Raw genomic sequence first — 144179 nt, forward strand, 5'->3', positions numbered from 1 at the left:
TAAGATGAAAATGGCAAAGAATAAGATGAAGAAAATGAATAAGGAAGAGGATAAGGAAAAGCAGATTCTTCAAAGGACACATTCAAGAAAATTAAGATACAATCCACATCTTCAAAGAAAATGTTTGTAAATCATATATCTGATAAGGGACTTGTATCTAGAACATACAAAATACATAAAGACCTCAGGACTCAATAATCAAGAGACAACTCAATTTAAAAATAGGCAAAGGAGGGCTTCCCTGGTGGCGCAAGTGGTTGGGAGTCCGCCTGCCGATGCAGGGGACATGGGTTCGTGCCCCGGTCCTGGAGGATCCCACATGCCACGGAGCAGCTGGGCCTGTGAGCCATGGCCGCTGAGCCTGCACGTCCGGAGCCTGTGCTCCGCAACGGGAGAGGCCACAGCAGTGAGAGGCCCGCGTACCGCAAAAAAAAAAAAAAAAAAAAAAAATAGGCAAAGGAAAAAGAAAAAAAATTTAAATAAGTATATAAAAAATAAAAATAGGCAAAGGATCTGAATTGACATTCCTCCAAAGAAGATATAAAAATGGCCAATAAACACAATGAAAAGAAGCTAAAAATCATTAGTCATTACAGAAATACAAATCAATACCACAATGAGATATCACTTCACATCCACTAAGATAAACTAAGGTAAACAAAGACAGACAATAGCAAATGTTGGCAAAGTTGTGGAAAAATTGAAACTCTTGTACGTTGCTGGTGGGAATATAAAATAACACAACACTTTGGAATACAGTTTGACAGTTCCTCAAGAAGTTAAACATAGAATTGCCATATGAGCCAGCAATTTCAGTCCTAGGTATCTATACCAGAGGTTTGAAAACATATGTCCACACAAAATCTCATACACTAATATCATAGCAGCCTATTCATAGTAGCAAAAGGTGAACACAACCCAAACGTCCATCACTTGATGAACTGATGCACATAATGTGGTATATCCATAAAATGAAATATTATTCAGCAAACAAAAAAATAAATGAAGTATGCTACAACATGGATGAAACTTGAAACCATTATGCTAAATGAAAGTACTCAGACACAATGTATGTTTCCATTCATATGAAATGTCTAGAATAGGCAAATCCATAGTGACAGAAAGTAGATAACTGGTTCCTGATGGCTGGGGCAGGGAGCTGGAATTGGGGGTAGCTGCTAATATGTATAGAGTTCCTTTATGGCATGACAGAATGTTCTAAAATTAGATTGTGGCCACGGACGTACAACTCTTTGAGTATACGTAAGCAATCAAATTCTCCAGTTTCAATGAATGAATTGTGTGTTTTGTGAGTTATATTGCAATAAAGCTGTTATTTTAATAATAAACTAACACAAACATCTTTAGATAAATAGCCTACTGAGAACCAACTTTCTGACCAGCTCTATTTCATGTAAGGCAACCCAGCATAAACACTGGTGTTTGGATTTCCAAAATGTCATCAAATTGTAGCCACACATTTCAACAAACAGAAATTCTTGAGAGGAGGAATGTAAACATTGAAGCATGCTAGATACATGATGCTAGCATGACCAATGAAGACAAATGGGAATAAATTAATCTGTAGAATACTGAGAGTTTACAGTCAGTCCCCCTTCATCTAATAATCAGAGAAACAGAGACCTAATAAATTGAAAATGATCAAATCAGGGACTTCCCTTGTGGCTCAGTGGTTAAGACTCCACGCTCCCAATGCAGGGGGCCAGGGTTTGATCGCTGGTCAGGGAACTAGATCCCACATGCATGCCGCAACTAAGAGTTCACATGCCGCAACTAAGGAGCCCACCTGCCGCAACTAAGGAGCCTTCGAGCCGCAACTAACAGCTGGCACAACCAAATAAATAAATATTTTTAAAAAAGAAAATGATCAAATCCATATTCTAAAATCCAACTCTCTTACAGATATATAATATTGAGACTCAGAAGAAAAGTTAACACACTGAGATATTCATGGAAAATAGTAGGATTTGAATGAACAAAAGAGAAGGGAGGACAGCAGCAATCATTTATCGTGCATCTAATATGTGCTCAGGATAAGCAAAGGAATGCAGACAAATAGGAACATTTGTTTGAGATACTGAGGGGCAAAAGGAGTCTGGAACCATTGTTATGGTGAGCCTGTGTTAGAGACTTCTGTTTAAGTACATTCAACAAGTAAATCAAAACAGATTTGCCATCTGATAGAAAGGTAACATAGGAACATCCTTGATTCCAATGAGGTAGGGAGTATTATAAGCTGTGCAGATACATCCTTGTATATAGAGGCAATTTAGTTAATAAAATCATCAAAAGCAGCATTAAAAGGGAAAGATGTTGGAAAAGGGCAGCATTATGCTGAAGGCTGTAGTGCTCTGGTTGCCAGGCAGCCACTCTGAGGCCCTCTTTTTTTTACCGTGGTGATGTTTGGAGAGCTTACCTAAATACTCTTTGAGATAGCATCTGAACTCTCCACATCCTTTTAGCACCAACTAGTCATGACACTTGTTTTTCCTCCTCCCCCACATCTCTACTCATACTGTTATAATCTTATGAATTTGATGAACCTACAAGTGTACCTCCAATGCCCAATGCACTTGGCCAGAGAATGATGCTGATTTGTCTACCCAAGGCAAATAAATGAAAGAACAGTTAAATGAATGAGAAGATCAGCCAAGATTATTCAAATAAAAATAACCAAAACAAGATTATTCAATAAAAAACTGATATATCAGGGGGATAATCCAGGATCTGTGCAACCTTATGTCATGGAAAGGACATTGGCTTAATAAGCAGGAGTCTTGGCTAATAGTTCTGATGCTCTGTCACTTACCACTGTGTGATCTTGGTCACAAGAGTCCCGTTTTCTGGGCCTCAGTTCCTTCACTGTAGTAAAAGAGGGTTGAATTATAGCAGTCGTGTTTTAAAATTTCCTGGTCACAATCTATAGTAAGAAAAACATTTTACATCATGATGCAGTATCACATATACATACCAACAAATCTAAAATAAAAATTTTATGAAGCAATCTTTACGATTACTATGTATGTGTGAGGTACTCTGACATTTTGTGTTCTAAACTTTTTCATATTGTTAGTTGCTGGTTGTAACCCAATAAATTGACTTCATGACATCATTAATGCCTCACCACCCACAGTATGAAGAACACTGAACTAGTTAGTGGGTGTATAATGGCTCCTGTAGTTCTAGAATTCTATGATCTTATGTTATGCCTGTATCTTCTTTTTAGAATAATAATAACAATTGCTAGCATTTACTGAACTCTTAGTATGTGCCAAACACAGTTTTAAGCACTTTATCTATATGAACTAACTTAATTTTTCAACTACTGTGAATACTTTCATTAGTCCAATTTTAAAGATGAGGAAAATCGATGTGGCAGATAATCTGCACCAAATTTAATGGACTACCAAAATAAATTTCATGTCATATTGAAGTGTTTTGAATATCTCAGAACATCACCGTTTCATGAAATAAAAGTAGTGTAGCACCTGCTTTTACTATTTTAAGCTTTGGAGGGCACTAAAACAAATTGTCCAGATCTCAGGGGAGAGAAAAAATCAATAACCTAAATGATACCTATTATTGGCTCTAAAAGTCATTTCTTATTCTATTATTGTGTAATTAATCCCAAAACAGGTGCTTATAATGCCTTCAGAGAACATTCATACATAGGTGTGATAACTATTCAAGTAGACACCTTAATTCTCAGGGAGATGCACTATCAGCAGATTGTCAGTAGAACAATACAAAAGACTTCAACTGTGTTCTCATAGTTAGTGTATATCTTTATTGTGTGTGGTATTGCAAAAACAAACATGGGTGCTATTTCTTCCCAATTTCAGTAATTATTCAACTACTGAGCACCATTGCCAATATTCATCTTTTATGAATTAGATAGACTCAGAATATGATGATACAATACTATTATGTAGAAATTCCACTGAGTATATAGTTTAGGGGGTGCTGATGGAATGGATTTGAAAGATTTAAAACCAGTTCTTCTTGGATAAACAATAGAGATGGCTGATATTTAATGGCTCCTGCAGTAAATCCAATAAAACCCCATAATTTCATTTATTCATTCAACAATTACTATTGAGCACATGTTATCTGCTGGAATACTGATTTTTGCACTGGAGATGCAGCAGCGAACATAACAAAGTACCTACACTCGGGGAGCTTACTTATTTTGTGTTTTGTAAGTTTGGATTTTTGTTTATTATATTTGTTTACAGAGAGGCACACATATATATTCCCTTTGGTGGAGAGGTAGTGGGAATTACATGTTTCATTTATTTAAAATATTTGAATGCCTTTTACTTATAGCAATAGTGAAAGAACTATAGGAAACAATAAAGAAAAAATCAATTTCTACTCTCAAAAGGCTTATAGTCTAGCTAAACTAGTGGCTCCTAACAAGGGGTGATTTTGCCCCCCAGGGGACATTTGTCATGTCTAGAGATATTTTTGGTTGTTACAACTGGGAGGGAAGAGTAGTGCTACAGGTATCTAGGGGGTAGCGGCCAGGAATGTTTCTAAACATCCTCCAGTGCACAAGACATTCTCACAACAAATAATTTTCTGACCCTAAATGTCAACAGTGTCCAGGTTGAGAAACCCTAAGTTAGGGAGATGAGCTACATACATTAGAAGTTTTGTTTTTAATTGCAAGGTATTAGATGATAAATGTTAAATGAGTGATACAAGGTGATACAGATAAGAGAAAGATCATTCTAGAATAAATTGATTATGGGAGGCTTCATGAAGGAAGTGGGGCTCAAGCTGAAGCGTTAGGTCACTCTTCTGCTCAAAACAGAGGAAAGCCTAAAAGGCCCTTCTACCTCTCTGACTTTATCTCCTACCACTCTTCCTCTCACCTCTCCGTTCCAGTCAACTGGCTTTTTGCATTTCCTTTAAAATATCAAGCATGCTTCTGTCTCACGGAACATATTCTTGCCGTTCCCTCTGATTTAAGTGTCCTTTCCCAAGAAGTCCACACACTCCCTCACTTCCGGCAGAACTCTGCTCTATTCAATCTCTTAATAGAGAACCCTTCCCTAATCATATTGTATATAAAATATTAACTCCTGCCCCCTCCCCTCCCTTTCCCCTTAACATGTTTTTTGGTTTCCAGAGCAAGAGCGTACCAGGCCTAGAGCAGACACTCAAGAAATATATGTAGAATTAGTGAATTAGTTAAATATTAATAATGGCAGTGAGAAGAAGCTTGAGTAAAGGAGCCTGACTACTGTTATCCATAATGGCCTAGAACAGTGCCTGCCTCATGGTAGGGACTTCATAAATAGTGAATAATGAATGATGAAATAGACAGCCAAGGGAGATTAATATAATCAAAACACGACTGTTTCTTTCTTTGAAAAGTATTCTTAGGACAATTACTATGTTCTGTGTATACTGGCACATCTGGGTACATGGAATAAATGTTTTATTTTTAATTCTGACTATTCTTATCAGCTTTTTCACATTACATTCATTCCGTATACAATCCTTGTAGTTTAGAAATGCAGCTTCTGAAATTCTATATCCTACCTGTATGTTAAGCCAGGTATTGTATAAAACATAAGTATATATATATATTTTTTGTGTGTGTGTGTGGTATTTGGGCCTCTCCCTGTTGTGGCCTCTCTCATTGCGGAGCACAGGCTCCAGACGAGCAGGCTCAGCGGCCATGGCTCACGGGCCCAGCCGCTCCGCGGCATGTGGGATCTTCCCGTACCGGGGCACGAACCCGTGTCACCCTGCATCGGCAGGTGGACTCTCAACCACTGCACCACCAGGGAAGCCCCATAAGTATATTTTAAGAAGTGTAATCTAAAGGCAGCTCTCCACCAAGCCAGTTCTATAATTTTATGGCTTCATTGGCACTTAATCACGAATTCACCCACCCTGCACTCAGTGAGCCACTACAATTACGCGAATGCTAATAACAATAACAACTAATGTTGATGGAGGACTTTTTGTGCTAGGAACTGTCCAGAAGGCTGTGCATACATTATCTAGCTTTGTTCATACTACAGGAGACCCATATTATCACATTCACGTATATCAAACTCTAATTTACTTTCTGTGGCTGGCCCAAGGCCAAAAGCCCGGAACTCCTAAACTATGGCTACTTGCCTCCCGCTTCCAGCCACATTCTCTTTTCTTGCCTCTCTGCACCCTCCTTTCCAGAAGAGCCACGAGGGCTCCTCCCCCTCCCTCTTGCTACTTTGTTTTGGAAACCATGGCGACCAACGCTTTTCCCGCTTCTATCCTGGCAAATGGGCGGGCACTAGGTTAGACGACCCAGTACGTATCCCCGGAAGTGACTGACTAGTAACAGTGCGGGGAGACAGAAACGTGCTGAGCGAGGGGCGGAGCCGGAGAGCTGATGCACGCCCTCCTATAGGCTTCGTAGCTCCTCGACTGGGCGGAGCTTTACCAGTCAGCCCGGGCAGAGTAGCGACCATTGCGCAAGCGCGCGCTCTCATTCTCTCAGCCTCTGACGGGGAAAGTTAGGTTTTGGGAGCGGAGAGGGTACGCGGTCACCCCGCCATGTCTGGTGAGCTAGGTCAGCTGCAGGAAGGCCCGTCACATTCTGGGCTCTATCTGCCGAACCCTGAGGGAAATGAGGCTGAGGTCCAGAGAAGTGTGAACCAAAGGGTCGGTACCCCAAGGCGCAGGTCCTGGATCCAAAACGTTCTTGAGCAAATAACGGACTCACCTCGCCGGTGTAGCACCCCGTTGGAGGTGGTGCCTGTCGCTGTTTTGGCCGTCCAGAGGTACCTGTTAGAGGGTGAGCCACGCGACATGGAACCTAAACCTCCGCTTTATTGCTATGATGTGACGATCTCGGACGGGGTGTTCCGTGAGAAGTGCTACCTGGACCCCAGCCTGAATTTTCTCGTATATAAAAATATTCTCAAAGTTGGCATAGAAGTGAAAATTTCCAGAGTCTCGTGTATTTACAATGAGAAAAGATTAGGCCAGGGGATCCTGTGCATAGATAACGTCCACTGTGGGGAGCCCCTGGACTCTATTTCTTTAGAAATTCCCTTCAGAAATAGAGCGCACCGGGAAATCCCGGAGAGGCCGTTAAGAGGCGGAAAGAGCCATTACCTGGCCCTGTGGAATAACGAAGATCCATATGGAGATATCTGGTTAAGCAACAAGCAACCTGAAGAGCACAATTTTAACAGTAAGTAATTGGAGGGAACGACGGAGGGGTTAAGGTTTTCGGGAGCTTGCTTTAATGGGAAAGGAAACGAAGGTGCTTTGGTATTGTTAATTATAAGCCGGGAGTGGTAAGAGACAAGCTTTGATGGGTGACGGGGTTCCATCTCGCGTCTTGCTTTGATTGTAAAAGTGGTCATTCAGGAAATGTCCGAATACATCTTAAATTTAATCTGACGAACGTAGTGATGTTGCAGTCAGTATTCCTCATGTGTTCGTTAGACGTTTGACTACAGTGGAATTCATCCTAGTTTTAGTCCCATTCCAGTCGTGGAAGTAGTACCTTCTGTGTTGGTTGGAAAGTGTATAGATTTGAATTCGGCATAAGCATTGTAAATATTTGTGGTTTTGCCTGTTTTAACTTTCGTTCAAAAAAGGATGTTCCGTGATTTATTCCTTAATAATTCACATTTAATGAAACTCCATTTTCTATACCTTTGAGTGTGGCAGTTATGTAAATGTTGTTTTTTGAATGTGTGATTTTGTGGGAAAGCTTGGAATTCTCATTTTTATGTTTCTTATTACTCACCACGAACAATACTAACCTGAGAAGTTCAGTTCTTCTGTTTCAGAAGTAGGAAGTTAACCTGATAATGCTAGCTCGTCCGTCATCAGCAAATGCTCTAAAATATATTTTTATCTGTAAGAGATGGAATAAGGGGAATGATAGTACTACAGTGAGAGGCCCGCGTACCGCAAAAAAAAAAAAAAAAAAAAAAGAGTGTAAGACCCAAGTACAGTAAAGTGTTGATGACAAAATATAGAAGTGGGTATATTGGTGTTCTTCTCAGGTTTGCTGTATGTTTGAAATTTTTAATAATAAAATGGGTGGAGTAAGAGACCCTTTTTGCCTTCTCGTATACCTTCAACTTTCCTCTTAAAATGGGGAAAAATGAATTATATTACATTGCATGATTTGTTATTTCCACTTCTCTCAAACATCTTTAACGTACATCTTTTTATACACTTTTCCATAGTATGGATGTACCATGATTTATATAACCATGCCCACATTAATGGGTAATTTATAATTTTAGGCAGTTATTGGTTTTTCAGTTTTAAATCCAGTGCTGAGCATCATTAGGATATACCTGTATTTGTTCACTATGTGCAACTATTTCTGTTGAATGGTTGGCTTCCTAGAACTGAAATTGCTGGGTTAAAGACTATTTGACTTTTTTAATTAAGTGGATATTGACAAAGCAGCTTCTTAAAAGGTTGTGCTAATTTACATTACCACTAACATATATACAACAGTGCCCAATTCCCTGTACTATTATTTTTAATTATATGTTTTGACTTTTTCTGATTAATTTGTAGGATTTCTTTGCTAATGGGTATTAAGTTTTGACTGCCGTACTTTGCAAATTATTTTCTCCCACTCCGTTCCTCTTAGTTTTGTGGTTTGTGGTGAGATTTTGTGCTTTTAAAACTTTTCTATTAGGTGTAGTGTGTACACAGTAAAATAGAAGAGTCTTAAAAACACAGCTATCGGGCTTCCCTGGTGGCGCAGTGGTTGAGAGTCTGCCTGCCGATGCAGGGGACACGGGTTCGTGCCCCGGTTCGGGAAGATCCTACATGCCGCGGAGCGGCTGGGCCCGTGAGTCATGGCCGCTGAGCCTGCGTGTCCGGAGCCTGTGCTCCGCAATGGGAGAGGCCACAACAGTGAGAGGCCCGCATACCGCAAAAAAAAAAAAAATATATACAGCTATCTATATATATATATATATATCTGTGTAACCACCCTCCTAGATCAAGATATAGAGCATTTCAAGAACCCCAAAAGGCTCCCTCTCCTCGTTCAATACCCTATTCTAAAGATACCAATACGATCTCAGAGGCAGCGGTTTAAAAGGGAAGTTAGGGGAATTCCCTGGCGGTCCGAGTTAGGACTCCGCGCTTCCAGTGCTGGCGGCCAGGGTTCGATCCTTAGTGGGGGAACTAAGATCCCGCAAGCCGAGGGCGCGGCCAAAAAAGTAAAATAAAGTAAAAAGGAAGTTAGACTGTGCCACTCTCCTGCCTAAATCATTACAGTAGCTCCGCACTGCAAGAAAATCTAGACCTCTTACCCAGGTCCACGTGGTGCTACGGCGGTTGGCAAACTGTCTGTAAAAAGCCGGATAGTAAATCTTTTTGTCTTTGCGAGACCTATGGTCTCTGCTGTAGCTATTAAACTTTGCCATTGTTTATGGAAAGCAGCCACAGAAAATATGTAATTACATGGGTTTGGTTGTGTTAAAACTAGAACTTTATTAACAAAACCGGGCAGCAGCCTGGATTTGGCCTGAGGGCCACAGTTTGCGGAGACCTGACCTGCAAGGTGCCCTTACGCGCCTCTCTAACCACTCTCCTCCGCCATTTTGTTTCAGGCACGCCAGCCGCCTTTTAAATCTTTAAACCTCCAAGCTCTGTCCTGCCCTCAGGTACTTTGCTCCTGCTTTTTCCTCTTTCTGGAAAGTTCCTTCCCATCCTCAGGTTTCAACTCAGATATATAAAATATATTAGAAAAGGGCTCTCTAAAATATGCATTCCTTCCGCATTTATTGTTACTACATCACCGTGCAAATGCCTTTCATAGAAGTGGTAACACACTGAAATTATTTTCTTTTCTTTCTTCTCCCACTAGTTTGTAAGATCCAGGAGGGCAAGCACTCTTTTTTTTTTTTTTTCTCACTGCTGTGGGCTGTTTCTCCTATACCCAGAACAATGTCTGGAACATAGTAGGCATCCAATACAGGTTCATTGAATAAAGGAATGAATGAAATAAATTACATTCCTGGATTTTCTAATGTTGAACCACTTTTGTTTCTATTTGGTCGTGCTTGTTATTGTTATATCTGTATATTCAAGTGAATTTGGTCCATAAGTTTTGTTATTTTTTAGGAGAGTACTATTTCAGTTCGATTTTGATATCAGGTTAATTAATATTAGCCTAGTAGGATGAGTTACCTGTTTTTCTGTACTTAGCAGAAATCATGTGTTCATTGAAAGTTTGGTAGATTTTACCCCTAAAACGATTTGAACCTGGCACCTTGGGCCAGGATTGGGAATTGGGAGAATGATTCCTTTTCAGTTTTTTGAAAAAGTGGTAAAACCAATAATGCTTTTAGTGCGTTAAAAGCATTAAAAAAGCATTCCCTGGTGGGCTTCCCCACCAGGGAAGCCCAGTAGTCTACATTTTTAAATCTCTGTCTTGTCAGTTGCATCCCCTGATGCATTCCTAATGTTTGTGTCTTCACCCTTTTTTATGGTCAGCCTTGCCAGAGGTTTGTCTACTTTCTTGGTATTCAAAACTAACAAAAGACTTTTAGGGCTTCCCTGGTGGCACAGTGGTTGGGAGTCCGCCTGCCGATGCAGGGGACACAGGTTCGTGCCCCGGTCCGCGAAGATCCCACATGCCGCGGAGCGGCTGGGCCCGTGAGCCATGGCCGCTAAAGCCTGCGCGTCCGGAGCCTGTGCTCTGTAACAGGAGAGGCCACAACAGTGAGAGGCCCGCGTACCGCAAGTCTATATTGGGGAGATGTTTCTACTTTATTTTTGCTGTCCTCTTTAATTCTTTTTACTTCCTTTGTTCTTTTTTTGGCGGGGGAGGGAGGGGTTCTACCTTCTTGAGTCCAATGCTTGGTTCATTTATTTCCTTGTTTATTTCTTCCAAAAGGTTTAACAGTTCTGAAATTTCCCATGAGTACTGCTTTGGCTGTATCCCCCAGGCTTTGAAGTATAGAAATTTCATTATTACTCCTTACTCATATTTTCTGATTTAAAATTTGAGTTCCTCTTTACCCCCAAAAGGTTAGAAAAAGCTTACTTATTAGACATGAAGTTACTTATTATATGAAGTTTTTAAATTAAAGTATTCCATATCCTTATTTTAAAATCTATTTTATTTGCCCATTCTTTTGAGAGGAATATTGGCTTCTCTTTATGTTGGTGGTTTTGTTCATTTCTCAACATCTAAGTTTTCGATTTAGATGTTGCTGTAATGTGTAAAGTTTCATAGCTTGTTAATATCTTGGTCGATTTTACTCTATCAATATAGAATGTATCTCTTAGTCCCCCCTTTTTTTGGCCGCACAGCACCGCATGGGGCATCTTAGTTCCCCCACCAGGAATGGAACTCGTGCCCCTTGCTGTGGAAGCACAGAGTTTTAACCACTGGACCACCAGGGAAGTCCCTCTTAGTCCCTTTTTGCCTCAAATTATATTTTGTATATTTTGATAGTACTGTTTACCACTTCCACTGTCTTTTAGTTAGCATTTAGGGCAGTGATTTTCAAACATGAGTGGGCATCCATATCACCTCAAAAGTGTTTTAAAATTCAGATTGCTGCACCCCATCACCAGTTTCTGATTCAGTACATCTGCCCTAGAGTTTACATTTCTTTTTTTTTTTTTTTGCGGTACGCGGGCGGGCCTCTGCCCCACCAGGGAAGCCCTAGAGTTTACATTTCTAACACATTGATGCTGCTGGTGCAAAGGCCACACTTTGATAACCACTAGCCTAGTGTATGTATCTTTGTTCATCACTTTATTTCCATTTTGTTTTAGGTTTCTTTCTACAGCCAAGATTTTGGTTTTTGACCCAAACCAATTCTTTTTCTTTCAAGAGATGAATTTAATCCAATTAAATTTAATGTAATTAATGATTATACCTGTTCTTGCAGTCCTACTTTGGTTAGTATATGCCATGCTTTATTTTTTTTTACTATTTTTTTTGCTTTCACAGGATTAAAATTTTTTTTCTTCTAGTGCTTTAGATGTAATATATTTTTATTCTCTTTAATGTTTTAACAAAATCATTTGAACTTACATTTTATGTCAATCTCCAGAATTATTTAGAATTTATAATATTCTCCTCCTGAACAAGACAAGAGGTTTAGGTCTCTACTTGATCATGATGTAATTTGGCATACTGCTACATTGGATTTGCAGGTATTTGATTTAGGATTTTTGCCATCATAAATGTTTTGGGTTTATAGTTTTCTCTTTTGTACTATTTCTGTCATAATTTTTCAGGATTTATCTAAGTTTATAAAATGAATTGGTATAATTTCTATATTTTATTGTGCTTTAGAACAACTTATAGTTAAGAGAAAGAGCTATTCTTTGAAAATTATTAAAATGATAATTGTTAAAAATCATATAAACCTGGTGCAATTTTGGGAGGTCATTATTTGTGAACTTTTTCATTTTCTTGCATGGTTATTGACCTGTTCCAGTGTTCTTCTGTTCCTTAGGGCAACAATATTGGTAATTCATATTTTTCTAGAAGGTTATCTATTTCACTGATATTTTCACATTTAGTGATATATAATTATATATAGTAATCTTTAAGATGATTTTCTCTATGTTTATAGTTGATCACATTCCAAACATTTTTTTTGTTTGCTTTCTTCACGGTTGCACTTATTAAAGTTTTACCTTTTTATTAATTTTTCCAGGGAATTGGATTTGCCAGTTATACTGTTTTCTAATTCATTAGTTTCAGTTTTTAATCTTTATATTCCTTTCTATATTCCTTAGATTTATTCTTTTGCAGTGGTTTTCACTGTACGGTCCAAGGACCCCTAGGTGTTTCCCCAAGATCTTTTCAGGGGATTTGCAATGTTAAAAGTATTTTCATAATAATATTAAGGCTTTATTTATCTTTTTTTACTCTAATTCTCTCAGAAGTATAGAGTGGAGTTTTCCAGAGGGTACATGTCATGTGACATTGAAACAGACTGAATAAATGCCAAAGAAAATATGATTTATCCAGTTGTCTTCTACTAAGATAGACACTGAAGAGATTTGCAAAAATGTAAAACAATGCCACTCTTTCCACTACATTTTTGGTTTTGGAAAATATAGTCATTTTTCAAAAATATACCTTTTTATTATACATTAACAGGTTTATTATTGTTGTGTTAAAGGAATTAATGAATATTTTAATTTCTTAGTTTTACTTTATAGTATGGTAAATATGATAAATATTACCCACATAAACAAAAGCTTTTTGAGGTCTTCAGTAATTTTTAAGACTGTAAAGGGGTCCTGGGACCACAAAGTTTGAGAAACACTATTGTATTGCTTACTAACTTTTTATATTGAATATGTAGTTTATTATTATTTTCATTCTTTCTTTTGATAATGAACCCACTTATTTCTATGAATTTACACAGATTCCTCATTGTCTATGTATAACCTGTAATTTTTTTTAGATTTCAGAGATATGTATATTCTATGAAGTTAATGAGTTTTTTTGTTTGTTTGTTTGTTTGTTTTTGTTTTTACCCAATCTGGGAAAATGTTAACCAAGCACGTGTCTGATCATGGCTAACTGTCTGGACTCAATTGTAGCAGAAACAGTGGCTCTTACAACTGTGGTTTTATAAAACCATGTAGCTCTTGAATTTATTCCGGCTGGTAAAGGTGGTGTATGTGCCTGCATTGATGAAGAGTGTTCCACATACCTTCTAGATAATTCAGAGGTGATCTACAATTTGTTTGACCATATTTAAAAGGAAATCACTTAATTACGTCACATCAAATATTAGGATCTGTGATCCTGGGCTAGTAATGTATTGGGAGAATCTGGAGGGAAATTTACACAAGATACCCTAATACTGAAAATAGTGTAGGGGGGGCAGTGTTAATGGTACAATTGTAGTTATAAAAGGCCATTTAAACTTTTATTGAAAAGAAATTACAAGAATGGTTTTCATGCCAAAGTTGAGTAGATGATACATTATATAAATAAAAATGGAAATGGAGGATGCCTTAAATAAATAAATATTGGAAAAAATACAAATACACATTTTAAAAGTTGGGACTGTGGGCTATGAGAGAGCAAAATGTGGAGAAAATTGCAGATGGAACCCCTCTTAACCAAGGAAGAATAAAATTAGAAATACAAGTTAATCTTTTAAACATGGTAGATAGCTTTTAAGCAGTTTTGGCACTTGCTATCAGGCTTGGAGATTAAAACATTTCAAAGTAAATTATATGGTGTATGAGAAGGTAATATGTGCTATGTAGAAAAATAAAATGGGATGGAAGATAAGTAAGGGGATCAGTTTTCTATAGGGTGGTTATGGCTAACATCACTGAGAAAGTGACCTTTGAGCAAAACTTGAAGGAGAAGAGAAAGTCACTCGGGTATCTAAGAGGAAATCACTTGGGTATCTAAGAGGAAGACATTCCAGACCCAGGGAACAGCAAGTGCAAAGGCCCTGTTACAGGACCATGTCTGGAATGTTTGGGAAAGTTCGAACTTATACATATGAGACTAAGGTGAGGGCAGTAAAGAAATATATCATGAAACAATTCTATAAGTTAAATATATAAGTGCCATGAAAAATATTCCATGGCATTGAGTTTTTTCTTAAGGGAGGTAAGTTTCGATCCAAGTCTTCCAGGAAGTAATTACACAGTTTGATGAGGTAGAGGGCATTGCAGATGGAACATTCCGTCTAGATGTGTTAGTTAACATAGGTGTTTACCTATATTCTAGTCACATAGTAAGTCATATATATTTTTTAGCTATTATTATTAGGGGTAATATTTATTACTAAGTTTTATATGTGAGAAGTATACAGACTGGTTTAGCTGGTGAGAAGGAGTTGCTTTGGGTATGATCTGGCTACCATTTTTAACCAATAAAATAGAATTTTGAAATTACCATGACATATTTAGTAGGATTTTTTTTCTTTTTTGTATTCTAGATATCAGAATAATTTCCCTTTCTCACCTTGAAATGACCTGGTCTAACATAAGGAATTTTCCTGCATTGCTTGTGAGAATCTTGCATAAATCAAAACTGCGATACTATGGAAAACCCAATAAAAAGATGATTGAGCCATACCAGGTATAAGTAGTGATAAGATATTATATGTTAATTTAGCACTCATAAATTATAACTTACAGGCCTGACTCTTTATTAGGATAATTTATGTTTAAATAACATATTTTAAAGTTCAACTTAATAATTTAAAAATGAACAAATATATATTTCAAGGTATTTTTCTATGTAGTTTCTTATAGAAAAAGAAGTTCTTTCTGTATTAGTGCCCTTTAATTCCCTTGATCCAGCTGGTCTCCTTCACACCTTTTTCTGTATCTTCAACTTCTTCTTTACTGTGCTTTCTACACCAGGATATAAATATAGTCTAGTCTTCCATTTTAAAAAAGGGAAAAAATCTCCTTTGTCATCAGGACTCCTGTATTCCCTCTGTCCTTCTCTTCAGGCAAGCTCCTTGAAGAAGTAGTCTACACTATATGTTTTCACTTTCTTGCCTCCCTTTTACTTCTCAACACAATTAGTTTGACTTTTTGCTTCAGCTAGTAACTCACCAGAGACCTTCTAATTGTCCAATCTATCTGACACTTTTCTGTTATCTTGACACTCTATGCCATATGGTGCTGATTTCTGTCCTGTGTTTTTTTTTAAACTTAACATTTTACTGTATTTCTGCATGTTATCAAGAATTATTTTAGGTGCTTTATTAAGCTTTTATAGTAAAAGTTATACATATTTACAGGGAATTTGGAAAATGTATAAAGATATATAAAGCTGATAAATAATATCAAGCCAAATCTTACCACTCAGAGAGAACCACTGTTAATATTAAAGTGTATTTTATTCCCCTTTTTTATATGTGTATATCATATATATACACATATCTGTGGTATCATATGTATGTCATAGATAGCACATCTATGCATATATGTATGCCTATCATATATTACATATAACTATGGCATATATCATAGTAAGTTATCTTACAAAATGGGAATCATATTGTATATAAAAGTTTGTATCATTTAACATTTTCTCAAGTATTTTCTCATATTACTAAAAATTCTTCATTTATAACTTTTCATCATTACAGAGTCTCTCATATCATAAATTATTCAGTGATTCTTCTATAGTTTTGCTTCCTCATTCTTAAAATAAAATTTGAACACCCTGTAGATTAAAGTAACAAATATGCATGTGCTTTTACTCTTTTTTAACTAGACCTTTTTGGAAGTTGCTGACAGTTCAGGCACCGTGTCAGTGATTATGTGGAATGCCCTGTGTCCTGAGTGGTATAAAAGTTTGCATGTTGGTTTAGTTCTTCTGCTTCAAGATTATTCTATTAAAAAGAGTCACCCCTTCAGGATGCAGCCTCTCCCTGTGGATCCACAGATCAAACTAATTTCTACAATGGGTTAAGTATTCAATGAATTTGTTATTTTATCGCTATTTTGTTTGTATAAATTTGCAAAGTACCATATCAGTCAAAAGCCCTTAAAAATTACTGAAGCTGTTAGAACCTGACAGACTTTAAATTCTTTTGTCCATAAAAATTTTTGAGCAATCACTTAATAAATACGTTTATTTATTATTGCATTTTTAAGAAAAATCATCTGAGATATATATTGTTGATTAATGAATGAGTGCCGCTTGGGATGTACTTATTTTCTTTCATTTTTTGTATTAAAATATTAAATTAATGACTTGAATATAATTTTTTGTACTACGAGGTGCTATTTGAAAAGGCTTTTGTCAAAATTTTATTTTGGAATAATTTCAAACTTACATAAAAGTTGAAAGGATAGTATGAAGAACTCCCATATACCTTTCACACAGATTCAACAATTGGTAACATTTACCTTTGCTTTGTCATTCCTCCACTACATATATATACACACATACACACACACATATGTATTTATCACCTCTGAACCGTTTGACAGTAAGCGGCAGCCATCATACATACCCCTTTACCTCTAAACACTTCAGTAATATTTCACTCTATATTTCCTAAGAACGAGAACATTCTATTACATAATCACAGTATAGTTATCAAAATCAGGAAATTTAAAATTGATATAATACTATTATCTAACCTATGGTCAATATTCAAATGTTGCCAGTTGCTACAATCTTGAAAGGGCTCTTCCTGATTAGTATTGAAATCACAGTATTGACATCTTGGCATCATCCTAAATATTTTGGGAGCATTAGAATTAATATAGTAAGTGATTGCTTTAAGATGTGGATGTGGGTTTTTTTGCATTTCCCTTTTTCAAAATTGTAGGACACATCATTCAACAATTTTAAGCATTGTTTTTGGCTTGTCATAGTTTTATACTGGACCTTTATTTCTGTGTATTCTGAACTCCCTAGCTGACCCATTAAGCTTAATTATGTAAAGAATGTTCAAATAATGAAGCCTTTGTTCACTGTTTACTGAAATATATGTTTAGGAAAATCTCATATGATTCTCTATTAAAATCTTAAGCATTTGGTAGACATCAATCTTGCTGGATGAACAGGTCATTACTTAGATAGTTTGGTACAACCAGTCCATAATCTCATTACTCTTTATTACAGGAGAAATTAAACTCATATTGCTATTGAGACTTAATTAAGAAAATGTAGTAAAATTTGGCGAGAGGAAGCTAATTTAAAATGTGTATTATTGTGTCTGCCAATTTATAAATTCTTTCCCACAACCAAGCATCTCCAGGTGACAAAATTGCTTTAGTAAAAATTGAGACATTCTTTGTCAATAACAGATAAAGTAAGTAACTTTGTCAATGTCACATAATAAATCACTGGCATAGTGAAAATTGAAACCTAGTTTTCCTGATACCTAATCTAGTGTTCTTTTTACTAAATACAGTGTTTTCTGGTATAAAGAAAATTAATTTCTATCACAGTTTTTATGTGTCTGTGGACAAATCTAGAAATGTGTCTGTACTAATAGCTGCTTCTAAACCTTAAAAACATATGGAAAGTGGGACAATAGACAGCATGTGACAAGTAGATACAGCCATTAGAATGTAGCAGTGAAACTGATTGAGCTGTATGCTACCTCTGCTACATAGAATTATAGGGCCAGATTTTTATAATGGAAACTCTCTTTTTAGGATATGAGAAGCTATTTACATTTTCAGGTGAATAATTGCAAATATAGAAAACGTTTTTAAAGTGAGAGCCTTGATGAGAATATATTGAAAACGTTCCTTTTAGCCTTTACAACAGTCTTACTTATTAGTGTTAGCATCAGTCTCTGTTATCCCATACCTTTTTGATAAGTAATAGGACTTTGTTCCTCTTTATCAGGGGTCAGCAAACTATTTCTATAAAGAACCAGACAGTGGGCTTCCCTGGTGGCGCAGTGGTTGAGAATCTGCCTGCTAATGCAGGGGACACGGGTTCGAGCCCTGGTCTGGGAAGATCCCACATGCCAAGGAGCAACTAGGCCCGTGAGCCACAAGTACTGAGCCTGCACGTCTGGAGCCTGTGCTCCGCAACAAGAGAGGCCACGATAGTGAGAGGCCCGCGCACCCTGATGAAGAGTGGCCCCTGCTTGCTGCAACTAGAGAAAGCCCTCGCACAGAAACGAAGACCCAACACAGCAAAAATTAATTAATAAACTCCTACCCCCAACATCTTCTTAAAAAAAAAAAAAAGAACCAGACAGTGAGTACTATAAGCTGTGTAGGCAGTATAGTCTTCTTCACAACAACTCAGCTCTGCCTTTATAGAGTGAAAGCAGCCAGAGATAATATGTAAACGAATGGGCTTGGCTGTGTTACCGTAAAACTCTATTTGCAAAACACAGGCGTCCATCTACAGGCCATAGTTTGCCAAGTCTATGTGTATAAGTAGATGTCAATACTGGCTGTACATTAGTATCACTTGGGGAGCTTTAAAGAATCATGAGCACCCCACCCTCAGAGATTCTGAATTAATTACTCTGAAGAGGGGACCAAGACATTGGTGTGTCTCTAAAACTCCTCAGGTGATTCTAATGTACAGCCAGGGTTGAAAACTATTGATATATGATCTTTTAAAACCTCAGTATGATTAATGATCTTTTTAAGGGAAAAGAAGTTTTGTAAACCATGCTAGGCACAAGGGACACAAAGATAAGTAATACAGAATTCTACCCTTAAAATTAGTCTAACAGGCTAACATATGTAAAATGAACAAATTACAGTAAAATGAAAGACTGCTGACAGTAAACAGTAAGAAAAAAGAATGAATGGAAGGGGAGAGGAAATGAACAGAAATTGAGGAAAGAATGAATGGTCTGGAGAGTGGGAGAATGGGTTGAATTGGAGAAAGTATAAGTGAGGGTTAGGAATAATAGCAGGGTAGTTTAAATGTTATGAGAAGAAAAATGAGAAAGCATATGTAGTTGGGGCCGGTTTGGTCAGTTTAGGAATAAAGATCTGTGATAGCATCACTGCCTTCTAGGTGTTGATGTTGGAAGACAAATTATTGGGGTAATTTAGCTTGGTTTATTTTTTCATACTTACACATATAGTTCCAAGTTATACAAACTAAGATGCAATTTTTTAAAAAACTAAATAAATGGAAGCATATAAAGATGAAAATTCTATTGCAAAAAAAAAAAAGGACATATTATTTGCTGGTAATGTATGCTTTGTATATTGCCATTTTGTATATCATTCTGTCCCCGTATACAAAATAGTATTCAGTTGGCATACACAAATAATAAACCTTTTAAAGTCTTGAGATTTTCAGACTGTATGGCATAATACATATTGAGATAATAGCATCAAGTGTTTTTGGTTTGGGACAAAGGAGGTTTTTAATTGATTCAAAATCCTAGCATTTTAGAGCTGGGGGCGGCCTCGAATATAACTGAGTAACTATGGCTATGAAAGTGCTTTGTAAAATGCAAACCATTTTCTAGGTACAAGGTGTAATACAAAACTTCCTCACTCATATATGAAAAGGTAAAAGTGAATTTTCTAGTCACATGGATGGTAATAGGCAAAAAAAGAAAGCAATTATTTTCATCCTGGTTTAATCTTTGTTTGCTACATAGCAAATTCTTAGAAAAATATTACTGGCATTAAAGAAATAGAAAGCCCAGATAGTTCTATAACTGTTAAAGAAAATGAACCAGAGGTTTAAAATCATCTCACAAAGAAAATACCAGGCAGGTACCATTTTACAGGCAAATTCTAGCAAACATTGAAGGAATGTACCATTCCAAAACTATTCCAGATAATAGAATAAGAGGGCATACTCTGTAACTCATTCTTTGCCACCAGTATAACTGTGATAATCAAAACCAAACAATATTATTAATGAGGAAAATTAAAGACTAGCTTCCACTATGAACATATGTACAGATATTCAAAATTGAAGATTAGCAAACTGAATTAAGTTATATGTGGAAAATGATCACACACTGTGACTAAGTTGCATTGTTCTCCAGCAATGTGAAGTTGGTTTTACATATGAAAATCTATAAGTGTCACTCACCACACAGATTAAAGGTCATCCTAATAGAGGCACAAAACACATTTGCTAAAATTTTACACACATTCATAAATTTTAAAAAGAAAATAGTGAGAAAAGGAACCTTCCATAACTGATAAAGGATGTTTGCAAAGTCAAAACAAACACAACTTTTTAAAATAAATTTTTAAATTTTATTATTTTATTTTATTAATTTATTTATTTTGGCCGTGTTAGGTCTTCATTGCTGCGCGCGTGCTTTTTCTCTGATTGCAGCAAGTGGGGGGCTACTCTTCGTTGGGAGCGCAGGCTTCTCACCACAGTGACTTCTCTTGTTGCAGAGCACGGGCTCTAGGCGCGTGGGCTTCAGTAGTTGTGGCACGTGGGCTCAGTAGTTGTGGCTTATGGGCTCTAGAGCGCAGGCTCAGTAGTTGCGGCGCACGGGCTTAGTTGCTCCGCGGCATGTGGGATCTTCCCGGACCAGGGCTTGAACCTGTGTCCCCTGCATTGGCAGGAGGATTCTTAACCACTGTACCACCAGGGAAGCCCAACAAACACAACTTTTAATGGGGAAAATTTAGAAACACTCCTTTTTTAAATGGGGAACATTGATGGTCTCCTACTACTATTTCTGTTTAATGTTGTACGGGCTCTCCTAGCCAATGTGAGAAGATAAAATCCATTAAAAGCATAAGAATTTTTTATTGAAATATAGTTGACATAGTGCTGTACAATACTATGTTAGTTTCAGGTGTCCTACATAGTGATTTGACATTTGCATACATTATGAAATGATCACCATGATAAGTCTAGTAACCATCTGTCCCCAAAGAAATTATAATGTTATTGACCATATTTCTTTTATTGTATATTACATTCCCTTGGCTTACTTGTTTTATAACTGGAGGTTTGTACCTCTTAATTTCCATCACCTATATCATCCCCCCTCCCCTGGCAACAGCCGGTTTATTGTGTATCTGTGAGTCTGTTTTTCATTTTGTTTGTTTGATTGTTTTGTTTTTAAGATTCCACATATAAGTAAGACCATATGGTATTTATCTTTCTCTGTCTGACTTATTTCACTTAGCATAATACCCTCTAGATCTATCCATGTTGTTGCAAAGGCAAGATTTCATTATTTTTAATGGCTAGGTAATATTCCATTGTATGTATATATAGACTACATTGTCTTTATCCATTCATCTATCGATGGACACTTAGGTTGCTTCCATATCTCGGCTATTGTAAATGACACTTCAGTAAACATTGGTGTGCATATACCTTTTCAAATTAGTGTTTTTGTTTTCCTCAGGTAAATACCCAGAAGTGAAATTTCTGGATCATATGGTAGTTCTATTTTTAATTTTTTGAGGAACCTCCATATTGTTTTCCATAGTGGCTGCATCAATTTATAATCCCACCAACAGTGCACAGGGTTCCCTTTCCTCTACATCCTCTCCAACATTTGTTATTTGTTGTCTTCTTTGATGATAGCCATTCTGACAGGTGTGAGGTGGTAGCTCATTGTAGTTTTGATTTGCATTTCCCTAATGATTAGTGATGTTGTGCATCTTTTCATGTGTCTGTTGGCTATCTGTGTGTCTTCTGTGGAAAAAATGTCTATTCAAGTCCTCTGCCCATTTTTTAATTTGGTTGTTCTTTTTCTTTGATGTTTGTTGGAGTTCTTTATCTATTTTGGATATTAACCCCTTGTTGGATTATCATTTACAAATGTCTTCTCCCATTCAGTGAACTGTCTTTTCATTTTGTTGATAGCTTCCTTTGGCGTGCTAAAGTTTGATGTGGTCCCATTTATTTTTGCTTTTGTTTCCCTTGCCTGAGGAGACAGATCCAAAAATATATGCTAAGACCAACGTCAAGGAGCATACTGCCTCTGTTTTCTTTTAGAAGTTTTATGGTTTCAGGTCTTACATTTAAGTCTTTAATCCATTTTGAGTTTATTTTTGTATATGATGTGAGAAAGTAGTCCAGTTTGATTCTTTTGCATATAGCTGTCCAGTTTTCCCAACATCATTTATTGAAGAGGCTATTTTTCCCCATTGTATATTCTTGCCTCCTTTGTCATAGATTAATTGACCTTATAAGCATGGGTCACCAGGGCTATATGCTCTAGGAGTGCCCCCTCTGTGGGTTGTGTGAGCCCTCCTGTTGTAGTTGACTACTCTGGGCATGCTGGTAGGCGGGGCAGCCCCAGGGGGGTGTTGAGTGGGGCCATGGCTTGTGCCATCCTGCTGGTGGTTGGGGCTGGGTCACTACAGGACTGGCTGCTTGGTGTTGGGGGTGTCCCAGGACCCGTGCTGCTCAGCTGGTGGGTGGGTAAGCCCCTGGAGCTAATAGGCTAGAGGAAGGACCCCAAATTAGCATTTGTCAACACCAGTGTCCTCCTGGTAGGAGTTCCCCAAAATGGCTGCCACCAGCATCTGTGTCCCTAAGAGAGTCCCAGTTGCCTCCTGCCTTTCTAGGAGGTTCTTCAAAATTAGCAAGTGGGTCTGACCCAGTCTCCTTTACTACTACCTACCTCTGTGCTGGAACTCAGAGTATGTGACATTTTGCATGTGCCCTTAAGAGTGGAATCTCTTGTTTCCTGTAGTCCTCTGGCTCTCCTGCACATAAGCCCTGCTGCTTTTCAAAGCCAGATGTTCTGGGGGCTCATCTTCCCAGCGCAGGACCCCAAGGCTGGGAAGCCCAGTATGGGGGGCTCAGATGCCTTGTTCTTGGGGAGGACCTCTGTGGTTATGATTATCCTTCCTATTAGTGGGTCACCGACCTGAGGGGGGTGCTTCCTGACTATATCACATCTCCACCCCTCCTACCTGACTCGTTGTGGCTTCTTCTTTATGTCTTTAGCTGTGGAAAATCTTTTCTGCTAGTCTTCAGGTCATTCTGTTAGGTAGTTTCTCTGTAAGTTGTACTTTCGGTGTGTCCACGAGAGGAGGTAAGTTCAGGGTCTTCCTACTCCACCATCTTGGCCACCCACCAAAGGCATAAGAATTTTAAAGAAAAACACAAAACTGTCATTATTCACAAATTAGATCTTCTACAAAGAAAATCCAAAATAACACAAAGTATTAAAAATAATAAGAAACCACAACGTGGTATCGCCTCACACTGGTCAGAATGGCTATCATCAAAAAGACTACAGATAATAAATGCTGGAGAGGGTGTGGAGAAAAGGGAACCTTCCTGCACTGTTGGTGGGAATGTAAATTGGTGCAGCCATTATAGAGAACAGTATGGAGGTTCCTTAAAATTCTAAAAATAGTTAACCATATGATCATGTAATCCCACTCCTGGGCATATATCCAGAAAAGACAAAAACCCTAATTCAAAAAGATACATGCACCCCAGTGTTCATATCACCACTATTTACAATAAGCAAGACATGGAAACAAGTACCCATCAACAGATGATTGGCTTAGATGTGGTGTATGTATATATATATATATATATATATATATGTATATGTATATGTATATATATATATGTATATGTATATGTGTATATATATCAATACAATGGAATATTACTCAGCCATAAAAAAGAATGAAATATTGCCTTTTGCAGCATGGATGGACCTAGAGAATATTATACTTAGTGAAGACAGAGAAAGACAAATATTATATGATACCACTTATATGTAGAATCTAAAAAATAATACAAATGAATCTATTTACAAAACAGAGACAGATTTACAGACATAGAAAGCAAACTATGGTTACCAAAGTGGAAGGGAGGGGGGGAAGGATAAATTAGGAAAAAGGGATTAATAGATACAAACTACTATACATAAAGTAGATAAGCAACAAAGATTTACTGTATAGCACAAGGAACTGTATTCAGTATCTTATAATAACCTATAATGGAAAATCTGAAATATATATAAATATATATTTAGAAATATATTTATAAATTAATATATGTATATATACTTTATATATATATAAATAAAGCTGAACCACTTTGCTGTATACCTGAAACTAACACAATATGGTAAATCAACTATACTTCAATAAAATTGAAAAAAATAGGGAATTCCCTGGCAGTCCAGTGGCTAGGACTATGCACTCTCACTGCCGAGGGCCCAGATTCAATCCCTGGTTGGGGAACTAAGTAAGATCCCACAAGCTGCATGGTGCAGCCAAAAAAAAAAAAAAACAGAGAGAGAGAAAAAAATAAGATACTGGCAAAGCTAGCTGTAACAGCAATATACCAAAGTCAGTTGATTTTGTACACTCCAGTAACAGAGTTAGAAATTATAATTTTTAAAACATAATTTACCTTGTCAAAAATAACTATAAAGTATCTAGAAATAAATCTAGCAGAAGATATGTAAGACCTATTTGGAGAATATTTTAATACTTTTCAAAAGACACTAAAGAGTCCCTAAATAAATGGAGAAATATCCCATGTTCCCAGGCAGGAGGTTAGTCTCAGTTTCATAAGTATGTCAAGTCCCTCCCAAATTGATCTATAAATTTAGTGCTATTCTATCGGATTATTTTTTCTGGAACTGACAAACTGATTCTAAAATTTATATGGAAGCACATAATTATCAAGAATAGTTAAGACACCTCTGAAGAAAAAGAATAAGGGGCTGAAGAGGGAATGAGGACGTGTCCTACAAATATCAAGAATTATTATAAAGTATAACCATGTAGTATTGGTATAGATATAGACAAACTGACCAGCAAGTCATAATACAAAGTCAAGAAACAGCCCTAGACATATAAAATTTTGATATACAACAGATGTGCTGTGCAGATCATCAAGGAAGGAAGAGCCATTCAGTAAATAGTATTGAGACAATTGATTATATATGAGAAAAAAATGACATTATATCCCTAACTCATACCGTATAAAAATAAATTTCAGGTATATCAAACACTTAAATGTGAAAGGCGAAACTTTTAGAAGAACTTATAGAAAGTATCTGTTTGACTTTGGGATAAGGAAGGATTTTTTAGATAGGGCACAGAAATGGTAGCCATAAAAGAAAGATTAATAAACCTAACTACATTAAAATTAAGAACTTTTGTTCATCAAGAGACAGCCCCCAAAATGAAAAAACAATTCAAAAACTGGGTGAAGGTATTTGCAATGGTATAATCAACAAGGGATTAGTATTCAACATATATAGAAAGAAGTAATACAAATAAATAAGAGAAAGACAATCCAGTAGAAAAATGGGCAAAAATATGAACAGGTATTTCACAGAAGAGGATGCATGAATGAACCATAGGTTTTGAAATGTTGTTGAACATAATTAGTAATAAGGGAAGTGCAAAATAAAACCACAGCGAATTGTCATTTTCTGTCATTAGACTGACAAAAACTAAGAAATTTAGGGATTTCCCTGGCGGTCCAGTGGTTAAGACTATGCACTTCCACTGTAGGGGACACAGGTTCGATCCCTGGTCAGGAAACTAAGATTCCGCATGCCGCGTGGTGAGGCCAAAAAAAAAAAATTTTTAACAGTACCAAAATTTGGAGAGGATGTGGCTCAGTGGGAATTCTTGCACATCACTGCTGGAACTGTTAATAGTTTAAATAAATATTTAATATTCAGTAAATATTAGTAAATATTTATTAATAAATAATAAATACTACTTTAGGATAGTTTGAAATTATCCTATAGGGTGGAACATTTGCATATTTTACAATCCAGGGTTTCCCTCCTGGATATAATACCTTAGAAAGCTTTTGCCTGTGTGTACAAGGAGGTATGTAGAAAAAGCTCATAGTGACCATGTTTGTAACAACAAAAGCTGGAAATAATCCAGATGTCCAGCAATACAATAAAGAGTAAATAAAATTGTAGTATATCAACACTCTGGAACGTTATTCAGCAGTAGAAATGAGAAAAAAATTGCTACATGCAGCTGCATGGATGAATTTTAGGACCATAAAGTTAAGTGAAAAAAATAGCCCTAGAATACTGCATTATGGTAAAATTCCATTCATTTAAAATTCAAAAACAAAGAAATTCAAACAGTATACTATTTGGGCAAGAACACATAAGTGATAAAAAAAAAACCTCTTTTTAAAATTAAGTATATGATGAAGCACAAAATTTAAGGTATGGTTAACCTTTAGTTGGCGAGATAAGTGGATGTGATAATGTCGGAATAGGTAGAAGAAAGCTATTGATAATGATCTAGTTGTTAGGTTTAGTGGTGGGCTCAAAAGTGTTCAGTCTTTTTTGCTGTGTGATTTATATGCATATATTATTTTATATGTATTAAATATCATACTAAAGTAATATATTTGCTTTTCAGAAATCTGCCTGAACCTTCGAAATCCTCCAACTAATATAATTATCATTCCAGAAAAGCAGGTGAAACCAGAATGGAGATTGCCAAAATTAAACCACCGTTTTGTCACAAGGTAAAATAGCTTCTTGTAAAATATCTCAAATATTAATTTTTAATGTTAGTTACTGAAACAATGTATTGTAATTTGCTTGGAATCTACCCAGAATTATGCTGTAGCAGTTAGATAGATGTGCATTTTCACAGTCATATTTGCAGAACGCTTTTTCACTGTTTAAAAATGCAATATCTATTTAATAATTTTGCTTTTTTGAGATCCGAACTGGATGATATGCCAGAAAATAGTATCTGTGATGTTATTGGCGTTTTAGTTTTTGTAGGAAGAGTCCAGCGGTCAAAAAAGAAGGGTAAGCTTTTGATATTGAAAGTCATAAAAAGTATTTCAGTGAATAATTCTTTGTTCATATGTGCATAATCAGTTACCTTCATTTATTCTAACATTCTATCCATATAGAAAGCCGTGAAGATTTTTGGTCATATCGCTGGATTCACATTGCTGATGGGACTTCCAAAAAACCATTTATAGTGGAACTGTTTTCTACATCTCAGCCAGAAGTCTTTGAAAATATTTACCCAAGTACTCAGTTTCAATATTTTTATCATTTTATTTTTGGAAGTGGGGGCATTGACTTAAAAAAATGATAGAGGTATACTGACTTACTTACAGAATGCCATGATATTGAGTTAGCAAATTCAAGCAGTCTGATAGCATGTTTAAGTTTTTTCTATATTAATATTATAATTGGTATTAACAGATATTAACTACCTTCTGGTTTTCTATTCAGAATTAATTTGGGATTTAAACTAGTTTTTCAGAAAACAGGTGCTCTTATCAATTCCCCTTTTTAGCATTTTAGACATAAAACCTTAAAATTCGGTGAAACTAAAACATAGATAGTCCGTTTCCTTTGTATCCATTTGGAAATTGACTTAGTAGACCCCATTAAACACAATGAAGGCTTTACTAATGTAGAATTAAGTAGTAGAGGATTGGGATACTGTGTAATTAAATAATGGCAGTGGTAAGTATGATGTCATTTGAGTATGGAATTAATATTAGGTTGGTGGTGTTAAACTAGCTGGTCAATATTTTACTTAATTTGGTGTTGATTTTTTCCACTACTTTTATTTATTTGAAGACATTTTAAGTATGTCCTATTATGTGTTTTATATAACAAGTTAGTCTTTAGATCTACTATGATAAGGATAAAAGTATATCTAATACTTTTTAACAACTTCAGTGAATTTTTCCTTATTTGAATTTGTAACATAAAGCTATTTTAGGTATTGGTGTGCTATTTTCCTATTTTCCAAATGATTATATGACTAAAATACTGATTGTTAAGTGCTTGCCAACATTGGAGAAATTCCCAATCTTGACTACATGTATTTTTTTTAATGAGCAACAAGATAGAAATTGTAGAATATCAGGAGACCTAGAGACCATATACAGGGCTGTTCTGCTACCCCTTTATTTTCTGTTGTAAAACAGTATTACACACCATTCGGATATTACCTCATTAGAATCCACCCTCTGCTTGTGAGATTAAATTTTTTAAATATATATGAGTAGATCTGAACATCACCCCAAATGTCATTGGAGGAGAGGGCAGAAAGAGAGTTTTGGCCAAAACCAAGGCATGGGCTTCCAAGGTAAGGGGGGCCATGACCTTTCATATAACTTCTCTCAGGTCACAGATGATTGGTAGTGATGATCCCTGATAACAATTTAGATGGGCTTTAGGGCCAGGTCCCTCTCTCTGTAGCCACTTTAAACAACAAACTGACACAGGTTTTGGATAACGATTTTTCACAGAAATGTTGCCATCCATGCACATTCTATTTCTTGTGAAAATGTGAAATATATCTTTTAAGAAAGGTTTGTATGGACCTTGGTGAGATTTACTCTAGTACAATAGTTGACAACAATCACAATTCATTTTCATCTTTTGACCAAGAGTGAAGGAAAAAAAATCATAAAATAAATGGTGAGTATTAAGGGGGCTTCAGGCCTATGAAGGGGAACATGACCAAGGGTCTTCTGGAATAATACCAAAATCCTTTGGTAGTAGGGCATCTTGTTTACTTTTGACTAAGAAAAGTGAAGAACTAAGGGGAAGTAATTTTGAACGTTTACTATATACCAGTTGCTCATAGATATTATCTCATTTTGTACTCCCAGTTACCTTTTAAACAGGTGATGTTTTTACAAATTTACGGGTGAGGAAACAAAGGTCCAGAGGGTTGTCAAACAGCCAGAAGGTGTTAGGTCCAAATATCTGATTTTTAACAACCATGAAAGTAGAATTAGAAGTATTCTTATATCAACATCTTTAATCATGAATACTCATATCTTTGTACAGTTTTTGAATTAAAGGAAAAGTGATATAAATCAAGAGAATTATTCTTGGTCATTTGAACAGATTTTCTTTATTTTCATTGCTACAAAATAAAGAACTAGTAAATGTGAGATACAGGAAACGAATTTATAGATATTATCATGCTCTAGGGAAATATTTATTCTCAAATGAGAGCTTACTGTTGACATGAAATTACGAGTATTTATATTTATTTCTTTATTTCCTAATTTGAAGACCGTAAATGTTTTGGCATGCAGTGAGTTAAAATTTTAAAAATATTGTTGGATAAGTAAACTTTACCTAAATAACCTGATAGTTGAAAGCAGTTGATAGCTTTTGAAAGTAGCTGGTCTGAAGACATTATAACCTCATTTTCAGGAATTCTTTTTAGTCTATCCAGTTGGTTAGCAAGGCAAACAGAAAATAATAGGTGGTATAAGCCCTGTCCTTGAGACTTGAAGTCTAATTAAGATATACACAAGTAAAACACTCGCATAAGCAAATTCAAATTAATATTGTGTAGCCCTATCTGATGGAAGGAGTCAGAGTAATTCAGGGATCAATGTTAGATTGGGTTAATCAGTGGAAGCATCATGGAGGAACTCAACTTTTTTCTCTGTAGGAAATAACTATTCACATTCAGTTGTGTGGCCAATTAGAAAGACTCTTGCAGTCTTCAACTGTCCAGCAAGCAGTGACTTCAGTTAGGTGCGGCCGTTGTACTTTCTAAAGGAAAAGTTAAGTGTTAGATCCTTTATTTAAAGGAAATGATTAAGTGTTAGATCTTTGTTGCTCCAAGTGTGGTCAAAGGACTGGCAGCACTAGTATCACCCAGGAGCTCATTAGCGGTGGAAAATCTCAGGCCCTACACTAAAACTACTTTAATCTGAATTTGCATTTTAACAATTGTCCTAGGTGATTCCTCAGTTCATTAAACTTTGAGAAGCACTCTGTTAGATCCTGATCTTGGTATTCCCATTTGAAATGCAGAAATAATTTCATAAGTGTTTTCATTTCCTACAGTGGCACATTTCACGTGTACACAGTTGAAAGTTGTCAGAAATGACACTCAAGTACCTGAACTGCTTTACCTTACTACTACAAATGAGAGTCGCATGTTTATTACTGGTGAGCAAGTTCTTTGTATATACTTTATTGGAAATCTAATGTATTTTCTCTTCATTAAATTAACTTTTCTATTATAACATTCAACCACAAGATAGCTTTATTTTGAACTCCTTTCTCACTATAAGAATGGTTTAAGAAAGAATATTTAGCCTATGAAATCTATTGCTTCCAGATTATTTACAGTTAGAGCAATGATTTTGTGACTTACTGAAGAATTTTGTTTATGTCCTTTGGTTAACTTTAATTCCTGCTTGACATAAGAAGTTAGATAACCATAAATTGCTTCATAGATTGAAGACTGTTGGGCCCTGTATCACAATATGGATTCAATTAACAACAGTTTTTAAATATTAAATAAAACAAAAATGTGCATTCAATTTTGGTCCCCAGATCTCGCATTTTACTTATATAGCAAGAAAAGTCTCACTACTTATCTACAAATATACTGTTTTTCTCTATTCCCTTGGATAAGGGGGGCAAAATAATAAAGATAAAAGTTTTCAGATGAGTGAGGGAGTACTATGGAATGATGTATTTACTAGAATGCTACCATGTTGGTAATTAGGAAATTCGTCAAAAGAAGAGTCCTAGGGCTTCCCTGGTGGTGCAGTGGTTGAGAGTCCGCCTGCCGATGCAGGGGACATGGGTTTGTGCCCCAGTCTGGGGGGATCCCACGTGCCGCGGAGCGGCTGGGCCCGTGGGCCATGGCCGCTGAGCCTGTGTGTCCGGAGCCTGTTGCTCTGCAACGGGAGAGGCCACAGCAGTGAGAGGCCCGCGTATCGCAAAAAAAAAAGAGTCCTAGGAAGGATGTAACACACATCTTTGTCCATACCTCATTTTATAAATATGAATACTATCAGATCTAATATATACTAATAATAACAGATGTGAATGACACTTTTAAGTATGTTTCAAAAACATGAACTTAAATGCTGAGCTATATTCATAGGCAATTTAGTTAATACATGATGTCATACCTTCAGGTTAAAACATAATCAATTTTCTAAGAAGATGCTAACCAGTTGGATAGTTAGCAAAAGCCAGACTATTAGTTTTCTTTTTCTTCTGGCTTTTCAGTGTCCTGTAGACAGTTACAGTTTAGTCCATGTAAACTAATATGTCTGATTTCCTTATTGACTTAGGATTCGTTAACTGATAATTTTCATATGCATATTCAGTATAATTATTTGCTACATAGTGAATAAGTTAACTTCTTGGTGCTATAAGAATGATTTTATATTAAACTGTTTTTATACCCAAAGAAGTCCAGATGGTTTATTACAGTGAGTTGTCTTTTTTTTTTTTATTCCTCATATTTTTGCACTTTACCCTTCCTGCAAGAAGGTCATAGAGGCCAGCCGTATACCAACGATACCAAGGTAAAAAACTTTATTCAGTGGATTAAAACAAAGACCAATTCTGGGGAATTGAAGAACACTGTTATTGGTGGATATTACCCCTATCCACCAGTGCCAGAAACATTTTCGAAGTATAATATTTCTGTTAAAGGTACTGATGTAATTGCTAGTCCCTTATATGTTTATATGTGATATGTATGGTATATGCCATATCAGTTAGTCATCTTTAATGGGAGTGAGCCAAAGTGTAGCAACACTCACTGGTAATAATTTGATCTTTATCAAGATCTAAAAACATATGTTATGACCATAAAGGTTAATATTTTGATTTTATTAGACTGCAAGAAAAGAAGGAGTTTAAATAGACTGTGACTAAATGGAGGTAATATCTTGATTTAAGGTCATTGAGATCAAACCTGAGTTGGTAGATCCCAACTCCTATAACACTACTTAGACTAAAGATATCAGAGGAGACACTGGACAATTTGATACCAAGGTACTGACAACTGTATTAGGCCACTCTTGTGGAATGATATATAGACATCCCTTGGTGTCCGCAGGGCATTGGTTCAAGGAGCCCCCATGGATACCAAAATCTGCAGATGCTCGAGTCCCTTATATAAAATGGCTCAGTACAATGAATACAGTAGGCCCTTTATATCTGCAGGTTTGCAAAACCTGTGGATATGGAGAGCCAACTGTGTATTGGATATAACACAATTGAGCTCTACCTTTAAATAAAAATGATACCAAAATCAGTGAGATTCAGAATAAGTATTAATGAGAGGCCTAACATTATTTTAGTAGAATTAAGATATGACAGTTGAAAACTTTAACATAAGTATATTATTTTTGAAAAGCTATGGAATAATGCATGGTTTTGGAAAAAAGAGAAACTTTGAAACACTGATCTATCATCATCTAAATATTGACACCCTCCTGTACTTCATAATGCCAGCAATATGTAGTATATGCTGTAAATAGCATATAGAATACAGAAAATATTAAACAAAATATGTGTTTCTATGCAGTGGCTAGGCAACACTTTATAGTTTGAAGTATGATATATAAATTACGTTCAATATGTAAAATTTCTGTTTCAAATTAAGATGTCAGACTAGAAGGCTGTATCACAATTTAACTGACAAATGTGTTTTGCCAATTTTACCGAAATTACATAAGGGGTTGCCAAATATAAACACAAAATCTCACATATTTAAGTTATGTAGCAAGTTTATAATTTTCATGTTGTGAAATTACATTGCAAATCTAATTGTTATTTTTGTCATTTCAGTTCTTTAAAACTTACAGTTTCCTTGAAATTACTCTTTTGCAGTTGAGTTGTTCTTCACAGCTATAAGTGAAGTGAGGAAGGAGATTGAAGACTTGCAGTATAGGGAACAAAAGCGCATTGCAATTCAGGGGATAATTACTGTTATAAAGTATGTCCCCTATAGCGGTGCAACTGAAAGTGCCTCAGCATCTGAAACACTACGGGTATGGTGCCAGAGAATTAATAGTATATCTCTGAAAGCACTGTGTTTATAATCACAACTGGTATCTTGTAAATATCATTCAGAACTCACATGTATTAACTCTTAATGATGTAAACCTAAAAGGAAAAAAATGATTTTTAGTTTGTTTCCTTTTTATGTCATTTATTTTGGAGCAGTCTGGGCTGCCCTCAAAACTTGGTATCTTGTTTTTGTTTTCTGTGTAATATGAGCCTATCATGATTGTCTTTATTTAAATTTCCAGGTGGTATATATGATTATGATTTTTTCCTTCCTTTTGTCTAGGCCAAAGTTATAGGCACACTCCCACCAGAAGTTTTTAGCTCTATTGTCAGTTTGACAGTTCTACCCAGGTTCTATAAGGGGTAGCAATGACTCTTGTAGGATAAATGCTACAGAAGAGGCCACTTCTAGAATCTAGGCAAAATCAAGACAAATAAGTTAATTTTTTCCATGAGCTTATCTTTTTAAAAGTTATTTCTAAGATTACTGTTCTTACGGAAATAAGTATCTAATCCAACTTTACAGTTATATTAATATAAGAAGGACTTTTATCTTATTAAAATATTTTAATAGCAGATGGATTAAGATAAATCAACTTTATAAAAGCATTGTTACGATTGCAAAGTTTTGTCACAACTCTTAAGTTATGAAAAATGGGTAAACTAAAATTATAGAGTCTTTTAAGAGAGAAATAATTTTTGTGAATCAGTTTTAAACGTTTTCTTCAAATTTTTGGTTTTAGAATGCTAACCGACGCTCAACATCCCAAGCAGCTAGAAGAGAAAGTCAAAGTCAAGAAAGAGTTGGAGAACCTAGAGATAATGGTCCTGTGAGTTCTCAGTTTTGTCATACTACATCTGCCAGTTTGAGCCCTCCCAAGAAAAAAAGAGCTCTACAAGGGTCATGTGCCAAACCGTAAGTCATTTGTATTAAGTATATACATGGCATATACTTTTTCATTTGTTTCTATCCTGTAAAATGAGCAATTCTACTAGAAGTTGTATTAGTTTTCTAGGGCTGCCAAAGTCCAAGACCAAGATATAGGCAGGGTGGGTTCCCTCTGAGTGCTATGAGGAAGAATCTGTTCCATGCATTTCCCCTAGCTTCTAGTGGTTTAGTGGCAATCTTTAGCATTCCTTGGCTAATGGAAGTATCACCCCAATCTCTGCCTTCATCTTCACATGGCATTCTCCCTGTGTGTGTACGTGTCCAAATTTTTCTTTAAGGACACCAGCCATACTGGATTAGGGACCCACTCTGGAGTACTGGTCTACTTTAGTATGAACTCATCCAAACCAAATAAAGTCATATTCTTAGGGTCACTGAAGATGTAATTGGTTACATATTGGTAGTCACAGTGATATTTGGTGGGAACATAATTCAATCCATAACAATCTACCCTCTAAAAATTCATGTCCTTCTCACATACAAAATACATTCATCCCATCACAACATCCCCAGAAGCCTTAATCTATACCAACATCAACTCTTAAGTCCTAAATATCATATAAATCATGTATGGATGGGATGCAGGGTAATTGATCCTGGGGCAAAATCTTTTCCATCTGTGAACCTATGAAACTAGACATGTTTCATTCTGTCCAAAATACAATGGTGGGACAGACATAGGACAGGTATTCCCATTTCAAAAGGGAGAAACTGGAAATAAGGGGGTTATGGGTCACACAAACCTTGTTGAAACCTAATGAGGCAAATTCCATTTGGCATTAAGGCCCCAGAATTATCCTCCCTGGCAGAATACTGTGTCCTCTGGGCCCACTGGGATGGCAGCCCCACCCCCATGGCACTGAGTGGTGGTCTTGCACTCTGGAACTGGGAAGGTGGCCCTGGCTTCTAGAATTGAGGAGGTGTCCCTGCCCTCTAGAACTGAGGAAATGGCCTCACCCTCAGAGTCATTTTTCCCTTTTCTTGAAGGATAATACTTGATCACAGCTGGATATCTCTAGCAGCTCATTTCCTGACTGTAGAATCCCAGAAATTCGATGGAATTGCATTCCTTCGTTTCTTCCCACCCGTGTTTCTTTCAGTCAGAGCTAACAGCATGCCTACTGAGATGGTTGACTGGATCCACAAATCACAGTCTCTTGGGCAAATGGTTATCTAGCAATGCCCTTAGTGTTCTTTCCAAAGCAAGCTTTCTTATGTTTTGCAACATGGATAGGCTTAGAATTTTCCAAGTATTGAAATTGTGGTTCTTTTTTTCTTAGCAATTCCCTTTTCAACTTTACTCTCCCCTCTCATATGTTACTATAAGCAGCAAGGAGAAACCAGGCTGTGCCTTCAATACTTTGCTTAGAAATCCAGTTTCCAATAACACATTCCTTATTTCTGTCTGAGACCTCACCAGAAGCACCTTTTACATTCATATATCTAGTTCTGTTCATGACGATGAGTGTATTTTCTAAGACTGCAGAAACTTTCTCTACAGCTCTTTTCTTTCTGAGCCCTCAACAGATTCTCCTTCAAAATCCATATTTCTACCAACATTCTCTTCAAGGCTATCTAGGTTTTTTCTGTTATGCACCTCAAAACTCTTCCAGCCTGCACTTAATACCCAATTCCAAGCCACTTCCACATTTTTATGTATTTGTTACAGCAGCACACCACTTCCTGGTACCAAAATCTATTAATTTTCTAGGGCTGATATAACAAAGTACCAGAAACTGTTTGGCTTATACTATAGAAATTTGTCTCACAGCTTTGTAAGCCCAAAATCAAGATGTCAGCAGGGTGGATTCCTTTTGAGGGCTGTGAGGAAGAATCTGCCCCATGCCTCACCCTTAGCATCTGGTGGTTTGCTAGCCATCTTTGGCTTTCCTTGGCTTGTAGAAACATCACTCCAATCTGTATCTGTCCAAATTTCCCCTTTTGATAAGGACATCAGTCATGTTGGACTAGGGGCCCACCCTAATCCAACATGACCTCATCTTAACTAATTACATCTTCAGTGACCCTATATCTAAATAAGGTCACATTCCGAGTTACTGGTGGTTAGGACTTCAACATGAATTTTGAGGAGACACAGTTCAACCCATAACAGAAGCTCTCTTATCTGCCATGCTCAGCATGGACTAATTGAACGTGAGTTTAAAATGGGGAATTACAAAAAAATAAACATTCTTTGCCTCTCTTTTTTTTTATTCTACAGATAAGAGAGATCATACAGTATTTATCTTTATTTATTCCACTTAGCATAATAACCTCAGGGTCCATCCATGTTGTCACAAATGACAAGATTTCATCTTTTATATGGTTGAGGAGTATTCCACTGTATATATCACATCTTTATCCATCCATCTGTTGATGGGCACTTAGGTTGTTTCCATATCTTGGCTACTGCAAATAATGCTGCTGAGAATATAGGGGTGCATATATCTTTCCAAATTAGTGTTTTTGTATTCTTTGGATAAATACCCAGAAATGAGATAGCTGGATCATATGGTAGTACTGTTAATTTTTTGAGGAATCTCCATACTGTTTTCCATAGTGCCTGCACCGATTTACATTCTGACCAATAATGTAGGAGTGTTCCCTTTTCTCCACATCCTCACCAACACTTGTTATTTGTTGTCTTTTTGATAATAGCCATTCTGACAGGTGTGAAGGTGTGAGGTGATATCTCACTGTGGTTTTCATTTGCATTTCCCTGATAATTAGTGATGTTGAACATCTTTTCATGTACCTGTTGGCCATCTGTATGTTTTCTTTGGAAAAATGTCTATTCAGGTCCTCTGCCCATTTTGTAATCGGATTGTTTGGTTTTTTGAGGCTGAGTTGTATTAGTTTTTAAAATATATTTTTGATATTAACCCTTTATGGGATATGTAATTTGCAAATATCTTCTCTCATTTGGTAGGTTGTCTTTTCATTTTATTAATGGTTTCCTTTGCTGTGCAGAAGCTTTTTAGTTTGATGTAGTCCCATTTGTGTTTATTTTTGGTTTTGTTTCCCTTCCCTGAGGAGACCTACCTAGAAAGATAATGCTAAGACCGATGTCAAAGAACATACTGCCAATGTCGTCTTCTAGGAGTTTTATGGTCTCAGGGCCTACATTCAATTAATTTACCCATTTTGAGTTGATTTTTGTGTATAGTGTGAGATTATGGTCCATTTTCATTTTTATGCATGTGGCTGTCCAGTTTTCCCAACACCATTTATTGAAGAGATTCCTTCCCCCACTGTATGTACTTTTGCTCCTTTGTTATAAATTAATTGTTCGTTTACGTATGAGTTTATTTCTGATATCTCAATTCTATTTCATTGATTTATGTATCAGTTTTTCTGCAAATACCATGCTGTTTTGATTATTATAGCTGTGTAATATAGATTGAAATCAGGAAGTATGATACCTCCAGCTTTGTTCTTTTTTCTCATGATTGCTTTGGTTATTTGCGGTCTGTTTTGGTTCCAAATAAATTTTAGAATTCTTTGTTCTATTTCTGTGAAAAATGCCTTTGGGATTTTGATAGGGATGGCAGTGAATCTGTAAATTGCTTTAGGTGATATGGACCTTTAAAATTAGGAAGTGTTCCCTCCTCTTCAATTTTTTGGAAGAGTTTGAGAAGGATAGGTATTAAATCCTCTTTGAATGTTTGGTAGAATTCACCTGTGAAGCTCTCTGGTCCTGGACTTTTGTTTTGGGGGGAGGTTTTTGATTACTGTTTCAATCACTTTACTAGTGATCAGTCTATTCATATTTTCTATTTCTTCTTTTTTTTTTTTTCCATTTCTCAGGGCAGTCATTTTATTTCTATAAACAGATATTTACTGACACCATTTGTTGTTTATCTTTTTTTTTTTAAACATCTTTATTGGGGTATAATTGCTTTACAATGGTGTGTTAGTTTCTGCTTTATAACAAAGTGAATCAGTTCTACATATACATATGTTCCCATATGTCTTCCCTCTTGCGTCTCCCTCCCTCCCACTCTCCCTATCCCACCCCTCCAGGCTGTCACAAAGCACCGAGCTAATATCCCTGTGCCTTGCGGCTGCTTCCCCCTAGCTATCTACCTTACTATGTTTGTTAGTGTGTATATGTCCATGACTCTCTCTCGCCCTGTCAAAGCTCACCCTTCCCCCTCCCCATATCCTCAAGTCCGTTCTCCAGTAGGTCTGTGTCTTTATTCCTGTCTTACCCCTCTATTTCTTCTTGATTCAGTCTTGGAAGGTTGTATGATTCTAAGAACTTGTCCATTTCTTCTGGGTTGTTCAATTTGTTGGCATATAACTGTTTTGTAATATTCTCTTATAAGCCTTAGTATTTCTGTGGTATCTGTTGTTATTTCTCCTCTGCCATTTTTTTTAAAAAAAAATTATTTTTATTTATTTTGGCTGCCTTGGGTCTTCATTGCTGTGCGCAGGCTTTCTCTAGTTGCAGCAAGCGGGGGCTACTCTTCATTGCAGTGCGCGGGCTTCTCGTTGCGGTGGCTTCTCTTGTTGCAGAGCACAGGCTCTAGAGCGCAGGCTCAGTAGTTGTGGCGTGCAGGCTTAGTTGCTCCACGGCATGTGGGATCTTCCCTGACCAGGGATCAAACCCATGTCCCCTGCACTGGCAGGTGGATTCTTAACCACTGCGTCACCAGGGAAGCCCCTCCTCTTCCATTTTTGATTTTATTTATCAGAGTCTTCTCTTTTTTTCTTAGTCTTGCCAAAGGTTTCTCAATTTTGTTTATCTTTTCAGAGAACTGGCTCTGTTGGATTGATCTTTTCTATTGTTTTTTGTTTTTAGTCTCTATTTCATTTATTTCTGTTCTGATCTTTATTACTTCCTTCCATTTACTGACTTTGGGCTTCATTTGTTCTTCTTTTTATACTTCCTCTAGATGTAAGATTAAATTATTTATTTGGTATTTTTCTTATTTCTTGAGGTAAGCCTGTATTGCTGTAAACTTCCATCTTAGTACCACTTTTTTTTTTTTTTTTTTTTTTGCAGTACATGGGCCTCTCACTGTTATGGCCTCTCCCATTGCGGAGCACAAGCTCCGGACACGCAGGCTCAGCAGCCATGGCTCACAGGCCCAGCCGCTCCGCGGCATGTGGGACCCTCCTGGACCAGGGCATGAACCCATGTCCCCTGCATCGGTAGGCAGACTGCCAACCACTGCTCCACCAGGGAAGCCCTTAGTACCACTTTTGCTGCATCCCTTAGATTTTGCTTTGTTGAATTTTCATTTGGATTTGTTGTCAGGTATTTTTTGATTTCTCCTTTGATTTCATCACTGACCCAATAGTTGTTCATTAGCATGTTGTTCAGTGTCCACACATTTGCGATTTTTTTTTAGCTTTCTTCTTGTAGTTGGTTTCTAGTTTCATACTATTTTGATCAGAAAAGGTACTTTCAAAAAGATATAATTTCAAATCTTTTAAAATTTATTGAGAGTTGTTTTGGGTTCCAATATATGGTCTGTCCTTGAGAAAGTTTCCCATGCACTTGAGAAAAATGTGTTTTCTGCCGCATTTGGATGGAATGTTCTATACAAATCTATCAAATCCATCTGGTCTGATATTTCAGTTAAGGCTACTGTTTCCTTGTTGACTTTCTGTCTGAATGATCTACCCATTGATGTTAAATGGGATGTTAAAGTTCCCTACTATTATTGTGTTGTCAATTTCTCCTTTTAAATCTGTTGATAATTGCTTTCTGTATTCTGGTGGTCCTAAAGTTAGGTGCATATATATTAATCACTGTTATGTGTTCTTGATGAATTGTCCACTTTATCATTATATACTGTCCATTGTCTATTGTTACCTTTTTTGCCTTGAAGTCTATTTTGTCTGATGTGAGTGTGGCTATACCTGCTTTCTTTTGGCTGCAATTTGCTTGAAGCATCATCTTCCATTCCTTCACTTTGAGTTTATGTTTGTCCTTAGAGCGAAGATGAGTCTCCTGGAGGCGGCATATAATTATGTCTTGTTTTTTAATCCATCCAACCACTCTATCTTTTGCCTCATGAATTCAATCCATTTACATTTAGGGTGATTATTGATAGATGAGGACTTAGTACTGCCATTTATTCTTTTGTTTTCTGGTTGCTCTATATCTCCATTGTTTCTTTTTCCTTGTATTTCAATCTACCATTTTGGTTTGGTGGTTTTCTCTGATGTTTTTCTCAGTTTCCTCTTTTTTTATGTTTTGTGTCTCTGCTTTAGATTTATGTTTTATGTATTAGGTTTGTGTACAACATCTCATAGATAAAATAGTTCCTTTTCTGCTGATAGCATCTTATCTTCATTTATCTATATAAGTTACGTCCTTTTCCTCATCCCTGTTCATGTTTTTGTTTCTTAAATTACCCCTCTTTGTGTTGTGAGTTTGTTACCAAATTGAAGTAGCTATAGTTATGTTTTCTTCTTTTTTCCTCTTTAACATTTATGCTATAATAAAATGTTAAAAAAAAAACCTACTCTGGGGACTTCCCTGGTAGTCCAGTGGTTAAGACTCTGCGCTCCCAACACAGGGGACACAGGTTCAATCCCTGGTCGGGGAGCTAAGATCCCACATGCCGTGAGACATGGCCTAAAAAATTTTAAAAAACAAAAACAAAAAGCCTATTCTGATATAGAGTTACAGTTTTCTGATTCTGTCTATTTATTACCTTATTCAAAGTTTTGTGTCCTTTTTTGCCTTTTTGTTTCTGGTAGAAGAGTTCCTTTCAACATTTCTCATAAGGCAGATCTAGTGTTAATGAGCTCCCTCGGCTTTGTTTGGGAAACTCTTTATTTCTCCTTCATATCTGAATGATAACTTTGCTGGATAGAGTATTCTTGGGTGACAGTTTTTATCTTTCAGTATTTTGAGAATGTCATTCGACTCCCTCCACTGACCTGTGGAGTTTCTGCTAAGAAATCTGCTGATAGCCTAATGTGGGTTCCATTGTGGGTTACCATCCTTTTCCCCCTGCCTTTAAATTCTTTCTGTGTCATTGACTTTTGGCAGTTTTAGTATAAGGGGTCTTGGAGAAGGTCTTTTTTGCATTGAGGCAATTAGGTTTTCTCTTAGCTTCATGGACTTGTATATCCACTTCCTTCCCCAGACTTGGGAAATTCTCAGCTATTATTTCTTTAAATAAACTCTCTGCTCCCTTCTCCCTCTCTTCTTCTGGGATGTCCATTAACCTACTATTGCCCTTCCTAAAAGGGTCAGCTAGCTCTCGTAGAATTTACTCATTTAAAAAAATATATTTTAATTCTCTTTCCTCTTCTCCTTGTATCATTTCTATATTTCTGTCTTCAAGCTCACTAATTCTCTCTTGCATGTGGTCTGCTCTATTTCCACTGCTTTGTAATGCATTCTTCAACTCATTTACTGAGTTCTTCAGCTCCAGAATTTCTGATTGGCTTGTTTTAGTTTCAGTCTCTTTGGTAAAGTATTCCTTTTGTTCATTAATTTTATTCCTGAACTCATTGAATTTTCTGAGTTTTCTTATAACTCATTGAGTTTTATAATAGCCATTTTGAATTTTCTATCAGTTATATCACAATATTCTGTGATTTTCAGTTTGGTTTCTGGAGAATTGTCATTTTCTTTTTGTGGTACAGTGTTACTGTGGTTCTTCATGATGCTTGATGAGTTGTTCCTCTGCTAGCTCATTTCAACTGGCAAACACCTTTCTTCTTAGGTAAAGCTTTTTTTTTCTTGTTTCTAACAATTCAACAGGTTAGGCCCTTCTTTTATCTTCCAGTAGGTGGTGCTATACCACAAGTTTCTCTTACCTGAGCTGCCTCTGGTTATGTTTGACAGTCAGCACTTTCCACTTTCTACCGCCTCCATCAGAGGTATCAGCCAGTGCCCTAGTTGTCACTGCTTATGCCTCCAGTGTCATTGGTGCCATGCTGCTGCTGGTGTGGCTGGTGTGACTGCCTGGTGCACCAGGATGGTGGACAATTCTGCCATGTTTAGGACCTCCTGAGTTGCAGGCACTCCCACTGCAGAATGGGGGATAGCTCAGGTGGCACAGGAACCTCTGCTGTGTTCAGTATTGTCAGGTTTGAGGACTCTGCCGCTGTAAGCAGGGGGCGAGGAGAGAGAGTCATGGGTACCTCCACAGCTGGAGAGACAGGGTCCCAGACCCTACTGCCACTGCTGCCCAGTTATCTGTGGCTGTGGGCACCACTGCAGCCAGGAGGCCAGAGTTGTATTCACCACCTCGCCTGTCGCTACTGAGTTTTCTGGGACTGCAGGGTCAATTGCCATGGCTGGGGGACCAGAACTGCAGGTACCACCTCCACTGTTCCCCAAGTTCCACCTCCTCTGTGTGTTCTAGTCCACCCACCTTTAGGTGTATGGATATGTGGAATTCTCCAGTGTCCTGGTGTGTTGGGCAGAGGCACTTTTGTTGAGTCGTGGATGTTTTACTGATAGTAGATAGAAGGAGAGAGACAAAGAGAGCATCTATCTCCCTTTGCCATGATGCTGATATCACTCTCCATTCACTTTTAATGGAGTTAATGATACAGATGGTCCCCAACTTATGATGGTTCAACTTATGATTTTTCAACTTTACAATGATGCGAAAGCGATACACATTCAGTAGAAACCATACTTTAAATTCCGAATTTTGATCTTTTCCCGGGCTAGTGATATGCAGTACTATACTCTCTTGTGATGTGGGGCAGTGACAGTGAGCCACAGCTCCCAGTCAGTCATGCGATCACAAGGGTAAACAACTGATACACTTACAATCATTCTGTACCCAGACAACCATTCTGTTTTTTACTTTCGATACAGTATTCAATAAATTACATGAGATATGCAACACTTTATTATAACATTGGCTTTGTGTTCGGTGATTTTGCCAAACTGTCGGCTATTTTTGTAAGTGTTCTGAGCACGTTTAAGGTAGGCGAGGCTAAGCTATGATGTTTGATAGGTTAAGTGAATTAAATTCATTCTCAAGTTATGGTATTTTCAACTTACAGTAGGTTTATTGGGATTTAACCCCATCATAAGTTGAGGAAGATATGTATTTGGGGCTTATATCAATTTTTATACTATTTGCTTAATCAAATAGTTTTAATTATTCAATTTTCCCTCTTTTAATTTGATAGGTATATATTCTTCAGTGGTCACGCTATAAATTACAACCTGAACACTTGACTTATTGCAGTTAAATACAAATTATTTTACCATTTCCTGATAATGATAGATCCTTAGAACACTTCAATTCCATTTGTCTCCATTTTCATTATTTTTGCCTTGTATTTTAATTCTACATATATTTTAAATTCTGTAGGACATTATTAGTATTGTTTTTCTTATACGGTTAACTTTCAGTTATATTTAACCACATTGTTTTTGGTTCTCTTCATTCCTACTTGTATTTTCATACTTCTCTCTGGGATCGTTTTCCTTCTGACTGAAGAATTCCTCTCAGCATTTATTTCAGTACAGCTTGCTGATGATATATTCTCTCTTTCTGTTTGTTTAAAAGCATCTTTATTTCACCTTTAGTTCTAAAAGGATATTTTCACTAGGTTGCACATTTTTTAAAATGTCTTATTGTACTGTTTTATTGCTTTCATTGTTTCTATTAAGAATCAGGTTAATGTCTTCTATTTGCTCCTTCAAGGATATTGCGTCCTTTTTCTCTGAGTGCTTTTAAGATTTTCTCTTTGATTTTCAGCTGTTTAAATATGATGTGCCAAGGAGTGGTTTTCTTTGTTTTATACTACTGAACTTCTTGAATCTGTGTATTGATATCTTTCATCAGTTTTGGAAAACCATCTGCCATTATCTCTTCAAATATATTTTCTTCCTCATTATTTCCTCTTTCCATGATTCCTATTTCACATATGTTAGCACTTCTAACTGTGACCAACAAGTTTCTTACACTGCATTCTTTTTTATTCATATACATATTTCATTTTTGTCTTTGATTCCATGTTTCAGTTTGGACCTGTCACTCCGTTTACTTTTTCACTATGTCCAATCTGCTATTAAACCTATCAGTTAGGTTCATTGAGCTCTTGTTGGGTTTCCAACCCAATTAGCTATACTGTGATTCATTTCTAATGCTAACTACCGAGACTTAGCATCAGACTCTTAAGGGCTTAGTCCTCCATGAGACTGACCTTACTTCAGATGCTAGCCACAGTTCAGCTGGTCTCCAGGCCACCCTCACTTCCAACCAAGTGGCTACAAATTCAGGAGTTCCCATGTCCCCCTCAGAGTCAATAGCTTACTAGAATGATGCAAAGAACTCAGAAAAACACTATACTTACAATCACAATTTTATTGTAAAGAATACAGATCAGGAATAGCCAAATGGAAACACATAGAGAAAGGTCTGAGAGGGAACATGGAGCTTCTATGCCCTCTCCTTGTGGAATCTGGGCATGTTACTCTGTTGGCACATCATTGTATTTTAAATCCTGGCTTGCTGACTCCAATATCTGTATTACCTGTTGGTCGCCTTCCATTTGTACAATTTATGATAGTAATAAATATGACCATTTAAGAGGTTGTATCAAAGAACATTTTAATCCAAATGGTAGATAGTGAACCGTGGTGCTCTATGTTAGATAGTAAAATGTAGTCAAAATACATCAACTCATTCAAAAGTTAGCACTGAGAAATAAAATATAACAATGGGACATTAAAACTTACTCTTTGCATTCTGTTGGTAATATTTACTCTTTAAAGATAGAAAATGAACCATACCAGGTTTATCTGAATCCTTAAAAATCGTTATCGGTGTCTCCTTCTAAGAAAAGCAGAAGGTATTATAGGAAAGACTACAGTAATATTAACTATAATACTCTTATATAGATGAGGGCATGGCATACTATACAATCTATATGACTTTTATCTAAGTTCAATAAGTTGGTGAAAAGGGAAAAGTTAGAGTACAGCTTATTGCCTCTGACAGTTTTTATAATATTCGGCCACTATCCATCATATGTAATGTCATTGTCTCTTCTTTTAGCCGTCTTTTCCCTTTCTTTCCTCAGGTAGTCTTTTATTTCTTATATTTTCATTTTTCATCTCTTTTTTTTTTCAGTTTCCTCATTTGATACCTGTAGACATTGTATACATCCACTTCTGTTATGAAGCCCCTAACCTTTAAGACACTTAAGGCATACAAATGAATGACTGTATATTCCAGTAAAAATTCCCTAAGCCACTTAAAAAAAATTCTATACAATATAATGATGCTGTTAGAGTTTGGAAAACTATTTATTCTAATTTATTTCAGATAAAAAATCACTTTATAACACCATATATTTAAAAGTATATACATACTGTTTAATGATCTCAAAATACATGTAATTTAACTGTTTATTTATTTATTTAAATATCTCTCAGAGTTGATGTTTTCAGTTTACTAATTTCTAGAAATACCATTTTTCATTACTCAGAAAAAAAGTTAAAATTACAACTATAAAATATGTTTTTATTTGCTGGAGTTTTATATTGAAATGGATGCAGTCTTCATTCATGAAAGCTAGTTCTTTGTATTCATTAATAACTCATTAATAAAATAAAGAATACTATTATAAGAGACAAATCTATTGATAAAATAAGTTGAGCAATATTATGTGGCATTCTACAACATGACACTTCTGTTTTGCTTTATGCTTTTAGTTTTGGGAATACAACAAAAGAAAATGCTCATCATAGAAATATACTGAAAATTTATAAGAAGGAAGTCTTTATTATAAGTGCAAGCTTCTCTCCTCAGCTTCCCTTTTCACTTTTTTTTTCAGTTCAATAAACAGTTATTGAGTGGATATTCTGTGGAGATACAAAAAAATAAAGTCTATATTTTTGTAGAGTTTATGGTAGAACCTGGTAGAAGAGACAGATTGAAAAACCAGTAATTTTAATACAGTGTGATGAATGCTATGATAAAGTTTATTCATGGTGCTATGACAGCATATACAAGGATCAGTGAGCCTTGACTAGAGATCAAGGTTGGCTTCTTATAGGAAATAATGCCTGAGCTAAATGTTGAAAGAGGAAGAAGAGTTAACTAGGAAAAGGAAAAGGAGCATAGGGTTTTTCCTGGCTGAAAGAAGAACACGAAGGTTTGAACCAGTATGAGGCTTATAGAAAACTCTGAAATGAAGTTGGAGAGTTAGGCCAAATAGTTTTCCAGAATATTTGAACAAAGCAAGGATGAAAATAGGCCATTGGACAAATTTTTAAATTTCTATCATAGGGAATGAAATATATATCCATCTTTAGTTGACATTTAATAAAGTTGAATACTTCCTTTTGTGTAACACTCCTAAAGAGAACATTTAAATCTGTTGCAATATTTGAATTATGTTAGTATGGATATTTGTTTATAATTTGAATGTGTTTTCCTTAAATTCTTAATGCATTACGTTAAGAAACTAAACCTATAAATTTTCTAAATGTATTGAATTAGAATAAACTCTGAATGGAACCAATTAGTTTTTCCCATTCAAGTCTCTTTTTATAACTATTTGTTAACTATTTGTTATCTTTTTAAAAATCTTTTGTAGAATTCCTGTGCCTCAGCCAGAAACTTCTGCACAAAGAAAAGGAAGTAAACCAGACATGCCAATCACCTTCCAACGTATGTTGCTTTGACGATGATGATGATGATGATTTATAAAGTCTTTATGGAACACTGTTATATACAGATTGCTGTTTGATTTGATTCTGAATTTTTGGGTCATACCTGCCACTAGCATAATATAAGTACTTGTATTAAACTATATGTAGCTAGTTATTTTTGTTTCTATTTTTATTTAGCTTAAGTCCTTGTCAAAAGTACTGGTCCCAAATTTAGAACAATTTGGTATCATCACCAAAGTGCAAGTAAATATAAATAAACTTGTTTATATTAAGCACTTATTAAGTTGTTTCTTTGGTAGTACATCTCTTCAAACGTACTATTTTGAATTAACAGAAGAATACTAAAGTAGGAAGTTTAATTTTTATTTGACAATAAATATAGGTAAAGCTTAAAAGATAGTTGTAGTTCCTTTCTTTGCTGTTAGGTTGACTGGTTTGAATATTTGGGTTCATTTCTGAAGTGATTTCATGACACAATTTCGTTCTGGTAGGGTATCTTTAGAGTGGTTTTGTTTAAATCAGATGTTATAAGGGGTCATCTCTCTAGACTTTTTAGCACTTTAGATCCTTCTTGCTTTTTGAGTTACTCTTATTTGGGGATTGACTTCTAGTCAGTCTGACAGATTAAGAACCCACAAAGGTCCCGGGTTTTGGCACCAAAAAAAAAAAGAACCCACAAAAGGATCTGGACTATACCCCCAAAAAAATAAAAGATAGAAAATAAGGGGAAGATCATTATAATATAAATATATAACCAAGCTGAAAGTAAGAGTGAAAAATCCCTAAGTGGCAGAAACAAAAGAATTTAAATTTAGTGGTGAGTAGGAACTAAAACTAAAACTGCTCTTGGACATTTCAGAACTAGATAGAGGCCTAAATGATCATAGGCTGAGGTGTAATAACGACATGGAAAAGAGAGTCCAGACCACAGGCCTCTTACATGTGAAGTAGAACTAATATAAAGTTGGAAGGTTATTAAGGTCCAGATAAATTATTCCCATCAGCATGGGGAAGTATCAAGGAGCTTCCTGTATTCCCTGGGCAATGGGTAGGAAAAGTTGAATTGACTTAGTACCCACTGAATTGAATTAGAACCCTTATTAAACATCACATTCTATTCCATTGGTCTATATGTATGTCCCTATGTCAGTATCACAATGTTTTGATTACTGTAGCTTTGTATCAAGTTTTGAAATTGGGGTGTATGAGTCCTCCAACGTTGTTGTTCTTGTTCAAGATTGCTTTAGCATTCGGGACTCCTTGTAATTCCATATGAATTTAAGGATCCATTTTACCATTTTTGCAAAATAGGCTTTTGAGATTTTGATAGGGATTGCATTGAGTCTGCAGATTGTTTTGGATAGTATTGACATCTTAATAATATTAACTCTTCTAGTCCATGAACATGGGATTTCTTTCTGTTCATTTTTAGACATTCTTTAATTTATTTCAACAATGTTTTATAGTGTTCAGTACACAAGTCATTCACCTCTTGCTTAAAGTTATTCCTAGGTATTTTATTCTTTTAGATGCTATTATATTTAGAATAGGTTTCTTAATTTCCTTTTGAATATCTTATTATTGGTCTGTGGAGATTTTTTTTTCTTTTTTAGTGAGTTTAGGTAATTTCTTTGCTTTTAGGAATTTGTTTCATCTAGGTTCTCTAATTTGTTGGTATATGATTGTTCATAGTGTTCTATTATAATCATTTTTATTTCTGTAATAAATCACATTTCATTTCTGTATTTAGTTTTTGTGTCTTCTCTCCTTGGGGAGAAGGTCAGTCGAGGTAAAGATTATCAATTTTGTTGGTCTTTACATAGGACAAGCTTTTGGTTTCTTAGATTCTATTATTTTTTCTATTCTCTATTTCATTTATATTTACTCTAAGCATAATTACTTCTTTTTCTTAACTTTGGGTTTAGTTTTCTCTTTTTCTAGTTCCTCAAAGTTTAATGTTACGTTATTGAATGAGATCTTTCTTTTTTTTTAACATCTTTATTGGAGTATAATTGCTTTACAATGGTGTGTTAGCTTCTGCTTTATAACAAAGTGAATCAGTTATACATATACATATGTCCCCATATCTCTTCCCTCTTGCGTCTCCCTCCCTCCCACCCTCCCTATCCCACCCCTCTAGGTGGTCACAAAGCACCGAGCTGATCTCCCTGTGCTATGTGGCTGCTTCCCACTAGCTATCTATTTTACATTTGGTAGTGTATATATGTCCATGCTACTCTCTCACTTTGTCACAGCTTACCCTTCCCCCTCCCCATATCCTCAAGTCCATTTTCTAGTAGGTCTGTGTCTTTATTCCCGTCTTGCCCCTAGGTTCTTCATGACCATTTTTTTTAGATTCCATATATATGTGTTAGCATACGGTATTTATTTTTCTCTTTCAGACTTACTTCACTCTGTATGACAGTCTCTAGGTCCAGCCACCTCACTACAAATAGCTCAATTTCATTTCTTTTTATGGCTGACTAATATTACATTGTATATATGGGCCACATCTTCTTTATCCATTCATCTGTCGATGGACACTTAGGTTGCTTCCATGTCCTGGCTATTGTAAATAGAGCTGCAATTAACATTTTGGTACCTGACTCTTTTTGAATTTTGGTTTTCTCAGGATATTTGCCCAGTAGTGGGATTGCTGGGTCGTATGGTAGTTCTACTTTTAGTTTTTTAAGGAACCTCCATACTGTTCTCCATAGTTCTTTTTTTAAATATCAGTATTTCTGCTGTAAATTTCCCTCAGATCACCACTTTCACTGCATCTTATAAGTTTTTATGTTGTATTTTCATTTTTGCTCATCTCAAGGTATTTTATAATTTCCCTTGTGACTTCTTATTTGACCTATTAGTTGCTTAAGAGTGTGTTGTTTAATTTCCACATATATGTGAATTCTCTAGTTTTCCTTCTATTGTTAATTTCTAGCTTCATTCTATTGTGGTCAGAAAAGATACTTGTATTATGTGATTCTTTTTAAATTTATTGAGGCTTATTTTGTGGCCTAACATATGGTCCATCCTGGAGGTATTTCGTGTATTTTTGAAAAGAACGTATTCAACTGTTGTTGTATAAATATATATTTAAAGAAGTTTAGCTTCTACCCCTGTTCCCTGCATCCTCTTCCTTCTCCACCATTATAGGTAACTTTTTAATTCATTCTATGGTATGTCTTTTCATTGTTTGTTTTATAATATAAGAAGGTATGTGTGTATATCAGAGAGAGAGAAAGAGTCAGGCCCCCCCCCCCTTTCTTAGATAAACGTACAACTACCTTTGAGAGCAATTTGACAAGACCTAATTTATTGAAAATGTTACACTTTGTGACCTATATGTTGGGCACACTGAGAGACATGTTCTAAGATGAGTATTGGAGCATTGTTTAAAATAGGAAAACTCGGGGCTTCCCTGGTGGCACAGTGGTTGAGAGTCTGCCTGCCGATGCAGGGGACAGGGGTTCGTGCCCCGGTCCAGGAGGATCCCACATGCCGCGGAGCGGCTGGGCCCATGAGCCATGGCCGCTGAGCCTGCGCGTCCAGAGCCTGTGCTCTGCAATGGGAGAGGACTGTGTACCGCAAAAAAATAAAAAATAAAAAATAAAAAAAATAAAAAAAAGGAAAACTCTTTTACGTTCATTATTTTTTTTAATTGAGGTATAATTAGTGTGTAACATTATATTAATTTCACGTGTGCAACATAATGATTTGATATTTGTATATATAGCAAAACGATTCCCACAGTAAGTCTAGTTAACATTTGTCACCATACATAGTTACAAATAATTTTTTCTTGTGATGAAAACTTTTAAGATATACTCTCTTAGTAAGTTTCAAATATGCAATATGATATTAACTATAGTCACCATGCTGTACATTACATCTCCATGACTTACTTATTTTATAACTGGAAATTTGTACCTTTTGACCCACTTCACCCACCCGCTCCCAAACCCCTACCTCTGGCAACCATCAATCTGTTCTCTGTATCTATGAGCTTGTTTTTTTCTTGGGGGGAGGTCTGTCTTTTTTTTTATTCCACATGTGAGATCATACAATATTTGTCTTTCTCTGTCTGACTTATTTAACTTAGCATAATGTCCTCAAGTTTCATCCATGTCAAGATTTCATTGTTTTCATGGCTGAATAATATTCCATTGTATATACACCACCTGTTCTTTATCCATTCTTTCATTGATGGGCCTTTAGGTTGTTTTCAGGTCTTGGCTATTGTAAATAATACTACAGTGGACAGGGGGGTGTATATATCTTTTTTTTAATGTTATTTTTTAACCATTATGCTTATTGTATTTTTTTTTACAGCAGGTTCTTATTAGTTATCCATTTTATACATATTAGTGTGTATATGTCAATCCCACTCTCCCAATTCATCACACCACCACCCCGCCCCAAAGCGGGGTGTATATATCTTTTTGAGTTAGTGTTTTTTATTTCTTTGGATAAATACCCAGTAGTGGAATTGCTGGATCATATGGTTGTTCTATTTTTACTTTTTTGAGGAATATCCATACTGTTCTCCGTAGTGGCTGCACCAATTTATGTTCCCACCAACAGCATATGAGGGTTCGCTTTTTGCCACATCCTCACCAACACTTGTTATTTCTTGTCTTTTTGATAATAGCCATTTTAACAGGTGTCAGATGATATCTCGTGGTTTTGGTTTGCGTTTCCCTAATAGTGATGTTGAACATCTCTTTTATGTACTTGTTGGCCATCTGTATGTCTTCTTTGGAAATATGTCTATTCAGATCCTCTGCCCCCTTTTTAATCACATTGTTTATTTGTTTGTTTGTTTGTTATCGAGTTGAACAAGTTCTTTATATATTTGGATATTAACCCCTTATCAGATATGTGATTTGCAATCATTTTCTCGCATTCTGTAGGTTGCCTTTTCATTTTGTTGATGGTTTCCTTTGCCATGCAGAAGTTTTTTAGTTTGATGTAGTCCCATTTGTTTATTATACTGCAGTTTTAATGAATGAATTAGATCTATATGTGTTAACATGGTTACTGATATATTTCCAGATATGTTTCATGATAGCTTTGGAAATTACTGTGTCTGTAAATTCAAAAGCCACTCATTTTGTGAATATATAGCTAATTTGTTTATGTGGTTTGATTGTGCTAGTTATTTTGAAGACTACAAAGTTTAACATCTTATTGTTTGTATCTGGTAACTTAGATAAGTAAGACATACATTGAAAAGTTCACAATAACAGTACTACTGAGATCATAAGGCATTATAGGTAGCCTCTGACTTACACAATTCTTTAAAAAGTCTATTATACTTGCTACCAAGCATAGATCTGATCACTGATTGAAGTACTCTGTTTTTTTCTAGACTTGTAGATCTTGCACCAGCATGGGGTCAGTGAAGGCAAGGGGGAAAGAGGCAAAGGAAATAGCTCCTCTCCGACCCCCATGCCTCCATACACCCCTACCTATCACTCTTATCCACATAATGAAATGCTTAGAGTAAATTTTGTGAAGAAAAATCACTATGCCTATACACATACATTTATACCATGTCCTTTTTCACCTCACAACCTAAATGTGGTCTTCTCCTGAAATTTTTCCTCATTAAAACATAAATCCGTTCTCACCAGAAATAAGGGTAAAATGAATCATTAAAATAACGGTGATCACTATAATTCTGGTATATAATTAGATATATACAAAAATATAATTTTGCTAGGTAATTAACCTGTATCTTAGTTATGCATTAGGCTTAAACAATAATGTTTTTCATTTGGTAATTTTAGTAATATTCAAGCTAAAAATAAAAGAATTCTAGTGTATAATTTTCCATCTTATTTTTAGAAAAACCTGAGCTCTAGATGTATTTTGTCTCCTAATTATTGCCTTTGAAATCTTGCTATTCACAACCAGTGACTGCCAATATCTCTTGTACTGATTTCATACCCATTTGTATTAATTATGAACATATAATTGGGATAGTTAATTACAGTCCCAAGTTACTAAACTAAAAAACAATGCATGGGGCTTCCCTGGTGGCGCAGTGGTTGAGAGTCCGCCTGCTGATGCAGGGGACACGGGTTCGTGCCGCAGTCCGGCAAGATCCCACATGCTGTGGAGCGGCTGGGCCCGTGAGCCATGGCCGCTGAGCCTGCGCGTCCGAAGCCTGTGCTGTGCAACGGGAGAGGCCACAACAGTGAGAGGCCCATGTACCGGAAAAAAAAAAAAAAGCATTATTTTTTCAGAAGAGCTTTTCATGTAAACATTAAACCTTGCCAGTTCTTAACACTCAAATAAGAAAACAGCCATAGAAAATATTCTGACTTATTCCTGACAGTGTCAATCATAGGATTTTTTTCCTATGCAATGGATGTAAGTACTTAATTTTTAAAGATTGGAATGGCCCACAACTTGTTCTTTGTGTGTATTATTTTAGAACAAATCAGTCAGGAATTCTCACTATAACTTGGGTTGTAATAGCTACTTATTGCTAATCTAATTATGTACTTTTATTAGTTTGGGTAAGGGAAATTCATTTCTGGAAGATAAAAAGGATAAATCATTGCCCAATCCTTACTTTACTCCTATTAACTTTGAGTTTTTCTCTTGGCTTTTATTGTTTCCTTTCCTTTTCATGTGTGATTAAATTTTTTATCCTTTTCGTTTGTTATCAAGCGTTATTATAGGAAGTTAAGTGTGTTCATCAACTAAATTTTAAGTTAAAAATAATACTTTTGTCATATCACAGTGTTTTGAATACCTGGTAAGAAGTTCACCTCTTCATCTTCTCTAAAAAGTCAATGTAGTATTTTACCTCGTAATAATTTTTCAGTCTCTGTCTAGGTTTAAGAAACCAAGAAAGTAGTCTGGGGATATAGAATAAAGTTCAAAAACAGAAGTGATATATTAACCACACTGAAACCTTGCTGTTGAAACACCCTTCTGTCTCAGCACGGTTTTTTATGCTAGGAAGATAATAAATGCCAAGGCATAGGCAGCCTACAATGAAGCAATTCCGCAACCTTGCTAAACTCTGGAACAGTTGCTGTCAGCTTGCCTTAGCTAGCATAACTGACAGTGTGAGAAGTTCCAACATCTCTTTTTTTTCTGATTCTTCTCTATGTCTTCAGTTCCCAGGGTGTATTATTTAATTAAAATATTATTTTAGCAAATTCCTTAGTGTAGTATTTGGTACATAATAAGTGCTCAGTAATTATTTGCTGAGTGAATTGAATGAATGGATAAATGTCATAATGTGTAAGAGGGAAATTATATTCTGCCTTAGAAACTAAATATGTTAGATAAATTATACATAAATGATAAACTGACTTGATGATAGAGAACAATTAAGAGTTGAAGTGGTCTTTCATTTCAATTTAGTTCCCTCTTTGTTTTCCATATGTTATTTATATCTGAAAGGAATATCATATCAACGGTCCTTTTGAAAGAGACTTATATCCGAAAAATAGACTGCATTCTGTGTGTGTTCAGGATACTTTTAGCAAAGATTAACAAAATTTTATTTTAAGCTTAAATTCCACCAATAGTGAGTGGCGGTCCAATCTCTAAAGGTTATTATTCTCATGAATTTTACTTAACTTGAATTTGTCACTGAATATAAAAGGAATGTTTGTTTATTTAAGAGCATTTAGGAAATATAGAAAAGTATAAAGAAGATAATTACAAATCTCGTTAATTCCAGAAACAGAAAAAACAATATTACTTTTTAATATTTTGGAGTAAAAGTTTATTTTGAAGGTGAATTCTAGTTCTTTCCTCACTTTAATAAGAGTTACCTTTTGGACATTCAGTTTACATTTTGTAGGTGGTTGATTTTTAAAGTTAATTAAGCTATTTCTCATTAATCTGTGCTTTTTTTGTAGTGATTTACCTGATTTGGTTAGTTTATAGGTCTCAATTGTGTTCATCTCACTTCTTTAACAGGTCGAGAAAGCACAAGAACTGGTTGCATAGGGAAAGCCAGAAAAACTATAAGTGATAAATGGGAAAGTCAGATGTGGAGAGAAAAGAAGTTTGGCTTAATAGATCACCTACGATACAGCTGTATTTATCCTGAAAGTATTCCACGGAGATTTGTTTTAGAACACAGAAATTTTCTTACTCAGCAGTATAATTCTCAGCCTGCAAAATACATACCTCAAGAAGGAAGACCCCCAAATCTTTATGATTTTAAGAGTGCCCTAGTCCTTGGACATTTTGAAGTAACCATCTTAGGTAAGTCACCTGTTCTTCTCTTTGAATAGTGTTAATTTGACATAATTTAAATATAGATGATACTATTTTGCTTTAAAAAATTAAGCGCTCCACATCCCCACCACCAAAAAAGTTAAGCCCAAGGAGAACTCCTGTTTGGCTCAAACCAAAGGAATGGAGCACTAATTCTGGAATACATTAAGCTTTAATTGTGGGCATTTAAATATTGGCAAGTCCTTAGAAAGTACTGGGGAGAGAAGAATGGGAACCAAGGGAACTTTCCTTAGCCCTGACTCTCCTACTACCTCTAAAACTGATTCACTTATCCTTTAGCCACCACTTTCTTGCTTATATTCTCTGCCTCTTTCTCAGTGCATCTGAACCACTGAAGGGTAAAATGTAGGTTAAAGAGAAAGGCATACTAATTGAGAGAAGATCCTATGAACAGACGTCTGTTTAGCCTGTGAAGAAAATAAAATTCTCAAGTAACAAGTTGAACAGAAGGAAGCTATTCAAAAAACTATCTTGTCTGACAAGGGACAATAAACTGATTTTCTCAGGTTGTTCTAAACTGACAGGTAGCTATAGAACTTATAAAAATTTAAAGTCAACACATTTTTAAACTTATGTTTATTTTTTAATTTTTTAAATTTTGGCTGTGTTGGGTCTTCGCTGCTGCATGCAGGCTTTCTCTAGTTGCGGCGAGCAGGGGCTACTCTTCGTTGCAGTGCGCGGGCTTCTCATTGCGGTGGCTTCTCTCGTTGTGGAGCATGGGCTCTAGGCTCATGGGCTTCAGTAGTTGTGGCCTGCGGGCTCAGTAGTTGTGGCTCACGGGCTCTAGAGCTCAGGCTCAGTAGTTGTGGTGCATGGGCTTAGTTGCTCCATGGCATGTGGGATGTTCCCAGACCAGGGCTAGAACCCGTGTCCCCTGCATTGGCAGGCAGATTCTCAACCACTGTGCCACCAGTGAAGCCCAACTTACATTTATTTTTAAAGTTTGTTTCTCATGAATGAAAAATGTACACAAAAATTAATTATAAAATAAAATCTTAACCAAAATGAGCTACTCTCTAGGTTTTTTATTTGTACTTGAAAGGAAGATCTTGTTACCTTAAAATGAAAGAATGATGAAGTGCCATTAGTAAATTAATTAAATGCCTGAAAGAGGATGCATTTCATAGAGTTTTGCACCTACAGTACTGAAGTGAATTACCTTGCCCTTAATCAAGATTCCTGTTTCCCCTTTACTCTCTTCCACTCCTTCAGCCCTACTTCCTCACACATAAATTTGTACATACATGTGATTGTGTATATGTATATAATCTATGGAAAGTATAAATTCCCATTGACTCTGTTAGACCTTCTCAGACCTAAGTTTCAAATGCTTCTTTTTCCTAGACTGCATTGCTTGTTATCTTTGGGTAACTTATCAATCTTAGTTTTTATATCTAGGAAACAAAAATCATAGTGGAGATTTTTCATACATCACAAAAAGTAACCATGAAAACCATGAGTTCATCTGGAATCACAGAAATTGAATACTTCTCGTCTTTTCAACATGTCACTGATCCTCTAAACATCTCAGCTGTCTTATAAGTATTGTGAACCTTTGTAGCTTTACTATGCATCACCTAAAAGCAAGAATCAGATATAAAGAAGGCAAATTTGTCATTCTGCCCAACCAGCTGTAATCCATGTTAGAATTGGGCTGTTTTATATCCTACCATTTTTCAAGGACATAAGTGGATTTACAGGGATAAAAGACAGTGAAAAATACGCTATGTATGGATAAAACAAAACAGAGCATTTAAAAGGATACAGAAAAAGTAGGTATTACTAGGTGCCTATAAATAACAAATTATTACCATTCAGTAGTAATTTTCTGTGAGCTTTCTGGCAGGAAGGGAGAAAAAGGATTGTTCCTAATGAGGTACTTAATTTTAAAGGTAAAAGGATCCTGGATATCTTCTAGTCATAACCCGCTAGCTAGGTAAAAGCCAGGCCATGATTAAAAATCATGTCTTAATCCCCTACCCCTATACTGTCCCTCCCCCTTCCCTCTCCCCCCTGATAACAACTAACTTGTTCTCTATATCTGTGAGTCTGCTTCTTTTTTGTTATACTCACTCGTTTATTTCTTTAGATTCCACATGTAAGTGATATCATATAGTATTTGTCTTTCTCTATCTGACTTATTTCACTTAGCATAATGCCCTCCAAGTCCATTATGGCAAGCTGCAAATGGCAAAATTTCCTTCTTTTTTATGGCTGAGTAGTATCCCATTGTACACGTATACCACATCTTCTTTATCCATTCATCTGTTGATGGTCACTTATGTTGCTTCCACATCTTGGCAATTATAAATAATGCTGCTATGAACATTGGGGTGCATGTATCTTTTCAAATTAGTGTTTTTGTTTTTTTCGGATATATACCCAGAAGTACAATTGCTGGGTCATCTGGTAGTTCTATTTTTACTTTTTTGAGAAACCGCCATAATGTTTTCCATAGTGGCTGCACCAATTTACATTCCCACCATCAGTATGCAAGGGTTCCCTTTTCTCCCTTTTCTTCTTGCCGACGTTTGTTATTTGTGTTCTTTATTTTTTTTGCAATATGCGGGCCTCTCACGGTTGTGGCCTCTCCCATTGCGGAGCACAGGCTCCAGACGCGCAGGCTCAGTGGCCATGGCTCACGGGCCCAGCCGCTTCATGGCATGTGGGATCCTCCTGGACCAGGGCACGAACCCGTGTCCCCTGCATCGGCAGGTGGACTCTCAACCACTGCGCCACCAGGGAAGCCCTATTTGTGTTCTTTTTGATGATAGCCATCCTGACAGGTGTGAAGTGATATCTCATTGCTCTGCTCTTTTAGTGTGAAAGCAGCCATAAACAATGTGTAAATGAATGTGCATGGCTATGTTTGAATAAAACTTTTTAGACCCTTAAATCTGAGTTGCATTTAATTTTCACATATCACAAAATATTCTTCTTTAGATTTTTTTTCAACCATTTAAAATGAAAAAAAAGTTTCCTAGCTCATGGGTTGTACAAAACCAGGTAGAGGCTATATTTGACCTTTTCCCCCACCAACTCATAATTTGCTGACCCCTCTTCTAGATTCCTGTTTTTAGATGAAACTGATTAAACCAATCAAGGCAGATAAGTCTATATGATTTTTAAAGTTCTTCCAACATGAAGTTTGTCCAGCCTACACTGATACTACCTTCTAGTGGTTTATTGTCCCTCTGCTGTATCTTACTGATCTCTGGAGGACCCAGTAATTTTGAAGTGTCTTATTCTGGGAGCCAGAAAGGTTATTCAGACCATAACCCTGTTACTTGGTCATTAGCTCTGACTGGTCTAGGGTGAATCATTATTGAAAATATTGAACGGAATTTGTAATCTTACCTCCCACGATTCTAATGGCTCCCAACAACCACCTGGGTACTGTGGCAATATCAGAAACCCATCTCAGAAGTACCAATTCTTGTGTTAAAATTCTTGCTATGCCATCTCACTTGACTCAAATAAGTAGATAGTATTAATAAGTGCTAAAATCTCGGCCCATTGCCTATTATGTAATAACACACTTCAAAGACAAGATATTGGAATGGAGTGTAATAACACACTTCAAAGAGAAGATATTGGGATGGAGTAACAGACTAAATTTTCAATGCCTTTAGCCCAGGTACAAAATTTTTAATCTATTGGTCAATTTTAAGAATTATTTCTCACTTTAAATATAAGAAAGTATTTTTCAAAAGCTTTATTGGACTCATAGATGGTGTTAGTATATCACTGACTCTGCCAACACTAATTTAGTTACCCATGAAATGCTGAGTCAGTTAAAGCTTAAGAGTTCCCTCTTCGATTTGCATTTGACTTAGACAATAAGGAAAATATTCAGCCAGTCTTTAGTAAACCTCTGAAAGCCATCTGTTTATCTCTTGGAAATCAAGAGATACAAACCCCAGTAACAATAGGTATAATTTAAGGAGAGCTGTCAAGACAGTATTTTCTAGACTTTTTGTCAAAAGATTTTTTGTCAAAAATTTTTATATGGTTCTTTTCCTTTTCTGCAAAATGCATTTAAATGATAATTTAAAAATTTTAATAGCATTAATTGTAACATCAAAGTAATGTAATATGCTATAGTTAACATGGAAATCATAAGGCTTTACTTACCTTGATTTTTTTCTCCTATTAAAGCAACCAAGCAGGCCAACATAATTCCTGCCCTCCTTGGTACTGGCCTGCAAGCTCAGGACCAATTATTTGTACCCCTGAGGTATGCCTCCTTCCGTACTGAAGACTACTTGAACCATTAACTGAGTAGCACTGGGTTCCCTCACTCTTGGTTCCCTAACTGGCTATATCCTTAGGATATTCTATCCCACTGGCATGCTTCCCATTATTGTATCTTGAATGGAGCAGCACACTGGATTATATGGGTTCCAGAGGTGGTTACTGTTGCCACCCCTTAATTCTGTCCCTTATTCCATTGCATAATAAAAGTAATTTAATCCTTAAACCTTAAGTAGCTACTATCAGATTTCATCAGTGTAAGACTTTTTACCCCATATTTTAACATCTTTGAAAATTGATACGGATCTTATAATCGATGTCATGCCTTTGTTTAGTTGGTAGCATTTTTCTTTCTTAGTGGTATATAAAATAATGATCATCTTAAAAATCAATGGTATCTTAGATTCCATGAAACATGGTATATGCCAAGTACCCTTAGCTATGTGCTGGGATTACAAATTGCCCTCCTCTGCAACACACACACACAAACACACATACTTTTCACTGGAAAAGAAATTCAGTGACAACAAAGAATTTGAGAGGAAGATATATAAATTGCATACAATACACTTTACAAAAGAGGAATATGAGCTTGTTTGATTTTATATCTGCCTCTAATTTTTAATATAGTCCACATATATTATCACATTTACCTAGATAGTATGTTGTAAGTTATCTAAGTAACACATAAACAGTAAGTCACCATTGAAGTGCATTATACATGTACATTGTGGGGAGGATGTTTGTGTTCATCTCTTTTGCTGTTGGGAATATGGATGAATTCATATTTGAACACAATGCACAAATGTCCTAAAGTCTAATATTCGAAAATTATAGGTTAAAAATACACACATATACATTCTTTTGCTCAGTTTAACAAATATTTACTGAGCACCTAAGGCATGCCCAGCACTGTTCTGGGGGCTGAGGTTACATGTGTTAATGCAACAGATAACAGAGCCTATGGTAAAATGAGATGGTGATAAGGGCTAGAAGAAAAGGGTTGGAGAGTGCTGTTGTAGGAAAGGGCTAAATTTTAAATAGAGTTGTCAAGGGAGGTCTCCCTGAGAAAATAACATTTCACCAGACACCAGATGGAGATGAAGGAGCAAGCCGTGTGTTTATCTGGGGAAAGAACATTCTATGTACAAGAACATCAAGTACAGAGGCCCTAGGCATGTTTACTTATACATCTGCACTCTGAACTCTAGTTTTAACCAAACAACTCATGATGAATTTTACCAATAATGTTGAAGCTAAACTCACAGCATTCTGTAATTTAGAAAGCAACTCATAATAGTATCAGTGACACACTGATAATGAAGCTATCTTCCTGAAAATATCAGGATTTCCAACTTCTAATATTTTCTCAATTCTAAAGCATACGTTTTTTTTTTTTACATTTGCAAGTTGGAATGCATCTTATGGTCAATGGGTACATTAATGCAGTGTTTCCTTTTTCATTAAAAAACTGTTACTAAATTGATGGTATGTCTTAGAGTTAGATTTGGTATTAGAATCAAGGAAATGGGATGCCATTGTGTGCACATTGACATGAGTTTTGCAGCATTGCTAAGAGTTCTGAGGTAGCTATACTTGTAATACTGAATTGGAATCCACAGTAAATTCTAGATGGCATGACTGTTTTAGTTTATGAATACCAGATTTTAGTAATCCTTAAAAAGCTTTAAGTAGCCCTTAGTTGTTTGTTAAGTTAAAGCTATGGAACTTAGTGTCATTTGCCCATAAAAAACAAAGAACGAGGGCTTCTCTGGTGGCGCAGTGGTTGAGAGTCCGCCTGCCAATGCGGGGGACGCGGGTTCGTGCCCCGGTCCAGGAAGATCCCACGTGCTGCGGAGCGGCTGGGCCCATGAGCCATAGCCGCTGAGCCTGCACGTCCGGAGCCTGTGCTCCACAACGGGAGATGCCACAATAGTGAGAGGCCCGCGTACCGCAAAAAACAAAAACAAAAACAAAAACAAAAAAGAACAGACTTGCATTTCTGGATCAGTTTACAGCTTAACTGGAAGGACTTGTTTACTTACCATTTGCTCCTACTCCATACTTCAGCATTGCTATAGGGCTGAATAGGAGAGATATAGAATCTACAGGACTTGCTGACTAAAATATCAGGGAAGAATGAAAGGGAGGAGTTAAGGATAACTTCTATGTTTCTGGTTTGGGTGACTGGGTGAAATTCAGAGTTTTCAAGATGTGCTCTGTGCGTTTACCCTTGCTCCAGCCAAGATGGTCTCCGTAACTCTGGTCTTTACTTTTGGCTTCTCCCTGTCCTGCCTGAAATACCCTTCTCTCTATTTAAATGTTACTCATCCTTTAATACCCAGCTCAAACCCTTGACTCTAGGAAGTCTTTTTTTATCCACCCTAGTTGACATTGACTCTCATAAAGAGTAACAGACACAGGTCAGGATTCATGTTGGTTGTTTCCCCATACTGCGACCTTTTCTAGCCCTAATGGCGAGTGATTAAAGTTTTTCTTGTATATTTGAGGACAAATGGAACCTTGTTACTACCATCCCTGGTCTTGCTTGAGTCTTATATCCTTAAGTCCAAATGGCAGTAATTGAACCAGTAGTTACCTCTGAATTCTCCTATCCTGTAATGGCACCTGTCATGAATGATGAAGAAAACACCCTACATGTCTTCATTTATGTGACTAGGCTATCCTCTGGATATTGAAATTTAAGCCTTCTGTCAATATTAAAAGATTTGGGATTGTTATTTTCAGCGGTGGAGATAGATTGCTCCAAAGTGTCTCTTCTTTCAACCAATAGCATGTATTCATAAATGTTTGCACAGGAAAGGGTTTAGTTCCTAGTTTTGAAAGTTTTTTTTTTTTACAGTTTTGAAGCTATTTGGCACATGTGTGGATCAAACCAGCAAATCTGGCCACGTTAGCACCATGTACTAACCCACTGCACTTTTAATAAAGTGTGATTTTTCTTTAACAGGTCTGAATCATGAGATAGCAATCAGTGTTGCATTCCTTCCTGAGTATTCTCCGGAAGATGTCCGAACATCTCAAATAGACACATTATTGACCTGCATGAATTACAGCTGTGTGTTTCCACAGGAATTAACTGGCAATGACAGATTTCAAGGTCCAAAAGCAGTTACAGGTAAGACAATCTTAGGATCTTTTCACTTAGAAAATAAAATTAATATTGCAAACAGTCCTAACCTTAAGATGTTATTATATAAATAGTTCTAGCCTTAACATTTGATATAGTTTAAATAATTATTAGGTAAAAGTACCCAAAGACTTATAAATGAGAATATATTTTTAAATAAAATTGGATAGATTAATGGTTTCTATTCCAGGCAGGCATTAAGAATGTTCTCTTATAATACATTTTTAAATGTAAGTATTCATTAGACCTAAGTGGTATGCACATGGAACAGTGCAACTTCTACTCTTCTCTCCTTTTAATTCAGGCCTTTCACCTTATAGTTGCCTGAAATCTCAATACCTCCATAGTATAGTAGAGTACAATTGTTTTCTCTTATAAATGTTCAGTTATTCAAGTGCTATGCAATAAATTTCTTCAGGACTGCTAGGAGTGTATGTAATCCCAGTAGTGAAACCCTTCAATCAACTAATTGTTTAGGCTGCTACATAATATCCTGAACTATAAATCATTTCTATATACCAGTAAAATTATGTGTCCAATTATAATTATCCTATTCACTTTCTGTTGTAATTTCTATTTCCTAAGCATGTGGTAAAGTTTCTAGCCATTTTCATCAAGCTTATAAGAATATTACATTTTAAAAAGCTTTAAAGAAAGGCTTCATTATCTTGGGATTTTTGTGGTCGTTTTTCTAAGCTGATGAAACCCTTGAGTGGGTGTTGTTTTTAAACAAGTCTTATGAGCTGTACCTGATGATGAAGTAGCTTTTGGCAGTAATGGTTACTGCAAACTGAACTTGAGTATCTAATTTTGGAAGAGATGAGGTTTTTTATTTTTCCACAGTCCATTTTAAAGATGGTATATTAGTTAACTTGCAGTATTACTTCTTACATTTCAGCTCCTTAGACTTACAGTAACCCAGATTTCGTAATTAGGGCCCTAATATGTACTTTAAATATTTGTGCACTCATGTTCTTGTTTCATGCAGTATCCACTTCTGTCATGTTTCTTCTGCTATATGTGTATGTTATTATTGATATAAAAAATCAAAGCAAAATCCTCAGGTATCTACTAGCTGCTAGTGCCAGTAGTCTTCCAGCAGTCGCTAACATGGTCAAGTGAAAATACCTGGTACCATTCTGCCAAAGCAGTTAGTATTTTGGGACATGAAGGGCAAGAATCACTAGAAAAGTGATGTAATCAAAAGCAAGGTGATTCATTTTGAACATGGAATACCGTATTTTTCATGACATAATGATAGTGTCTGTTTAGCTCTGTGCAAAGCATTGTGCCTGGACATTTTACATAAGTTACAACTAATCCTAACAAGAGACTTTCAAGGTAAACATTATTATCCCCTATTTATAGATGATTAGACTGAAAATCAGAGAGACTCACCAGCATGGATAACAGCTAGGATCTAAACCCAGATCAGTCTGATTCAAAACATTTCTATTCCCTCCATAATTACAAACTGAAAGATAAAAATATACAGAATAATGTAATGCAGTGGCTTATAGTATAACATTGGTATCATCTTTTAAACATTTTTGTGAACTAGTTTCCTTTTTATTATAAAAGCTATACATGTTCACAATTTAAAAATTCAAACAATACCAAAAGGCACAGGGTAAAAGTGAAAGTTCCCCTCCCTGCCTTTGAAGGTCCATCCCCTTCTGCCAACCTACTCACCCACTCTCTGGAGGTAACCAGTATTCTTTGAATCCTTAAGAAATTATTTTTGCATATAACAGTATATTCTGTCTCTCACACACGCATACACAAACATACACTCTCTCTCTCTCTTAAGTACACACAAATGGAATTATAGTAAACATGGTCTCATAACCTACTTTTTCCTTGTAACACTGTGTTTTGAATAACTTTCATATTAGTATAGAGAGAGCTACCTTTCTCGTTTTAGTAACTATAAATATTCCACTGTGTAGATATACCTGTATTTACTTAATCAGTCCCCTATTGATGGACATTTAGATTGTTTCCAATTTTTTTTTTCTTTTTCAAGTGTTTTTGATATTAACAAACAGTACTGCAATGAGTATATCTATCTGTGTGTATGTATATAATATAATCTTTGTGCACTTACACATCTGTAGGATGAATTCTTAGATGTCACTGACTCAAAAGATATATGCATTTATAACAAGTTACACTTTAACCAAAAGAAAGAGTGCCACTTTACCCACACCCTTAGAAATACTAGGTGTTATCAGTCTTGTTAATCTTTGGCAGACAATAGGCAAAAGTATTATATCATTATCTTCATTTGCATATCTTAATTATTCTAAGCTTGAATATCTTCCTATGCTTATTGGCCATTTATATTTTTTCTTTCTATGAACTTTCTATGCTAGCTTTATTTTTTCCATTTTTCCATGAGCATTCTTTTTCTTATTAATTTGTAAGTTCTCTTTGCATATTGAATAAATTTACCCTTTATTGTGTGTTGCAATACTTTTACCAGTTTGATGTTTATTCAGTGGAAATCTTGATATTTTAAGTAATTTTATTTTTATGTAGTCAAATATATCAATCTTTCATTTCTGTGGTGGCTGGTTTTATGTCACACTCAAAAAGGCATCACTCAGTCCAAGATTTTTTTTTAATTCACTATGTTTTTCTGATACTTTTATAGCTTTGGTTTTTTACTCATATATAATTTGTACTGTGGCAAAATATACATAACATAAAATTTACCACTTTAACCATTTTTAATTGTACAATTCAGTACATTTACACTAAGTACATTTACAATGTTGTGCAACATCATCATTACCCATTTTCAGAACATTTTCATCATCTGAAAACAGAAACTCTATACCTGTTAAACAATAACTCCCCATTCCCCCCTCTCCCTAGCTCCTGGTAACCTCTTATTTTACTTTCCGTCCCTATGAATTTGCCTATTCTAGGTATCTCATATAAGTGAAGTAATGCAGTTTTGTCCTTTTTTGTCTGGCTTATTCACTTAGTATAATATCCTCAAGATCCATCCATGTTATAATATATATCAGAATTTCATTTCTTTTTATGACTGAATAATATTCTGTTGAATGTATGTACCACATTTTGTTTATCCATTCATCTGTTGATGGACATTTGGGTTGTTTCCATTTCTTGGCTGTTATGAATAGTTCTGCTGTGAATATTGGTATTCAAGTACCTGTTTAAGAAGTCTCTGCTTTCAATTGTTTTAAGAATATCCCTAGGAGTGGAATTGCTGAGTCATATGGTAGTTCTATATTTAACTTTTTGAGAAACAACCAAACCATTTTCCACAGCAGCTGCATCATTTTACATTTTCACCAGCAATGCATGAGGATCCCAATTTCTCCACATCCTCGCCAACACGTTATTTTCTGTTTGTTTGTTTGTTGATAACAGCCATCCTAAAGCAGTATCTCATTGTGGTTCTGATTTGAATTTCTCTAATTACAAATGATATTGAGCATCTTTTCATGAGCTTGTTGGCTATTTGCATATCTTATTTGAAGAAATGTCGATTTAAGTCCTTTGCCCATTTTTGAATTGGGTTGTTTGGGGTTTTTTTTGCTTTTGATAATATGGCTTCATTTTTATAATTTAACATTTTAATCCATTTGGAATTTTATTTTGGTGTAGAGAATGAGATAAGGATCCAGCTTAATGTTTCTCCAAGGGATTAGCCATAGTTCCCAAATCATTTATTGAATAATACTTACTGTTATGGTGTTATAATTGGTATTATATTTAACTATGAAGTACAAGGATATATATGTATATACATATACATATACACACATATATATATCCCACCTCTTTGAAAGCATTGTTTTCATTGATAAACATTTCAGAAGCATAGCATGATATGGAAAGGTTTTAACACATGTAAGAAATAATTTTATTATTCTCTAGATAATCAGAGTTTCCAATATTATTTTCAGAGGCAGGAATACCACACTATATTACAAGATAGGTTAGACTGTGCTGCAGTACAAAACAATTCCAAAGTCTCAGTGACTTCATACAGTAAAAATTTATTTCTTGCTCAAGTCAAGTCTGATGCAATCAGTTATTAGCTTTCTCCCCAGCAGTGATTCAGGAATCCAGCATGCTTCCATCCTGTTGCACCTCCAACAGGAACAAATGGCTTCTAGGGTTGTCTAGGCAGAGGAAGAAATAGATGAAGGAGACACTGACTTTTAATTTTGTTGGACCCAAACTGCCACATCATTTCTGCTCACATTCTCATTTGTCAGAACTTATTTACATGATCCCAAGCTAACTACAAGGGAGGCCAGGACACTTTGTCTCCCATGTGACCATGAAGAGGAAATGGAGTGGCAAACACAAAGCATTGCCTTTGTCACACTCACCTTCTGCATATGTGATGTTCCTAAAAATGTACAATTTTAGTAATTCCAACATTTTAAAGTGACATGTAGAGAAGCTCATTTTATAGGTAAAATCTATAATCGTTTTAAAACAATTCCTTTGTAATGTAAATAATATTTTAATTTAATACTAGGTTTTCTTAAGTAGAAAATGATGGTTGCTGGCATTTAATTAAGTGCTTACTATGTGTCAGCTACCATTCTAAATGCTTTTACATGCATTTAATCCTCACAATAGCCTATGATATAGGTACTAGATGAGCAGATTGAGGTGCAGAGAGGTTGTCATTTACACAAGTAGGCAGAGTTACCTAAACAGAAAGCTTACTTATACGTTATGTTGCAGGTACTACGTAAGTCATTATTTGTAGAATGATATGGTGACAATTAGAATTATTAAGGTTTGGGTTTCTGCTGTTAGCATCAAATCTGAAGATCTTGAAATCTTTCCAAAGCATCTGGATTAAAGTCCATCCCACTCAAAAAAGAAGAAAATTATATAGTACCAGCAGTTGTTATTATATTCATTGTGCTTTAGTGAACTTGCACAATTTTAAATCATTCATCAGATTTTGTGACATGCCTAGCAGATGTGGCTGTCCTATGCAGCTAATGAAGCCTGAGCTTGAGGAGCTCTCACTTGTGTAAATCCTTTCCACAGCACTTCTAGGGGTTTTATTTGGTGTGTGTGTTGTTGTATTTTGTTTTCTCTTTCATAAAGAGGACCCCCAAATAGTATACCTTTCAAGCCCCACAAAATCTAGATCCACTACTGGCCCTTGGTCACAATTTTGTAGAGATGTAGCTCTAGCACAAAAGGTTAAGAGCCCATGCCTTGGTGCCAGACTGTCTGGATTAGAATCACCCTGTGACTTTGCTTAAGTTACTTAACCTCTAAATGTTTTAGCTTTCTCATGTTTAAAATGAGGTCTTTGTCATGTGTAACCACTGAAGTCTGTGATACAGTAGCTTGGTAGTGGTCAGTTAGTGTTTTGAAAGAGATTCCTTAAATACCATTTTAGCCAAGAAGAAGAAGAAAAGAAAAACATTACTTTCTCACTTTTTGCAGATTGGCTCTGTGTTGTGGCACCCCTTCAGTGCTTAGCCAAGATGTTTATGACTCTATCTTAGCCCTCACTTCCTGCTCTACAGAGACTGATGGTCAGCCAGAGGTGAACAATGAGAGTTTTCTCAGGCCTTTTCTGAACATGCATCCAGCACTGGGCATACATGTGGCCTTCTTGATTCCTTGGAATACACAGGAGCTCTTAAAAGCTCATATTCCCCCACATATCTCTTTTCTCAGGCCCTTCCTCCCCAGGCTTTTTGGTCTGTCTATTGCTTGTCCCAACTTTAAAACCCTGATCTATCTGCTCTGACAAATGCTTTTGCCTTTATATGCTTTCAGCAAAAGCCATTGGGAAAGCTACCCTAGTCATGGGATGCTCCAAATTGGGTGAAACACAAGCAAGCTCTTGCATCTGACCTTGAGGGAGCTGCCCGACCTGTCAAAATACACAACCACATCTTTGAGAATAAGGTCTGCGTAGCTCCCTCTGGTGCTAGCAACCTGCACCAAGAGTATGAGCTGCCATCTTCATGGCTGCTACTGATCTGGGGAGTAGGCAGGCAGTTTAAAACACCACAGCACACTCTTACCATAGTGCAGCGACTTCTTTCTTCATTAATCTTTCACCAGGTTGTTAAGTTTTTGTCTAGATTCCAGAGTTCTGGAAAAGTTGATCTGAGAGTTTTTTTGCCAGCTTATAAGTTGCTTTAGTGGAGGAACAGAGCCCTGAAATTCCGTACTCTGCCATTTTCATCAATGTCACTCACCCGATCCATTCTTGATAAAGCTTCTTAAGAATATCCAAAGCTAAGTGTTAGTTAATAAAGCCACTTAAAAAGGAAACATACTTTAAAAGAAGCTTCTTTTTTAAATTTTGCTTTATGTCTTGTAAATTTTGCAAATAATTGGTGATTGAATTGCAAAATAGAAAAATTTATCTTTGTATTTCCTTGAAGGGTAGTAAGAAGTTGTTTACTTGGCACCTAAATGACCTTGAAAATATGTAGATTTACTTTGCTCCACTAAATAAATAAATAAACAAACAAATAAGGCTTTGGAGTACCAGCCTGTATCTTGACATTTTTGGTAGCATCTGTTTGATGTATTCGCTGTTATTGGCAGAAATTACTATATTATAACTTTGATGAATGTATGTGATGAACTGGAGGGAAGAGGGAGAAGATGAGAGACACTGTTAATTATAAGAAAAAAAAATCAGCTTATGTGATACTAAATCCAAGTAAATATTTAACTATTTTACAATACTTACCATCTGCTTTTTACTTTTAGGTGATATTATAAAAGCAGCAACTGAATTGGATAAAGTGCATATCGTTGGTATCTTGGATATCTGTAATTTAGGTAACGGTAAAACAGAAGTCTATTTGCACAAAATTTATAGACCAGATAAAACTTCTTAAAAATTGGCAGATGAAATTATTAAAGGTTATAAAGAGGGCATTGCTTTAAAGATATTCTGTCAAAAAAAAAGATATTCTGTCATTTTGTTGGTAATTTCAGTAACTGTTTCTCAGAGTATTACATACACTCTAAAGTTAAGTGGTTTTATGTTCGTCTTGTATTTGGAGCTAACACACTTCATTTTAAATTCATTCTTTGGAAAGGTCATTGAAACAATTTGTGTGTATCAAGAAAGTTCATCTTACTTCTTTCTATATGACTGTTATCTTGACTTGTGATAATTTGTGTTCACTGTTCTATTTGTGAAGTATACTTTTATTCTAAAGCCTCAGCATAAGGCATCCCAACTTAAGAGTAACTTTTCATGGACATTTAACATTTTATTCGGCTGTAATGGGGAATTTTGAATTGCTGATTTGAGGATTAAATTCTCCGAAAATGGTCAACCTGAATTTCTCAAAACCAAGGTAGTTTCTATCATTTTCAAAAGCACACATGGATTGTTATGTTCCATTTGCCTTGGTCTTTAGTTTGGTCAGCTGTACAAAGAGCATGCTAAATTAAATTGTTTTAAGGTTTTCTACTCCCTAATGTGACTTCTTATCCTTTGAATTTCTAGATGTTTTGACCAGTGTGTGGTCTTAAAGCCAGAGGCTACGGTATGTCTGTATTCTTGCTATGTTCATTTGTAATTTTGGTACATGTAATGTGAGTTTAAATAGTGAAAATTTCTCTCAAATTAACATTTTAAGTGCTCATATTGAAAGTGTAAAAGAGTAGCTAAGGGGAAAAAAAAAAGAGTAGCTAAGGGAATTGATTTTATTCTGGTTGTCTATCTTACTTCACTTTAACTGTAAATGGCCATTCCACATGTGCAAGATTCTGTGATTGACATCTACGTGGTTAGTTAGATGAGCCAAAATGACCATCGCTTGAGTTAAAAAGTACTGTTTCGGGCTTCCCTTAGTGGCACAGTGGTTGAGAGTCCACCTGCCGATGCAGGGGACGAGGGTTCGTGCCCTGGTCCGGGAAGATCCCACATGCCGTGGAGCGGCTGGCCCTGTGAGCCATGGCCGCTGGGCCTGTGCATCCGGAGCCTGTGTTCCGCAACGGGTGAGGCCACAACAGTGAGAGGCCCGCGTACCGCAAAAAAAAAAAAAAAAAAAAAAAGTACTGTTTCAAGATGAATGCGATTGTAGTTAAGCTATTAACTTTTAGGCTTCCTTCTAGCCCTGTGGTTCTGTAACTTCATATGCCATACGTTTTAAATGTGTTGGGCATAATGAACCTAAAGACAGATGCTACAGTTTTTTCATAACTGTGTTCAATCTTTTGTTCTTTAAAATTGTGTTTAAACATTAATTAAAATAGGGAATCCTTCTCATGTTAAAATTTTGGCTGTATTATTAAAGAAGTTAAAACCTATCTCATTTTGAATGTATTTGATGTTTTTCCTTCATATTTTTGGCCTATATTAGACCTACACATGCTTGCTAAATGAGCCAATATGATTCTTCCATATGGGTTGAAAACTGTTGTTTATCAAACAGAATCTGGGATTTTGTATTAAGCTATTATAAACTTTAACAGACAATTCAGTTTTAGTGCCTCATAAAAGTTGGAGAAGGGAAAAAGTTAATACTTAAATGACTATTGACTAAAAAACCTCAGGCCGAGATTGCAAAACTACACACTTTAACAGGTGTAATTTCTGTTCTTATATTGAATGAGAAATATGAACTCATTATTAAGTTTTAGGATCCTGGACTTCCCTGGTGGCACAGTGGTTAAGAATCTGCCTGCCAATGCAGGAGACATGGGTTCAAGCCCTGGCCCGGGAAGATCCCACATGCCACAGAGCAACTAAGCCCGTGTGCCACAACTACTGAAGCCTGGGCACCTAGAGCCCATGCTCCACAACAAGAGAAGCCACCACAAGGAGAAGCCCGTGCACAGCAACGAAGAGTAGCCCCCGCTCGCCGCAACTAGAGAAAGCCTGTGCACAGCAACAAAGACCCAACATAGCCAAAAATAAATAAATAAATTAATTTAAAAAAAAGATTTAGGATCTTTAAAAACAACTTCCGGGGAAGTTTAGAACTGGCGCGCTGCGCTCACCCTGCTGTCTCTTGTTCCGCCTGGTCCTTTGTGTTCACGTTCTGCCCTGCCATGCCCTGCTCTCAAGAGGCGCAAATCATCTCCCCCAGCAAACGGGCCCGGCCTAAGGAGGAGGGCGGCATGCGGCTCCGCTTTGTCCGGCTTTCGGAGCACGCCACCGCTCCGACCAAGGGGTCCGAGCGCGCCGCGGGCTATGACCTATACAGTGCCTATGATTACACAGTACCACCTATGGAGAAAGCCCTTGTGAAAACAGACATTCAGATAGCTCTTCCTTCTGGGTGCTATGGGAGAGTAGCTCCACGTTCTGGCTTGGCTGCAAAACACTTCATAGATGTAGGAGCTGGTGTCATAGATGAAGATTATAGAGGAAATGTTGGTGTTGTACTGTTTAATTTTGGCAAAGAAAAGTTCGAAGTCAAAAAGGGTGATCGAATTGCACAGCTCATTTGTGAACGGATATTTTACCCAGAAATAGAGGAAGTTCAAGTTTTAGATGACACTGAAAGGGGTTCAGGAGGTTTTGGTTCCACTGGAAATAATTAAAATTTATGACAAGAACAGAAAATGAGAAAATATACTTTTTTCCTTGAAAATAAAAGCTTTGCTTAAAAAAAAAAAAAAAAAAAAAACTTCCATGGCAATTTGTTTTATATTATAGTAATGTTTCTATCCAAATTTGGAGTTAAACATCTGTGTCCACATTTCCAGTTTATGGCAAAATTGGATAGCTACTGTGGCAGTTTCCTAAGAAAAATAGCAAACTACATCAGAAGACCTTATCTTCAAGTGACAATATGTGTTGCTTCTTTCCAAAGCAACACAAATATACTACTGTGGTGTCACTTTTATATTAACAAATCAGTTAGTAAATTATGAAATATTACATAGTCTACCACAATCTTTCACTGAAGTTTCTAATTTTAGATGGTACATGAGATCTACACATTGAAATCCTTTGATAAACTATTAAAAGAAGAATCTGAGTACATGTTTATCCTGCCACTTTTCTTTGTTGGAATTATCCTGCATTAATTTTATTCATATTAAGACAAGGACTTTTAAAAATTTTGAAACCCTTATTTGGTGACACTAATAATATTTGATGTTTTTGGCTAGATAGCTTCTGCCAACATGGACTATAGATTATAACCAATTCTATTATTCTGAAGTCATTTATATGGTTTATAATTGAGCTGGTTGCTATTTTGCTAGTTACCTGTTCAGGTACAGTTCCTTTTTTTTTTTAAGCATTGCTACCCATGAGTTTTCAGGTAAACTGATGGGAGGTGAAGTATGTATTAGTACAGCTTATTTCAGTAATCAGTTGTTTTTAGTAAGGAAATTTTAGGGAAAAGGGTTAAAATGAATACATAAAACTAGATTTGGGGATTATCTGAAGATTTCAGTTATTTGAGATTATATTTGAGTCAAGTCATATTACATTAATGTCACATCTCCAAAATGGAAACATTAGATAAAAACTTATCTCTTGGTCTAGGTCACACCACCCACTAAATATTATCCCTCATTCTTACATTGTTATGTTGATACCACTTCTAGCCCTAAGTTTTTGCTTTCCTTTATACTAAAGAAATAAAAAGTAGATTTTGAAAAAACAGACTTAAAGCTAGCCACAGGTCTGTCCCTAAATCCCTGTGGAACTTTAAGGAAAGCCACTTAAACTGCTTGGCCTTAGTTTTCTTATTTGTAAAATTTGCAAAATAATGGTCCCATCCAGTTGTATGATTCTTTTGGTATGTTAATATAGTTATTAGAACAGTAAAAATGTCTTTGTGTTATTTTCATGTGTGTCATGAAAATGTGGTTTTCTATGAAGAACATTTTAAAGTTATGATTAGACCATTATCAATTATAGCAGCTCATTATAACAAAAAAAATTGAAATATTTAAATCCCAGTTATTTTTATTGCTAATGTTCTTCCTAATTTGTTACCTTTTCAGTGATTGATACATATATGTATTTTTTTCAAAACAGAAATCTGAAATATTTTAGCTGTTTTTAATCATATGCACATTTCCATTGAAAATCAAGTAACCTTTTTTTTAAAAATTTGAGTACTTCTGATGCTATTCTGAGATTATTGCATGTGACTTCTAGTCGCTTAAGATCTAGGAGTTGCCCCTAACAAGGTTTTTAATGTCTGTTTTGTAGATAGGAACCTGAAACAGAAAAAGACTAAATGATTTAATGTAAAATTGTCAAGGTGGGCTTCCCTGGTGGCGCAGTGGTTGAGAGTCTGCCTGCCAATGCAGGGGACGTGGGTTCGTGTCCCGGTCCGGGAAGATCCCACATGCCACGGAGCAGCTAGGCCCATGAGCCATGGCCGCTGAGCCTGCGCGTCCGGAGCCTGTGCTCCGCAATGGGAGAGGCCACAACAGTGAGAGGCCCGCGTACCACAAAAAAAAAAAAAAAAAAAAATATTGTCAAGGCAATTAAATTTTAAGGTTGGGCTTATAACTCCAATGCCTGTTTCTTTAAACTCTAATTTGAGCACAAAGTAAAACGTTTGAATAATAATAAATTTTCAGCTAGTAGATTACTGTGAGATAAACTTCTCTAAATCCTAGGGTTCATAAAATAATGAGCCCAGTTATTGCAGCATATATCCAAGTATTTGAATGCCCACTCTATGGCAAGCAGTGAGTTTGCACTAGGAACACAATACAATACAAGCAAAAACAGACATGGCCTCTGCTGTCATAAAGCTTACAGTGTTGTGGAGGAGAAAGACATTCAAATAATTGCACAAATAAATAAGATAAATTTCACAAAGGAAGCTGGCCGGGGGGCATTGGGAAAGTTTTTCCTGAGGAAGTGAACTTGAGGTGAAAAGGCCTTGCAGCACAAGGTGTGCTTGAGAACTTGAATGAGAACTGATATGGCTGGAGTGCGGAAAGTTGGATACAAGATGAGACAGACAGACAAAGGCTCTTGCAAATTACACAGAGCCTTATAGTCCATGGTAAGGATTTTAGTATGTATCTTCAGAGCACTAGGAAGCCATTAAGTGGTTTGTGGCCAGGGATATGCCTTGATTCGATTCATGTTTTAGAGTGGTCACTGTCTCCTGGAAGGAAAATGGATTATAAGAAGGTTAGCAGAGACTGCTAGCTGTACCCTAATACCTATTCTATAGTAATACTTCTCCCCATGTTTAGCTAAGCACATGGCTATGTAGAATAAAGAATACTTTTCCTTGCTTCCTTTGTAGCTGGATATGGCCTTGTGACTATTTCTTTTATTTGGCTAGGGCTAATATTAAAATTAATTTCTTTTGAACATACACCAAGTCAGAGTCACCCAAGGCAGAACTGGAAGTTTGCTATGAACAATCAAGGGGTACCTGTATTCTATTAGAAACACAGCCCTGTACTTCCTCATCTTTATTTTTTATTTATTTATTTTTAATAAATTTATTTATTTATTTATTTTTGGCTGCGTTGGGTCTTCGTTGCTGCACGCACGGGCTTTCTCTAATTGCGGCGAGCCAGGGCTACTCTTCGTTGCGGTGCACGGGCTTCTTATTGCGGTGGCTTCTCTTGTTGCGGAGCACGGGCTCTAGGCTCACGGGCTTCAGTAGTTGTGGCACGCGGGCTCTAGAGTGCAGGCTCAGTAGTTTTGGCTCGCAGGCTCTAGAGCGCAGGTTCAGTAGTTGTGGTGCCCGGGTTTAGCTGCTCCGTGGCACATGGGATATTCCCAGACCAGTGCTCAAACTCGTGTCCCCTGCATTGGCAGGCGGATTCTTAACCACTGCGCCACCAGGGAAGTCCTTGTCATCTTTAAATGGTAGGTTTGCCATAGCTGTTATTCAATCATATGGAAAAAATTGAAGTGTTCCTTGCTTAAGAGATGAGTGATTCACTTCTCTGTACCTTAATTAATATTTGTACCTTTGCCAAGATACTTAATATTTATTAAGGTACATGTAGTTGAAAAAGTCCAGTAGTATTAAATGTTTGAAACATAGCAGTGGTTCTCAAACTTGGCTTCATATTGGTATCACCTGGAGAGTTTTAAAAATTACTATGCCTGGGCTTCCCTGGTGGTGCAGTGGTTAGGAATCCACCTGCCAATGCAGGGGACATGGGTTTGAGCCCTGGTTCAGGAAGATCCCACATGCTGCAGAGCAGCTAGGCCCGTGTGCCACAACTACTGAGCCTGCACTCTAGAGCCCTCGCGTCTAGAGCCCGCGCGCCTAGAGCCGGTGCTCCGTGACAAGAGGCCACCGCAATGAGAGGCCCACGCACAGCAATGAAGAGTAGACCCTGCTCACCGCAACTAAAAAAAGAAAGCCCACACGCAGCAACGAAGGCCCAACGCAGCTAAAAATAAATAAATAAATTAATTAATTAATTTAAAAAATTATTCCTACATGCCACCCCCACCCCAGGTTTCTGATTGGAGTGTAGCCTGGGCGTCAAGAGAGTCAACATCTCCCCCAGATGATTCTAATGTGCAGACAAGTTTGAAAACCACTGTTACATAGTCCTGTTTCAAGCACTTGTTAGTTTTATTAGAGATCAAGCTTCACCCAGTACTTTGAACTTACCTCCTATCTAGGTGCTATAGTTCGTCTGCTCTCAATGCAGCTTCCACTTCAATTGTTCTGATAAGGAAAAATTAACAATTGATAGTTTTGAAACAACTTTCATTTTCATAGAGTTCTAGCATGGCAGATCTGGAGAAGACCTGATAGATAAATTTTAACCCAACCTCTTTCATTGTGTAAAAGAAGAAAAAGTCCAGGAGAGGTTATTATTTTCCTGAGGATATAACACTAGCTGTTGCAGTATCAGCACTTGCACAACCTTTTGGTTTTTAAGATAACTTCAGAAATGTTCAGAGAACCACCTAAAGTACAAATAAAACATCAGACCTTTATAGATTGGAAGTTGAAGCACGATGAGGGTGAAATAAAATGACAGCAGCTAATCTGTCAAAACTACAACTAGGACTTCCCTGGTGGCGCAGTGGTTAAGAACCCGCCTGCCAATGCAGGGGACATGGGTTCAATCCCTGGTCCGGGAAGATCCCACATGCCGCGGAGCAACTAAGCCCGTGTGCCACAACTACTGAGCCTGTGCTCTAGAGCCCGCGAGCCACAACTACTGAGCCCACGCATCACAACTACTGAAGCCCGAGTGCCTAGAGCCCGCGCTCCACAGCAAGAGAAACTACCGCAATGAGAAGCTCGCACATCGCAATAAAGAGTAGCCCCCACTCACTGCAACTAGAGAAAGCCCGCGCGCAGCAATGAAGACCGAACACAGCCAAAAATAAATTAATTAATTAAAAAAAAACTACAACTAGATCCCATACTAGTCATCATGTACAACTTGTACGATCTAAAGTTCTTAAATTGTAAAGTGTGTAAGAATTACCTGGAGAGCTATTTAAAATGTGAATTCCTATATATATTCCTCCAATTTTGATTCAGGCTGACCCAGAAATCTTCACTTTTAATAAACTTCCAAGTGAGTCTAATGTAGGTGTTCCACAGATAAAATTTTAAAAACACTGAATAAGTACTAGACCACTCACCCCCCCCCCAGCAAATTACCTTAAGACTTAACTGGAAAATTGCATTGATGGGTATTTATTGTTCTAGGACTAATTTTACTTAACTGTAAAATTTTAAAAACAATCTAAAATTATCTTTGTGAGTTATGACTCTCTGAAAGCCATACAAGGAAACATGAAAGCACTTACATACAAGGTATATAATGCTGGTTACCATACAAAGTCATGCACTTCAAACTTCAGAGCAATTAAAATAGTTTAGCAAAGTTCACCAGCACTGCCACAAAGTGTTATGGAAAGTTGTCATTTTAAAAGCATATAATGATGTTCCTTTAGAAGCAATTTAATAACTGGTAGAGAAGGTTAACTCAAATTTCTACAGCTTTACTAATGAATTGCCTGTTGAATGCTGATGTTGAATTTATCACAGATGTCTATTAGCAATTAGCAGACTAATCATTTTGACAATAACACTTGTTTTCAGTTTAATAGTTTTCTTTATCTAGTGAATACAGTCTTTATTATGAGTTTTAATGTTGGCGATAGTGTTTACTCTGAAATAGACCATGAGCTAATACACAAGACCTTTAAACTTTTCATGAATAATTATTAAGTGATTACTGTGTGTAAGTTGTTACTAATACCAGGTACTGTGAGGGAGATATGAGTAATCAGCAGCTGTAACAGGATAAAAAGGTTCATATTTCTATTGTGCATCTGCTGGGATTTATCCATCAGGTTCTACTGCAGATTCCGTGAACTCTCCTCTGCTGTTAACTGTTGGTTCCCACTTTCAGGGTCCACTCCAATGCTAATACCTCAGATGCCCAAGAACGGACAAGAAGTGTGTGTGTGGGGGAAATAGCTTTATTGATCAAGTCCTTCAACAATGTTTCCTATTTTCTGTTGTCCTGTCCCCTTGACTCTAGTGGTATTCCTTATTTCAGACTATTTTCCTTGGACTTCAGGCTACCTTTGTGTCTGCCTTCCTTTTGACCTGGTGTCTTTCTGCTTCTCTGATAGCCTGTTGCCTATTTGTGTAGTTTGCTGACTCTTGGCCCAGTCAGACTCCTGATATCTCTGTTTGTCTTGTTGTCCATTCATCTACTCCTTCACTAACCCCTGATTCACTTTGTTATAAAGCAGAAACTAACACACCATTGTAAAGCAATTATACTCCAATAAAGATGTTAAAAAAAAGAATATATAAAAAATGCAAAAAAAAACAGAGCTTACAGTAAAGGAAGCGATGAAATAACTAAAGCTGTCTATACATTTGAAAGAACTAGAATTAAAATTTTTAAATGTTAAAATATAAACCTTGAACAGTCTTTTGTTAGAGTATAACACATGGGACATAAAAATTAATGGAATGCATCAACAGATATTTGAGTGCCCACCACGGGCAAGGCCTTGTACTTGAAAGGATCTCTAACGACGAATATGTTTCCTTTTCAATGAATAAACAAAGGTAGCATAAGATGTTCCTTGGGGAGCCTGTTAAGAAAAATTCCACAAAGAAATAAGAGAAAAAGGCTGTGAAATCAATTCTACCAATGCCGTAGCAATTAAAATGATGGATCTTAACTTACTTCCGGCTGAACTGGTTGATAGCATTGTTTCAGCAGGGCTTGGAAAACCAGTTTGGTGTTTTAGATGATCTGAGAGAGGTGACTTTCATTTTGTCACATGGTAATCCCAAGAGTCCAGTTCCTCATTCCAATCCACTCCATGTTTATGAAAGTTCATTAGCTGGAACAGTAAGAAGAAAAAAATGTCAGTGAAGGAAGTCATCCAATCCTGATAAGTTGACATGTAGAATAAAGTTGATGGTGTTATTTATTGCTAAGGTAATCCTGGTTAAGGGTTACATGTGTGTACCGTTGGAGGAGGGGCAGGCAAAACGGAATGTAGCTAAGTAAAGTGAAATAGAGCTGATGTATTCAGAGCTTACGTTGCTAGAGGTGAGATCAGTTACCTACTTGCAGCTGAAATTTCAAACTTCTGCTTAGTGGGGACCTGAGTGGACAAATGGTGACTGATAGTTGGAAATATCAGCAGACATCTTAAATTTTATGCTCAAATGAATGAGCAATGAACCAGGAGAATAAGTCCAGTTGTTTTCAGCTGCTGGTAATTTTTACCTTTTTATTTAAAATCACAGCGCCTTTTTCAATGAATGCCCGTGTGACTGTGGCTTATTACAATGAAACCAGCAACTACACTTCAACAGAGACATGTGAATGTGGTGTTTATGGATTAGCCTCACCGGTGGCTAATGCTATGGGGGTGGTGGGCATCCCTAAGAGCAGTAACTACCTAGCTTGTGACTACAACACTGAGTTTACTAATACTAAGAAGCCCTGGATTGCACTGATAGAAAGAGGTAATTGTACGTTTTCAGAAAAAATTCAAGCAGCAGGCAGAAGAAATGCTGATGCTGTTGTGATTTACAATGGTCCAGACACTGGCAACCAGACGATACAGATGGCAAATTTCGGTAAGTAAGAACTGATTCCCAAAGAGGGTGAATGTCTTTGTTTCTCTTAACATGGTATTTCCATCTACAATGACTCAGGGTCTGGCAATGAGGTTGTAAAACAAGTGTATTTTAAATTTTCTTGCCTGGCACTACTCTGAATTACTTCACTATTATTTAATATTGGCAATTAATTTGTTTCAAGGTCAAAAGCAATTCATGAAGTGGTTCCTGTTTTCTTTCACGATGTTCTTAGCTCTACTAGTTTTCTCAGTGTGTATTACAGAATTGCTTTTTAATAAATGTGCCTTTACCTGTAACCATTCAAAAAAATATAAATATTTCATTCTTAATTTGTACTTTTCAGTTTGATTCAGGGTTGTATGTATTCAAGTGTGCAGTAACTGCAAAACTGATTCATTATTATGATTAAACAGTAGCATATTGTAAGTGTGAAAAATGCTTACAGAAATGAGAATTCAACTCTCTGCTGTGTGCATGTGATATTTTAATGTCTGTGGGACTAATATACCTAAAACTACTCTGTAAGAAACATTATACATTGAAAACGGTAAGGCTGAAATTGGATACCTCTGTAATTCACACCAAAAGTAAAGATTTCCCTCAAAAATGTTTACTTATGACTTCTCAAGTAAATATAATTATCAAATTTATTAATTTTGTGAAGGAATGTACTTCTTAGAATTACTGTTTTCATTTTGTAAAAAATGCCACTTTCCAAATAAATGGTTTTAAACTAATGAAGAAGTAGACTTCTGAAACAAGTTTTCTATACTGTAGGTGGGTAAAGGTTTTTTTGACCCCAGACTTGGCCAAAGGAGAAAAATGGTAATTTCAAACAGGGTAAGATCTGGTCGAACACAATACCAGGATAATTGGTATTCTCACCACCAAGTTTGGCCTCTGAGAAGATTAATGTAAATTAAATCAACCAGATTTCAGAACTGTAAGAAAAATACAAATTTGTGTTAAGAGTAGTAGAGTGGAACATCCAGGTTGTGTACCTACAGTATGGCAATTTAGTACTAATCTTTGAAAAACAAGCTGCTTGTTTCTCTGGGTACCAAAAACTAGGTAACATGGTCTTTAACAGTACAAAATTATTGTAAATGTACAAAGCTCTGCTTGCTACCTTTTGTAATATATCCTGGACATTTCGAGAACCCAGGCATTCACATTTTTTTCTTTTGAAGTTAAGAGCACCTCATAAACATTATCTGCATGTACCTATAATTTTACGAGTGAATTTTATTTTTGTAGAAATAAAATGAGGTGGCTTTCTGTTGAAAATTAGAAATTAAACCTTTTCTAAGGAACCTACTTGCTCTATGTTTCAACTTAGAGATTCTGAGTATTCTAGGTTTTCTTTTACATGCATAGCCACATTCTGCTGTTCACTCCCCTGCTTTCTTTAGGATAATTTTCTTTCTTTTTTTTTTAATTGAAGTATAGTTGATTTACAATGTTGTGTTAGTCTCAGGTGTACAGCAAAGTGATTCAGTTATATATATATATATTCTTTTTCAGATTATTTTCCCATATAGGTTATTATAAAATATTGAGTATAGTTCCCTGTGCTATGCAGTAGGTCCTTGTTGTTTATTTTATATATAGTACTGTATATATGTTACCCCAAAATTCCTGATTTATTATCCCTCCCCACCTCTCCTTTGGTAAACATAAGTTTGTTTTCTATGTCTGTGAGTCTGTTTCTGTTTTATAAACCTTCTGCTTTTTTAAAAGTATAAACAGTATCAAACTAAATAGTAGTCATGTTTTCCAAACTTGCTTTGCATCATGCAGTAAGGGCCAACTACTGGAAAGTAGGTGCTCAGCCACTGAATTTAAAAGACTGACCAAAACAGTAAATGTCTCCAAAAGGCATGCACAGTCATTTGAGTATATGGCTCTGAGCAGAATTTAAGAAACAAAGCAGTTACATTTATCATTGAATATATACTTCCAATATAATCAAGGATATGTGATCAAAAACATTTTTTAAAGCTACGGCATTGCCCGTTTTAAAATAAGCACATTTGAAAAGGTAGCATAATCATAGTAATTGTAATAGTTAATATTTATTGCCATTTAATATATGTCAGGCACTGTTTTAGGGTCTTTATTTAATGAATGTTGATCTTTAACGTTGAACGATCTTAACCCCAAAGAATTAAAATTGTAAGTTTAGTGTTTTGCCGTTATAAAACCTGTCAACTAGTGTGTCATTGGAGTTCTTCCTTCCCAGAAATTTCTCTTATATAGATACTATTATATGATGCAGTTGACAAACATAGGGAAGGGAGTGTGGATACGAAAACTCTATGATCAGCCCCTAGACCATTAAAGATTGAGTCATTATTTTATAACATAAGCCAAAATTGTGTTTGTTTTTGCTGTCTTTCATTAGGGTTTTGTTTAGGCACAGAGGGTAGGGTAACAACTCCTCCTCCTCCTCCTCCAAAAGCTCAAGGCTTTACCATCTATCACATTATCTATTTTTTATTAGTTATCTATTTTATACATATTAGTGTATATATGTCAACCCCAATCTCCCAATTCATCCCACCACCACCACCACCCGCCAAATTCCCCCCTTGGTGTCCATACGTTAGTTCACTACATCTGTGTATATTTCTGCCCTACAAACCAGTTCATCTGTACCATTTTTCTAGGTTCCACATATATGCGTTAATATATGATATTTGTTTTTCTCTTTCTGACTTACTTCACTCTGTATGACAGTCTCTAGATCCCTCCACATCTCTACAAATGACTCAATTTTGTTCCTTTTTATGGCTGAGTAATATTCCATTGTACATATGTAGCACATCTTCTTTACCCATTCGTCTGTCAATGGGCATTTAGGTTGCTTCCATGACCTGGCTATTGTAAATAGAGCTGCAATGAACATTGTGGTACATGACTCTTTTTGAATTATGGCTTTTTCAGGGTATATGCCCAGTAGTGGGATTGCTGGGTCATATGGTAATTCTATTTTTAGTTTTTTAAGGAACCTCCATACTGTTCTCCATAGTGGCTCTATCAATTTACATTCCCACCAGAAGTGCAAGAGGGTTCCCGTTTCTCCACACCCACTCCAGCATTTGTTGTTTGTAGATTTTCTGATGATGCCCATTCTAACTGGTGTGAGGTGATACCTCACTGTAGTTTTGATTTGCAGTTCTCTAATAATTAGTGATGTTGAGCAGCTTTTCATGTGCTTCTGGGCCAACTGTATGTCTTCTTTGGAGAAATGTCTATTTAGGTCTTCTGCCCATTTTTGTATTGGGTTGTTTGTTTTTTTAACATTGAGTTGCATGAGCTGTTTATATATTTTTGAGATTAATCCTTTGTCCATTGATTCGTTTGCAAATATTTTCTCACATTCTGAGGGTTGTCTTTTTGTCTTGTTTGTAGTTTCCTTTGCTTTGCAAAACCTTTTAAGTTTCATTAGGTACCATTTGTTTATTTTTGTTTTTATTTCCATTACTCTAGGAGGTGGATCAAAAAAGATCTTGCTGTGATTTATGTCAAAGAGTGTTCTTCCTATGTTTTCTTCTAAGAGTTTTAAAATGTCTGGTCTTACATTTAGGTCTCTAATCCATTTTGAGTTTATTTTTGTTTATGGTGTTCTAATTTCATTCTTTTACATGTAGCTGTCCAGTTTTCCTAGCACCACTTATTGAAGAGACTGTCTTTTCTCCATTGTATATCCTTGCCTCCTTTGTCATAGATTAGTTGACCATAGGTGTGTGGGTTTATCTCTGGGCTTTCTCTCCTGTTCCATTGATCTCCATTTCTGTTTTTGTGCCAGTACCATACTGTCTTGATTACTGTAGCTTTGTAGTATAGTGTGAAGTCAGAGAGTCTGATTCCTCCAGCTCCGTTTTTTTCCCTCAAGACTGCTTTGGCTATTGGGGGTCTTTTGTGTTTCCATACAAATTTTAAGGTTTTTTGTTCTAGTTCTGTAAAAAATGGCAGTGGTACTTTGATAGGGATTGCATTGAATGTGTAGATTGCTTTGGGTAGTATAGTCATTTTAACAATATTGATTCTTCCAATCCAAGAACATGGTATATCTCTCCATCTGTCTTTGTCATCTTTGATTTCTTTCATCAGTGTCTTATAGTTTTCTGAATACAGGTCTTTTACCTCCTTAGACAGGTTTATTCCTAGGTATTTTATTCTTTTTGTTGCAATGGTGAAAGGGATTATTTCCTTAATTTCTCTTTCTGGTCTTTCGTTGTTAGTGTATAGGAGGAATGCAAGAGATTTCTGTGCATTAATTTTCTATCCTGCAACTTTACCAAGTTCATTGATTAGATCTAGTAATTTTCTGGTTCCATCTTTAGGATTCTCTCTATATAGTATCATGTCATCTGCAAACAGTGACAGTTTTACTTCTTCTTTTCCCATTTGTATTCCTTTTATTTCTTTGTCTTCTCTGATTGCCCTGGCTAGGACTTTCAAAACTATGTTGAATAATAGTGGCGAGAGTAGACATCCTTGTCTTGTTCCTGATCTTAGAGGAAATGCTTTCAGTTTTTCACCATTGAGAATGATGTTTGCTGTGGGTTTGTTGTATATGGTCTTTATTATGTTGAGGTAGGTTCCCTGTATGCCCACTTTCTGGAGAGTTTTTATCATAAATGGGTGTTGAATTTGGTCAAAAGCTTTTTCTGCATCTATTGAGATGATCATATGGTTTTTATTCTTCAATTTGTTAATACGGTGTATCACATTGATTGATTTGAGTATATTGAAGAATCCTTGCACCCTTGGGATAAATCCCACTTGGTCATGGTGTATGATCCTTTTAATGTGCTGTTGGATTCTGTTTGGTAGTATTTTGTTGAGGACTTTTGCATCTATGTTCATCAGTGATATTGGTTAGTAATTTTCTTTTTTTGTAGTATCTTTGTTTGGTTTTGTTATCAGGGTGACGGTGGCCTCATAGAATGAGTTTGGGAGTGTTCCTTCCTCTGAAATTTTTTGGAAGAGTTTGAGAAGTATGGGTGTTAGCTCTTCTCTAAAGGTTTGATAGAATTCACCTGTGAAGCCATCTGGTCCTGGACTTTTGTTTGTTGGAAGATTTTTAGTCACAGTTTCAATTTCATTACTTGTGATTGGTCTGTTTATATTTTCTGTTTCTTCCTGGTTCAGTCTTGGAAGGTTATACCTTTCTAAGAATTTGTCCATTTCTTCCAGGTTGTCCATTTTATTGGCATAGAGTTGCTTGTAGTAGTTTCCTATGAAGCTTTGTATTTCTGCAGTGTCCATTGTAACTTCTCCTTTTTCATTTCTAATTTTATTGATTTGAGTCCTCTCCCTCTTTTTCTTGATGAGTCTGGCTAAAGGTTTATCAATTTTCTTTATCTTCTCAAAGAGCCAGCTTTAGTTTTATTGATCTTTGCTATTGTTTTCTTTGTTTCTATTTCATTTATTTCTGCTCTGATCTTTACGATTTCTTTCCTTCTACTAACTTTGGGTTTTGTTTGTTCTTTCTCTAGTTCCTTTAGGTGTAAGGTTAGATTGTTTATTTGAGATTTTTCTTGTTTCTTGAGGTAGGATTGTGTTGCTATTAACTTCCCTCTTAGAACTGCTTTTCCTGCATCCCATAGGTTTTGGATCATCATGTTTTCATTGTCATTTGTCTCCAGGTATTTTTTGATTTCCTTTCTGATTTCTTCAGTGATCTCCTGTTTATTTAGTAACGGATTGTTTACCATCCATATGTTTGTGTTTTTTACATTTTTCCCCTGTAATTGATTTCTAATCTCATAGCGTTGTGGTCCGAAAAGATGCTTGATATGATTTCAATTTTCTTAAATTTACCGAGGCTTGATTTGTGACACAAGATGTGATCTATCTTGGAGCATGTTCTGTGTGCACTTGAGAAGAAAGTGTAATCTCTTTTCGGACGGAATTTCCTATAAATATCAATTAAATCTCTCTGGTCTACTGTGTCATCTAAAGCTTGCTTTTCCTTATTAATTTTCTGTCTGGATGAACTGTCCATTGGTGAAAGTGGGGTGTTAAAGTCCCCTATTATTGTGTTACTGTCGATTTCCCCTTTTATGGCTGTTAGCATTTGCTTTATGTATTGAGGTGCTCCTATATTGGGTGCATAAATATTTACAATTGTTATGTCTTCTTCTTGGATTGATCCCTTGATCATTATGTAGTGTCCTTCTTTGTCTCTTATAATAGTCTTTATTTTAAAGTCTATTTTGTCTGATATGAGAATTGCTACTCCAGCTTTCTTTTGATTTCTGTTTGCATGGAATATCTTTTTCCATCCCCTCACTTTCAGTCTGTATGTGTCCCTAGGTCTGAAGTGGGTCTCTTGTAGACAGCATATATATGGGTCTTGTTCTGGTATCCATTCAGCGAGCCTGTGTCTTTTGGTTGGAGCATTTAATCCATTCACGTTCAAGGTAATTATCGATATGTATGTTCCTATGACCATTTTCTTAATTGTTATGGGTTTGTTTTTGTAGGTCCTTTTCTTCTATTGTGTTTCCCACTTAGAGAAGTTCCTTTAGCATTTATCGTAGAGCTGGTTTGGTGGTGCTGAATTCTCTTAGCTTTTGCTTGTCCATAAACCTTTGGATTTCTCCATTGAGTCTGAATGAGATCCTTGCTGGGTAGAGTAATCTTGGTTGTAGGTTCTTCCCTTTCATCACTTTAAATAAAAAAATGCCACTCCCTTGTGGCTTGTAGAGTTTCTGCTGAGAAATCAGCTGTTACTCTTATGGGAGTTCTCCTGTATGTTATTTGTTGTTTTTCCCTTGTTGCTTTCAGTAATTTTTCTTTGTCTTTAATTTTTGTCAATTTGATTACTATGTGTCTCAGCGTGTTTCTCCTTAGGTTTATCCTGCCTGGGACTCTCTGCACTTCCTGGACTTGGGTGGCTATTTCCTTTCCCATGTTAGGGAAGTTTTTGTCTATAACCTCTTCAAATATTTTATCACGTCCTTTATCTCTCTCTTCTTCTATAATGCAAATGTTGTTGAGTTTAATGTTGTCCCAGAGTTCTCTTAGGCTGTCTTCATTTCTTTTCATTCTTTTTTCTTTATTCTGTTCCATGGCAGTGAATTCCACCACTCTGTCTTCCAGGTCACTTATCCGTTCTTCTGCCTCAGTTATTCTGCTATTGACTCCTTCCAGTGTATTTTTCATTTCAGTTATTGTATTGTTCATCTCTGTTTGTTTGTTCTTTGATTCTTCTAGGTGTTTGTTCTTTAATTCTTGTCTTTGTTAAACATTTCTTGCATATTCTCGATCTTTACCTCCATTCTTTTTCCGAGGTCCTGGATCATCTTCACTATCATTATTCTGAATTCTTTTTCTGGAAGGTTGCCTATCTCCACTTCATTTAGTTGTTTTTCTGGGGTTTTATCTTGTTTCTTCATCTGGTCCAAAGTCCTCTGCCTTTTCATTTCGTCTGTCTTTCTGTGAATGTGGTTTTCCTTCCACAGGCTGCAGAACTGTAGTTCGTCTTGCTTCTGCTGTCTGCCCTCTGGTGGATGAGGCTCTCTAAGAAGGTTGTGCAAGTTTCCTGATGGGAGGGGCTGGTGGTGGGTAGAACTGACTGTTGCTTTTGTGGGCAGAGCTCAGCAAAACTTTAATCCTCTTGTCTGCTGATGGGTGGGGCTGGGTTCCCTCCCTGTTGGTTGTTTGGCCTGAGGCATTGCAACACTTGAGCCTACCTGGGCTGTTTGGTGGGGCTAGTGGTGGACTCTGGGAGGGCTCACGCCAAGGAGTACTTCCCAGAACTTCTGCTGCCAGTGTCCTTGTCCCCAGGGTGAGCCACAGCCACACCCATCTTTTGCAGGAGACCCTCCAACACTTGTAGTAGGTTTGGTTCAGTCTCCTATGGGGTCACTGCTCCTTCCCATGGGTCCTGATGCACACACTACTTTGTGTGTGCCCTCCAAGAACAGAGTCTCTGTTTCCCCCAGTCCTGTCAAAAAGTCTTGCAATCAAATCCCACTAGGCTTCAAAGTCTGATTCTCTAGGAATTCCTCCTCCCATTGCCCGACCTCCAGGTTGGGAAGCCTGACATGGAGCTCAGGACCTTCACTCCAGTGGGTGGACTTCTGTGGTATAATTGTTCTCCAGTTTGTGAGTCACCCACCCAGCAGTTATGGGACTTGATTTTATTGTGATTGCGCCCCTCCTACCATCTCACTGTGGCTTCTCCTTTGTCTTTGGCTGTAGGGTATATTTTTTGGTGAGTTCCAGTGTCTTCCTGTCGATGATTGTTCAGCAGTTAGTTGTGATTCCGGTGCTCTCGCAAGAGGGAGTGAGTGCATGTCCTTCTACTCCGCCATCTTGAACCAATCTTTGTTCTATCACCTTATCTTTTATCACCCCTAAAAACCACCTTTTCAGAAAAACACACTCTAGCCCCCCTCAGGGCTGTGGACCCCTTTCACTTCCTTGGTTGCCACTATCTCTTCATTCCTTCCATCCCATTTTCCATGCTAGGCCTTCCTAGCCTTTCCACAATGCTGTGCCTCTTTATGTCTTACTGATGTCAGTGCCCTCCAACCAAAGGCTCCTAGGAACAGACCTGTAGTTGAAAAAGTTGGGTTTATTACTTACTGCAGCAAAGGGAGAATGCACACCACGGAAGCGATGGGGTATCTCAATAAGAGGGCTTAAGAAAGGATTTATAGGATTTGGGCTTGCTTCAGATGATTTGGGGGAGGGTTTAAGGAAGCAGGCCATTGACCAGCCAGCCCAGTTTGCCTGAGACAGGGATTTCCTCGAACTTGGGACTTTCAGTGCTAAAACCAGGAAATTCCTGGGAAAACCAGGCTGAGTAGCTTACTCTAGCTGGCTTTATTCTGGATTTGGATACTGTCAGAAAGTAGGGGGTAATTCAGTGATTGGATTTCTAAATAAACCTTATTTGTAAGTGGGGAAGACGTAACCTGAAGCTACAGCTATAATTAGTAAATAAGCAACAGTCACTCATGTTAGCCAGGATGGGAGATGTTTGGTCATTTTTGGATGCTGTTCATATTTTGACTGTGTTCAGACATGATTACGGAATGGTCTTGTTTTTGTCTTGATCTATCATGGCACAGAATGACCTTCTCTACCATTGATGCTCTGTGAAATTATTTATGTTCAACAAGAAAACACCAAAGCCTGATTGGTAGTGCCAGGCCAGGTCCCATATATCAAGGGCTGCTTGCCTCTTTCTCAACAACAGTATACTACGCCTATGTCTTTACTGCTGTGCAAATACATTATCTCCTCCCATTTTATGTATCAGTCCTTCCCCATCCCCTATAGCCTGCCTTCAAGGTCCCCAGCAAGCCTAAGGGATGCTTCTGCACTCCTTGCTTCTCATGGTTTCATGATGTGGATACAGAATGTCTTTACTCCTGGGCCCAATCCATTCATAGCCCCCCTACTAGCAGTATCCCTTTTCTGAAGGGGACAACTTCAGTCTGAGAAGTGCTCCCACCGAGGAGGAATGGTGTCTAACCTAGTACTTGGAGGTAAACCTTTAATTCTAAGTTTCCCAGTTTGAAGTGTGTTTTGATTTGCATTTTGATGCAGTTGGAAATAGAAAGATATGCTTATGGTATCCTTAAGTAATTATGTAACTTCTTAACAACCCTTTCCAAATGCTCCAGAGACGTTCATCCATCCAGTTGTCCCAGGTGTGCAAGAAAAGGCAGGACTCCTCAGTTATTAAAGCAGAAAATTCAGACTATGTTAAGTACTTGCTTGCTGACAGAACAGGTTTTGAAAGTTAAATATGCTATTAATAGGTTAATTGCCCTAAGGATTAGATTTTAATGTAGTTTATTTCAGCAAAATCAGTAATCTAAGAGGAATAAAATGTTTCTTAACGTTTTTATCATTATGACTGTGTTCAGCGAAGTGTATTACAGGGTGAGGTCTGCAGCATTTCAGAATCCCCCAAACTCACCAATTCCCCAGCAATTAAGTACATGGAAAGGAAGGGTTTAATCAGAGTAGCAAACTCACATGTTTTAGAAAAAAAATTTTTCTAGAACTGAGAGGGGAAATAAAAACATAGTATATAAATGAAGTGAGAAGATAATGAAAACTTCAATAAGGCTTAGACTCTGATATATACATGAGTTTAATTCAAGAAAACTAATCAGTTCCACTTCAAATGAATCTCAGATCTGCCCAGCACCATCTCCAAGACTTCATCCTCAGAACTCTGCAATAACTTCCTAACTCATCTCCCTGCTTCTCTTGTCCCCCTTTAAGCCCACTACCCACACTGAAGCCAAAGTGGCTTTTTAGAATAAAACCAAACCACACCTTGTTTAAAACTCTTAAGTAGCTTCCCACTGCACTTAGAGTACATTCAGACTCATTTCCATGTCCTCACCCAGCCATGAATTACCTGGCTCATGCCCACCACTCTGACCTCATCTCCTCTCACCTCCCTGCACGCCTCCTGCCCCCTACACTGAGCTCCAGCCACACTGGGCTCCTTTCAGTCCCTCAATCCCACTAAACCCTTCCCTGCCTTGAGCTTGAAAATACTTGAAACCGCCCTCTTCTTCACACTCCCACATCTCATTAAAGATCAAGTCCTGTTGATCCAACCTCCAAACATTTCTGAAATCCATCCCTTTTCCCACCTCTGCTGCATCCATCCAAGTCCAGGCCAATATCCTGTCTCACCTGGATTATTGCAGTAACCTCCCAGCGGGTCTCCCTCTTATTCTCGCCCCCCTATAGAGTCTTGTCTTCCACTCAGCAGCCAGAGTGATCCCGTAGAAAATGGAATTCAGTCCCAATTAGAATAAAATCCAGGCTTCATGCCATGTCCTACAAAGCCCTGTGTGATGAGACCTGATTCCACACCCCTCTCTCCCACATGACTATGCCTCAGCCACTCTGGTCTTCTTTCTGTTTCTAAACCAAAAGAGCTAGCTTTTGCACTTGCTGTTCCCTCTACCGAAGTCATTTCTCTTTCATGTTTTCACATAATGCTTCCTCCAAAAATATAACCATGTCACTACTTTCTCGACATGGCAGCTGGAGCGATCCTCTAAAAATCGAGGTTGGATCACATTGCTCTTCTTCTCAAAACCCCCCAGTGACTTTTCATTGTTCTTCAAATAAAGTCTAAACTTTGCCATGCTGAAAAGGACTTGCATCATCTGGCCTCTGCCTACCTTTCCAACCTAACAGTGCCACCCCTGCCCTACCAATGCCTAACCACTCTGACCTTCAGATATTTTCTCCAACCCACGAAGATTTTTCTGTGAGGCCCTTTGTGCTTGTTTTTCTCCCCATCACTATCATCACTACCACATGTAACAGGTTCTCCGAATCCCAGTTTAAATGTCTCTTCTTTGAAGAACTCCCCCCCTACCGCATTAATTCCAAGCAAAACCTGGTGCTCATTTCTGTTGAAATCTCTTATAATGTGTAATGATTTTCTTTTTTGCATATTATCTTAAGATGATTATTGTAATGATTTTCTTATAATGTGTGATGATTTTCTCATTTGCTTATTATCTGTCTTTCTGTCTTTCCCACTTGATTGTAGGTTCCAGGAGGGCAGAGACCATGTCATCCATTGTAGTGCATAGTCTTCACTAGTTGTTAAATGAATGAAAGTTTAAGAAACTTGAAAGCAATTCCCTTTTATATATGAAAAGATGTACAAGTTTAAGTGAAGTTGATTAGGTGAATTCAGCAAACTATTGTACTTTAAAATTGTTTTTATTTTTACCTATACAAGTAATACTTTCTCCTTTAAAAAACAACACAAGATATAAAGTCCCCCTTGACTCTTGCCCCCAATCTCAGGCCTCTCCCAAGAGATAACTATTGTTATTCATTCAGTAGGTAACCTTTCAGGCATTTTCTATTAATTTTTACATATGTATACCTGTAGAAACTGCAAAGTCAACCTGTGTTTTATTTTTCACATTAACGAAGTTATTCTGTAGCCTGCTTTTGTCACTCAATAGTAGGAATTGGAGTTATTTCCATACTAATAAATTTATATTTAGATCTAATCCATTTTTAACTACTGCATAATATTTCATAGTGTGAACACACTCATAACTTATTCAACCACTCCCCTACTAATGGACATTTGGGTTGTTTTCAACTCTGCTCTTTTACAGACAATACTTCAATGAACATAATTATTGCTGATACCTAAGGAAGTTAACGATATGACCTTGCATCACTATTGATGTTGCTCTTGCATGTGACTGCCTTGTTGAACTCTTATTTCATTTTAATAGTTGGCTCTTGAATTTTCAGGATAAATGACCATTTTCTCTACAAAGCTTTACCTCATCTTTTATATTAACTGTACCTCTTCATTCTTTCCAGTGGTCTTATTCTATTGTCTAGGGTTCTAATAGTAATAATATATACACGTTTGACGTGTTCCTGACTTTACTACCAAAATGCTCCCACTGTTCCACCATTAAGTGTGTTGTTTGATAGAAGTTTCTGGGAGATACTCCTTATCAAGTTTCAGGACTTCAGTAAGGCTTCTGAATCGTGTTATTCTCACTGGCAAGCTATAATATAAATACATATATATATATATATATATATATATATATATACATATACTTATGTATGTATATGTGTAGATAAAGATACAGTTATAGGGCTTTCCTAGTGGCGCAGTGGTTGAGAGTCCGCCAGCCAATGCAGGGGACACGGGTTTGTGCCCCCGTCCGGGAAGATCCCACATGCCGCGGAGTGGCTGGGCCCGTAAGCCATGGCCGCTGAGCCTGCGCGTCCGGAGCCTGTGCTCCGCAACGGGAGAGGCCACAACAGTGAGAGGCCCACGTACCGCAAAAAAAAAAAAACCAAAAAACACATACTGCTATAGTCACTATTGTAGGATATGATCCAAAGGGGAAATCCAATAGTTTACTGTCAGCTAAGGGGAAATAATAAAGTGATATACAGAAACAAGCTGAAACTAACACACCATTGTAAAGCAATTATACTCCAATAAAGATGTTAAAAAAAATAAACAATAGGTAAAAGGGACAGTTTTGGTTTTCTTTCTTTTTTTTTAGATATCATTTTATTGGTGCCCTTGATAAAAGGATTGAAAACATTTTTGTTGCTTATACATATGACTCCAAGTTGAGTGTCAAATTGTAAGACACAAACAAAATTTAAAAGTATCTTGACAAACTAGAAAAACTGTTTATTAAAGCAAGATGAAGTGCCACGGTGAATAGTAAAGAATAATAAATGTAGGGACAGATATAAAATAGAAAAACCTATCAGATTTATAAGCAAAATATTTGACAGCCACATTGCACCACAAGTTAAAGAGTGATACAGTTATTTTAAAACTAGTATGATCGTGAGATATGCCAACAAGTATATAATATGTTAGGTCTGGAAAATACCTCGGCTATGCTTGGAATTCACAAAACCATGAAAACATCATAACCCTTACTGTAACCTGGCTTACAGAAACAGGATTTTAGTACCTCTCTCTCATACTCTCAAATAAATTCCCAAGTGTCTGTCTGTCTGTCTCTCCCCGCCCCCACCTCCTGCCATATAGGCACAGACATACATAACTGCATAAGAATTTATATTTTTATAAGGGAGTCAAAGATACAGTACCTCCGGATGCTGGTTTCCAGAAAGAAACAAAATGAGTAAATTCACTATGAGCTCATTAAAGTACATTATCTCCCTTTTCTCCATTTTAAAATCTAGGAATACTTTTTTAAAATCAAGGAATATTTTGTATTATTTTTGTTCATTGATATACATTGTTCATTGATATATATTCTCTACTTACCTCTTGTCCTCTTCCTTCTAAACTTTTAATCTTTTATTTATTATATTATTATTTGCTGCCAGGACATTGGTTGCCCCCCAAATTATTGAGAATTACTTGGAAAGAATGTGCACACGGATGTGTGTGTGTGTGTGTGTGTGTGTGTGTGTGTGTGTGTGTAAGTACAGACAGAGAAATGCCTGGATAGGATTGCATGAAATAGAATAGTTCCTCTTAAGTACCCTCTCCCTCTATTTTCAGCAATCCTTGGTTCCTAAGTTCTCTTACCCCAGCTACCCCTCTTCCATCACTCAGGCTTACCTTCCCTAGACAGCAAGGACTTCATGTAAATAAATTATATCTGTTTCCATCTAAACTCTCAAGTCTTATGTCCTACTCACTTAGGTAATTGTTAGATATGCAGGAGCTACTTTGTTAAAGTATCCCAGGGGAAACTTTATTTGTTGTACTTGGAAACAACATGACTTAGACAAACAAACCCAATTTCTAACTGATGATAATTTCAGGACCTTTGAAAGAACTGTGGAACAGTAAATTGGGGGAAATCATATTTCAAAGCATCCCTTATCACATCATATAAGCAATAACCTACTCCACCTAACGTTTTAGATTTTTAGATGTATATCATATTTGTATCTAAATTTTTAATAATATATATTATCATGTGATCTTTTTAAAAAATTATTGTATTTATTTATTTATGGCTGCGTTGGGTCTTTGTTGCTACGCGTGGGCTTTCTCTAGTTGCAATGAGTGGGGGCCACTCTTCATTGCGGTGCGCGAGCCTCTCATTGCGGTGGCTTCTCTTGTTACAGAGCACGGGCTCTAGGTGCGTAGGCTTCAGTAGTTGCAGCACGAGAGCTCAGTAGTTGTGGCTCGCAGGCTCTAGAGCACAGGCTCAGTAGTCGTGGTGCACAGGCTTAGTTGCTCTGTGGCATGTGGGATCTTCCCAGACCAGGGCTCAAACCAGTGTCCCCTGAATTGGCAGGCAGATTCTTTTTTTAATAGATCTTTATTGGAGTATAATTGCTTTACAATACTGTGTTAGTTTCTGTTGTACACCAAAGTGAATCAGCCATATGCATACATATGTCCCCATATCCCCTCTGTCTTGAACCTCCCTCCCATCCTCCCTATCCCACCCCTCTAGGTCATCTCAAAGCACCGAGCTGATTTCCCTGTGCTATGTGGCTGCTTCCCACTAGCTATTTATTTTACATTTGGTAGTGTATATATGTCCATGCCACTCTGTCGCTTTGTCCCAGCTTACCCTTCCCCCACCCCGTGTCCTCAAGTCCATTCTCTATGTCTATGTCTTTATTCCTGCCCTGCAGCTAGGTTCATCAGTACCACTTTTTTTAGGTTCCGTATATATGTGTCAACATACAGTATTCGTTTTCTCTTTCTGACTTACTTCACTCTGTATGACAGACTCTAGGTCCATCCACCTCACTACAAATAACTCAATTTCATTTCTTTTTATGGCTGAGTAATATTGCATTGTATATATGTGCCACATCTTCTTTATCCATTCATCCGTCGATGGACATTTATGTTGGTTCCATGTCCTGGCTATTGTAAATAGTGCTGCAAGGAACATTGTGGTACATGACTCTTTTTGAATTATGGTTTTCTCAGGGTATATGCCCAGTAGTGGGATTGCTGGGTCGTATGGTAGTTCTATTTTTAGTTTCTTAAGGAACCTCCATACTGTTTTCCATAGTGGCTGTATCAGTTTACATTCCCACCAACAGTGCAGGAGGGTTCCCTTTTCACCACACCCTTTCCAGCATTTATTGTTTCTAGATTTTTTCATAACGACCATGCCAACCGGCATGAGGTGATACCTCATTGTAGTTTTGATTTGCATTTCTCTAATAATTAGTGATGTTGGGCATCTTTCATGTGCCTCTTAGCCATCTGTATGTCTTCCTTGGTGAAATGTCTATTTAGGTCTTCTGCCCTTTTTTATTTCCCCGCCCATTTTTTTTTTTTTTTTTTTTTTTTTTGCGGTACTCAGGCCTCTCACTGTTGTGGCCTCTCCCGTTGCGGAGCACAGGCTCCGGACGCGCAGGCTCAGCGGCCATGGCTCACGGGCCTAGCCGCTCCGTGGCATGTGGGATCTTCCGGGACCAGGGCACAAACCCGTGTCCCCTGCATCAGCAGGCGGACTCTCAACCACTGCGCCACCAGGGAAGCCCCCGCCCATTTTTTAATTGGACTGTTTGTCTTTTGATGTTGAGCTCCACGAGCTGTTTGTATATTTTGGAGATTAATCCTTTGTCCTTTGTTTCATTTGCAAATATTTCCTCCCATTCTGAGGGTTGTCTTTCGTCTTTTTTATGGTTTCCTTTGTGGTGCAAAAGCTTTTAAGTTTAATTAAGTGCCATTTGTTTATCTTTGTTTTTATTTCCATTACTCTAGGAGGTGGGTCAAAAAAGATCTTGCTGTGGTCTATGTCAAAGAGTGTTTTTCCTTTGTTTTCCTCTAAGAGTTTTATAGTGTGTGGTCTTAACCAGATTCTTAACCACTGGGCCACCAGGGAAGTCCTATGTGATCTTCTTTATCATGCAATGATAGTGATACCACGTGGTTAAATAAATTAGTCTCTAGCAATAATCAATACATTGGCACCTCCTAGGTGGAAAGTACAAATAGAAGGAAATGAAAATTTGCTTAATAATTTACTTGCTTTCAATTTGTATTTTACATGACTGTGTCCATATCATTATTCCTAATATGGGGAACTCTTTCTTTTCTTTCAGCATTGCCCCTAATTCCTATTAAAATATGTTTTTCTTTGCCCTTTATGAAGACAATTGTTAACAATAAATATTCTATTAGCTACGTGCTGCACATTCTTTTTTTTTTTTTTTTTTTTTTTTTTTTTTTTTTTTTTTTTTTGCGGTACGCGGGCCTCTCACTGTTGTGGCCTCTCCCGTTGCGGAGCACAGGCTCCGGACACGCAGGCTCCGGACGCGCAGGCCCAGTGGCCATGGCCCACGGGCCCAGCCGCTCCGCAGCACGTGGGATCCTCCCGGACCGGGGCACGAACCCGTGTCCCCTGCATCGGCAGGCGGACTCCCAACCACTGCGCCACCAGGGAAGCCCTGCACATTCTTCTAAGAGTAATTAATCACTTCAATAATCCATGAGGTACAAAGTGTTAGTATCCCCATTTTATATATATATGGAAACTGAGGCATAAAAACGTTGGTTCACTTCCCCTCATGTTCATACAGCTAGTAGATTGCAAAACTAGGGTTTGAACTCTATACCTCTATACCATGACTCCAGAATCCGTGCTTTTAATCAGTACACAATACTATAATACCTTTCTGGTGAGCATATACTATGCAAGGCACCATACAAAAATGGTACCAAAACACGATCATTGCCCTCAAGGAGGAAAATGTAGTAGGGAGAACCGATATTTATACACCTAGTAGAAGGCAGAATATAAAAAGCACTATTAATAGAAGTGTTAAGATTATTGGAGCTGAAGAGGTTAAGAAATTATGAGGTCATAGTGTTGGGAAGATCATTAAAGTGGATGTTAAACTTATAGATGATTATAACAGAGAACTGAAAGATCAGTAGTGGGAGTATAAAAGGGAGAGCTACAGAGTTGGCAATCAGAAAGTGGAGTATTTCTGTTACGATTTCAGAAGTGGAGCAGATCAGGATGATAATAATGTCCAGAGTCTGGTCACGGCAGTGGGGTGACTACACTGGAATAGAGACAAAAGTCCCTCAAGTTGAATCACAATGAGGTCAGAGTGTTGGATGATGGGAGTACTTAGGGTGGAGAGAATGCCTGTGATCCAAATGACAAAGTCTTCACATATGTGGTGGAATGACTGGGAGGCTGGTCCATGACCAAACAGGGAGGGAAGGAATAGAAGATGGTAAAACCAAGTGCCATGAGTCTCTTGACTGTCATGAGTCTCCAAAAAATGGGTTTTACTCATGACGGTGGGGGAAAAGTAGTCTGGAGACAACCATGTGGGAGTGAGGAGACCCCTTGTAGCCCTGAAGTATGTAGGATACAGAAGGATGAGCTGCCTCTACTAAAAGTAACTGAAGGAGAAGTGGTGTCCTCAGGGGTAAGATGGGTCAGGGACCATAAGGAAACATAAGCTTTAGTGTAATCCTCAGTGAAGAGGAAATGACAGAAATTTACCAGTTAGGCATGCATCACGTAACCAGAGATCTAGAAGACAGTGGAAATTCGGGGGAAAGAGCAGTGGAAGAAGAAAGTAATGAACAGTACAGAGAGGGGAGCACAGAAATGAAGATTAAACATATTAGCTTCCATTTGGGGCAATAACTAAGGATGACATGAATGTGAGAGAAGGAAGCATTAGTGTGAAGGTAAAAGTGTCTCAGACAAATAGAGGACTTGGGTTACCAGTGAAGAAGGCTGGCAGTCTATATAAAACATAAGAGAATTATTCACAAGAGAGCAGGCACTCTTGAAGGAGTTGAGAAGGGCAGAGCTGAATAGGGTAGAGATGAAAATATGAAAGAATTTAGATCAGTGGGGTCCTAGAGCTGTGGCTGTAGATTACAAGGGTGAAAGATGGGCATGTTAATGTTTGGGCAGGGAGGGGGAGTACACTGAAGGTAATAGGTGCTGAATGACCCAAAAGTAAAACTAACCAGCCTTAAGGTTCCAAATGGAACTTCTTTAAAGTCTTAAGTCAGGTGCAAGTTGGGGCTTGAGTTAAGTGTTACATAGGTATCTGGAGGATGTTTCATGAAAATATGAAATCCTTATAAAGAATTAGCTCATGACAAATTCTTTGGGGCCATTTTAATAAATCAAATGTTCTGGGAAATGATCTGTTTGTTATGACTAATGCTTTTAGTAAAAACTGGTAGAAACCTAGTCAAGGCCTTAGGATTTCAAAATTGCAATGATTAAATGTCTGTATGCCCCCCATTCCAGAATTGAATTAAATCCAATCTACATTTACTTGTGTATATTTTTAGCTTTTAAATGGAAATGTAAATTGAGTTCTTCTCCTCAAGCAGTCAATTCAGTGACAGAGGCTGAGGAGGAGGAGTGTAGAATCAGTCACATAGGAGGTCTGACATTATTTTACCTCTAAAAAATGCCTACATGGACCAAATAACCATTTGTCAAATTAATTTTCCACTATTTTTATTAACCTCATACAGGATAGAACCAGCATCTAAATGCTCAGTAACTTGTGTATGGTAAGATCAGCTGCAGTTGGAGGCCACAGTGGTTAATTCTGAGAAATTTAGTACAATTCCGACCATACAGGCAAATGTTCTTCGAAAATTAGTCTTGTCAAAAAGCCAGGATATGCAAAAAGGCCGTATTTACCAAAGGGCTTTGAGGAGAATTCTTGGAACAGAAGTCAGACGGAGAGGGGTAAGTTGCATTTTGGCTGAAGAAAGATGTGTGGTTTCTCTGACCATTTCACAAAGAACACATCCTTTCTCCCCTGAAAACTGTAGCCCTTTGGCTGAACAAGGGAAGCTTAAAGAAGGCCTAAAGAGAAATACTAGGGCTCTAACCTGATGCATATTATCACATGACATCTCCCTCACCTGGGATACAGGGGTGAGGTTAAACACTAGGGCATAAAACCCTTGGGTGCTATTCGTTCTTGTTTACATACCCATAGCCAGGGCCTAGGGATAGCTCTGCAGTGACTAGGAGGTAAGCTCCTAGGGAGAGCAAGCTCTGGCTGACAATTGGGTTTTCTAACATGGGAATAGAAGAAGACATAAAAATATGGGTTTTTTTAAATCTAACTGTTCCCAGTGCAGAACTAATATACACCATAAACTTCCTTTCATCATAGAATAAGTCCTAGCCCTTCTCCAAAATAATGAAATATTACTATATTCTATAATTCCAATTATAGAGCTTGCCAGCTTCAAGCAAGTCTAATTTAGTAAAGTTTTACTCTACTTGCAAAATAATTTGATAATGAAAGTAGAGTCCTATTTTCTTTATTCTGTATGCTTGGACTGTACTTCTGGCAATGAAAAAAGTTAAATCTAAAAGAATATCCACATTGTTCATTTGTGAAAATTGTTTAAACTATTGGATGTCCTATTAATACGTCTCTGAAAAAAATTGATGTCCACAGCCCATTAATTCTCACTCTGTGAACACTTAAAATGTTAGTAAAGTGGTAAATACAAGATGTGTCTCCTTCAAGCAGTAATACCTTACAAATCTGGTCCTTTAGGTTTCCATTTAATGGACCTGTGCTCTTAACCTGTAATTACATTTTAAAAACATGCAGTTGTGGTGTTTTGTGGGGATTTTTTATGACATTTATTTGGGACATTTTTATGCTATAACTTCGTATGGGAATATTTCCATTTCCTTGCAGTAAGATCTTGGAGATAGTATATATTTTTAAAATATCTTCTCATAGGGCTTCCCTGGTGGTGCAGTGGTTGAGAGTCCGCCTGCCGATGCAGGGGACACGGGTTCATGCTCCGGTCTGGGAAGATCCCACATGCCACGGAGCAGCTGGGCCCGTGAGCCATGGCCGCTGAGCCTGTGCGTCCGGAGCCTGTGCTCCGCAACGGGAGAGGCCACAACAGTGAGAGGCCCGCGTACCGCAAAAAAAAAAAAAAAAAATCTTCTCATATCACATACCCTATTTGCACGTTAGAGAAAGAAAATATTACTCAGAGTAGAAGGGTAATTCAAGGCTTCTTTGCCTTCAGCTGAACAAAAGGGCAAAAACAAAAAAACAAACAAAACCACTATTGTCCTAAATTTACCTTCAGATAAATTTAATTACTGCATAGATTGTAGTATTCTGATTTCTGAAAGGCTAAACAGTAAAGTACCATGTTCTACTGAAATATGGAAAAATAGATAATCTAAATTCCTTTAATATGTTTGTTTTCCTGTCCTTGAGTCAGTTTCACCCTTGTCTGTGACATACCAGTAACATTCATAACAAAACGAAAGCAGGAAAGACTAATATATACCACAAGACAAATCTCTAGTGCTCCAATCATTACTTTTGCACCTGTTGTTATTTTATTTTGTTAATGGTGTAAGCAACTGGATAAAACTCAGAGAACAGTAATTTCATTGAGGGAATTGACTTAAATGAATCCAGAAGAATTTTCAGTTTGATAAAAATGAAAACCTTTTTGATTCCCAGGGGTATGAAAGCTGATCTTGGCACCTTAGGGAGAAATTCATAAAGAAAATAGCCAGCTATATTCTGGCCAGTTCTATTTTTTGAGCGCCAGTTGGCACTGGGGAGAGTACAAACAATAGTCTCTAGATTTTGTCTAGTTTCATGATTTGCTTCTTCTGAAGCTATAAGCAGGAACATGTGGTCAAGTAAAATGTGGCTATGTGTACAATTTATACAACCGAACTGTGTATACCCCCATTTCACTGTAAGGAAGCTGTGGGGAAGATACTTGCTGGATGGTCCATGGCTTGTTAGGAACCGGGCTGCACAGCAGGAGGTGAGAGGCGGGCGAGCGAGGGAAGCTTCGTCTGCCACTCCCCATCCCTCCCCATTGCTCGCATTACCGCCTGAAGCACCCACCCCTGTCTGGTCCATGGAAAAATTGTCTTCCATGAAACTGGTCCATCGTGCAAAAAGGTTGGGAACCGCTGCCATAGAGGATGTTGGGGGGAAGGGTAAGCTGTGACAAAGCGAGAGAGTGGCATGGACATATATACACTGCCAAACGTAAAATAGATAGCTAGTGGGAAGCAGCCACATAGCACAGGGAGATCAGCTCGGTGCTTTGTGACCACCTAGAGGGGTGGGATAGGGAGGGTGGGAGGGAGGGAGACGCGAGAGGGAAGAGATATAGGAACATATGTATACGTATAACTGATTCACTTTGTTATAAAGCAGAAACTAACACACCATTGTAAAGCAATTATACTCCAATAAAGATGTAAAAAAATATTTTGATCCAACAAAAATATAAAAATAATTTTTGCTGAAGAAAACACTGAATCTAAATCCCCATTCTTCTCCATAAGCAAAACACCCTCTTAATTTATAGGAACACCTGCTGATTCATAGGATATGGTCTCAGACAAAACCTTTGGGATAGGGGCCGGGCAGGAGGTAGGTAGAAATGCATCTTTGCAAACCCTGCAAAAATCTTGAATTAAAATCCACCTCTTTGGGGGCTTCCCTGGTGGTGCAGTGGTTGAGAATCTGCCTGCCAATGCAGGGGACACGGGTTCGAGCCCTGGTTTGGGAAGATCCCACATGCCACAGAGCAACTGGGCCCGTGAGCCACAACTACTGAGCCTGTGCGTCTGGAGGCTGTGCTCCTCAACAAGAGAGGCCACGATAGTGAGAGGCCCGCGCACCGTGATGAAGAGTGGCCCCTGCTTGCTGCAACTAGAGAAAGCCCTCGCACAGAAATGAAGACCCAACACAGCCAAAAATAAATAAATTAATTAATTAAATTTAAAAAAAGAATCACTTATTAAAAAAAATCCACGTCTTCACAGATATCCTCTTGTGGCAGAATGATTTAGTTGGTTTGTATAATAATGTAACAATTACATAAAATATAATAATGGTAGAGTTATTTAGTTGGTTTACATATTTATGCAGCGATTACCTGACAATAAGATTATCTTCATAAAACACAGGGGGATTCTCAAGTGCATAACAAAGTTTTTGTTTCTTTGGGTCTAGATAGCATTTTATTTTTTATTTTTTAATTTATTTTTGGCTGCGTTGGGTCTTCCTTGTGGTGCGTGGGCTTCTCATTGTGGTGGCTTCTCTTGTTGCAGAGCACGGCCTCTAGGCGCGTGGGCTTCAGTAGTTGTGGCACATGGGTTCAGTAGTTGTGGCTCGAATGCTCTAGAGAGCAGGCTCAGTAGTTGTGGCACACGGGCTTAGTTGCTCTGCAGCATGTGGGATCTTCCCGGACCAGGGCTCAAACCCGTGTCCCCTGCATTGGCAGGTGGATTCCCAACCACTGTGCCACCAGGGAAGCCCTAGATAACATTTTAAATCTTCCTTTTGAAACCAGCTAAGTGAGCCAGACATCCGTGCCAGAAAGACTCATGAATCTGTATTTAGGGTTTATTCATTGCATGTGATCATTACAGGGGAATTCCTTTTCTCAACCCACTGTACAACCTGATGACACAGCATTCTTCAATTCCAATCTTATAAATGAAAGGCCCAGCAGAGGGCACATTAAGCATTTTTATGACTAAACACCTTGGTACTTGTCTCAAGGATATTTAAACAGTAAGATGATATATTGGCATCTGAAGTAAAGTTTCCAATGTCTTCTGACATCATATGGCAACTCTTTCAATTAAGAGAACACCAAGATACTCAGTCAAGTTCAGCCAAATAGATTTAAATAAAACAAAACAATCCAATTGATTACTTTAAAACCAAGCACCTTGAAGATGTGAATAAATTCCCAGAATGAATAAAACTAGTGAGTTCATAGATCCTCTTTAGTGGTTACATGCTCATGGGAGTAAGGCGATATACAGAATATAAATATGCTAAGTTATGCCACTAATTTAATTACCTGCATGCAGCTAGTCCACTGGCAGTGTTTAAATCTCAGGCTAACTTTCTTTGATCACTCAAACTACTTCAGAGTCACCTCTTATGAGTCTGAAGGGAACACCTGCATAAAACATAAGATGAAAGTGTGCTGAAAAATGCATTTCAAAGCCAACTCCAAGTGTCTTTGATAATCTGCTCTTTTGTATTATCTACATCACTGCTTCCCATCTACTAGTATCTATAACTGAGATCTGACTCCTTTCTTAGGGGACTAATAAACAATGACCCTGAGAAAACTACACCTTCAGTATAATAATTCTGGTGTGTACCTAGCTTTAGGTGGAAAATGAAATTCAACTCAAAAAATAAAATAGTTGATTTCAATATCTGAAGGAGAAAGCCAGGAAGGCAAGAATATTGTTTACATTTTAAGAATATAATTCTTCTAGTAAGAGAAAGATCATCAGAGCTTTGGTAAATGACTACTACTTTAAGCATGAATGCCCTCTATTCCTAAGTACTTGATAAACTGCAATGAACTAGAAAGTTGCTTATTGCAAGACACCATTTCCCTTACATTTTTCTCCACCTCTTTTCTGCCTACACATCTAAAATGTTACTCAACTCAGCTGTTTATTTTCCCATCACAGCATTTAAACTCTTGCTCTTCCCCCTCTTTCTATTTTAATAACCCTTTGCCACAGTTAGCATCATATATGTTTACATGCTACCAAAATAAATAAAAGATACTAGTTGAACAAGGCAACTGAATGTTCCACTTTTAAACAGTTGTTTTGGTATTATGTAGGTAAGCCTGACTCTTGAATATGTCCTAATATCTATTCATCTGTATCTATGTTCTCTTCCAAAATTACTTTATGCACTTGAAACAATTCTTCCTATTTTTAGCTTCTTTTTTTTTGTGCGGTACGCAGGCCTCTCACTGTTGTGGCCTCTCCCGCTGCGGAGCACAGGCTCCGGACGCGCAGGCCCAGCGGCCATGGCCCACGGGCCCAGCCGCTCCGCGGCACGTGGGATCCTCCCAGACCAGGGCAGGAACCCGCGTCCCCCGCATCGGCAGGCTGACTCTCAACCACTGCACCACAAGGGAAGCCCCAATTCTTTCTATTTTTAAGTGCCAGCCCTGTCTTCTTCTGTCATTATATTTAATAATTGAAATGGTAAAACTTTAGTTTCTGTAGCCTACGTAATTCAAGGGGATTTCAATTAGTCCCTTGGTTAAATCCAATACAAAAAATAAGACATTTATGGATAAAAATAGAATCCATCTAAAGAGGGGATTCTTAGGCTGGGGTCCTCGGAGATGCGCAGATAGGTCATACAAGGTCTTTATGCAGCTGAAGTTTTCTTTTTTATTTGCTTATTTATTTATTTTTGGCTGCGTTGGGTCTTCATTGCTGTGCGTGGGCTTCCTCTAGTTGTGGCGCATGGGCTTTCTCTAGTTGCGGCGAGCGGGGGCTACTCTTGTTTGCAGTGCGTGGGCTTCTCATTGCAGTGGCTTCTTTTGTTGTGGAGCACAGACTCTAGGCGCGTGGGCTTCAGTAGTTGTGGCATATGGGCTTAGTTGCTCTGTGGCATGTGGGATCTTCCTGGACTAGGGCTCGAACCTGTGTCCCCTGCTTTGGCAGGTGGATGCTTAACCACTGCACCACCAGGGAAGTCGTTATGCAATTTTATTACATGTTTAGGTTCATGTGATCACCACCACAGTCAAGATTCAGAACAGTTCCATCACCACATTGTTCCCTCATGTGGGCCTTTTATAGTGACACACAACTCCACCCCATACCCTCTCCGTGGCTCTCTTCTTCATTACTACAGTTTTTCATCTCAAAGATGTTATATAAATGGGATCATACTGTATGTAATTTGGGGGGATTGGCTTTTTTCACTCAGTAAAATTCTCTGGAGATTCATCCAGATCATTACATATATTCATAGTTCATTCCTTTTCATTGCTGAGTAATATTCCACGGTATGGCTGTATCACAATTTGTTAACCATTCACCTATTGAAGAGCATTTGGGCTGTTTCCAGTTTCTGGCAATTATGAATGAAGCTGCTATACATATTCACATATATATATTCATATATATATGTTTTAGTGAATATAATTTTTCATTTATCTAAGATAGAGGTCCATGACTGATATTGCTGAGTCATATGGTAGTTACATGTTTAGTTTTATAAGAAACTGACAGACTGTTTTCCAAATTGGCTATACCACTTTACATTTCTCACCAACAGTGTATGTGTGTGTGATCCAGTTCCTCCACATTCTCACCATCATTTGGTGTGATCACTTTTTTTTTTAGCCATTCTGATAGGTGTGCAGTGATATCACATTGTGGTTTTAATGAACATTTCCCTAATGGCTAATAATGTTGAACATCTTTTCATGTGCTTGTCTACCATGTGTATACTATTCTCTTTGGTGAAATGTCTGTTCTTGTCCCAGAAAAAAAAAAGCATCCCAAATAGGAATGGGTTCTTTTTACATAGGAATTTGAGTAATATCAGTGGATAACAAAGTTTTACAAAAGAAAGAAATGCTGTTAAACCAGGATTTTTTTATTGGCTATCTGCTAAGACAGAAGCCATAACATTAATTCTTACTTAACCCAGTGAAGGTGTTTCTGTGGAGAATCTGGAAAATAGAATCCAGGAACAATGCTTGGCTTTTGGATAACTTGACTGTAGAGAGAATTGAGAGAATACAAATGAATGAAGAGATAAGAGAGCTTTTGGTAAGTATTAGATTCCGTCATTTCATGAACATGTTTTCTAGCGAGTACCAGTAGTGCAGATATTTTATATCCTTGGTATGCTTTTGATATATTTAAATATCATTTGTGGCCTTGTTTTACGGGTCATAGTTGTATACTCACCCAGAAAGAGAGCTGTCTACTTCAGCTCAGGCAGGGTAACAGAATTACCTACAGGCAGAACTATTACTCTCCTCCAAGAAGAGCTTGAATCAAAAACCTGCAATAACTATCCACTGCCTAATAAATCAAGACCAAATTCCTAAATACCTTTTCAAGGTCAACAAAACCCTAACCTACCTTTTCTGCCCTATCTCCTGCTACTCCTCTTATGCTCTCAACAAACTGAAATAATGTTTCCTAAATCCCCTCTGCTCTTTCCTGACTCTGAGCTTTTGTTTCTGCTATATGCTTTACTGAAATATCTTCTCTCACCGTTGGTACCTATAAAAATCCCACCTATCCCTCAAGGCCCTGCTCAGACAGACGTTGCTTTCTCCATGAAATCTCCCCTAATTTCTTAAGTCAAAAGCAAACATTCCTGCCTCTATACTCACACAGGACTTTGTACCCCTTCCCAGCACCCATCTCTCTGACCACTCTTTTGTTTAAATGCCCTGCCATTGCAATAACATGGATGAATCTCAAATGCACTTTACTAAGTGAAAGAAGTCAGACACAAAAAAAACTACATACTGAGTGATTCCATTTATATGACATTCTAGAAAAGGCAAAAACATAGGGACAGAAAACAGATGAAGGGTTGCCAAGGGTTAAGGAGGTGGGGGGCTTTGACTATAAAGGCATAGTATGTGGAATTTTGGGGGTGATGAAACTGTTCTATATCTTGATAGTGGTAGTGGCTACATGACTATATATTGAATATTTGTCAAAGTTTATGGAACTGTACACTAAAAAAAGTTTATTGTATGTGAATTATACCTTAACAAACACAGCAGAAAAAAAATCATACCAGCTAGCCAGCAAACTAACCAGCCTGCCCTCCAGTTCTTGCCGTCCACTTACTGTTTTTCAAATGTACTCTAATGTGCCAGGCTAGGAGCAGGGGCTACAAAGAAGAAAAATACATGGTCCTTCCTTTCAAGGAACTCAGTCTCTGATGGAGGAGATATGTAAGTAAATAAATGCAGCATGGAAGATACTATATATAATACACATATATTTCAGACACAGTGGAGGTATAAAGGAGACAGTGGTCAGACGGACCTAGATTGTTGAGATCCTAGCCATCAAAGCTCAGAAATTTCTATTCTGTTCAATATACAGTGAGAAATGACATAATCATAGCTATGTTTTCAAAAGTATAAATGGCAGTAATATGAAGGATGACTTGGAGTAAGGGAAAGACTAAAAGCAGGGAAATCAATTAGAAGGCTATTTACAATAATCTGAGAGAAAATTAATATCACTCCTCTTCCCCATTAGTAGGCAATTGAGATTAGACTAGGCTTTCAACTAAAGCTTGTATTGCTTATAATCTAGACTCACATAGGCAAAAACAAAGAGAGGCCTCACAAAATTTTCCTTGGTACAATTTACCCCCAGTAGACTAAGATACTAAATGGAGGGACCTTGTTGCAACTATCATAAGACTTTGTAGATATTAGAAGCTCTAAAAAATGTTTATTATTCTAAGGAATAAATTAGAGAATGTGTGAATTTTCTTTTAAATCACCGAAACTCGAAAAGAGAAAATTATAAGTCCTGTATGCCCAGTGATGCTTATTGCTTATCATTTTGTATGTCGGATGGCCCAGAGGGTCGAGGTTAGTAAAAAAATTTTTTTTTCCTAAATTCAAATACTGACTGCAGTTATCAGGTGGGATTAGTCTAGCACATTTTTTTCCCAGAAAGTCTGTTTCTTCTTTGCTTGTTCACTGCTACATAACACAACTTGCAGTGACAGGGCTAAGATTCTGTTAAAAAAAAAAGGCTGGATAACAGCAGGCGTTATAAATCTACTTTGTTCCAGTATACTACCCTTAAGCAATTGACTGTTCCACCTGTCTCGGAACTTGAAAACCTCTGCTGAAAATGCCTTATGAGGGCATAACTGAAGGCACTGATATAAGACAGCCTTATTCTTGGAATGTGTGTGCTGAAAAGTTTTCATACTGCCTTGAATCCAAACAAACAGAAGGTCCTAAAACCATCAGGGTATTGAGCCCTAAACACCTTGTAGGGCCCAAACATATGCTCTCATCGGGTCTGTAAACACCTCAACCATAACCGCCTCAACAAAAGGAAAACATTTAATGAACTGGTGGGATTATTGAAGGTAAAGTTGACAAACTCTTCTTCAAACAAACAGGAGCTTCAGGCTTTCAATGTCTGCTCCCTCTCTCTTTTTTCCCCCCACAAAAAGCAAACATTGCTGAGCCACTTCATTGCCTCTGCTAAAAGGCTTTCTGTGGCTCCAGAGCTGACAGCATCTAGAATATTAAGCAGTTGTTGACTTCTGTGTCCAAACTAGTTTGTTCTGAAGGACCTGAAGTATACTGATCCTATCTGCACACAAAGTTACATAGAGACAACTTAGAAAAGAGTATACACACCCTCTGCTAATCGGAAGATTGGCAGCTAAGGGAGAAGTGATTTTATGGATTCCTGAGTGTGCTGTGGTTCAGTGGATCTGGACATTTTTTCCTTTTGATGATTCCATTAGTGTTTTTCCTCATTAAAGTTCCTATGCTTTATACTGCATGATTTGTGGTGAAGTCAAACCAAAGTAATTTTTGTAACCACAAAATACCCTTTTGGGTTTTTTTGTTTGTTTTTTTAAATTTATTTATTTTATTTATTTTTATTTTTGGCTGCATTGGGTCTTCATTGCTGCGTGTGGGCTTCCTCTAGTTGCGGCGAGCGGGGGCTACTCTTCCTTGTGGTGCGCGGGCTTCTCATTGCGGTGGCTTCTGTTGTTGTGGAGTGCGGGCTCTAGGTGTGCGGGCTTCAGTAGTCGGGGCTCGTGGGCTCTAGAGCACAGGCTCAGTAGTTCTGACACACGGGCTTAGTTGCTCAGCGGCATGTGGGATCTTTCCAGACCAGAGCTCAAACCCGTGTCCCCTGCATTGGCAGACAGATTCCTAACCACTGCACCACCAGGGAAGCCCATAAAATACCCTATTGTTGAAGGCCTGCTTGTCTCTTGCCCGTTTCCTGAGACCAACATAACCATGACACATCTAATTCTGGTGTGACAGAACTTAATTACTATGTGAATCATGAGTGGGAGGCCAGCTAATTTCAGTTGTCTCAACTGTTTGCTAGTACCTGGTCACTTATTGCCAGATACTTGTTTACTCCAAGTTTTTGATCGATTTTGAGCCCTGGCCAGCAGCAACTAATCCTAATGCATATAGTTGGCAGCTGTGAATTTTTGACTTTGCCCCTTGGAATACAAAGGCTGCCTTTGCCCACACTCAGGCTGACTTTAGCTTCTAAAGAGTAAACCTTGGGACTTCTCGAGTGGCACAGTGGTTAGGAATCCACCTGCCAATGTAGGGGACACAGGTTTGATCCCTGGTCCGGGAAGATCCCACATGCTGCAGAGCAACTAAGCCTGTGCGCCACAACTACTGAGCCTGTGCTCTAGAGCCCATGAGCCACAACTACTGAGCCCACATGCTGCAACTACTGAAGCCCGCCCGCCTGGAGCCTGTGCTCTGCAACAAGAGAAGCCACTGCAATGAGAAGCCCACGCACCGCAATGAAGAGTAGCCCCCGCTCACCATAACTAGAGGAAGCCCACGCGCAGCAACAAAGACCCAACACAGCCAAAAAATAAATAAAACTTTAAAAAATAATAAATAAAATAAAGTTTCTACTCTAAAAAAAAAAAAGAGTATACCTTGGCCTCAGTAGGTGATTGTGATTATGTGCTACAATATAACTATGTTTATTCTTTTTTTATGATATTTAATTAATTAATTTATTTTATTTATTTATTTTTGGCTGCATTGGTCTTTGTTGCTGCACGTGGACTTTCTCTAGTTGCGGCGAGTGAGGGCTACTCTTTGTTGCAGTGCGCGGGCTTCTCATTGCTGTGGCTTCTCTTGTTGCAGAGCACGGGCTATAGGCGCGCGGACTTCAGTAGTTGTGGCACGTGGGCTCATTAGTTGTGGCTCACGGGCTCTAGAGCGCAGGCTCAGTAGTTGTGGTGTAGGAGCTTAGTTGCTCTGCGGTATGTGGGATCTTCCTGGGCCAGGGCTCGACCGTGTCCCCTGCATTGGCAGGCGGATTCTTAACCACTGCGCCACCAAGGAAGCCCACTATGTTTATTCTTAAACTGCTTTTCAGAAGCCCCAGCTTTACTAGGAATTATCAAATTAGGCTCCTATTAGAAAGGAATCCCATTCTGTCTGTAGGCTAAAAAAAAGCTTACTGCCCATGTGCATTTTAAAGAACTTAACCCCTCCCTAATTTAGTAAACTGATCTTATCCATGCCTGCGAGGCCCACTCCCTTCTACAGCGATTCTGTCATTTGTCCTAGGCAGTGGCAAAATCATAGATATTTATTTTAGCTACACTAGCTGATTTGGTAGGCTTTAATCTGAAGGAACACTAAGTGGTTCAATATATATCTGCACAATTTTCCATTATTATTATCCCTATTTTGTAGCTGAGAAAGAAGAAAGAGAAACTTCCTTGGTGTCACATAACCAGTCAATGGAAAAGTTAAAAATAACAACAGGGACTGGAATGAGAGAGTTCTGTGGATCTAGTCTACTGAGTAGCACAAACGGATTGGAAGTAAACCTCAAATATGTGGCCATATCTGTAGGGCACAATTCATTAAAAACATTTTTTCCCATTTTCCCCAAGCAATTGTTTTTCTTTCTTTTAATATACATAAATCTCTTGTGGACACAAATTTAGTTCTTTGGAAGTCTTCATCTTACTAGAAACCTAAAAAAAAAAAAAAAGGAGAGAGGAGACTGCATGAGAACAGATTAATTTCCCAAGTAGGTTGTCCTGATACTGCAGGCGAGGGTAAAAATCACTCATGTCCATCTTTCCCTCCAAGCACCTCCCCTGCCCAACTTTCCCCTGGAGCCATTGCTGCCCTCCCATGCCTTGGGCCCTTCCCCACTCTTATCTCTTTTTAGCAATCTGGGATCCCCTCAATCATCTCCCCAAACTCAAGATAGTTAATCTGATCCCTCAATAGCAATCAACTTGACACAGCTTAAATTTTCTGCATTATCCTTATCAGTACAATTCCTTTCTGTACCAGTTTTCGTCAGTGGACAAAAAACACCCTTTCCACACATAACACATGTTCAGGCATTCCACTCCACACATGCATGGGAGCGAGTGTGTACAACTGAAGATGTAGACATTTATAAATGATGATGAAGCACTTGACAAAATGTACTTTCATAATCTCTGTTATCTAGGATTTCCAGGGCTGCTCAACAAGAAATCAGGGCACCCTGATGAGGGGTTCTTAGTAGGTTAAATGTGTTACCATATCTGGTTGAAAAACACTGAATCTTTCCACCTTGTAATAATATCCTTACTACGTGTGTGGAGAGGTAGTACAGCAGAGTGAAAATGGTATAGAATTTGGAGTCCGATATGCTCCCATGTGAATTCCAACTCTGCCACTTACTAGCTGTGTGACCTTTGGCAAGATACTTCACCTTTCTGAGCCTCATTTTCCTCATCTGAAAATAATGGGCTTTTATTACTTGTTGTAAGAATCAAATGATATAATTAATACACATACAGTGTCTGGCACATAGTAAGTTCTCAATAATTATGTTTCCTTCCTACCTCTACTTTGGAAGGTAGTGTTATAAGGAGTGGAATGTTGCATAAGGAGAAGAGTGTAGTTTTGTACTAAGATGTTGGGTCAAATTCTAATCCAGTCATTAGGTTATTCCCTAATGGATGCCCTCAGCAAGTTACTTAACCTGAGCGCGCGTTGCTTCTTCTGTAAGATGTAGCATATAATACTTATCTCATGGTTGTAAAGTATCTGGCCCCTAGCAGGTTCTCAATGGTAGCTATTTCTGTTACAGGTATAAGACTGTTCTTAGTTTCAGATACAGCACACCTACTGTTGTAAATCCCCTCTCTGAAATTCTGTCTTTTCTTCGAGTGCATGAATTCTTTGTTTAAAAATATCCCCTGTTTTTTGGGCTTCCCTGGTGGCGCAGTGGTTGAGAATCCGCCTGCCGATGCAGGGGACACGGGTTCGTGCCCCAGTCCGGGAAGATCCCACATGCCTTGGAGCGGCTGGGCCCGTGAGCCATGGCCGCTGAGCCTGCGCGTCCGGAGCCTGTGCTCCACAACGGAAGAGGCCACAACAGTGAGAGGCCCGCGTACCGCAAAAAAAAAAAAATATCCCCTGTTTTCTAATGGTTGTATACCCACTTGAGCTGACTGAGGTTTACCTGCATTTGCAAGTAACAGTATAGTATTTGAAAGTATGCTGCAGCATCACATTTGGGGCTTTTTGTTCTGTTTTGTTTGGCTGTTCTCTCTCTCCACACCACCGTCATCTTCTTGCTATACAAGGGGCAACTGCCTTGAGTGGAAATTTGTTGCCATTCATTGTCTACACCTATATTGTCTAGCTGTGTGGCCACATCATCGCTTTGATGCCAGGACACTAGTTGTCTCAGATGGTGCTTTACCATTTAATGGTAAGAAGCCAGATGTGGTGTCTCATTTCCTGCAGACATATTAAAGGCTGAACACTATGGCCCATCTCTGCACCGCCGCAGAAACTCAGTATGATCGGAAACTTAATCGGCCATGGTGGTACCCTGCTGTTGCTTCTGCAGGATGCTGCTCTGTTTACCAGTTCATCATTAGACAGTGCACTGCTCAGGGCAACTTTCAGTTCAGTGTTGCTGATATAAATATTTGGCAAGGCTAGCCTTTGTGGTAGGATTTGAGGAATTCAAAAAGCCTCCTGGCCCAAATATATCTCTGTCACTGGTCACAGTGCCTGAAATGCATGCAAGAAACATTTCACATGAACTTTCCTTCTTGGGTATAAGGCAATGTTAGAATGCAAATACCACTCTCTAGAGGGAAGATACTGAGTCATTATCGGCTATTAATACTCAGAGTCAGAAGTGCATTGGAATCCTGATTCTGTTACTAGCTGTATGAGCTTAGGGGGTTGCTAATTCTCTCTGAGTGAGTTTCGTCTTCTGAAAATGGGGATAATAATGGATGGTTGTGAGAATTTAATGAGAGAATGCATGTAAAGAACATAGTAAATGCTCAATGAACAATAGCTGTTATTAGCCTTAGGAACAGCAGGGCTCCGAAGGAATACATTTAGGACCTGGTAAATTTGGTTTGAGGGTCAGGAATAAGGTGAAGTCTGGTACCAGGAAACTGCTCACAGCAAAGGCCCTGGTGGAGTGGTGATATTACAACTGGGGAATAGCATGGAAACTCTGGGGACCTGGGGTTGGAAGAGTTGGGTGGGAGGAAGAGGAAAGACTGAAGCAAAACCACACTGCATTTCCATGAACCTTCCAATAAGAAAAGCTCAGTACTACTCAGGATGCGATGCTTTGTGAGGTAGTAAGCTCTGACACTTGGGAGTGTTCAAGCAGAGGCTGAGTGCTGGCTACCCTCAGGATACTCAGGGCTTCTCAAACTTATATTTACATACAAATCACCTGGGAATCTTGTTTAAATGCAGGTTCTGATTCAGCAAGTCTGGGTGGGACCTGAGATTCTTCATTTCTCATGAGCTTGCTGACAGTGCTGATGCTCCCGATCAAAAGATCTCATCCTTAGTAGCGAGGCTCTGTTGCAGTTTGAAGAGAAATCACAGTGAGACAGAGGGATATGGTTAGGGAAAGCCAGAGAGTTACCCGGACAAGGCTCCATAAAGTGGGAGCACTCTGATGCAGTCATGATCTACAGTCTGGTTCTTAGCTTTGTAAGCTTTGAAATTTGATTGGTAGTATTAGCAGAGCCTGGGCTCCTGGGGACTGACTCACAATTAAACAAATTCACGAGACCAGTATATAAACCAGAATGCCAACTGATTAATTTATTATGAGAAGTATAACTTCCAGTGGAACAGATACTAGTGTTTGCTGATCAGAGAATTACCTCCCTGTAGGCATATTTACAGGAGGAGCTAAATGATGAAAAGAAGGTCGCTTGGTGAGGAGGAGCTCATAGCAAGGGGAGTTCATAGGATGATTTTAATGGTTCATGTCATCAAGCTATGATAGTCTGATACCTTCATCTCCACTACTGGTCTAGACCTCCAGATAGTGCTGAGGGTGTTAGCCTCCGTATCAGTCTCTCTGCCTCCTGTCTTGCCCTCATACAATCCGGATTATCTATGTAAGCCTAGGTCGATACTATCATTTGTTTGATCCACTTGATTTCAATATAAATTCACAACCTAAACTCACCATTACAAAAAGTTTAAAATATGGAGAAAAGTTGAAAAATATTACAGCGAGCACCTATATACCCACCATCTAGATTCAACAATTGTTATCATTTTGCCATATTTACTTTATGTATCTGTGTGTGCACATGTGCATTGAGCCCACACTCTTTAACATAGATTTCTAAACTCTTCATGTTGTGGCATAACCCACTTGACCTGCTTCACTCCCCTGGGCTCCCCCTTTGCTCCCCCAGACATGCCTAACTATTGAATGTTAGTTCCCTGAATGTTTGCTGGTGTTCTCATGTATTGCCTGTTGCCTATGCCTGAATATCCTTACTTTCTTTTTTCTTGATTAGCTCTATTTGTTCGCAATGAGAGCCATGCCCATGTTGCCATAGCACCCTATACTCTTCTCAGTGATAACATGTATTACACTATACTGTTATTGTGTGTTTGCCTCTTTGACTTTCCTACTAAACTATGAACTCCTTGAGGGCAGGGACTGTTTCATTTGTCTCTGTATACCTGCACCTCTCAAGTGTCTTGCACTTAGTAGGTGTTCAGTAATCAGAGAATCCAACTACCTGCTGGACAGTTCTACCTAGTTACATCATGGGTACCTTGAATTCAACTTGTCTAAACTGAACTCATTTCTCCTCCTACCCACTCTACACATTTAAAACCCTCTTCCTAATTAAATGCCATTCAGTCTTCCAAGCCAAAAGCTTCAGAGCAATCCCTAACTCTTCCCTCTCATTCATCCTCCAAACAAGTCCTGTTGATTCTATATCCAAAATACATTACCAATCTGTCCATTTCTCTTTATCTCCACTACCAATTTAGTCCAAGCCACCTTCATTTCTCACCTGGAGCACTGCCAACAATCCTGTATCTGGGCTCCCTGCTTCTACTCTTGTCTCCTCCAATTTTTATTCACAGAGAAGCATAATGATCACTAAAATTCAGATCTGATTTTATTACTCCCTGCTTAAACCCTGATTATATTACTCCTTGCTTTTGGATTAAGTCCAAACTCCTTAGCTTTACCCAAAGGACTCTCAAGAACTGACCCCTTTGTCCCTCTATAACTTTATCTCTCGTACTCTGGGTTCCAGACACTTGGTGTTTATAGAGCCTGTAGTATTTGTTGTTTCTCAACATTTTCAGTTTTATGCCTCAGTGCCTTTTCTTGTATTGTTCTCTGTCTAGAAAGGCTAACACTCTCAAAGTCAGCACAGGTGTAACCTCCTCTGGGAAGCTTTTTCTTACTTACCAGTCTGGGTTAGTTCCTCTTCTCTAACACCCACTACTGCCCTATGCATACCTCTAGTGTAGCTCTTATACTGTATACATCAGCACTCTCTCTATATATATATTACAATTATCAGCTTGTTTGTCTCATCAAAGGTAATTTATGAGCTTTTTGAGAGCAGAGTTAATGTCTTATTTTGTTTTAACCCAATGCTTAGCCCACGATTGGCATATAGTAGATTGCAATAAATATTTAAGAAAGAATGAATATTAACAAATGTCTCTCCAAACTTCATTTTTGTAAATACCTTATAAAAGATCTCTTTTCTTTTAAACACATTGTTTCTTCAAAGTACAACATAGTTGACTGTCATGCAGGTTTTATATGTATATATTTTCTGCCGCACAGCGCGGCATGTGGGATCTTAGTTCCCCGACCAGGGATCAAACCCACACACCCTGCATTGGAAGTGCGGAGTCTTAACCACTGGACTGCCAGGGAAGTCCAAATCATGCAGGTAATATTGACTGAATATTGAGTGTTCTTCACCAGCAATTTCAGACAATTTCTGGAACTGTACCATTTCTTTTTTATATATAAATTTATTTATTTTTGGCTATGTTGGGTCTTCGTTGCTGCATGCGGGCTTTCTCTAGTTGCAGTCAGCAGGGGCTACTCTTTGTTGCAGTTCGCGGGCTTCTCATTGCTGTGGCTTCTCTTGTTGCAGAGCACGGGCTCTAGGCACGTGGGCTTCAGTAGTTGTGGCACGTGGGCTCAGTAGTTGTGGCTCACAGGCTCTAGAGCGCAGGCTCAGTAGTTGTGGCACACGGGCTTAGTTGCTCTGCGACATGTGGGATCTTCCCAGACCAGGGCTCGAACCCGTGTCCCCTGCATTGGCAGGCGGATTCTTAACCACTTCGCCACCAGGGAAGTCCCGTACAATTTCTTTAGATGACAGATGCTACCCTTTTATTTTCCCCTAGGTAATTTTTATCTAAGAGATTAACATCATCAGTAGTTGGGGGTGCCATGCTATTGGTCCCATATACCTCCCTTGACCTCTAAAGTCCCTTTCAACACCTACGATTCATGTTTCACAAAATTGCCCATTTATTTGGATTCTAGGTGCTGTTTGGTTATGGTGTTAATTTTCCTCTAGGTTTCTCTCAAGCCATAAGAGCATCACGTGCAGGATTGTCCCATGCTTAATCTTTGCAAATAATATTGATTAAATAAATGTTGGGCCAGGGGAGTGGAATGATTGATTCGGAATTTAACAAATGTTGGGCTGGATAAAGTAAACTATATTTATTTGAACTGAAAAAAATGGCTAAAAGTAAACATCCTGAACATTACTTTCTCTGATTATTACCTCAAAGTAACAACCTTAATATTATTTTAAAAGTATTGGGTCCCTGAGTCTGTTTAATAATAATAGTATTTTTTTTTTTTTTTTTTTTGCGGTATGCGGGCCTCTCACTGTTGTGGCCTCTCCCGCTGCGGAGCAACAGGCTCCAGACGCGCAAGCTCAGCGGCCATGGCTCACGGGCCCAGCCGCTCCGCGGCATGTGGGATCCTCCCGGACCGGGGCACGAACCCGTGTCCCCCGCATCGGCAGGCGGACTCTCAACCACTGCGCCACCAGGGAAGCCCAAAATAATAGTATTTAACAGATATAATTTTTACACTCTGCTAAGCACTGTTCTAAGTGCTTTTATATGTATGAACTCATTTAATCATCTAGACTACTCTATGAGGTAGGTACTATTATTATCCCCATTTTACAGATGATGAGGAAACTGTGGCACAGAGAAGTAATTTCCCCAAGGCCAAAAGTTATCCATAACTGTCAGACACCAGAAGTATTAATTCAGTTTAATCTATGCATATTTATTGAGCACCTACTAAATGTAACAACTGACAGGGTAGATAAAAATTGTACACTTAAAGTAAGGAGAAATCTTAACCCAATAGTGCTGTGAGTGAATTGTCAAGGTGAGTCAGGCTCTTTTTTAGTTAGTGGGAGATGGAGAAAGATTGTTAAGGTCATGAATGGCGCAGACATATCTGGGTAAGTCTGGTTTGCGGAAAATGGAAGAAAAGAGGCTTAGTTTTGAGGAGTATGAAAATGGTCATCCCTTTTTGAGGGCTAAGATTACTTTTAGAAGGGGCATCTGATGCAGTATATTTAGTATGAGGTAAGGGTAAGAAGGAAATACATAGGTATGACGCTTGTTTAGAGAAGGAAAGGAAAAAGTTTAAAACAAAAAAAGGCAATGCTCTCTTCCGCCCCCCCCCCCGCTTAGAGAATTAGTAAATAGCCTGCTTAAGCACCACCCACCTACCCAAATTCTCTGGACTGCAAGTCAGACCTTTCAGATCTGCGCTTTTTAGAAGTACTTTCGCATTCTGGCACCTTAAGCCAGAAATGCCCCGCAGGCAAACGTTACGAGGGAAAAATATATTCTTGCAATTCAAAAGGGACTCGAATCCTACCAACGAGCGTTTCTGTTCTCTGTTTCCATAGTTCCTCGCCTGTCCACTTTTCATACAACGACTTGACACACCTGACCACACAGCCTCCGATCCTATTCTAATGCCTGCCCATCCTGTTACCCTTTTTTAAAAAAATTTATTTAGTCTATTTATTTTGGCTGCTTTTGTTCTTTGTTGTGGTGCACGGGCTTCTCATTGTGGTAGCTTCTCTTGTTGTAGAGCACGGGCTTTAGTAGTTGTAGCTCGCGGGGTTAGGTTGTCCCGCGGCATGTGGGATCTTCCCGGATCAGGGCTCGAACCACTGTTTCCTACATTGGTAGGCAGATTCCTAACCACTGCGCCACCAGGGAAGCCCGCTGTTACCCTTTTAAAAGGCGGATCCCGCAGTGTCCTTTCCTCCCTCCCAGCCGCCTCCACCCCCAGTCGGCTGGGCGGAGCTTCACGCTAAAGCCCCGGAGCCCGACGCTGCCAAGGCAGTAGCAGAGAGGACTGAAGCTCCGAAGAGCTGCATCTGCGGCAACATCTCCAGCGACGTTACGTGCCTGTCGGCTTCGACCCAGCCCGCCGCGCGTGCCAGTCGCTCTCCGCCCCCTCCCCACCTGGCGCGCACCTGGCCAAGGCCGGGGTCCCGCCGAGAGCCGGGAAGGCGCGTGCCAGGGGCCCTAGGGAACCGCAGAGCGCGCGCGCCATGGGGCCGCCGCCCGGGGCCGGGGTCTCCTGCCGCGGTGGCTGCGGCTTTTCCCGATTGCTGGCCTGGTGCTTCCTGCTGGCTCTGAGTCCGCAAGCCCCCGGTTCCCGGGGAGCCGAAGCAGTGTGGACCGCGTACCTCAACGTGTCCTGGCGGGTTCCGCACACCGGAGTGAACCGCACCGTGTGGGAGCTGAGCGAGGAGGGCGTGTACGGCCAGGATTCGCCGCTCGAGCCAGTGGCTGGGGTCCTGGTACCGCCCGACGGACCAGGGGCGCTGAACGCCTGTAACCCGCACACGAATTTCACGGTGCCCACGGTCCCGGGGGACTGGGGCAGCAGCGTGCAAGTCTCTTGGTTGGCCCTCATCCAGCGCGGCGGGGGTTGCACCTTCGCAGACAAGATCCATCTGGCTTACGAGCGAGGGGCGTCTGGAGCCGTCATCTTTAACTTCCCGGGGACCCGCAATGAGGTCATCCCCATGTCTCACCCGGGTGAGTGCCGCTACCGAATTGCGCGCCATCAAACCCCTGCCAAGGCCATTTTCCCTTATTTTCCTCAGTGTAATCTTCCCCCTATCCCCTTGCTCCGAAGGAAAACGAGTGTCCTTTCTGTCCCCATCGAGTGAGGGCAGGGTCCTCTCTTCCCCGAGATTCACCCTGCGTCGGGGGTTTGGGCGGAAAAATCCTTTAGAATTTGCCTCTCTGGTGAAAAAGGGTGAAAACAGAGTGAGGAGGCTGGCAACTCGAGAAGGACTGTTTGGGCTCTTTGCGTCGTCTTTTCCTGCTGTTTCACGAGGGTGGTTTGCATTGGATTAATTGGTTGGTGGTGGGCATTGGCTTTGAAATGACTGGGAAGAAGCCTACCCGAGAAGCTTGCCTGGAAATCCCTTCCTCAGTCTTGTCCTGATTAACAGCCTCAGGCCCGCAGCAGATTTTTTCCCTCCTCTCTCACTGTTTTCTCTGCATGTTTCCTCGTATCAGGTACAAGATTGTATTACTGTGCCCTGTTAACCTCATTCCAGTTTTGGTGGAAACTTTGCTCAGCTGTTGGGTTCTTCTCTGCCCAGGGGTCTCAGGTCCCAAGTGATTTTTGGTATCGGTGCTTTCCTTTGCATTTGAAAAAATCTGATTCAGGATATTGAGTGGCAAAACAGGTGATTAGTGTTATTAAAGAAGAAGAGGTTTCTGCATGAGGCTAGCAAAGGCCTAGGCTTTGGAAAATGTAATCCAGGTAGGTCTTAAATTTGTGCAGATGAGGTGGATTACTGTTTTCCCTTCTTCAGTTATCCTTCCAGAAACCTTCTCCCTATTTGTGATTAGGTATCCATACCATATGTACATAGTGATCCTAGGCCCCAAAAGACAAAGAAAAAAAAATTGGGGGAGAAAAAGGCAGAGACATGTAATAGTAGTAGCAGTATATCATAGTTGTTGAGAGCTGGGCCTCAAGTCAGACCTTGGTTAAATTCCGGCTCCATTGCTTACTAGTCCTGTGACCTTGAGCAACTTATCTGAAGTCTAGCCTGGATTCCCTCCTCAATCAAATGGGAAAGAACGAAGAATGAACCACTCCCACAGGTTTGCCTTGAGGATGAAATGAAATAATGACGGGAAAGAGTTTAACACATCATCCTTCTCTGTAAAGGTTAGGTGATAGGATCAGCTTTTCAGAGTTGTTGGAGAGATGAATCTGCTTGTTTAGCTACTGGAGATTCTGTGTTTTTCCTAAAACAGTATGTCTGGCCCTGTCTAGAGAGCACTTGCACTGCGTGGCTGGGTGGTATAATGGAAAGAGCACTGAACTGGAACTTAGGAGATTTTAGCTCTTTTAGTCCCTTCTCTGCCTCTACCAGCTTCACAACCTTGTACAAGTTACTCACTGGTCAAATGATAGTATAGAGGCAGGAGGAGGAAGCCAGGTTGGCAGATCGTGACAAAAAATGAACTAGATGAACTCCCTTCCAGCTCTAAAATGCTGTGATTCTTAGATTTTATATTGATTAAAGAAAGGAGCAACTGCATCTCTTTTGGTTGATAATTCGTTGATTAGAATGAAATTACTTTTTAAAGGCTGATAGAAACAAAGAATAAGGACTTGGTATATTTTAAAGTCCTTACATTTCAACTGGCTACCTAAATGCAAGGGTTTGACTTTGCTTCCTCCCAATGAGATTCATTTGCACAGATGATTTGGAATTGAAGAGTACTCTTTAGTTAGAGAATTCCAATTTAGACTGCTTTCATCCTACTTCTGTTAAGTATATAAGCTTATATTTATCTGATAGATTTAGGGGACAATAAAATTAATTTTGTTGAGCTCCCACTATGTGCCAGGCACTCTACATACATCTTACTTATTCTTTATTGAGAGACAATATGGTGTACTAGGAAAAGCAAACGCATTGTAGTCAAGAATGAGAATCAAATTCTGGATTTACCACACAATAGCTTTGTGTCCTTGGTCAGATTATTTAACATTACTGAGTCTCAGTTTTCAGAAAAGTGTTTTGATACTTTAAAAATGTATTATTATCTGCGGGTTTGTGCCCCGGTCCGGGAGGATCCCACATGCCGCAGAGTGGCTGGGCCCGTGAGCCATGGCCGCTGAGCCTGTGCGTCCGGAGCCTGTGCTCCGCAACGGGAGAGGCCACAACAGTGAGAGGCCCACGTACCACAAAAAAAAAAAAAAAGTAAAGTAAAGAGGTGCTAAAAATGCATTATTATCTGAGATGCTGACTGTAGCAATGTTACATTTAGGCTAACTAGCTAAAATAACTAGCTAGTTACTTGAGGAATGGAATCACGTTTCTTCCTTGAACTCCTGGAGAAACTACTTTTCAACACAGGGGAAAAATCACTTTGCATTTCATCCACATATGTTGTTAAATATTTGTTTGCAGAGTGCTGTGTTGTTTGCTTTGCTCATTCCTGAGAGTAATCCCAGGGTTTGTTGTAATCTCTGGTCAAAAATGATTTCTCTTGGATTTTAGTGGCAAAGAGGTAGGACTGAAGTTTGTGTGTTGATTAACAATATATATTGCCATGAATTCTACAAGGGCCACCAAATGTGGAAAAGCCATTGCTGTGGTCTTTGTTTACAAAACCTTTCTTCACCCCCTCTCACAGGGGCCTATGCTTGAATTGTCTGTCCTTTCTTGGAGTTAGTGTTGATCATCCACACCCACCTATCACAGTCCTGTGACCATGAAGACCCATTTGTTTCAAGTAACAGAACTAACTGGTTTAGAACAGTAGCTTTAAAACTTTTGTGTATTGGAGAGAAACTCCACTATATAAGTGCAATCGATTAGGAAAATCAGACTATTTTTTTTAAAAATCAGGCTATTTTTATGGATACCAAATTTTCCCAGAGGGTAGCTGTAGGCTTGCAGCAACCCATGCAGTTTATTTCTGTATATTATCTTCCAGAAAATCCTGATTCACACAGATAAAAAATTTTAAATGACAGATTTTTATTAACAGATGATCCTGCAGTCTCTGGGTATTTTTCATTCAAATGGATCCAGAAACTGGGAATAAAATGCAGAGAAAATTTTGGTTTCACAGTTTAATCACTATTCATGTCTTATTTAAATATGAAAATCAGATAAGAAGCAGCCAAAACAGAGTAAGCACTAAAGCTGTCTAAAAGGTATGGTTGTCACAATGAGACACGTTATGCATGTTCTTGTTGTTGCACAACTAACTAGTCTCCTTTCGCCAAGCAGATGAGCCTGAGCCTTGCATGCTTTCTAATTGAGCACAGCCCACGGGTTGAAGTGGTGTCAGTACTTCCTTACACAATTTTCCTTGAGTCAACATGTGCAGGCATGAATTTATTGAAAGACCTGTGCAAAGCTTCCACGTTCATAATCCATGACACATTTACAAGAACTTGAAACATATTCAGAAGGATGGCAGGAGAAGCATTATTCCTGAGGGCTGTAAAAAAGTGAATGAACCAAGCCATTTAAGTTAGTGATTTGGTGGTCTTCCCTGGGATAGAGTTTGCTATATAAAACAGTTGCTTGTATACATTGTTGAAAGACCTCTTAGAGTGTATTAAGAAGATGGCCTCTACCAGGTTTTTTTTTTTAGGTTTTCTTTTTTTTATTGAAGTATACTTGATTTACAATGTTGTGTTAATTTCAGGTGTATAGCACAGTGATTCAGTTATATATATACATATATAGATTCTTTTCCCTCATAGGTTATTGTAAAATATTGAGTATAGTTCCCTGTGCTATACAGTAGGTCCTTGTTGGTTATCTGTTTTAAATATAGTAGTGTGTATATGTTAATCCCAAACTCCCTCCCTCTGCCACTTAATATTTTTAAAATCTTAGGCCAGTATTTTACTTCTCTAAGTCTCAATTTTCTCCTGTGTAAGATGGGCATAATAAAAAACTTACCTGAGGACATATATACACTACCAAATGTAAAATAGATAGCTAGTGGGAAGCAGCCGCATAGCACAGGGAGATCAGCTCGGTGCTTTGTGACCACCTAGAGGGATGGGATAGGGAGGGTGGGAGGGAGGGAGATGCAAGAGGGAAGAGATATGGGGACATATGTATATGTATAACTGATTCACTTTGTTATAAAGCAGAAACTAACACACCATTGTAAAGCAATTATACTCCAATAAAGATGTTAAAAAAAAACTTACCTGTTAAGGGATTAAATGAGATACTACAGATAAAGTGTTTAGCATAGAGCCTGACATTTAAGAAGCTACTATAATTTTCTTTATTACAGTTAAGATAGTTAAATGTATTTTAGAAAATGAAAAGTGATTTGTATGTTGGTGGTATACAATTTGAAAATGAATAGCCTAGGTACTTCAGGGTCCATATTACCTGACATCTGACTGTAACCCTTTAGGAATAAGTTGAGTAGACTGACTGTTTTACCAGAAAATGATCTTTTGGCCCACCTGTGTTTGTCATTCTTTTCTCAAGTAACTGCTTATCCCTCAAGTAACCAATCTTCTTCCCATTCACCAGGACTTTGAAATAGGATTTTCCACTGATTTATTACCACCCAATCCCTTCTCAACCACTTGACATTTAGTTTTTATTCTTTGTTGGGTTTTTTGTTGTTGTTGGCTGGTTTGGTGTTGTTGTTTTTTTTTTGCCCCCTAGTAAGTTGACATCAAAAAGAACCTATTTTAGTAGAATGATAGGCTCAAAAGAAGTTGAGAAGAGAATGGGTGGTGATGATTTACCAACGTAAAATACCATTCCAGAATTTGTTCCACGTGCATCCTTTTTGATCTCTCTGCAGTACTGTATTTGATATTGTTGATCACTCCTTTGAAACTCTTTCCTAAGCAGTCTCTTGCTTCTCTTGCCTCTCTGTTTCATTTCTGTTATTTTATTAACATACTCATCTCATACCTTTTCTTCCTTGCATTCATACCCAGGCCCCCAACACTCTCCCTCCAGTAAATATCTGCCACGTCCAGTTGATTTCAGTCTTCTCACATATGTTCCTTTCTCCCTCACAATTGTTTTTACACTGCTTTCAGTTCCTGTGTCTTCTCATGGGAACAAATACTTAGCCTTGGTCTCCCTGCCTCCAGTCACTTCTTCCCTTCGGTTGTTCCTCCACGTGGCCACCGGAACACAGCTCTGGTCACACATACGCCATTGCTCAAAAGCCCATTACTTATAAATTTGAGACTATGCTTCTCAGCATGGCATATAAGACTCTTAATGATCTAGTCCCAACCTACTTGTGAAGCTTTATGTATTTCTTGTCTCATATTGATCCCTAAACATGTTCTCTACCCTTTCCCATTATCATTCCTTTGCTCGTACTTCTGCTTTTGCCTACATACCCTTTTCTTACCAGCTCTGTTGGTCAAAACCTTACCCATCCTTCAAAACCCAGCACAGATGCCTCCTCATCTTTGAAGCCTTTCGTAATTCTTTCTTTTCCTCTTCCCACCACAGCCCCCACACCAAAAACAAAATAGTCTCTTCTCTTATCTCCTGTAGAACACCATCTCTTATAGTACTTTCTGCATTTTTTAAACATCTTTATTGGGGTATAATTGCTTTACAATGGTGTGTTAGTTTCTACTTTATAACAAAGTGAATCAGTTATACATATACATATGTTCCCATATCTCTTCCCTCTTGCGGCTCCCTCCCTCCCACCCTCCCTATCCCACCCCTCCAGGTGGTCACAAAGCACAGAGCTGATATCCCTGTGCTATGCGGCTGCTTCCTACTAGCTATCTACCTTACATTTGGTAGTGTATATATGTCCATGCCTCTCTCTCGCCCTGTCACAGCTTACCCTTCCCCCTCCCCATATCCTCAAGTCCGTTCTCCAGTAGGTCTGTGTCTTTATTTCTGTCTTACCCCTAGGTTCTTCATGACATTTTTTTCCTTAAATTCCATATATATGTGTTAGCATACGGTATTTGTCTTTCTCTTTCTGACTTACTTCACTCTGTATGACAGACTCTAGGTCTATCCACCTCATTACAAATAGCTCAATTTCGTTTCTTTTTATGGCTGAGTAATATTGCATTGTATATATGTGCCACATCTTCTTTATCCATTCATCCGATGATGGGCACTTAGGTTGTTTCCATCTCCGGGCTATTGTAAATAGAGCTGCAATGAACATTTTGGTACATGACTCTTTTTGAATTATGGTTTTCTCAGAGTATATGCCCAGTAGTGGGATTGCTGGGTCATATGGTAGTTCTATTTGTAGTTTTTTAAGGAACCTCCATACTGTTCCCCATAGTGGCTGTACCAATTCACATTCCCACCAGCAGTGCAAGAGTGTTCCCTTTTCTCCACACCCTCTCCAGCATTTATTGTTTCTAGATTTTTTGACGATGGCCATTCTGACTGGTGTGAGATGATATCTCATTGTAGTTTTGATTTGCATTTCCCTAATGATTAATGATGTTGAGCATTCTTTCATGTGTTTGTTGGCCATCTGTATGTCTTCTTTGGAGAAATGTCTATTTAGGTCTTCTGCCCATTTTTGGATTGGGTTGTTTGTTTTTTTGTTATTGAGCTGCATGAGCTGCTTGTAAATTTTGGAGATTAATCCTTTGTCAGTTGCTTCATTACTTTCTGCATTTTGCTGGTAGTTTTTTGTTTATATATTTTACCTTCCTACTGTATCGTAATCATTTTAATGTTTTATTATTGTCATATTCCCCATAGGAACCTTTATACTTTATGTGCTCTGGAAATGCTTCTTGAGTGGCCTTAAATACACAACAATGCCAGAGGGTCATATGATTCCCTAGAAAAATATCTAACGGAAGGGGATTAAAAGTCAATACATTAAACATTTATCAAGGGTCTATTGTATGCTAAGTACTGTGCTTCTTGCCTGAATATACAAAATAAGGAGGACTAAAATTGTACAAATACTTCAAGATTGCAAACGCCCTAATTTTTATGTTGGTCACCATCATGTGCCAGTTTATGGGTTTTTAATGGCAAAATGACCTAGGTAACAAAGAAATAGTGACAGTGAGTATTTACGTTGAACTTTCCCTGTTCTATTTTTTATTGATGTTTTAAAAATTTGATTTACACCATTCAACTTATGTCTCCAATTAAAGTGCTTCCAGTGAACGTGTTGATGAATGTGGAGTCCCATAACATAAAAACCTTACAAAAATATAGCCTGATCGGTGAATTGTTTTTCTAAGCACATAAAGAACTATTTCCCCCGGTCCATGGAAGATGTGTGTTGTCTCACATAGAATGCCACATTTAGTCTCTGTTCTCAGGCTTAAATGGAGAAAATAGAGGAGAGTACCAAAGATATTTTCTAAGTTATTTTATGATTATAAACTTAACCATGCATCTTGCAGAAAACTTGGAAAATACAGAAAAGTATAAAACTAAAAATAAAAGCTACGTATAATTCCACAATGCAGAGGTGGTACCATTAATATTCCTTCTAGTCTCTTTTTCCATGTATCCTACTTTTATCATAATGGTTATTTTTTCATGAATATTAATGTAGTATTAATAAAATACAGACAGTTTAAAGGAAAACACAAAAAGCCATAAATATAACCATTTTAGCATTTTGGGGTGATTTTTTTGTCATTTGCTCTGCATATATATTATTTAAAGAATTATAATTATATACTATATATACAGCTTTGCATCCTGCTTATTATTGTAAGCATTTTCCCATGTAATTAAAAATAGAGAGAGGGTTCTCTTGCAGGCTGAAGATGGTGGTCATTGATTGGAGGGGTGGGAATTGAGCTTCTCTTCCATTAACCAGCAGAAAGGAAGTGCAGAAATGGTGACAGGGAGGGGTGTGAATTGGAACATTTAAAACAAAAATACGCCCCAAAGAGCCTTACATAAAAATATACTTACTAGCCATAAATATGATCTGGTCTAACCCATGTTCATTGCCTATTGTGGCCTTGGTGTTTTGAAAGGTTTGATCACCATTTGTACCTTAGTTCCTCTTCTCCTATAATATTCCTATAGGTGATGTCTTTGTTACAAATGAGGTTTGCAACCAGTTTCCTTGTTGCTTGGTTAAGTAGCACCTCATTGACTAAAATGGCCTTTCTTATTCATGATGACCACTGAACTGTAAACTATTGTTGGGGTTTTTCCCAAAGTTTTCTTGATAGGGTACCACAAATACTGCCTAGCGGTGAATAACTTTTTTTATATGTAAATTTCATCAAAGAATAATGTACATACCAAATAGGTACAGAAATAATTAATGTATAGCTCAGTGCGTTTTCACAAAGCAAGCACACCTGTGTAATCAGCACCTGGCTCAAGAAGCAGAACAGTACCAGAACCCCAGAAGACCACCTTGTGCCCCAAGACAAAGAATCTTTGAAGCAGCTCAGTAGTTGTGGCACACGGGCTTAGTTGCTCTGAGGCATGTGGAGTCTTCCCGGACCAGGGATCGAACCCGTGTCCCCTGCATTGGCAGGTGGATTCTTTTTTTAAGTGATCTTTTAATTTTTTTATTTTTAACATCTTTATTGGAGTATAATTGCTTTACAATGGTGTGTTAGTTTCTGCTTTATAACGAAGTGAATCAGCTATCCATATACATACATCCCCATATCTCTTCCCTCTTGTGTCTCCCTCCCTCCTGCTGTCCCTATCCCACCCTCTAGGTGGTCACAAAGCACCGAGCTGATCTTCCTGTGCTATGCAGCTGCTTCCCACTAGCTATTTATTTTACATTTGGTAGTGTATATATGTCCATGCCACTCTCTCACTTTGTCCCAGTTTACCCTTCCCCCTCCCCATGTCCTCAAGTCCATTCTCTAGTAGATGTGTGTCTTTATTCCCATCCTGCCCCTAGGTTCTTCATGACCATTTTTTTTAGGTTCCATATATATGTGTTAGCATATGATATTTGTTTTTCTGACTTACTTCACTCGGTATGACAGACTCATTCCATCCACGTCACTACAAATAACTCAATTTCGTTTCTTTCTATGGCTGAGTAATATTCCATTGTATATATGTGCCACATCTTCTTTATCCATTCATCTGTCAATGGACACTTAGGTTGTTTCCATGTCCTGGCTATTGTAAATAGAGCTGCAGTGGACATTGTGGTACATGACTCTTTTTGAATGATGGTTTTCTCAGGGTATATGCCCAGTAGTGGGATTGCTGGGTCGTATGGTAGTTCTATTTGTAGTTTTTTAAGGAACCTCCATACTGTTCTCCATAGTGGCTGTATCAATGTACATTCCCACCAACAGTGCAGGAGGGTTCCCTTTTCTCCACAGGCAGGTGGATTCTTAACCACTGCACCACCATGGAAGTCCCCATGGACTTTTTGACACAGTTATTAAGCCAGTTTAGAGTTGCCACATTTTGCTGTTAACACCCCACTTTGGAGCCCTATGGGCAAAGCAGAGCACAAGGGCTCTTTGTTATTTTTCCATTTCTTGTTCTGTCTTTTTCAGCTGTATGTATGTATGTCTTTCTAGATATCATGACATATAATTATTGCTTGAATTTACCCATAGGCTTGTTACAATATTGATGTCTTCCGAAAAGAAAGTTTGGTGATTCATGCCAGACTTGACGGAGGCTGTTGGGTTCAGAACCTAGTCGCGCTTTACTTGGTTTTAATGCTTGAATGCTCAAGTTAGATACAAATCAGTGATTTTGAGTTTAACCTTATTTAATTTGACCTTTTTTGAAAGAAGATGGTGCTTGAACTCACTTGTTGGGGTGTGTGTGTATGTTTCCCTCAAGATATTAATCATTATCATTTCAGATAAAATGTTGAAGTAGCTTAGTTAAATCCTGCCTGCAACTAAAAAGTCTTAGCTTTTGAAAGGAAAATATACCAAAATGTTAACCTTGGTTATATCTGGTTGGTGGAATTATAGGTGATTATTGTCCTCGTCATTATCATTTGTCTGTGTTTTCTGAATTTCCTATAATGAATGTTTTATAGTTGTAATCAGAAAAAATCAGGTATTTTAGAAAATCCAAAATTCTCCTATAGTGTTGATAAATCCTAAAGAAAGCATTAATAATGTGACCTTTGCAACAACAGGAACAAAGCATACCTTATAATAGAAATGATTTACTGACTATTATGAGAATTTAAGGAAGAATTACTTTGGTCTTTTGAATATATCTAACTTACATAATTGTTAGTGACTAACTGTTAACACTAACTGGTTTCTTTCTTGTTAACACTAACTGGTTTCTTCATATGTAAAATGAGCTTTGAACACTACAGAACTTTAAAGAATGACTTTTTCTATTTTAATATGGAATATTTCTCTTCTCTTCCTTTTGTATCACGAGTGGTGTTTTTTCTTCCCCCCCTTACACATATCTCACCTTTCTTGGTTTTTTTGTTTGTTTCCCATAAGAGGCCTGCTTCCCTTCGCTAGCCCCCTTCAGTATCTATTCTATTCAATACTTTTAAGATTAGTGCTAAATTTAACAGCTTAGGAAGAAGAATCCAATATATTGGCAGTTTTAACCCATGACACACTGGGTTCATCTGATGACAATAGCTTGTGTCATTCTAGAAAAGAGGAAGAGATTTTGTGAGAATAAGGGCAGAGGAGAATCATGGTGTTCTTATTTTACACTTCATTAATGATATGCAGAACATACAAGCTCAATCAAAATTGCATTTAACACATCAGTAAAGTTGAATTACAGATCTTCCTCAACTTATGATGGGGCTACATCCTGATAAACCAATCATAAGTTGAAGATATTGTTAAGTCGAGAATGCATTTAATACACCTTAACCTACCTAACATCATAGCTTAGCTTGGCCTGCCTGAAACGTGCTCAGAACATTTATATTAGCCTACAGTTGGGCATATTTGATAATAAAGTGTTGAATATCTCATGTAATTTATTGAACACTGTACTGAAAGTGAAAAACAAGAGTGGTTGTCTGGGTACAGAACGGTGGTAAGTGTATTGGTCACGTGGCTGACTGCTGCTGCCCAGCATCACGAGAGAGTATCATACCACACATATCGTAAGTCAAACCATCATAAGTTGGGGAACTTCTGTACTTGTTTTCAAAATTGGCATTTCCCTTGAAATACTATTCTGCTATGTGAATCTCCACAAGTTGGTGGTTTGCACAAGACACTGTCAAATTCAAGGGTAGCTTCTGTACCACTTCTTTTTCTCTTAGGATACATTTTGTATCCTACTTTTATACCCACTTCCTTTGCCTTTCATAGCTTAATTAATTGTACCTTAGATATTCCCCCCACCTCTCTCTCTCACTGAACCCCATCTTCCTTTTCAAAAAAATTTGAGCTTCTTTCTATGTGATGCCATTTATTTTGAAGAGAAATTAAACATTATAAGCAGCCAGTGCTTTCAATATCTGACGAACTTGAATGTGTCCATAACTCAGTCCCACAGTCTCCACAGAAACTTCCCATTAACCATGTAATCCTCCTGATTAAATATGCATTTTCCTTACATCCCACTATTTAAGATATTTTAAATGTTTTTTGTTTTGTTTGTTTGTTTTTTTGCTTTAAGTATTTCTGTGATTTTTTTTTCTGAGAAGTTTTATTACAAATATAGGTTAAATAATAACTTATATTTGCTTTGAAGTTTTTAGTCCTCCAAGCATTCCACACGGAAATAATCTGTGGGCTCATTTGGGAGCTCAGACACTGTTTACCAACATTACTATGGGAAAATGTATTGTCTCTAGTTCCAAACAACTCATTTACAAATGAATTTTTTTTTTAGTTTTTTAAAAATTATTAACATCTTTATTGGGGTATAATTGCTTTACAACGGTGTGTAATTTCTGCTTTATAACAAAGTGAATCAGTTATACATACACATATGCTCCCTTATCTCTTTCTTCTTGCGTATCCCCCCCCACTCCCTATCCCACCCCTCTAGGTGGTCACAAAGCACTGAGCTGATCTCCCTGTGCTATGTGGCTGCTTCCCACTAGCTATCTGTTTTACGTTTGGTAGTGTATATATGTCCATGCCACTCTCACTTTGTCACAGCTTACCCTTCCCCCTCCCTGTGTCCTCAAGTCCATTCTCTAGTAGGTCTGTGTCTTTATTTCTGTCTTACCCCTAGGTTCTTCATGACCTTTTTTTTCTTTTGATTCCATATATATGTGTTAGCATACGGTATTTGTTTTTCTCTTTCTGACTTACTTCACTCTGTATGACAGTCTCTAGGTCCATACATTCTTGTACTAGTTTCACCTGGTCTGAAAATTTGAGGGTAAAGTGGCATGATGGAGGCCATGTCAGAATTTTATTTTATGCCTAGGCTATGGCCTGGTTTTGTGCTCATTTTTCCCCCCCTGGGTGCAGCAGCAATTTATTCAGTGGAATTCTCCTTCCCAAGGTCTCACATTACAGGAAAACAGAACCAATAACTACAAGGACAAAAGAGCACCATAATTTCCAACATTCACTTGTGTAAGTTTCCTTTCCCCGAAACTCCTAAATCTCCTGTTTATCTTTTTTTACTGCCTAACAGAGATCTGATTATTTTTAACCTGTTGTGTATATGTTGTTAGTCAGTAATTGCTTTACCTTGAGCCATTAAATAGTCTTATCAGATTCTGAATAGCTCTGGATATCGTGCAGTATATTATCCCAAAGGGTTGAATACATTGACGCTGTGGAGTTTACTGACTAGCATTCCTCCAGGAAACATTAATAAAGAGCAGCAACAAATATTGCATTTGGTTTCTAGAAATCTTACTACTCCAAAACAAAAGCTATGACAGTAGAAAACTTTAGCATAAACATTTTAATACAATTACAGAATACCCTATTAATCAAATAATATACAATTACAGAATACCCAATTAATCAAATAATCAAATCAAATCAATAATATACATACTACAATTTCTGCTTGGCCTGGCAATAGCATATCTTATTATTTTATTTTCCTCAGTATCAGCACAAATTTAAGGTTGTATAAACACTCAACCTGTTCCAACTGCTTCAAGACTTCTCTTTTATGTCCTCTGAACTTCCTCATAAGTGTCCAAACAACCAGTCTGCTAGTGAACCAGGATAACTGGGTTCTAACTTGAACTTGGGGCTAAAATGGCATCCATCCTAGCTCCTGAATGTAAGTGTGAAACTGAAGTGGACTCAAACCCCAGGCTGGAGAGGGATTATTGCCACCATTAGTGCTGCTCTGGCAGTATGGTGATTTCAGTGGGTTCAGCACTGTAGCAGTAAGCGTCACACTAAACCCAGGGTTTGCAGAGTAGGATTAGTATTTAATTTGTTACCCGTGTATAGATAATATGTCCTTGCTTATAAGCAAACAGTGCTGAAGAAATGCCATCTTTGAATGCAGGGAGGAGGCGCATCTTAGACTCTGTTCACAATTATCTTTAAAGGATGAATTTGTTTTCAGATTCAATCAAGATTCAAATTACCACTAAATATAGCACAGTTAAAATTGCATTCATCAAATATTTATTTGACATGTGTTACGTGCCAGGCACTCTGTTAGACATTGTAGTTACAGTGGTGAAAGACCCAGTCCCTAATGTGAAAGAATCCATAGTTTAGTGAAACTCAAGTAAACCAGATAACCTCAAGGGAAGCCTGCACTCGACAGTGTAAAACCTATCTAACGCAGATGAGTCAGGATCTTATAAAAGGAGGTTGAACTTTATTCTGTAGGTGAATAAAGCTACAGAGCTTTATGGAGACCAGTTAAGGGCCTTTGGCAAAGAGCTCTTTAAAGGCCTTTGGCAAAGGAATTACATGAACATTTTTCCCATTTAGAAAAATTTATCCAGTAGCTGTGAGGGGAATGAATTGGAAGACTGAGACTGGTGGCGTAGAAACCAGTTAGGAGGTTGTTACAGTGATTTTGGTGAAAGACAATGGTGACAATGAAGCAGTATTATAACAGAAAAGAAATGGGCCTGTTTATTATGTAGCTAATTTTCAAAAAATAAGTCTATTGGCAGAGTTTTTCCATGCAGGGTAAAGGATTGGCATTGATCTGGCTAGAGTGACTGCAACACTATCTTGAAACTCCTTGACCATAACATCAAACTATAATCAAACTCCAGCCCGATACTTCTGAAAGTATGGGCCACAGACCACATGCAGCAAAAGAACCCACAGAACTTGTTAAACCGCAGATTTCCAAGCCCCACCCCAGACATACTGAATTAGGGAATGGGGCCCAGGGAGTTCAATGTTTTAACAAGTTTCCCAGGTAATTCTCATGCATATTAAAGTTTGAGGATCATTGATCTAGCCTGACAGTTTTCAAAATATGATCTGGGAGCACTGGTCCCTGAGATTCTTTCAGGGGCCCATGAGGTCAAAACTATTTTCACAGTAATACGTAGACATTATTTGCAGAATTCACTATGTTGACATTTACACGGATGGTATAAAAGCAACGGTGGGGAAAACCTGCTGGCACCTTAGCACCAGTTAGGACAGAAACAACAAGCTATGTTGTATACTATACCTCCATGCATTTACAGTAAAAAGAAAATGCCAGTTTCACTTAGGAATGTCCTTGATGTAGCAGTAAGAATAAGTAATTTTATTAAATCTCTACTCTGTCATGCACAACTTTTTTTTTTTTTTTTGCCTATTCTGTGTGGTGAAATGGGAAGTAGGCACAAAGCACTTGTATGACTGAATTGTGAGCTGAACTAGCTGTTTTCTCCAAGCAACTCCTTTTTAACTTGAAAGAACTACTGACAAACAATGGTTATTCAGCCTTGGGTGTTTGGAAGACCTATTAAACACTCCTCAATCTTCTAATTACGTATCTGTGTGAGTACAGATTTACCTTCATATACTTCAACCAGAAAAACAGTTCACAGTAGATCTAGTGCAGAAGCAGATATGAAGATCCAACTGTCTTCTATTAAATCTGACATTTAAGAGGTTTGCACAAATGACAATGCCACTCTTATTACGTTTTTTGGGAAAATAGTTATTTTTGATTTAAAAATGTTAATTAACATATATTTACAGCTGTTATTTTAAATGAATGAATAAATACATGTAAAATTTCTCTGTTAATTTCTAATATGATTAATATGAATAGAAATAATCTACGTAAACAAAAGTTCTTTGGAGTCTTCAATAACTTTAAAGAGTATAAAGGAGTCCCAAGTCTAGAAACTTGGAGAAATGCTGATCTAGCCCTTGGGTTTTTAACACTGTGCTAAACATTACCACTTGTGGAAATCAGAAGAGGCCTGGTAGGACTAGAGTTTTTAATAATAATTCTAAGAATTGTTTATCTGTGAATATGACACGTCATCCACAAATTATGCATCTGTGACCTTTGGAACAGCATGGTTTCTAATTTCCTAGTGTCTTTAATATGCTGTTTCCTGAGGGTTCCAGCTCCTGAGATTTTTTTTGGTGCCATATCAAATCTGTGACCCATTCCCTAATGTAGTATTACCTTCAAAACCTGGGGGTACAGGACAGAAAGAAAGGCAACTTGCTGAACTACCCATGGCTGTGTGCTTCTGTTTCATTTGTTGGCTTAAAAGGATGCTAATAATAGAAGGTGATTTTGGTCATCTTCACTGCCGCCACCCCTCCCTCAAAAAGATGATTTGTAACAGTACAAAAAGTTAAGAACCATTGCTTTAACTGACAGGCAACCTGTACTAAAGCCTATTTCATATTCTGCTATAGACTAGAATTTACCTAAAGACTAGTTAGGAGCATAACATATTAAAGGGATGTGCAGAACTGATTTGTCTGGTTCCCAGTAAACCACAGACATGTATTTCCAGATACTTTTTTTTTTTTTTTTTTTTTTTTTTTTTGCGGTACGCGGGCCTCTCACTGCTGTGGCCCCTCCCGTTGCAGAGCACAGGCTCCGGACGCGCAGGCTCAGCGGCCATGGCTCACAGGCCCAGCCACTCTGCGGCATGTGGGATCTTCCCGGACCAGGGCACGAACCCGTGTCCCCTGCATCGGCAGGCGGACTCTCAACCACTGCGCCACCAGGGAAGCCCCTCCAGATACTTTTAAGAAATCATTTGTATATTTGTTTGTTGAGGTGCAATGATAAAAGTTTTTTTTTTTTTCATCCAGAGAGCTGCCATGAAGCAGTCGATTTAAGAAACTAAATTTGGTTCATTGGTGACTGGCAATAACTAAAAGGGGGCAAAAAACCAAGTTGTCACAAAACAGGAATTTGAATAAAAAGAGGCTAGTCTGGCTTAAAAGTTTAGATAATTTTTTTTTATTGGTTTAAAAAAATCCCACTTAGGACTGCTTGGTCTGGGGAGCTTTGATATCCCTCTTTGAAATACATTGACCTTCCCCAGTTGCTCGAAGAGTTTGGGCTATGAGGGAGGGGGTGGGGGGGGAACCGCACTTTTAAAAGCTACTGTGGACAAAACGAATGTTTAGAAGTTCACTTGAATTGGTTCCAGATTTTCTAATGGAGGAAATGTTTGTTAGAGAATTATGTTGGAATTTGTCACACCTAGATCTTGTTCATTCCAGATACAAGTAAATTCAGAAGTGGTTACCCCATTGTATCATCAGAATGTTGGGCAGTATTGAATGTGAGCTTATTTTTAGAAGAGCTACTTTGGCTTTCAATTGCCTTTATCATTTGTAAGTCGCTCATTGTGAATACTTCTTTCTAATATTAAAAGTGGAAAACTGGTTGAAATAGATACTAGAACAGCTTTCCTCGCCTCCTTGTATTTTGTGTTTGAATGCCAAGGTGCTGTAAGTACGCTATCCATATGCTTAGGATATTTCATATATTGTAAAATATTTTAGACTTTATTTTACATTTTGACATGTTAATATTAAAATGGGGGGGGGGGAGGAAGATCCAGAAGCACAGAGCTCACTACATGGTTTGCACTTGATAAATAATTTATTCAGTGAATTTGTCTGTGTTCACAAATAAATAAGATTAGACCAAGACCATAATATCATTAGTTTTTTTGAAAGAAATGAATGGGGTTGGCCACCAGCAGGATCCTAGGGTCAAATTTCTATATATTATGAATAATAACTAAAAAGTATTTTTTGCCAGTAGTGCTGAGGATAGATAACCTTTATTTATATTAATTATATTTGAATGATATTTTAATTGAATGATATTGAGTAACAGTAGTAAGAGTTGCTACGGCCTATTTTATTACCTTTGCTCCCAAGATAGGCACATGCCAAAACCTTTATTCACTGTTGAACATTTGAAATTGGAGTCTGCATTTTCTCTTCTGCTTAATTATTATCTATTCCTAATCTGTCCCTTCTCCCAAAATACTCTAGATATCAGAGTGAGAATGTGAAAAACTTGAGCCATAGAATGTTGTTAGTGATTTTTAAGTGGGAAGTTCAAGGATTCCCTGTAGAATTGAGTGACTGCTACAATGATCCTATCAAGATAAATCCTATCAAGATAAATTAAAGTTCTGCTGGACCCAGGAACATGTGTTTAAGCAACAAGGGCCCAGATTAGCTATTCTTGACCATTAAATTGTTAATTATAAAGTGGTGTTAATACACTAGAATTGTAAAAATGACAGCTTGTTTTTAATTTTTTTTTTGCTTTTCAACTCTGAAAATTTATCAGATACAAAGCATTAAAATTTATGTATTTGCATAGTACAGGGAGATCAGTTCGGTGCTTTGTGACCACCTAGAGGAGTGGGATAGGGAGGGTGGGAGGGAGATGCAAGAGGGAGATATGGGGCTATATGTATACATATAGCTGATTCACTTTGTTGTACAGCAGAAACTAACAGCATTGTAAAGCAATTATACTCCAATAAAGACATTTTAAAAGTTTATGAATAAATCCTTGAAACCAAGTGCAGATTTGGAGAGATTCAAATCCTGAAATGACAGCTGTTCTGTGATCAGGGTTTAGGCCATAAAGGTTTGTTGTCCAATTAATGATCAGTCTTCCTCACCAGACATTTTTAGCATGTTAAAGATTTTTCTTTTCTTTTTGGTGGGAATGGGTGCTATGATTTTTGGAAAAACAATTAAATTGATAGCTGTTTGAAAATTCCACAAGAATAGCAGGAGAGATGTAGTCATATTCCTTTGCCAGAATTGATTTTAGAAGCTTAGTACAGCCCTGCTTCCTTCAGGCAAAAGCTGCAACCCAATGGTCTGATTCCCACTTCAGGGTTATTTTTGCCACGTGATACTTCTTCCCTCCCTCAAACTCTAGTCTGTTTCTGGTTACCAATTTTTAAATAAAGAGCACTACCAAGTTCAGAAATATCAAAACAAGTACAGTTTGTTATATTACAAATTACTGGACATTGAAGGAAATTAAGTTGTCTTTTTCATATAGGAACCTATTCTAACCCAGTATCAGTTCGGAATGTGATTTGGAAATCCTTTTTTTCTACTACTGGCCATGAAAATGGATATGTACAATTCATTTCGCTGGCTTAGTTCATATTCCTAGTGGTGAATGGCTAATATATAGGAGACATTTGCAAGTGCCTAGAAGGCAGGGACTATATTTTATTCCTTTCTGTAGCCCCAAGGCCTAGCACAGTGTCTGGCATGTGTATAGATACTTATAAAATACTTAATGAGTTTAGAGGTACTGTCTTCTGTATAACTGATCCACAAGAAGATTAATTGAATAGACTTGATCTTATTAGCACCATGGTTTAATCAGCTGAGCTGTACAACCCATATTTGGCTTCTTAAGCCTGGTACTTTCCAAATGAGATAGTTGTTGTAGCAATATTTTGGATAGAAAAGTGAAAAGCTTGACACCTTGGATAAGAGTCTATGTATTAGTACATCAACATTGGTTTTAAAGATCAACTGTAAGGGGCTTCCCTGGTGGCTCAGTGGTTAAGAATCTGCCTGTCAATGCAGGGGACACGGGTTCTAGCCCTGGTCCGGGAAGATCCCACATGCCACAGAGCAACTAAGCCCACGCACCATGACTACTGAGCCTGTGCTCTAGAGCCCACAAACCACAACTACTGAGCCTGTGCTCTAGAGTCCGAGAGGCACAACTACTGAAGCCCGCGCACCTAGAGCCTGTGCTCCGCAACAAGAGAAGCCACCACAATGAGAAGCCCGTGCACCACAACGAAGAGTAGCCCCTGCTCGCCGCAACTAGAGAAAGCCTGCACGCAGCAACGAAGACCCAATACAGCCAAAAATAAATAAATAGATAAATAAATTTATAAAAAAAAACAAGAAAGAAACTGCCAAACTGTTTAAAAAAAAAAGATCAACTCTAAGAATGGTTTAAGGAAATAGCGATAATTTTAAAGATTGTTAAAACTATTTCCGTTTAATACATTATTGTACTACTGTGAGAGAATAAACCGATATGCAAAATTCTGCAGCATAAAGAACATAGATTCAATGATACAGGTTAGGTTTCTGTTAACTGAGCTTGTTTTCTTGAGTGTCTGAACTCCTGTCTTCAAAGAAGATCAATTCTTATAATCACTGAAGAAGTGCTTTGAGTTTCTCCAGGAAGGGAATAGCAATACTTCATCCTTCCAAATAGGCAAAAGATTGTATTTTAATCATCCCGTTGAAAAAATGTCATTCTTCATATTTTCTAAATCTTATTTAAGATGAGAAAAACTTCTGGGCTTTCTGTGCATTTTTTTTTTTTTTTTTTTTTTTGCGGTACGCGGGCCTCTCACTGCTGCGGCCTCTCCGGTTGCGGAGCACAGGCTCCGGACGCGCAGGCCCAGCGGCCATGGCTCACGGGCCCAGCCGCCCCGCGGCACGCGGGATCCTCCCGGACCGGGGCACGAACCCGCGTCCCCTGCATCGGCAGGCGGACTCCCAACCACTGCGCCACCAGGGAAGCCCTCTGTGCATTTTTAAAGTTGCCTTCAAGTTTCTATTCCTCAACACACCAGAAATCAGAGAAATGAAACATTCAAAATAAGTTCTGAATACGACCACATCTGTGTTTCTTATAATAAATGGCTAACTTTTTATACAGAATATGTTTTGTGATGCTTTGAAAAGATCACTTTCAAAGTCATTAATTTTAATTTGAGAGGATTGGAATTAGCTGAAGCATAACAGCCTCTTGAATCTCCAATATTTTAAGGACAGGAAGAAAGCTTAAGGGAGAAAAAGGCTCCACATGCCCACACACACACTCTCTCTCTCTCTCTCTCTCTCTCTCTCTCTCTCTCACTCACTCACACGCCCCAGTCAGAAAAAGGTTTTTATTCCGTTCCACAAAAAGAAGTCTGATTGTTCTTCTTTGAAGTTTTAGGGTACGTATTTTGTGTTTTTAACAATAGCAAATAGGAAAACAAATTTTACTTGGGGCTGTACATGAACTTTGGCTTTTTAAAGTAGGTATGAATAAGTGAAAAGAATAAGCAAGGTAATTTCGTTATAAGTTTTGGATTGTATACTACTTGTATTTAAGTTTTGACTCGGTAATGCCCAGTGGTGCACTGGAGTCATCTGACTCAGCCAATTGTACCCATATTTTCCCAACTCTACATTCATATGGCCATGGGAGTAGTATTTATACCATGGAAATTGGCACACACTACAAATCAAGGTTTCTTCCACCTCCCCCAAGAGCCAGTTGTTAAACATTTACCACTTCCCATCCCGAATGTACCTATTTAATTTTTATTTTTTACAGTCAAACAATAGCTTTAGGTTTCATTGAAGATAGAGAACTGATGTAGAATGGTGGTGAAGAGCAGAGGCACTGAAGCCAAACTGCCTGGGTTCAGATACCAGTTCTGCACGTATTAGCTTGTGTTATCCTAGGCAAGTTAGTCACTCTTATCTCTAATGGGATAATAGCAATGCCTACCTTATAGGGTTGATGTAAGGATTAAATATGTTAATACAGGTAAAGCACTTAGAATAGGGTCTAGTTTACAAATGAATCTTATCTGGCAATTTCAGTTATCCAGAACATAGCCAGGGTTCAGGAAGTAAACAAAAATGTCACTGAGCAACCAAACTAAATATCAGAGGGTGGTACTTGCACTGAAGCCCTCAAGCTGTCTCTGGGAGCCTGTTTTATTCTTTGTTTAGATCCAAGCTTGATTGACTTTTCATAGCTGACAGTAGATTAGATGTATAAAATTAGAAAGAGGGGAGAGGGCTTCCCTGGTGGCGCAGTGGTTGGGGGTCCGCCTGCCGATGCAGGGGACGCGGGTTCGTGCCCCGGTCCGGGAGGATCCCACGTGCCGCGGAGCGGCTGGGCCCGTGAGCCATGGCCGCTGGGCCTGCGCGTCCGGAGCCTGTGCTCCGCAGCGGGAGAGGCCACAGCAGTGAGAGGCCCGCGTACCTCAAAAAAAAGAGGCCCGCGTACCGCAAAAAAAAAAAAAAAAAAAAAAAAAAAGAAAGAGGGGAGAGATGCTGCTAGAAGCAACAAGTGACAACCTCTCTCCCCCAAAGAAAATTACCCAAAGTGAGAACTCAAAAATGAGTCAGAGGGGCTTCCCTGGTGGTGCAGTGGTTGAGAATCTGCCTGCCAATGCAGGGGACACGGGTTCGAGCCCTGGTCCAGAAAGATCCCACATGCCGCGGAGCAACTAAGCCCCTGTGCCACAACTACTAAACCTGAGCTCTAGAGCCTGCGTGCCACAACTACTGAAGCCCACGCACCTAGAGTCCGTGCTCCGCAACAGGAGAAGCCCGTGCGCTGCAACAAAGAGTAGCCCCTGCTCGCCGCAACTAGAGAAAGCCCGCGCACAGCAACGAAGACCCAACACAGCCAAAAAATAAATAAATTAATTAATTAATTAAAAAAAAGAGTCAGACTGGATGATATCTAAGGTCCATTCCAGCTCTCCAAGTCTGTGACTTTGGTGAAAAATCATAACAGTTTGGGGACAAATAACCTAACTACTGTATTAAATAATGGCTTACAAAGATGATCCACTATCAATAGTAAATCATAATCAGTATATCCTAGTTAGGAAAATAGGGCTGTATGGATGCCTTTTTAAAATGTCCGTTCAAAATTGTTGAAATTAAGTATTTGTGTAAAACTTTTTGTTACTTGGGAATTTAACTTATATGGAATACCTGATTCTCTGACAATACCAGATAAAGGAAGGCGTTACTGTAGTTAATTAAGACAGTCTCTGCCCTTAAAATGTTCTTTAGAGAGGGGGTAACAGAGGAGCAAAGAGGGAACATTTACATTCTCACTTGAAACTGGGGAAAATAACACAGGAGGCAGCATTTGAGCTGGGACTTGAGTAACACATAGACAGGCAGAGAAGGAAGGGGGAGTGTCAGAGCAGATGTAGAGCATTTTAGACTGAGAGAACAGAATGAGCAAAAGGAAAGTTATGAAGAGTGAATGACACTAGCCAATCCCATGTGGCTGGATCTAAGTGTTCATGAGATGGGGGTGTAGTGGAGGTACATCAAACTGGAAAAGTTGGCTTGGGACCAGATCATGTAAGGCTTTAAATGCTAGGCCAAGAAGTCAGAAATTTAATGAGTAATAAGGAGCCATTAAAGACTTTTGAGTAGGGAAGAGGCATGATCCAACCAAGTGATGACAAATGTCAACCAGGAAGGCTGATGAAACTTTAAGGGAAGGGGGAAAATTGGAGTTAGAGTGACCAGTTAGGAGGTTACTGAAGTAGCTCAGGCAAGGAAATTATGAGGGCCTACATTATAGGGCAGCAGGAATGGAACAGAGGATCTGATAATGGGAGATGCCAAGGCAGTATTATCTACATGACTGACTAGGTTAGCAGTGAGTATTCAAATGTGATTCTGAGGTTACTAAACCCGGTGACCAGAGGGTTGTGATGCCATTAAGTGTGATCAGGAACAGTGGAGGGGGAACAGTTTTTAAATAGTTGCAAGGGTGTAAGGAGGAGGAGATATATAATAATGCTTAGAAATAGATCTTTTATATGATTAGAAAGCTAATTCAATAGATAGTTGGACTACATATAGCATATATGAATATGAATTGGGGCGATTGAGGCACAGCATTGTTCCTTATGTGTAGACAATGTATATTTCTTGACTATCCTTGTTTTTTATTTTTTCTCCTTCCTACCCTAAATTTATTTTATTTTATTTTATTTATTTACTTATTTTATAACTTTATTGGAGTATAATTGCTTTACAATGGTGTGTTGGTTTCTGCTTTATAACAAAGTGAATCAGTTATACATATGTTCCCATATCTCTTCCCTCTTGCGTCTCCCTCCCTCCCACCCTCCCTATCCCACCCCTCCAGGTGGTCACAAAGCACCGAGCTGATCTCCCTGTGCTATGCGGCTGCTTCCCACTAGCTATCTACCTTACGTTTGGTAGTGTATATATGTCCATGCCACTCTCTCACTTTGTCCCAGCTTCCCCTTCCCCTTCCCCATATCCTCAAGTCCATTCTCTAGTATCCTTGTTTTTTAATCTCCACTTGACCACAATGGCCAGTGTGTTCCTGAGCATCCAGCCCTGCCACCCACCTCATATCTTCTAAAAGAATGAAAACTTACTTCTGTTAGTCAAAAACATTTAGAAGGACACATCTGTGATTTAAAAAGAAATCTTTAAAATTATCATATATTCCCAAACCTCATTTTTAGAATGATATATGCTTTCAAAAATTATTCAGGTTACAATATCAGAAGTGAACGCTAGGTTATATAGTTAATCAAAACTTTATAGCCAGAAATTCTCCTGATAGATGGCTTGTAGTGAAAAGCCAAATAGTGACAAAAGAGAATTGAAATAATTTCTGTGCTTTTAGTGCCAAAGCTAGAAATGTAAAGCCCCCGATTAAAGAGAAAAATGAGCCTCTCTCTTGCAAAATAGCCAGGTCTTTAGGACTATTTGCATTATATACTGATAGAGGAAAGAGATGCAAAGAAGACCTTTCAGCCTCGTTCACTTCCCATTGCTTCTGAGATTTTCCTCATGTAAATGGGAAGAGAGTGAGTCGTCAATGTTACCAAACTGAGTAATGGCAAATGAGTCAGAAAAGTTATATAAAAGGGTTTAACTAAATGGCTGTCATATGTAAAAATAATGTCTTTGGAACTTTAAGGATCTTTAATAATACCCTATGAATATATTTTTTGAATTAGTAACTTCAAATGAGAAGAGGATCTTGATCTTTCGTAGACTATGGCCACTGGGGGCCATAAACTTAAGGGATTACTTGCATAATAATTCTGCTATATACATCGCCATTTAAGGTTTGTACTCTTGATTTGAATTCTATGAGTTCTGTGAATGCTATTAACATTCAAAGAACTCTATTCTCTTCCTAAAGATTATTGGTCTCACGTCATTTAAACTAGAAGGAATATAAACCGTGATAAGCGTTGGAATGGTGAGAGTAATCTAACATTCACACACCACTGGGAAAGATAATGTCTGTTCCTTATTTTTATCATGAGATTTATAAAGTCGGTAAAGTGGGAGATGTTATAGAGATTTGGCCTTTAGACTAAGACTTATAGATGATTAGACTAAGTAATAAGTTTATTCTGACTTCAGACTTGACTTTAGTTGGGGTTGAATAGAAACACATTTCTATCAATTTTACATGTTGTATTCATTGCTAACCTGATTAGGTCCATGCAAAACCTTAGAACATCTTGGACAAATTTTATATTGCTCTTGAGGATATAGAAAAATGGCACATGGACATATATATAGGTTGTCCATTTGGGCTTGTAATCATTATTTGTCTCAAATTACTAATCCTGATATGTAGATCCTTATACATTTTAGTAGTGAGCTCATGAGATAGTCTATCACTTCATAAATTGGGAAACATACAGTTAAATAGTTTTGTCTTTCTCAAATCTCAGATTCTCTAGGAGAATCCCCTACCATCCAGGTAACTACTTGTCTTTAAGAAAGCCTTCATGTAAGAGGCAAATTGGGTCCCAAACCCAATACTTTTGAGTTATAGGTGGCAAACCTGAGGGGAGGGGAGGTATTTGTTGTATATATCATAGCTTCCTTACTAAACTATGAGTTCCTTAAGATCAGTAACCAAGTCTCAGCATGTTTATGTTTCATTGAGTGTCATTTAAAATCATTTTAGCAATTGGATTTTTATACTAAGAATGCTTTACCAAACTAAAACTGAATTCCTTTTCTTTTACAGGTGCAGGAGACATTGTTGCAATCATGATTGGCAATCTGAAAGGCACAAAAATTCTACAGTCTATTCAAAGAGGCATACAAGT

At 38.0% G+C, this 144179-nt stretch overlaps 3 protein-coding genes across 5 annotated transcripts in view; all 3 read left to right on the plus strand.

Annotated features, from left to right (window-relative positions):
- The first annotated feature begins 6576 nt into the window (after positions 1-6576).
- Positions 6577-69352, plus strand: RADX (RPA1 related single stranded DNA binding protein, X-linked). Of its 2 annotated transcripts, XM_065901087.1 has the most exons (14): positions 6577-7219; positions 14958-15100; positions 16253-16445; positions 26803-26911; positions 27112-27203; positions 27311-27433; positions 30240-30344; positions 31689-31853; positions 33039-33199; positions 33962-34134; positions 46714-46787; positions 54740-55030; positions 62289-62456; positions 69222-69352. In XM_065901087.1, the coding sequence occupies exons 1-14, from the start codon at positions 6577-6579 to the stop codon at positions 69350-69352; spliced, it is 2571 nt and encodes an 856-aa protein (XP_065757159.1). The 2 variants fall into 2 exon arrangements, with proteins under 2 accessions (XP_065757159.1, XP_065757160.1); XM_065901088.1 differs by lacking the exon at positions 33039-33199 and having other exon boundaries at positions 31689-31723.
- Positions 69353-71522: 2170 nt separating this feature from the next.
- LOC136142943 (deoxyuridine 5'-triphosphate nucleotidohydrolase, mitochondrial) lies at positions 71523-72017 on the plus strand. The gene has a single exon (XM_065901240.1). The coding sequence runs from the start codon at positions 71523-71525 to the stop codon at positions 72015-72017; it is 495 nt and encodes a 164-aa protein (XP_065757312.1).
- Positions 72018-79110: 7093 nt separating this feature from the next.
- Positions 79111-144179, plus strand: part of RNF128 (ring finger protein 128) — a 99316-nt gene continuing 34247 nt past the window's right edge. The window contains exons 1-2 of one of the 2 annotated variants that reach the window (XM_065900813.1): positions 79111-79516; positions 144098-144179. The exon at positions 144098-144179 is cut by the window's right edge and continues 166 nt beyond it. In XM_065900813.1, the coding sequence (XP_065756885.1) occupies positions 79111-79516; positions 144098-144179 (488 nt within the window). Of the gene's footprint in view, positions 79517-118279; positions 118986-144097 lie in introns of those variants that run through there. The other variant, XM_065900812.1, reaches the window with a different exon arrangement.

This window comes from Phocoena phocoena, chromosome X, assembly GCF_963924675.1.
Source record: "Phocoena phocoena chromosome X, mPhoPho1.1, whole genome shotgun sequence".
Lineage (NCBI taxonomy): Eukaryota > Metazoa > Chordata > Mammalia > Artiodactyla > Phocoenidae > Phocoena > Phocoena phocoena.

What these genes read in the sequence shown, in the direction of transcription:
- LOC136142943 (XM_065901240.1), top strand. Translation starts at nt 71,523, where the DNA reads ATGCCCTGCTCTCAAGAGGCGCAAATCATCTCCCCCAGCAAACGGGCC.
- RADX (XM_065901087.1), top strand. Translation starts at nt 6,577, where the DNA reads ATGTCTGGTGAGCTAGGTCAGCTGCAGGAAGGCCCGTCACATTCTGGG. An exon ending in AACCACCGTTTTGTCACAAG is followed by an intron (nt 26,912 to 27,111) that starts GTAAAATAGCTT and finishes TGCTTTTTTGAG; the next exon opens with ATCCGAACTGGATGATATGC. An exon ending in GAGTCGCATGTTTATTACTG is followed by an intron (nt 30,345 to 31,688) that starts GTGAGCAAGTTC and finishes TCCTGCAAGAAG; the next exon opens with GTCATAGAGGCCAGCCGTAT.